Source organism: Asterias rubens, chromosome 13 (assembly GCF_902459465.1).
Source record: "Asterias rubens chromosome 13, eAstRub1.3, whole genome shotgun sequence".
In the NCBI taxonomy this organism is placed as follows: domain Eukaryota; kingdom Metazoa; phylum Echinodermata; class Asteroidea; order Forcipulatida; family Asteriidae; genus Asterias; species Asterias rubens.
In genome coordinates this window covers 6,178,719-6,291,275 of record NC_047074.1, presented here as the reverse complement: position 1 = coordinate 6,291,275, position 112,557 = coordinate 6,178,719, and the positions used below count along the sequence as shown (strand labels likewise).

General features: G+C 39.7%; 4 protein-coding genes across 5 annotated transcripts; 3 read left to right on the top strand and 1 right to left on the bottom strand.

The window, feature by feature from the left end:
• Positions 1–5,483: 5,483 nt before the first annotated feature.
• LOC117298860 (thymidylate kinase-like) lies at positions 5,484–18,773 on the bottom strand. Its single transcript, XM_033782215.1, has 5 exons — positions 18,507–18,773; positions 9,948–10,056; positions 9,495–9,585; positions 7,304–7,492; positions 5,484–5,854 (listed from the first exon to the last, which is right to left on the bottom strand). The coding sequence occupies exons 1-5, from the start codon at positions 18,628–18,630 to the stop codon at positions 5,741–5,743; spliced, it is 627 nt and encodes a 208-aa protein (XP_033638106.1). The 5' UTR covers positions 18,631–18,773; the 3' UTR covers positions 5,484–5,740.
• A 70-nt stretch (positions 18,774–18,843) lies between these two features.
• On the top strand, positions 18,844–58,550 carry LOC117298593 (conserved oligomeric Golgi complex subunit 6-like). 2 transcript variants are annotated; one of them, XM_033781912.1, is made up of 21 exons: positions 18,844–18,922; positions 22,621–22,683; positions 24,056–24,552; positions 25,696–25,839; positions 27,515–27,586; positions 29,524–29,582; positions 30,243–30,354; positions 32,649–32,731; positions 33,190–33,260; positions 37,050–37,143; positions 37,672–37,748; positions 41,507–41,650; positions 42,180–42,244; positions 42,898–42,989; positions 44,494–44,608; positions 46,807–46,938; positions 49,960–50,127; positions 51,281–51,388; positions 51,845–51,898; positions 53,187–53,266; positions 58,043–58,550. In XM_033781912.1, exons 3-21 carry the CDS (start codon positions 24,364–24,366, stop codon positions 58,188–58,190), a joined length of 2,007 nt encoding a protein of 668 aa, XP_033637803.1. In that variant the 5' UTR covers positions 18,844–18,922; positions 22,621–22,683; positions 24,056–24,363; the 3' UTR covers positions 58,191–58,550. The 2 variants fall into 2 exon arrangements, with proteins under 2 accessions (XP_033637803.1, XP_033637802.1); XM_033781911.1 differs by lacking the exon at positions 22,621–22,683 and having other exon boundaries at positions 18,850–18,922.
• A 17,762-nt stretch (positions 58,551–76,312) lies between these two features.
• LOC117298668 lies at positions 76,313–77,899 on the top strand. The gene has a single exon (XM_033781986.1). The coding sequence runs from the start codon at positions 76,313–76,315 to the stop codon at positions 77,897–77,899; it is 1,587 nt and encodes a 528-aa protein (XP_033637877.1).
• Positions 77,900–84,312: 6,413 nt separating this feature from the next.
• LOC117298666 (ADP-ribosyl cyclase/cyclic ADP-ribose hydrolase-like) lies at positions 84,313–95,350 on the top strand. The gene is made up of 9 exons (XM_033781985.1): positions 84,313–84,317; positions 84,388–84,414; positions 85,030–85,149; positions 85,854–85,980; positions 86,579–86,797; positions 87,215–87,288; positions 88,113–88,214; positions 90,134–90,220; positions 94,438–95,350. The coding sequence occupies exons 1-9, from the start codon at positions 84,313–84,315 to the stop codon at positions 94,562–94,564; spliced, it is 888 nt and encodes a 295-aa protein (XP_033637876.1). The 3' UTR covers positions 94,565–95,350.
• The last annotated feature ends 17,207 nt before the right edge of the window (positions 95,351–112,557 follow it).

The following is a 112,557-nucleotide window of genomic DNA, read 5'->3' as shown; positions in this document are numbered from 1 at the left end:
CAGATTTAGAATTTGAGGTCTCAAATTCTTCGTGTGACAAGGGTGCTTTTTCTCTCATTAATATCTCGCAACTTCGAAGACTGATTGAGCTTAAATTTTCACAGGTTTGTTATTTTATGCATATGTTGAGATACACAAAGTGAGAAGACTGGTCTTTGACAATTACCAATAGTGTTCGTTGTCTTTAAAGGTGTTCATGAATAATGTCATGAAGATTGCACTGTCATTAAATGACATCATTGAAGTTAAATCTTTGTAGCTTTTACTTATTTTTTGAAGACTTTTTGAAAATTATAAATTGTAAAAATCCATTGTGTGGTTCATGAGATTAAACTTTGATTTAACATAACTTGGCAACTAATGAAATCATGTTCAGGTGTGATGGTCTCGATCAATTAAGGTTCAATTGCCCCATAATTTTCAAGTCTCAATTCAGTTTCAAGCTTGATTTATGCTGCAAAGAATAGTTACTTGGATGGTTGGCTGTGCTAAAGACTAGCCAAGACTATTTCCACTGACGATGACTAGAGCAAGCTCGTCGAAACATTGAGACCAACCCAAGAACTGACTCCGCGGTAGTACAGTTAATTACAATCCTATAGGCTAAAGTAGTAGTCCAGTCTATTTGTATACCATCCGCCCAGGTAATAGTTAACAAGCAGGACAGTTCTATTCAGAACTGAGAAGTCTCCCGAACAATCTACTCCGCGGTAGTAGTATTAAGCAAGACAAGAAAAAACTCTACCTGGCAAGTAGATACACACATGGTGTTACCACAAACCAAATATATAATGTGCAGTAATCTCATGTGTGAATGTTTTTCTAGTACATGTAAATTATGCAAACCAATGATTTTGAACACCAAGTAAAACTCAAAATGGGGTCATCTTTAGCACAAGTTTGAGCAGGCTAACAGATCTACAATAAAATGCTCATGAGATAATTCTTGAGATATGAATTGTTTAAATGTTCAACTTTTGGTTTTGACAAGGCAACAAGGTCAAAGTAACACACTGTGTAGACCAGGCCCTGACATTTGAAGGTGGCGTCTCGGATATAGATTGGAGCGGGTTCAAAAAGTGCCTTAAAGCCATTATACACTTTCGGTACAGAAAACAAAATAAAAAAATCACAGATTTACAAACAACTTACAGGGTTTACAGAAGGTAGTGATGAAAGACTTCTCTTGAAATATTATTCCATAAAATGCTTTACTTTTTGAGAAAACAGTAAAACAATATCAATTCTCGATAGCGAAAATTACGGATTTATTTTAAACACATGTCATGACACGGTGAAAAGCGCGGATACAAGGGTGGGTTTTCCCGTTATTTTCTCCCGACTCCAATAACCAATTGAGCCTAAATTTTCACAGGTTTGTTATTTTATATATATAAGTTGTGATACACGAAGTGTGGGCCTTGGACAATAATGTTTACCGAAAGGGTCCAATGGCTGTAAACCTATAACTGTATAAAGAAATACAATTTCGAACTGAATTCTGAAACGGGCAGTCAGTGAAGTTGATGAAGTATTGGTGTGATGTGGTCAATGGTTCCAGAGATCAAACCAGACAGATAGCAAACTATTGCAGAGCTGATGATATGAGGGAATGGACCAGACACTCCACTGTTCAGCTGGTATAGTAGATAGCAAACTATTGCAGAGATGATGATATGAGGGAATGGACCAGACACTCCACTGTTCAGCTGGTATAGATAGCAAACTATTGCAGAGCTGATGATATGAGGGAATGGACCAGACACTCCACTGTTCAGCTGGTATAGTAGATAGCAAACTATTGCAGAGCTGATGATATGAGGGAATGGACCACACACTCCACTGTTCAGCTGGTATAGATAGCAAACTATTGCAGAGCTGATGATATGAGGGAATGGACCACACACTCCACTGTTCAGCTGGTATAGATAGCAAACTATTGCAGAGCTGATGATATGAGGGAATGGACCAGACACTCCACTGTTCAGCTGGTACAGTAGATAGCAAACTATTGCAGAGCTGATGATATGAGGGAATGGACCAGACACTCCACTGTTCAGCTGGTATAGATAGCAAACTATTGCAGAGCTGATGATATTAGGGAATGGACCAGACACTCCACTGTTCAGCTGGTATAGTAGATAGCAAACTATTGCAGAGCTGATGATATGAGGGAATGGACCAGACACTCCACTGTTCAGCTGGTATAGATAGCAAACTATTGCAGAGCTGATGATATGAGGGAATGGACCAGACACTCCACTGTTCAGCTGGTATAGATAGCAAACTATTGCAGAGCTCATGATATGAGGGAATGGACCACACACTCCACTGTTCAGCTGGTATAGATAGCAAACTATTGCAGAGCTGATGATATGAGGGAATGGACCACACACTCCACTGTTCAGCTGGTATAGTAGATAGCAAACTATTGCAGAGCTGATGATATGAGGGAATGGACCACACACTCCACTGTTCAGCTGGTATAGATAGCAAACTATTGCAGAGCTGATGATATGAGGGAATGGACCAGACACTCCACTGTTCAGCTGGTATAGATAGCAAACTATTGCAGAGCTGATGATATGAGGGAATGGACCAGACACTCCACTGTTCAGCTGGTATAGATAGCAAACTATTGCAGAGCTGATGATATGAGGGAATGGACCACACACTCCACTGTTCAGCTGGTATATATAGCAAACTATTGCAGAGCTGATGATATGAGGGAATGGACCAGACACTCCACTGTTCAGCTGGTATAGATAGCAAACTATTGCAGAGCTGATGATATGAGGGAATGGACCACACACTCCACTGTTCAGCTGGTATAGTAGATAGCAAACTATTGCAGAGCTGATGATATGAGGGAATGGACCAGACACTCCACTGTTCAGCTGGTATAGTAGATAGCAAACTATTGCAGAGCTGATGATATGAGGGAATGGACCAGACACTCCACTGTTCAGCTGGTATAGATAGCAAACTATTGCAGAGCTGATGATATGAGGGAATGGACCAGACACTCCACTGTTCAGCTGGTATAGTAGATAGCAAACTATTGCAGAGCTGATGATATGAGGGAATGGACCACACACTCCACTGTTCAGCTGGTATAGATAGCAAACTATTGCAGAGCTGATGATATGAGGGAATGGACCACACACTCCACTGTTCAGCTGGTATAGTAGATAGCAAACTATTGCAGAGATGATGATATGAGGGAATGGACCAGACACTCCACTGTTCAGCTGGTATAGATAGCAAACTATTGCAGAGCTGATGATATGAGGGAATGGACCAGACACTCCACTGTTCAGCTGGTATAGTAGATAGCAAACTATTGCAGAGCTGATGATATGAGGGAATGGACCACACACTCCACTGTTCAGCTGGTATAGATAGCAAACTATTGCAGAGCTGATGATATGAGGGAATGGACCACACACTCCACTGTTCAGCTGGTATAGATAGCAAACTATTGCAGAGCTGATGATATGAGGGAATGGACCACACACTCCACTGTTCAGCTGGTATAGATAGCAAACTATTGCAGAGCTGATGATATGAGGGAATGGACCACACACCCCACTGTTCAGCTGGTATAGATAGCAAACTATTGCAGAGCTGATGATATGAGGGAATGGACCAGACACTCCACTGTTCAGCTGGTATAGATAGCAAACTATTGCAGAGCTGATGATATGAGGGAATGGACCACACACTCCACTGTTCAGCTGGTATAGTAGATAGCAAACTATTGCAGAGCTGATGATATGAGGGAATGGACCACACACTCCACTGTTCAGCTGGTATAGTAGATAGCAAACTATTGCAGAGCTGATGATATGAGGGAATGGACCAGACACTCCACTGTTCAGCTGGTATAGATAGCAAACTATTGCAGAGCTGATGATATGAGGGAATGGACCAGACACTCCACTGTTCAGCTGGTATAGTAGATAGCAAACTATTGCAGAGCTGATGATATGAGGGAATGGACCAGACACTCCACTGTTCAGCTGGTATAGATAGCAAACTATTGCAGAGCTGATGATATGAGGGAATGGACCAGACACTCCACTGTTCAGCTGGTATAGTAGATAGCAAACTATTGCAGAGCTGATGATATGAGGGAATGGACCAGACACTCCACTGTTCAGCTGGTATAGTAGGTGCACCTCTGGTTTCTGCAGAATTCCAGAGATGATAGACAAATGATAACATGAAACACACTTATCCATGGTAATACTCTGTGTCACAGTTTACCCCGCAAAGGTACCCTTGACTTAAATACTTCAATGCAAACCTATAATCAAAGACAAGTGACACCAGAATTATATATTACACAAAAGTAGTTAACCAATTTAATATATGTATACATTTCTCTCCACCAATTTTGGTCTATTTTACAAATGAATATTTAGATATTTAGGCCTTCTCAATTAAATTTGTAATTAATAACCATTGAATACATGTCAAATTTCAAGTTTCAAATACTTTTTTTGTGTTTTTTTGCTAGGAACTTGTGACATACTCGCTGCCCAAAATGTGTACAAGATCATTTAATTAAGTGACAATTGTTGATAGTACAATTCTACAAAATTTTAATTGATCAATCAAAATAAAAGGCAGTCATTATTGCAAATCAGATAGAGTTAAATGAGCAAGTCCCAAAATGAATGTAATAAGAATGGAAAACAACGAAGTATGGCATTTTCCAAACCATATTGATTTAATAGATGTTATTGATTACTGGACACTATTGGTAATTGTCAAAGACCAGTCTTCTCACTTGGTGTATCTCGACACATGCATACAATATCAAACCTGTGAAAAATTGAGCTCAATTTTATGCTGATAATTATTTTGAGTAATTACCAATAGTGTCCACTGCCTTTAAAACCAATTGTGATCCTCCTGGGTTTTAGCATAATTGCTTCTTTTCATTAAACTTTGAAATGCAGATGTGTGAAATGAATTAAGAAATGAGTTTCCTGGTTTTTTCTTCATCTGCTCTTGAAGCACAGATCACAATGTTGTCTCACTTGCCTTAATAGCAGCATAAAAATCTGCATAACGCATACGTAGCAGAGACCAAAACCCAGCGCATTATGTCTGACCCATGTCTGACTCTTGGTCAAAAGCTAGAAAACCTCACTCTAGCGAACACACAGACTAGTAAACTCACTCTCACTGACTGCACCCCTGTACCTCACATACATGTACCTCAAAAGTCCCCCTATTGAAAACTCCATACCTGATTGTTATACCTTTGTAGAAATTGTGTAGTTTGATTGGTCGAGAACCAATCACGTGCCTACCGTGCAGCAAATACGCATGTATCATGGCTAAAGATGCGCGCTACAGAACTTTGAGAAGAGGAATAGCAATGTTACCAAGGTATAACAAAACAATTGTTGCACGCTGTGACTGGGGTCCATGGGTTTTGTACACCCTCGGTGGCAAATGGCACCCTTCCATTTCCCCCCTCGGGTGTACAAAACGCCACAGCGTGGATCCCGTCACAGCGTGCAACAATTGTATACTGGAACATAATCTTTCTGAAAATTATGTATATGCTAAGCGCCTTGAGTACCTTTATAGCAGATACATGCACAAAGACTTCAATTACCCGGTATATTATGATTACTTCTTGTCCCTTGCGAGTCATGTATACAGTGTGAATTGTGTATACATTGAACTAAAAATATACCCAAATTAGATCTAAATTGAAGCATTATGTCACCCATAAGTTATCTATTTGTTTTGGTAAATCCCCACATATTGTATTTTCAGCAATCTCAAGAATCTGTTGATGAAGATCATCAATGCTTTGACTGGCATCAAGAACCTGTAAGATATAAAAACAGTACACAAGGTTAATAGATTCATAATGACAACATGACATACTTAGACATGAAAGATCCCAACATCAGCAATTATTGGATAATCAGTTTGCAGTTTACTGTGTAGATTATCATGATCTTGGATAACTTGTCTTGCTATTTATTCCACTGTAGCGAAGTTAATTTCAGAATTCAGGAGATTATTCAGAAAAGGAAACAACTGTCCTGCTCAAAAAGGGACGAAATATTTTGTCTTTTCCATTGCGGTGTTTATTGGCAGATTATTAGAATGGAATCTGCTCCATTGTTCAAACCATGCAAGCCTCCTATTTCCACCATTATCCGGAATTCAGACTTCACACATCCTGCTCACTGACTCGTGACTCCAGTGTCCGATCAGTATTGCTCTCTATTGATACGTCTTACAAGCAATAAATAACAACTTTCAGACTGGAAAAAGGTACTTTTTCAAAATGTCCACAGATTTACATTTAAACTTACAGGGTTTGAAGATAATGATAGTGGAAAGCTTCCCTTCCAATAAAAAATTATTTTAGCATGTAAAATCCAATTAACCAGTTATGATATTATACCATAATCATAGCATTAACTGGTTAATACGTTTTTACATGCTAAAACTGAGACAATTTTTTCTTTTTACTCATTTCTAAAAAACTACAGCACCTCATGTAAAATTTCAAGGGCAGCTTTCTACTATCATAATCTTCAAACTGTGTAAGTTCAATGTAAATCTATGGACATTGTGTTTTGTGTTACGAAAAAGTACATGTATAGACCATTAAAAAAATTATTCTCGTTACAAAAAGGGTTGTAAACAATTTATTTTGTCCATAGAACGAGCCAACTAAATTACCTAATTGAAACCATATTTTCGCTACTATCCCGTGCTTGTATAATCCATGTTTAAATGCATTGAAACACACACAGGGCAGTTCGGAACCCACAATAAAACTTTTAACCTTTAAACCTTGTAATATAACAGCTTGGAATAACAGGATTTGACTGTATATGGATTCAGAAGCTATCGTGTGGGTTCAACTGATTGGTTCTTCTGAAAGAACAGCAATAGTTCATGAACAATTGTATGGGAGTGCCCAGTGTACTGGAGTGTGTCAGTGTACTGGAGTGTGTCAGTGTGGTAGTATATTGCAGTACAAATACTGCAGATACAATAGCCAATGGATCTATTAAACGCTTCTCTGGTGTGACAGTTGTATCAGTGTTTCTCAGGAGCTATAATACAAAATGATTCCAGCTCAATCCCAATCTATGACATGGTCTAGGTCAGCAGGTTGTTTGACACAGATTCAACACCATTTATTCTTATCAACACCAAACTGCAGTGAAGTAAGGCTTTTGGTACACAAGTCTTTCTCGTGGATTTGTGCATTTTTTCCCAATGTAACGGCTTTAAGTTTGCATAAAAAACTCACCCTCCAACTTTCTTCTTTCAATAAGTCAAAGTTGTTTTTCACTTTGACCTGAAAGGCTGTAGATTCATAACGTTCATCACCAAAGTCGTCTCGTTTCTCAGCTTCTTCAGGTTTGACTTCTAAAAAGAAAACTAGATCTGGCTTTGGTAGTCCTACGTCTGACTGTTTGCACCAATGTAGGTCAAAACCCTGCATTTAAAAATGAATTAACATTGTTGACATAATTGTGGACAGTTGGCTGCAAAGGACCGATCCGGCCTGTCAATGTATATTTGGCACGCGCGGCAGAATCGTGCAGAATGTCATTGGGAGTGTTCGTACACATGTCTTGCTCACGTGTGCGGTGGGCGGAGCTTAGTGGAAAGCCGGAACGGTCCAATACACACTAAAGTTCAGTGCAGTAACATTTTCACATAAACTGTACATTGTTATCACATCATTGGTATGGAGTACCCAACTTTGATGTCCACTGTAAACCTGTCCCATGTCCATAACAATTTTGCGCACATGTTGGAATAATTTTAAATTTTTTCTTTTTTTGCTAAATTAATCTTCAACCCATTCAGTTTATGTCAAAAGAACATAAACAATGTTCATATGTAAGTATGTACATTTTGTTTTATCAATTTTTTTCTTCTTTTGCTAAGTTAATCTTCAACCCATTCAGTTTATGTCAAAAGAACATAAACAATGTTGGTATGTAAGTATGTACATTTTGTTTTTCAACTTTTTCTTTTTTGGCTAAATTAATCTTTGACCCATTTAGTTTACGTCAAAAGAACTTGGGGCTGTCCATTCTACACATGAGAGCATGCGTCACTACCATCCCTTATGTTATGTTAGTGCCGCGACACGTGACACTAAAAAAAAGGGGGGCCTACAGTGTAACCTACTGAGAAAAATACACACAAACTGGTGCACAATGTTCTGTGTTAATGGGACTTGTATTCACTGTCCTGCTTTCGTGAGTCCAAATGACGGATGGTGGGGTAGAATCTCCAATTTAATGAGGAAGAAATTTGTTCAGGATTCTACCGAGCCATTACCATAATAAGGAGTCATGTGACTCCCACCCTTTGTGCCTAAGCACAACTATTTCCTCACATTGTCATGCTCACCCACCCTTTAGTTAGCTTGCCTGTGGACGGCCCATTTATAGGGGCACAAAGGCGGGAACTGAATTATTTTCTTTCAATTGTGGCATACCTCTAGCTACTAAACAATACAATCACACGTGAGTCCTCATTACGGTAATGGCTCGGTAGAATCACTTGTTTAGCTGGGAGATTATTTGGAACAAAACTTACGAGTGGGGATTGTTTACTTTTGAAAGTATTTTTATTAGTATTAAAAGAGAAAAACAAGCTCACTGCTAGCATAGTAGGGCCTTGATTCAGTCAATAACCTGAGTGTTGGGTCGTGGCCTAGCAGTTAAGAGCACCGGACTCAAACTCTGGTGATTCTGATCAGCAGAGTGTGGGTTGGAGGCTTGGTCCGTGTGTCCTTAAGCAAGACACATTAACCATGATTTTCATTGACAAAACAAAATATTAATGACTAGTAAAAAAAAGTTGCCTTTTAACTTAAATGGTTAACGGGAAGAAGATTTGAATCTGTAAGCAAACTGGTTTCTAATGTCACCTGGTAACAAAAGGAAACATAGTTTTTTATTTTAAATGTTATTGCGACGGTTGAGAGAAAAAAGACAAATGTGATGCGTTCAAGTAAAATTATTAATTTTTTTTACCCTTGTCATTAAAAAAATAATAAAAATTCATCAATCATCTGAAAAGTGCACTTTATAAGCAATACTTTACTGTTAAAACCTTTTGTTCCGAAAGTTGTGAAAGCAGAAATACAAAGTGATTTGAGAAAATGAAACAGAGAGAAAGGGATTTAAAAAAAAAGTTATATTGTACAGCCCGCACCAATACTACATGTATGCTGAAACGCCTTTTAAAGTTTGACAAGTGTGTTCTTAGTTCTAAACATGCAATTATCATGGACAGCATATGGCCGTAGATAGCTCGCTTTCTCGACATTACAACAGTCTCAAAATAGCACATGGTGCCAATCAGCAAACTTTATTCCTTTTCTATTTTTAACCTCTCAGTGATGTTATTTATCAGAGAGGAAGTCGCCAAAAGGTTGAATGTTGTACATTGAGATACAAAAACACTAAAGCACTTACATCTTTTGCAGCTGTAAAAGCTACTCCTGAGTATGCATATCTGTCAACCACCAAAGTTGTGCCTTTATGTAACTGTTTCTCCATATATGGCCTATTGATGAAAATAAAAGAAAATCATTTCAGTTTAATTGAAAAAACTTCCTGTTTTTAACAAAATAGGCATCAAGTTTAATTAAAATACTTCACCTGATGCATGCTGTTTCCATTTACTAAATTATCAAACACTATGCAAATTAAGAGTGTTTATGCAAAAAAGCTGATTACGATGGAAGCAACTTGCAAAATTGTTTTAGACAGAAAATTTCAAGTGTTACTCAGATTAGATTATGTTTGCAAGCATCGAGTTCCCAAATCAGTGTTTTACCTATGGATGAAGAAAAACAATGCACTTTAACTGGTCCCATCATACAAATACTTGATAACACACAATAAATAGTAATTCAAATGACTTACACCATTTCCCATCTATTGGCTGAGAACAACAAATGAATTGCATTATCTTGTAGTTCAGATTTCTTCTCCAAGTAAGATCCAATCATCTTGCCAATCACTGTACTTCGATCTGAAAAATAATTATACAAGTACCTAGTTAACAGGATCTGGAAATTTGTGTAGAATGTGTGCGAAGAAAACATAACAGCTATTCCAAATCGTAGCCTGGCATGATACGTTGGGCAGGTGCGATTTTTTTCATTCCAATAAAATTCCACCTCACCATCCTAGTCACTCTAGAAACACACTGTGTCTGCGCGAATTTAAGTTCCAAGGGTCGTGTCCCACGACTTAGAATGTCGAGTGGCGGCCGTCGGGAGGAGGGTTACATTTTTGCAAAGTTCTACATATTGCTTGTTACCTAGTTGAGATAACGTAAGCCTCCGGAGGGTTCTGACTCAAACTCAAACGGCAAACGACAATCGGGTCCAACACCTACAATTTTGACAGCTAGTCAACAGATTTGCTCAATTTTTACCACTTTCGAAAATCATGACACAAATTCTAGGAACACGAACTTAATCCTGAAATGCTCAATGTCTAATGAATCCTTTCCTAGTACGTAGCACCATTGAGAAAATGTTTTGAAGAAAAATGCCAAAAAACTTACAACAGTCACCTGGTCACAAAGGCAGTGCGGCAATGCATTTGTGCTGTCCGTTTACAATGCGGGATTGCCCGCCTTGTTATCCAGCCAGAGCTGCCAACATTTGCATCGTGCAATCAGAGAGGTTGTATCATTGTGCACACTAATCAGGGAGATGTTTAGAATTACATTCAACACCCACACACACACACAGAGCAGAGAAAAAGTTTGGATAACTTTCAGTATGGCGCAACCACTTTTTCACTCATTTTTACAAAAACTTAAAAAGGGATATCTCATTGAGGTAAATTAGATACTTTATTATTTTATATCGAATGAAAAAGTGGTGGCGCCATACGGAAACCTTTTCAAAAGTTTCCATAATAATCAAGGAGATTCTCTAATTTGTTTAGACTTTAGTTGCGATTAACGTAAACCCTCCTCCCGACGGTTCCCGCAACTATTTTTTTATTTAATCATAATGGATCCTATGGACAGATTGGTTGATTTTCAGGGAAAATTCTGCAGAATCAGGGAGAGTTGGCAACTCTGTGTTACCAAGTAAGTTTTTATGCTAATAATTATTTTGAGTGTTTACCAAAGATAATAGTGTCCACGTTTGTAGTTTAAGAACAAAATTTAGTTTAGTCCAACTGGCTTGTTGAAAATTGCTGGCTGGTTGAAAATTGCTGAAAGAAGAGGATTCATTACAGTTTGTTGGGAGTAATTAAGGCATTGCTTGTATTTGACCCCATCTATCATTCATTATGAAGAGAATTACTAGACAGGAGTCTGTATCTGAAAATGAGAGTGTAAAAAATTTACATGTGATGGCGGCGTCCAGCCCACAGCTGTAAACAACACTGCGACAGGCGCAACATCAAAAGGTGCATCTAGTGCACAAACCACTGAATGCATGGTGTGTTCTAAAGAAGGATCTAAATGCGACAGGGCAAAAAGTTGTCAGAAGTGTGTTGTGTTCATGAAAATGTAATAGCGCCCTCTTGTGACGGCTGTAGTACAGAACGCCATGTTGGAATAATGTAAGAATTACGAAGGCTGAATAAAGAAGTGTTGTGTTGAATTCATCTATCTAGAACTGTATTACTTGAGATTACATGTACGCGTGTACATAACATATTTGGCGACGAGGAGAAATATAGATCATACTGAGATTATCAAAGTACAATGGCATCGATTTCACTTCCTCAATTTTACCCGATGACTCCAGGGACTGTTCCCGTTCCGTGGACCCAGTGGCGAGGTATGTTTGAAACGTATACTATTGCTTCAGGTACAGATACATATCCAGCGGCACGCAAACGTGCATTGCTTTTGCACTGTCTCGGTACTGAAGGACAGCGCATATTTCATACACTACAACTAAATGCAAAGGATGTGGAGAATGACAATGAATACGAAACTGCACTCCAGGTTCTAGACAGACACTTCCAGCCTAAATTAAATGTGGTTGCTGAGAGATACAAATTCCGCAAACGTTCCCAGTTGCCAGGGGAATCTGTAGATGATTGCATTCGTGAATTACGTGCTTTGGCATCAACCTGGAACTTCCATGACATGACAGATGAGATGATCAGAGATCAGTTTGTGGAGCGTACCAACTCTACTAAAGTTCGAGAGAGACTATTGATTGAACCAACATTGACACTTGCTGATGCAATTACTATTTCACGTCAAGTTGAATCTGCAACTCGTGAATCTCAGATTATCGGGGAAAATTCCAGTCACATGCCACAGGCTGAAGTACATGCAGTTACGCGGCGTAAACCCCATCGGAATAAATACAAAGCACGGCAACGCTACAACAACGCTACTGATCAACCACAACCTTCAACTTCAAGTCCAACACATCCACAGTTACAGTGCTACAGATGTGGTGATAAATCCCACAAGGCAAATGATCCAAACTGCAAAGCTAAGAATGCTTCATGCTCTAAATGTGGAAAAACAGGGCATTATGCACGCATTTGCCAGTCTGGACAGAGATATCAGTCTACACGCAATTCAGTTCATGGAGTATTCGCGGATAATGAGAATGATGGGACATCTGCCCATGGAATTTCAAATGTCTTGACAATCCAGCACATTTCACATGCAGATAGCATAAAGTGTTGTTACTATGGGCACATCCGTTCCACTTACAATGATTGTTGATACTGGTGCTGCTGTATCAATAATTCCTGCATCCATATTCGGAAAGTTCTTTGCACGAGAGGCATTGCAGCCAACATCCGCTAAACTCACTACTTGCCTGCACGAACCAATTACAGTACTGGGTACATTTCACACCACTATTCGTCTAGCGAGTGATCCTAAGCGTTGTGCCAGTGCACCACTATTCGTCTAGCGAGTGATCCTAAGCGTTGTGCCAGTGCACCACTATTCGTCTAGCAAGTGATCCTAAGCATTGTGCCAGTGCACCACTATTCGTCTAGCGAGTGATCCTAAGCGTTGTGCCAGTGCACCACTATTCGTCTAGCGAGTGATCCTAAGCGTTGTGCCAGTGCACCACTATTCGTCTAGCGAGTGATCCTAAGCATTGTGCCAGTGCACCACTATTCGTCTAGCGAGTGATCCTAAGCGTTGTGCCAGTGCACCACTATTCGTCTAGCGAGTGATCCTAAGCATTGTGCCAGTGCACCACTATTTGTCTAGCGAGTGATCCTAAGCGTTGTCCCAGTGCACCACTATTCGTCTAGCGAGTGATCCTAAGCATTGTGCCAGTGCACCACTATTCGTCTAGCGAGTGATCCTAAGCGTTGTGCCAGTGCGCACATCTTTGTCGTCCAATCTGGAATTGCCATCATGGGACTAGATTTGATCCGAAGCCTTGGCATTACAAGCACAGGTGGTAAGATTATGCTCGTGAATGGTAGTGATTCGCAAACTCCATCCTCCGATCCTCCAACTCCTTATGCGCCTACTTTTACATCCAACACTACTGCGGTGGACATGCGCAAACAATATCCAGAACTCTTCAGTGAAAAGGTTGGACTTGCAAAGAACTATGTACACAAAGTTAAAGTTCGTCCATCCATTGTTCCTGTTCAACAAAAACTCAGAAATTTGCCATTCTCGGTTCGCGATGAAGTTGCTAATGAACTCAAACGTCTCGAAGATGCAGAGATAATCGAGCGTTTTGACGCCAGTGAATTGGTGTCACCACTGGTGGTCGTGTACAAAAAATCCGGTCGTGTACGACTTTGTGTGGATCTCCGTGAAGGAAACAAAGCTGTCATTGTTGACAATTATCCACTACCCAACATTCAAGAACTACTTGGTGAGCTTCGTGGAGCCAGTGTTTTTAGCTCCCTTGATTTGAATTCTGCTTACCATCAGTTACAACTACATGAAGACTCGCGTGACCTCACAGCCTTCATTACACATGTTGGCTTGTTCCGTTTCAAGCGGTGTGTTTTGGATTAGCTTCTGCACCGTCTGCATTCCAAAAACTCATGTCATGTGCTCTTAGTGGTCTCAATGGAGTACAGTGTTACCTTGACGACGTTGTCATATCCGGTCGCAATCAGAAGGACCATGATGCAAATCTCCATGCAGCATTGAAACGCCTTACAGAGTTAGGTGTTACTCTGAACTATGACAAATGTCACTTTAATATGCAGACCCTTCATTTCCTGGGACATACAGTTTCATCTGAAGGTCTTACTCCTGATCCAACACATGTAGAGGCACTTCTTAATGCTCCCATCCCTACTGATCCAACAACACTTCGATCGTTCATGGGACTTGCTTCGTACTATGCCAGATTTGTTCCGAACTATGCAACCGTGGTTGAACCACTCCGTACACTCCTTCGGAAGGATTCTCAGTTCATTTGGGCAGAGGATGCACAATCATGCTTCGCGTCAATCAAACAGCATATTTCCAGTGCTACTACACTTGCGCTATATGACCCTGATCTTCCTACAGTCGTGTCTACAGATGCGACAGCTTACGGCATAGGTGCTGTACTCGCACAGATCAAGAACAATGTGGAAATTCCAATCGCATTTGCATCTCGATCGCTGACAACTGCAGAACGCAAACATTCAGTTTCTGAAAAAGAAGCGGCTTTGCTTGTGTATGGGCATGTGAAAAATGGTACAAGTACTTATGGGGTCGTCGTTTCACACTTCGAACGGATCATCAAGCTCTGACTACATTGCTATCCACACGCGGCACAGGTCACAAACCAATGCGTATTGCTACATGTAGATGGGCAGCACGCCTGCTAAACTTCAACTACGATGTTGAGTTTCGTGCTGGAGCACACAATAGAGTTGCTGATGCTCTATCTAGACTGCCACTTCCTACTACAACACATGAAGCTGAGCAAACTGATGATGAAATTATTGTTCAGTGGATCTCCGCATTATTTGCTGATGCTTCAGCAGTTACAAAAGCTGAACTACAAAATGCGACGGTAAAGGATGAAGTCCTTAAGTCAGTCTCTAAGTACATCATGTCCGGTTGGCCTCCGAAACATGAAGTCACAGCTGAGCTATCACACTACTTCACATTCAAGGATGAACTGTCAGATGTTGATAACTGTATTTTGCGTGGTAACCGGTTTGTCATACCTCCTGCTCTCCAGCCTACCCTGATTACCATTGCGCACCAAGGACATCAAGGAATTGTACGCACCAAACAACGACTTCGCGCATGCTATTGGTGGCCTGGTATGGACAAACAAATTGAACATCAAGTTCGCAATTGTGCTGCTTGTCAGAATAGTGACAAGACGGCATATACTCACATTCCGCCATTGCAACCAGTTCCACTTCCAGCTCAACCATGGCATAAGCTTGCTATATTTGTGGTCCCTTTGAATACGGCCCACAGGAATGTAGATTTGCGATTGTCGTTATGGACTACTACAGTAAGTGGCCTGAAATTGCGTTTTCTGCCAACGTCAATTCGCAGTCCGTCTGCTCCATGCTTGACTCTATTTTTGCGAGGGAAGGGCTGCCTAATGAGATAGTTGAAGACAATGGGGCTCAGTTCGTTTCTGCAGAGTTTGAGTCATACTTGAGCAAGCGTGGTATCAAGCACATTCGCACATCACTATACCATCCGCAGGCTAATGGACTCATTGAGAGATTCAATCGCGTTCTCAAGCAGACTCTACAAATTGCTACTCGCGAACGTAGACCATGGAAAGTCGCAGCGCTTGAACTACTATCTGTGTACAGAGCTACTGAACATGCAACTACTGGGAAATCACCTGCAGAACTCTTGCACAATCGACCTATGACAACTACCCTGAACATTTGACCTACAGAGATTGCAACAAAAGGTTGGATTGATGTTCGTAATCGTGTTGGACAAAAATACAAGCAGTACACTGACCAGAAGCGTGGTGCAGTGCAACCGCGTTTTCAGAGAGGAGACTATGTGCGTGTCAAAAATCCGCGACATGTTCATAAAGGCTCAAATCGCTATGGACCTCCTCATCGTATCACTCAATCCAAAGGTCCATCTACTTACCAACTCGATGATGGTCGCACATGGAACGCAACACACTTGACCATGTCTCAGAAATCATTCGATCAAGTGCCTACAGCTCAAACAAAAACTGATACGCCTAAACCTGAGAACCGACCTAAGAGACAGATTAGAAAGCCTACTAGGGCTAAAGACTATCAGATGTAACTTTAAGAATACTGTTCATTTCATGCCAGTTCAAGCAAAGTGAAAGAAAAACAAAAGTGTTCCTTAACTGATTTAACTTGATTACTTTATTGATTTTTTCAAACTCATGGATCTTTATACAGTTATCTGTTTCCTGGACTACCAGAAAGCGTTTGATTCGGTCCGACACAAGAGACTGTTAGAAAAACTACAAGCATATGGTTATGATGGAAAAGTTTCTAATTGGATCAAATCCTTCTTGACCGGAACAACTCAAAAAGTGTCTGTAGGAGGAGCGTCGTCAAACTCGAACTGATGTAATGAGTGGCGTCCCCCAGGGGTCGGTACTGGGACCCATCTTATTCATTTTGTACGTCAACGACCTACCAGACCACGTGAAAAGTAACATCAAAATGTTTGCCGATGATACCAAATTATACAGTACAGTAAATAAAGTAGAAGATGCAGCTAAGATTCAGGACGACTTAGACAACCTCCAGAAATGGTCAGAAAAAATGGCTGCTACGTTTTAATGCTGGTAAATGCAAATATGCATATTGGATCAGGCAATCCACACTGCAACTATCACATGGGCCAGACAACCTTAGGCACAACTGACATAAAAAAAGACCTTGGAGTGTTTATATCCAACGACTTCAAGCAGAGCACACAATGTACGAAAGCTGCACTAAAAGGGTATGAACAGCCTTCGAGTCAAGAAAAGATCTTTCAAGAACAAAGATGTCGACAGCTTTTCAATTCTGTACAGGACCTACATTATAAGGCCACATTTGGAGTTGTGTTCAAGCCTGGAACCCTGGATTAAAAAAGAAAAAACAAGTTTTAGAAAAGGTACAGAGGAGAGCTACCAAGTTGGTGCCACAGTTGAAAAGCCTGCCCTATAATTACACAGAAAGACTTCTTTCAAGCCCTGAACTTACACACACTAGAACAAAGATGACTGAGAGGTGACCTTATTGAAACCTTTAAGTAGGGTTTTCAGCTGTCCACTGCAAAGTGAAGACACGCACACAGATCACCCCATCGAACATGAAATATCATGTTTTCAACTCGATGAAAAAGAAATAAAACATTATTCAAGTGCGAATTTTTTTATACGAACGAAAAGCTTGAAATCTCAGCTTTGCGATCATGTACACAAACGTATAGAAATTCGTCTGGCTCCGTTACGGGAGACGATAGCCGGACGAAACCGAAATAGTTCTAGGAGTATCGTAGCGTCATACGTTATCGACCCTCACATGTTTTCGAACCCCAACTTTGATTCCCATTTACTGCGAGATTGTGCAAGCAGAAGATATGCAGTTTACTCACGGTCTGTATTTTTATCAGGCTTAATCATGCTGAGAATAAAGTTTCCTGATTTGGTTATGCTCAAACATTTATAAAATGATTGATTTTTGGTACAAATCACTAGTGCATTATTATGCCAACATTCAAATGAGTCAAAGAAACATCATCCAACCTCGAAAGTTCAAAACAAAATTACTATCTGCAAGATAAAACAGGATGAAACTTTCATCCTGTTTTAAGTCACTAGATGGATCACGTGAGGTGGCTACTATTTGGGATTCTATGGTGTGCCAATATGAGGAAAAATTTAAAATATTTTAAGTGAAAATGAAAAAAAAAATTTTTTTGATTAACTGTGTACTGTAATAAATTCTGATAAGCGTACAAAATATTAAGTCTATATTAAATTTATTAAAGAGAATCTATCATAGATTGGTTTCTTATCTCCTGAAACAAAACATTACTGGTCTAAAATGGGGGAAAACGGATTGTTATGTGTGTGTGTTTCAAGGGGGGTGGGGTGTTTTACTTCCAATTCCATGCCGATGTGTGCTTATTATGATATCTCTGGATTCTAATTAATAATAGTAGCCATAAATGCCTTGGGACAAAAATGTAATTAAATTTGTTAAGTTGTAATTGAATAATATTTTTGATTTATTTTGCACGCCATACTAGCTTTGGAATATTAAATAAAATACCAAGCAATGAAAGGTGTGAAAACATATGACGTTGCTCCAATGTCGTGCATGCATAAGCACTGTACTGTAGTGGCGGACTGTCTCTCGCAACGAAAGCCAAAACTTTAAAAATTTCAACACACCATGAAGTGTAAGTGTTATTGTTAAAAAATTGAATAGATGATTTGAAAAAAAAACATTCAGTTTTTGATTGTGAACAATTTTCCTGTTATCCTACTGAAAACACATGACACCAGGATACTTAAAGTAGTAAGTAGACTAACGTACCTGGAAACCTCACTGGTTCAGCCGTGACACCTTTCTGATTCAATGCTTCTACGAGCTTTTTACATTGTGTTGATTTTCCAGCTCGATCACAGCCCTCGAGAACAATCAAAGCCCCTCTTTTCATATTGAAAGACAAGGTGGATGAAGATATTATAGAGATTGCATAGGAGTAAAACAGGAGTTCCGAATGCAGAACCTAGTACGTAGTAGGGTGATGAAGGGGGAAGAAACAACTCTCTCGAGGATGAATTTCGCGCGCGTTCCTGGCGGCGGCGCGCGGATAAAGACAGGGTAACAGTGTCTCGACTATAGAGGGCGTTTATCTGCTCACTTTTTTGACACTAGCTAGCTTACACACAAAGTACACGTCCTCAACTCTACTCTAGCTCATGAGCTTAGCTAGCAAGGTCAACAAAGTAAGTTTTGGATTGTTTGTTTATGATTATTTAATTCCACCAAACGTTAGCTCACAAGTAAATTCAATGTTTCACATCATAGGCATAACATTTGCAAAAACTGTGACATTTTACAGCTGAATAATAAATGATTATGTTGGGCGCTATCGGTCAATCTGCGCGATCAACCGATTGCGCTGCGCTATCGACCGATCGCGCTGCGCTATTGAAATATCTATTGGTCGCGCAACAATCGGTCGATCGCGCAACAATCGGTCGATCGCGCAATAATCGGTCGATCTCGCAACAATCGGTCGATCGCACAACAATCGGTCATTCAAAGTCTTTTAGCTTGCTTTGTGTGTATTAAAAATGGAAACAAATACAATTTTAAAAAGAAATTTTTAACGATAACTTTGCTACCTTTCGCCGACTCTAATTTCATCGATTCGTGCACGGCACATCCATCTTGGAATATGACGTCATCGGCCTGCCGAGCTGTGGGCCCGTGAGGGCGCGAATACAAATCAACGGCTGTTTTATGTGATTTCACAAAAAATACACAAGCTTAATTCACATAAAACAGCCGTTGATTTGTATTCGCGCCCTCACGGCCCACAGCTCGGCAGGCCGATGACGTCATGCTGATTCGCATATTCCAAGATGGTTGCGCGAAAGTCGGCAAAAGGTAGCAAAGTTATCGATAAAAATTTCCTTTTTAAAATTTTATTTGTTTCACTTTTCAATACACACAAAGCAAGCTAAGAGTTAGGTGAACACATTCAGCCGGTTTATACTGCCGGGTGGCTCGCAGATGAGGCTCCAGAATTTTGTTATTCCTTAGCTGCATGAGGAAATGGTGTGGACGTCGTGTGGCTAAGGATTCAGCTATCCTTGGCCACACAAGTGGGGCTAAACCCACACAAAGTGTGCGTTAGTTTAGCTTCCCTTGGTCGACCCCGTTGTGTGGCGTTTTTTCTTTCCAGTACGAACGTGTGCAGATAATTACCCACGTTCGTCCTGGAAAAAAAACACGCCACACCGGGGTAGACCCAGGGCAGCTAAACGAACGCACCCAATGGTAGGCGTTGCGTGCGCGATTCGTAGAAACTGCATAGAAACCGCCCCCATATTCCTTCCCACAACGCATTGCGTTTCTGAATCGCGATAAACCTTATGGAGGTACAATACCTCTAGAGAAGTATCTTGGTGTCATGTGTTTTCAGGATAACAGGAAAAATTTTCACAATCAAAAACTAAAGGATTACAAAAAAAATCATCTATCCAACTTTTTTACAATGACACTTACACTTCATCGTGTGTTGAAATCTTAAAAGTTTTGCTTTTCTGTTGCGAGAAATAATCCACTATTTTACAGTGCCAACGCATGTATGACATTTGAGCGACGTCATTAAATGTTTTCAAACCTTTCATTGGTTGGTATTTACTTGAATATTCAGAAGCTAGTACGGCGTGCAAAATAAATAAAAAAGCTCATTCAGTTACTATTAAACAAATTTAATTACATTTTTGTCCCAATAAATATGGCTACTTTGTTAGAATCCGGAGATTTTGCAAGGCATGACAGTAAAACACCCCAACCCCCTTAAAGCACAAACACTTCAAAACGATCTGTTTTTCCCCATTTCAGACCAGCAATGTTTGGTTTCAGGAGTATTAAACCAATCTGTTATAGTTTCTCTGTAGACATCTATATTATAAAAGCGCTTAAATCGCATGGGCGCCGCCATGTTGTTTTCACGTTAAGTGGTGCCCACACTCTGCTAAAATGATGCGTCCTGGGGTCAATTTTGGGGTACCCGTGGGTTGGGGATATGTGTTGTTAGTGACGTCACAGTCAAAACGCGACCGTCCAGTAACTTCGCGCGTACATACAGTAAAGAACAATGCATGGGATCGAGCTAGGCACGACGACAAGATGAAGGCTGGTGGGGGTTATTAAAGCATGTTGTGGGACAGGGAGAAGGAAGTGTGGTACGTCTGTTAGAAGGGGGCGGGGGAATGGCAAAAAAATGAAGGAAACATAGTAAAAGGGCTGGGAAAATAATACGGAAGGGCAAAAAGAAAAAGGAACTAATGATGACATTGGACAGGGAAAAATAAACTGGACAGAAGAAATACACATAACGGAGAACCGCCTGACTGGCGGGACCCGCGCGGAACGGGGAAAGTTATGGGCCGAAAAAAAGTGTACAGAACAATTCACGGGCGGGATGTAGGGGTGGAAGTACGGGTTAGATTTAGGATGGGGACAGGATGAAGGGGCACAACGTGGTACGTCTATGTAATGGGGGACGGGTGGGGGAACGGCAAAAATAAAATGACGGGGAAAATGAACAGGGCTGGAGTAGGGATTGAAAAAATTAAAAGGGACTATCGTGATATGGGACATGGAACAGGAAAATATTAAACTGAATATCAAGCCCATGAAACGGGAAAGAACCACAAACGGGACCCGCGCGAAACTGGAAAATATGAGTTCTGGGCAAACAGTGGCAAGCAAAGAACAATGCCAATGCACGGGATCGCGGGGACGGGAGGGACGGAGGCGTGGGTTAAATATGGGACAGGATAGGGAAGGGGCACACGGTTGGACAGGGAAGTGGGGGAAAATGAACGGGGTTGGTGAGGGGGAAAAAAGACTTGAAAACGATACAGGACAGGAAAATAAAAAACTGAACGGGAACAAAATAAACGAAACAGGATATAAACCGGACTGGGAAATAACCACTATCGGGACCCGCTGGAACTGGAAAACACTGGATGGGTTGACAAATAATGCCGAAACGGAAAAAAGACAAACAAGGGTTAGTGTACGATTTCACAAAGCACTAAGATTCGTCTTAACTTTGGATGGGTGGTTTGCCAGGGTGGTTTGCCAGCGTGATTTGTATTGTGACCCTGCCCAGCCACTTTAACCCTACCCTGTACACAACGCTACACTTGCAGCATTTTATACGTAGAGTTTTCTAGCGGGGTTGCCGCGCTTCGCGCGGCATCCCGCTAGTATTATTTATTCTGTTTTTCAGAATTTATTACTGTCTGCAGTTAATCCAAAAAAGATTTTTATTTTTATTTTCACTTATTTTTTAAAGTTTTTTTCCTTATATTGGCACACCATAAAATCCCAAATAGCAACCACATCAAGTGATCTATCTAGTGACTAAAGGAGAATGAAACTCAATCTAGCAGATGATAATTTTGATTTGAAATTTAGAGGTTGGATGATATTTCTTAGACTCATTTAATTGTTGGCATAATAATGCACTAGTGGTTTCTAACAAAATTCATCATTTTATAAATGTTTGAGCATAATCTACGACAGAAAACTTTATTCTCAGCATGATTAAGCCTGATGAAAATACAGACTGTGAGTAAACAGCAGAGCTTCTGTCACCGGTGGAGCTTGCACAGTCTCCCGGTAAATGGGAATTTACATCAGTTTTCATTTTGACATTATCGGTCATTTAGTATGACCGATATTATTAATGTCAAAATTTAGTATGACCGATATTATTAATGTCAAAATTTTGAAAAAGGAATACAGCGTCCCAGTTACTGGGTCTACACATGACCGTACTTGGCTTGGCCAGGTGGTCGGTCGGTCTGGTGAATTCTATCCCCATCTTTTTTTGTTAATCTTAATTATAGTCATACATTTTTGACCCCCAACTTTTATTCCCATTGTTTACCGCCAGACTGTGTAAGCTCCATCAGTGACAGAACTTCAGAAGCTCTGCTGTTTATACTCTTGAAGCAAGGTCTGTGTTTTCGTTAGGCTCAGCCGTTCATAAAATATCATGCTTTTAACTAAGCTTGAATAAATTTACCTGACGTAGGTTTAGTTGCGATAACGTAACCTTCCTCCCGACGGCCGCGGGGAGGTTTTGTCACCAAAGGGAGAAATGGTCCAACACGTACAATTTTGACATCTAGTCACCAGATTTGCCCCATTTATACCACTTTCGAAAATCATGACACAAATTCTAAGAAGACAAACTTGAAAAATTATATGATTACTTCAACATAGACAGAGACACAATCACCAGAGGCAGCCAACTTCATTCTTGGGGACTTCAATTCATGCCGTTTGAATCATTGTCTTCCCAACTGTCATCAATATGTAAATTGCCCAACCCGGTGTCGCGGTCTCAGATGTCCGGCGTGCTAAAAGATCCGGGTGACGTCACCGGCATTTCGGCACGCAGTAGTCACGGTCGTTGCGGGCGTGAGTCTCCTGTGCTCTGCCACCGCCGCAAATAAATGTTTGAGACCTCTTTTGTTATCGTACGAGATGCTTTTTCGACTGGCAGCCCAAAACCCTCTATCTGGCTTTCAGATGAATCTTCTTCATATCATAATTTCCTCAAATACTTTATTATGTGATTACTTTTTTTGCAATACTGTCGTAGACGCTCCACTCATTCACCACACGATTTACTTATGAACGCCGCCATGACAGCTACGAGCTCGAGCAAAACAGTCGACTCAGCAGGGCACTAAAATCGACTACTTTTGCTTGCTGTCCGCAAGTATGGCATGACGTAGTTCTAATACTACTGTATTTGGTAATCCGGATCTTTTAGCACGCCGGACATCTGAGACTGCCATGCACCGGAACCTTGTCTAGACCTCTGCTATAAGAACATCGGAGGTGTTTACCAAGCTAAAGGATTGGCAGGACTTGGAATTCAGATCACAATATGATTCAGCTGACCCCTTTGTATCAACCCAGAGTGCGCACCGTACTCGTTCAAAAGCTGAACAGCAAATCATGGACTGCAGAAGCTACTTCGGAACTTTGCCATTGTTTTGCAATCACTCACTGGAATGAACTCATAAACACTGCCACTGACTTAGACGATGCTTTGGAAGTAGTCTCTGCTAACATATATTACTTTGTTACTATTTTCAGTCGTGTGTATTTTCTCTGGTTAGATTCATTATTGCAGAAATTAAGAAGTCTGTTCTGGGAGAATAATACTTCATTAACTTGGAAACTGCACAAAACAGTGACACATGTTTTTTTATTCTGAATTGCAACATTTTATCATGTTTTATTAAATGTTTTATTCATTTTAAAAACTTAAAATGACTTAACAACTTATTATTTTTTGTTGTTTTTATTTTCAGTGAAGTTGAGTATCAGCACAGGACCCAGTGATATCAGTGTACATGTCGATGAATATGATGAAAAAGCAGTGTATGTGAGATTCAGCAGTAATACACTGATTAAGCAGACAGTCAATGCTCTAGAGATGCATCCTGCTTGTTCAAAGAGAACCACCAACGTATGTGTAATTGCAGTTTTTATGCATTTATCCACCATGTGTACATGTGGGCTTTGATTTGCTTCAAACTGTCAGAGAGGTACATGTATGTAGATCCTGCTACATGCATTAACTGTTGTACATGTACATGCATGTAAGTGAAAATTCAAGATGACATCCAACTCAACAAGATATGACTGCTTAACTGCCCCAACGATAGCAGCCAGTGACAATGAACATGACGCTGTTGGGCTTAATATTGGCAAAACACAACAAGAGACTTCTAGTACGGTTCAACTGGCAAATCCACTTTCTAGAAAGTTGAACAAGATACTTGAAATAAGACTTGATAATGACAAGGTAAGTTTTAGTAAAAATCATCCACTGTGTATTAAAGTTATGTAATCATGTACATTTTATAAGCCTTTTTACATTATACATGTTGCACGCTGTGACGGGATCCATGGCTATTTGCACACCCGATTGGGGCAAGTGGCTCCCGAGGCGAAAGAAGTTCTGTTGTCATCATAGAATCATCTTCAAATATTATTACGACGGAATAATGAATAGTTTAATCACAGTTGAAAAAGGGAGTTACATACAACAGGAAGCTCAAGAAGGATTCATCCTGTTCACAGTTTTGCTATTGGTTGTAAATTTGTAATGTAACATGTACATGTACATGTACCTGAATCAGCCCAAAGGTGTTCCAATGTGTGAATGGACATGCAGGCTTACAATACATGTATACTGAAATTATTTGAGTTGATTTCAAGAACTTACCACACGGTCCTTGCAATCCGTTAAATTGCGCAGCCACTTTCCTGCTGGTCTAAATTTGACATGCAATCATTACACTGTTATGAAGACTTTACACCAAAAACACCTAATTTCTTGGCTACAGAATAAATTTTACACATGGAAAGTTTCTTTTTTATTGGCCCACAAGATGAACTAGTCTCTCACCTCCAACCTAATAATAAGTATTAAGTAGTTTTTACCTCGCAGCTTAATAGGTGGAATGGCTACAACATTTGTTTGAATGTCCAGAGGTCTGTCCGACTGGGCACCTTGGTTACGGGACAATTCCAGTTAGAAGTGAGATCTATGGACTTGTAAATTGAGCAGGGAATGCCCCAAAGAAGTTTGAGGTTGTTATGGAGATGAAAAGGTCAAATTCAAGGTCATGGTGCTGAGTAATGGCTAACTGGTTTATGGATGGTACATGTAACTCATGTTTTTGCACCCTTACCATAAAGGCAACTTGAGTCATATAATGGTAAGGTCATTGTGCTCAGGTATGGTATAGGTGCGTGGTGCATAAACTTGAGTCATGTAATGGTAAGGTCATTGTGCTCAGGTATGGTATAGGTGCATGGTGCATAAACTTGAGTCATATAATGGTAAGGTCATTGTGCTCAGGTATGGTATAGGTGCATGGTGCATAAACTTTTTACAATTTCTGATATAAACCTCCCCATCTTTTGAAATACTTTTTTGAAGGATATTTTGGAAGCATTGAAAGCTTTGTCAGAGTTTTTTGGTGAAAACACCCTCAGGAGTCGAAGAAATCTGCGAGGTGAGATTGAACGAAGAAGCCTTGGAATAAGTGAAGAATTTGCACAAGCATTTGAGATAGTAAAAGAGGTGAGCTTTGAACATCCATCAAGAGTTCCTGCCTGTATGATTGTACCATCTGATTACATGTTGTTTTCAGATCTTTATGATTGTACCATCTGATTACATGTTGTTTTCAGATCTTTATGATTGTACCATCTGATTACATGTTGTTTTCAGATCTTTATGATTGTACCATCTGATTACATGTTGTTTTCAGATCTTTATGATTGTACCATCTGATTACATGTTGTTTTCAGATCTTTATGATTGTACCATCTGATTACATGTTGTTTTCAGATCTTTATGATTGTACCATCTGATTACATGTTGTTTTCAGATCTTTATGATTGTACCATCTGATTACATGTTGTTTTCAGATCTTTATGATTGTACCATCTGATTACATGTTGTTTTCAGATCTTTATGATTGTACCATCTGATTACATGTTGTTTTCAGATCTTTATGATTGTACCATCTGATTACATGTTGTTTTCAGATCTTTATGATTGTACCATCTGATTACATGTTGTTTTCAGATCTTTATGATTGTACCATCTGATTACATGTTGTTTTCAGATCTTTATGATTGTACCATCTGATTACATGTTGTTTTGAGATCTTTATGATTGTACCATCTGATTACATGTTGTTTTCAGATCTTTATGATTGTACCATCTGATTACATGTTGTTTTCAGATCTTTATGATTGTACCATCTGATTACATGTTGTTTTCAGATCTTCTTCTAAAAACTTCGAGTGATACATAATCATAACCCGTAAAACCATTGTAAAATGACTAGTGCACTGCCAGTAAATCTTGCGCCAAGCTAGTCCCAACAAAAGTCAATGTCTGATTGTGCACATAAGAAAGCTTTCAAAAGCTTTTATAAATGCTGACCTGAACTTTTGACAAATAGCGCCCTCGTGCCATTTTCAATGCTTCAACTCGATGTACCCACATGACAACAGGCTATGATTTAATAGATGTTAAATTTGCATCGGGGATAAAGAATATTAATTTTTTGGTTTTTACCCATACACCGATGTGTGTTAGCACTGTATACTCGGTACTTTCCCGAGTCCTGTGAAAAAATATCACAGGCATGTTACTCGGGTGGGATTCGAACCCACGACCCTTGCAATTCTAGAGCAGTGTCTTACCAACTAGACTACCGAGGTTGCCCGGCAGCTAGAGACAGTTCGAATCCTATGTTTTGGCAGGGTACCGCAACGATATAATAGATGTTAAATTTGCATCGGGGATAAAGAATATTAATTTTTTAAAATTTTGTTGTTGTTGGTTTTTTACCCATACACCGATGTGTGTTAGCACTGTATACTCAGTACTTTCCCGAGTCCTGTGAAAAAAATATCACAGGCATGTTACTCGGGTGGGATTTGAACCCTGTGATCCTCTTTTTACACTATAAATAGTGTTTTTTATTATTTGTTGTCTGTAATTTTTTCACAAAAGTTTAGATTGTAAATAAAGTTGTACACTTTGTCAATTGTTAATGTAAACTCACATTGATTCAGCTCTTACACTGTCTAATTAATGAGGGTTATTATAGCTGTTTGGGTAATCATGGAGACATTCTTGATTTATGTGGATCTTGAAATTCATTTTTTTCCCCTCCAAGTTGATTTATGTCTTAACAGTAAAGTAAGATTTGTTGTTTTTCTGGTTTCACCTTTTGTAGGGTTTAGATAGTATTCATGATGATGTCGAATCAATGAGATCAAGTTGCCATGATATGACCAAGCGATTAAAGGTATGCAATCCAGACATTTATTACATATCATTTCATGCACATTTTAAAGGTATCAACTCATGATATATTAAATTATCTAATCAGTACCATGCTATAACCCCCTATTGCTTTGTCATTCAGTATACTTTTTTACCATTCCCAATATCAGCAAAGTTGGTGAGTCAACTGTACAAATTGTCCATTCCTTCACATCACAAACTGGACATTCCATTCCTTCACAAACTGGACATTCCATTCCTTCACATCACAAACTGGACATTCACACAATTGTCCATTCCTTCACATCACAAACTGGACATTCACAGAATTGTCCATTCCTTCACATCACAAACTGGACATTCACAGAATTGTCCATTCCTTCACATCACAAACTGGACATTCACACAATTGTTCATTTCACTCACAAACAATATTTTTCCTCCCATGGCCAAACAAATACAATACTTTCAGTTTCAATCAAATATGAAAAATACATCGTACAAAAAATAAGTTAAACAGAGTTTTTATTGTGACAAATTATATTCTGTAGGCCTTTTGCATTTTAATTGATGTTAAACAAGTATTTTCTACATGTGTACAGTAGCTACATGTGTGTTCTGACACTAAATTTTCTTGTCCAATAATAACTTCTACAAACAAAACTTATTTTTTCTGCAGTTCTTAATAAGTAGCCTTTGAATATCTCAGCTACATTATATATCAAGCAGTGAACATTAAGTTGAATGGACATGACAGAGTGTTTCTTTTTGAGACCCCAGTGATGTTCAAACTTGCTTTACTTGTGATCTTAATAAATGATGAGTGTTATTTGTGGGTTTTTACCCTGCAGCCCGATCAGCTGAATGGGTATTGTCATTGCCTACGACGTCCATTCTGCTGGGCACTTTCAAATCCAGACACTTAATTGGGAAAGAAGTGACATTTGGACTTGGGTGGGGGGTTGCCATTTTGTATTGATTTGAAGTTGGGATTGTTGTGGGATCAAACTTGAAAGTTGAAATAGGTTGGTGTGCTAGGTGTTATGATGGTAACTCCAGTTAGAAGTGACATTTAAACTCATGGTCACCCATGAACAAAGGAAAGTTTTCAATGTGCTTATGGTCCAAAGTTAACAGGGCGCATTGCCTTCAAATCCAGTTCAAATATCTCAAAATGTTGCTGTTTGCAATTTGAACATTCGGTCTACCATTTTGTAGAGTCAAATATTTGTTTAGCTACAAAATAACATACATGCGCCCACCACTAAAAATGTCCTAGAGCTACAACACTGTTGCTCTGTCTTTTACACAAAAGCACACAGTGTTAAGGGATACTTACTTTTAAAAAACTTTACGAACCATTACATGTACCTGTAGTTCATTTCTTATAACAACGGATTTCATTTGCCAAGTCTTGATCATTGTAAGTGGAGGGAAGGACAGGTTATGGGTTTGAGCAACAACTTACCAATTATCTTTAAGAGCTTTTTTTTTTAACTCCTGAGGATTCTTGGGATGAATAACTGGTGATCTTTGCCTGGTTGATCAATTTCCCGACCACATTATGTTGTGTTTCCAGTTTGCTGTTTTTGCGCCATTTTCACTCAAGTCTTGGTCTCTGTCTTGGGTGTATTGGTCTTGACTACAACACTGAGTTGGCAGTACATTCAATTTACGTTGGTCTCTGTATTTTCTCTATTGTTTAGCAGCTTTCTAAATTGACCATTAGATGAAAACATAACAATGACCAATTAATTGTCATAGCCAAGTACACCAGGACCATCCAAGCCAAGTTGATACTTATATTTACCTTCTATCTTGACAGTGTGACCATCTCTTAGTGCATTAATCTTGTGACTGGAAAAACAAGGAGTTTTAAATCTGACACTTTAAAGTAAACTCAGGGACAAAGAAGGTTCTATACAGTTGTTCTCTCTATTCTTTCAAATGTTTGAACAGGCAGCCAGGGAGCAGACATCTGACTTGATTAGTAAGACAACAGACCTTCATAAGGAAAGGTAATTTGTAAGTCAATGCTTGCACCAACACCTCAATCAAACTTGTCCAACCTTTTGAATGCCATTCTTGTGCCATCTTCTGGAACCGAAGGTCTTAAATTACTAAGCCAACATTGCACTGTTTTGTTCCTGTTGTTAGATCCTTGCATACAGCTATTCCTCATTTCGCATTGTTAAAGCCATTGGACACTTTCGGTATAAACAGTACTTCGTGTATCCCAACAAACCTGTGAAATTTTAGCCTCAATCAGTCATCGGAGTCGGGAGAAAATGACAGGAAAACCCATCCTTGTTTCCGCATGTTTCGCCGTTGCATGACATGTGTTTAAAATAAATCCGCAAATCTCGATAGCGAGAATTGATATTGTTTTAATGTTTTCTCAAAATTTGACACCATCACTCACATATCACTACAAATAACCCAACCTAGTAGTTGTCATTCCATGTACATTGTATGGTTCTCACTATTTAAAAAAAAAAAAAAAAAAAAAACAGTTTTAAATTCAACAAAATGGTCCAAACATTTAGTGTAGGTTTCATTGATAGTCTTCTTGTCTCTAGTGCAACAGGGACCTTTTGGTGATATGATGGAGATCAATTTCTCCTCTAAAAGCAAACAATGTTTCTTAGTTTGCTAGTTATGTTTTGTTTTCTATACAGTCACCAACTTGACATAAGAGCAAATGTTACTGATGCATTTCTAGCCAAATTCCAGCTAACATCTGAGGAGATCAAGGCATTGAGGGGACCTAGAAATGGTCAGCTCTTACAGGTAAGTTAACCATTCTCAGAAGGCCACATTTATTTATTTATTTATTTATTTATTTATATCCCTTTTACCAAGGGTGAGCCAAATAATAGTAGTTAAGAACAAACAAAACAACATCTAAAGTAAACAGATGTTTAGGTTTAGTTGAAGCATATACGTATAAAATTTAAAAACAGTTTTCACAATTTTGTCCCAGTTTCAGTTACAAATGTTTAAACATTTGTTCATTGAGAGAACCTTACCTTCAACAAATTTAATTAAAAATTAACCCTCAATATTGAAATGCAACTTAAAAACTAAGTTATATGTCAAAGGTCAGCTGTTTGCATCTATACAAGCCTTGAACACAATCACAGACATGTCACAAATAGATTGGTCATCTGTTCAGGCTTCATGAAATCATTTCAATGTTTTATAGTGATACATGTTCAGGGGTTTGATTGCTATGTTAAAAGCATGAACATTTATCCAGTCGCATGGATTGGCAAAATGTTTGCTGTGCATGGGCCAACTGACACATGACCCTTGTAGGAAAGAGACCTGCTCCCAAATATTATTAAATTATTTTATCATGTTCATTTTTTCTCAAGAAGTCATATCACTTAAGTTGATCATTTAAAAGAAACTGAGGGAATGGATTATTATTGTGGGGTCATCAACACAGATAATACTGAGCAGTGCTCCGTTAATCAGACTTTCAGAGTTTATATTGTTAGGTTTTTGAAAGCCAATTTCAAAGTTTGATGTAGAAGTAATGAGTCAAATACTATGTAGCACTTCACTGCCAACAATTACATGAGACTGAGACTCCTTATGTTTACATCTATTTCTCTCTTTGTTTGTCATTCTAAACTTAATCTAAATGAACAATATTCACTGTTGACACTACCTTTTTAAAATAATTGCCATTGTGGCACATTATTGTAGCAAATTTGTTTTAATAAGTTTAATGTCCGTACAAGGTCTTGATAAAATTGCTGTTTTGTGACATTTGTATTGGAGAAAAAACTTGTCCCAAAATGGCAATTTTGTTATTCACGGCAGAGTTCAGCCATTTTTAAAATTTAAACAAATTTTACACAATATGCAAATGTCCCACAATGGCAATTATTATTAAAAAGATAGAAGTTTAAGCAACAAATGTTTGCCAATAGACTGTGTAGAATTCTGTAGGTATATTTTCAACACATGAAATCGAAACAGCCATATACGCTTAAAATAATCTTGAAAGAGAGTCAAGCTTTGAAATCTTGTTAATACACAACAGATACAAGAAACAAATCAAGTATTGTCAGACTAGACGAAGCATTTTAAAGGTTCAAAAAATTAGATATCCCTTTCCATGAATTTAAAATTTTGCAATGCCATTCCCCCAAGAATTTGACCTCTCCAACATGAATTGGAAATTTGTGACAAATCATAATTTCTTGTTGCAATATTTATTATCACGTCTGTAGATGACGTCATCATGACACGTACAGTATCTGAAGTGGTGTCATCTCCTATTGACCCAATTCACCTGACGTCATCATCAGAATAATCTTGGATGCGCCATTTTGGTGGTCAATGTCAACATGTGTTATTCAGAGAAGTGCACATTTTAGGCGATGCGGTGTTACACGCAAACCTATTGACCACCAACATGGTGAGCATGGCATTAGTCGCCGCATGTGACGCAGGTGCAAGGGGTCAATATGTGAAGTTTCAATTTTATATGAGCTTGGGAAGGGTGTTTTTGTTAGTGATGTTCGGGGAGGAGTGCCTGCAGCCAATTTCACGAAACGCTTGGATTAATCCTACCTCTACCTAATGTCTAAGGTTAAGGAACTTACATGTAAACTAGGAAGAAGTTGGTGATATCGACAGCTGAACACACAACAAATAGATGGAGTTAAGAATTGGGCCTTCAACAGAATCTCTTGGGACTCTGGGATTAAGAGCAGCTGGATCTGATATTTTAAATTAATTTTAGATGTAAACCAATCAAGTGCTCACCCTAAATACTGAGTGAGATGAGGAGTTTCAAATTTAAATTCCTAATGAATACATTGCATCGCTCGTCTTTGTAAAGTGTGTTTTCATGAAATAAAATTATTTTGTGTGTCAGCATCCATGACATTGATGTGAATAGTGTAGAAGTTTTATTGCTGCCCCTGTTGCTTGTTGCTCAAGTTAAGTCTGGGTCAATCTGTTCTAAAACTATCACAGCTTTGAAACTTGTCGTTGTAATCAGACATCACGATGCTACTTCTAGTTCCTGTTTGCCACATCTATTAATTATTTTATTTTACTCTTAGGAATTCTTTTCTACCCTTGAACGAGCCAAGCAAATACACAATGACTGCAAGATTCTGTTGCGAACCAATCACCAAACTGCTGGGTATGTAAATTGTCATTATTGATTTAATGATTAACCCCTTTTTTAATATGGGAATTCACCTTATTTGCCTTAATTTTTTTTCAACAAAGTGTTGGGCATTTTTGCTGCCGTATATATTTACCTTCTTGGCATATATTTGCTTGAAATGCTACATGTACATATGTTCATGTATAGGCGTAGTTTTAGAGAAATGGGTAAAAACAATTAGTTTTGCTCACCGAAGTTCGAAATCCCTTGTTTGAAAACTGTAAAAACAGCCTAAGGTTTTTTTCTTTTCTTTTCAGGACTAAGATGAACAGTTGAGCTTAAATTTCATTGTTGCGTTTTTCATGAATAACTTGCAAAGTGTAGTTACTGGTGATTTTAGTCTGCTATGGCCTCCTAACATTCCAAGGTTTTTCAAACAGTATAAAAGTTTACAGCTATTTTAATAGCAATTTGTGGTTTGAATTTTGCAGGTTAGAGATTATGGAGTGCATGGCTCTTCATGAGGAGACTGCATATGAACGATTGTACAGATGGATTCAGGGTATGTATATCATTACTCTTGTAAGTGCAACACATTACTGTTTATTACAAAGACTTTATGAGGTATTTAAAAGCAGAAACATACACGTAAACATTATACAATTGTTGCACGCTGTGACGGGTTCCATGGCGTTTTGTACACTCGAGGGGGGAAATGGCACCCTCGGCTTCGCCTCGTGTGCCATTTCCCTGCGAGAGTGTACAAAACCCATGGACCCCAGTCACAGCGTGCAACAATTGTTTTGTTATACCTTTGTATAATTGTTATTCCTCTTCTCAACGTTCTGTCATCTTCAAACATTATTACGACGATCCATTGTTTAATAAGCAGACGAACGAGAAACAATTCCCTCGAACCCGGGGTTGTTTCGTACACAGCGCTGGAAATCGACCAACGCGGGGAATGATCAAGGTGATGTACACCGATGTACATCACTTTTCATGTTACCCGGCCCGTCGAGCCATGTAACATGCGTTTTTGTTGCGCGTCACATGATTGGTTCTCGACCAATCAAACTTCACAGTTTGTTACCGAAGTATAACAATAATATTTGGAATTCAAGCCAAGGCTAATGAATCGATGTTCATGCTGACAATGAGGTTTGTGTCTTACATTTTGTTCTAAGTTTTGTTCTAAGTCGTGATATATACAGGAGCTTGTGTATACATGTACACGTATACATCAGGATCACAACTTTAAAGATGATTCTTTGAGAGATAGGAAGCCAATGTAGGTTGAATAGATGAGGACTGATGGAGTCGTATTTGGGTATATATTTAGAATCTTGCAGCAGTCCTTTGAACCTTATGAAGCCTTCTTTCCAGGTTCTTGTTGATGCCATCAGTAAACTGTTGCAGTAGTCCAGTCTAGATATTACTAGTGTGTGCACAGCCAACTTTGTGGTCTCGACAGTCAGCAGCTTTCGCACTCTACCTATGTTAACCAGATGGAAGTTGGCAGACTTGACAATACTGGATACCTGAGCTGACATGGTCATCCCAAATTCAAACATAACCCCAAGATTTCTGACAGTTTTATTCTGGATAGAGACATTTACTCCGGCAATCTTTAGGGATGACAGGTTGAACTTGGAAAGTTGAGCTCTGAAACCAAACAGCAATACTTCTGTTTTGTCTGCATTGAGCCGAAGGAAATTAGATGACATCCAGTTCTGAACCTCTGTGATGCAATCCTCTATCCTGGAGACCCCAAGAAGAATTCCATCAGGTGAAGTAGGACTGATGGACGTGTAGATATAAGTGTCATTAGCATAATGTACATATGAAAATCAATGCCATGTGTACAGATAGTAGGGCAACTTTGAGTGGAGCTTGAAAGCAAGCCAAAAATATTATATCTCGAATTTTTTGATATTGTGGAGAAAACATATGGGGGTAACTTTTACTGAAGTTCATCCCCAGACTGCTTGATCCACTAGGTAAAATTCAAGGTCAAATTAGAGGTCAAAGGTTATCAAACCGTACAATTCTGCATAAACCACAGCAGTACAGCTGCAGCTGCCTCCCAAGGTAACGAGGACCAATCAGTCGAATCAGCAGAAGACGAAGGAATTTTCTTATCAAATTTGCACATGAGCAGCAGGAAACATTAATACAAACAAAACACTCTTATAAAATAGGACGGCCATTCAGTACATTAAAAATAGTCAAAATAGTCAAAATAGTGGCAGAAATGCAGGAGCTAACTCAACTAGCGCTGGACTTGCACGACTGAACAGGGGTTATGAGCATTGAATGTGGAAGTTTAGAACAATGTGATAGCACGTGAGCATGTACAAAACCAGTTACAAACGCATTGACTAAAGACATAACGTGTCTGCGCATACTCGGTAAAACATTTAATTCCCTGCAATTGCAATAACAATCATCAAAGCAATGTCGTTGCTGGTCTGCAGGCACATTCCAAGGAAATAGTTGACTTGTATGGCCGGAAATTGATGGACAAATGATCTCATCCCTACCTACTTTATTTCCATATACTTTTGGTCTTAAATTTTGTTTTTAATTTGACTTACATTAGTGTGCAGTTACCCTGTAAATATTCTTGCGACGGAGTACATTTCCAGAATATGGTAGACAAGTTATTTGTACTGGTTAGTTCTAAAAAGAACTTCACAGATGCCATCTTTGAATTCATCTTAATAATATGGATTTATAATGCGCACTTTTCCAGAAAACCGATCAAGGCGCCTACACAAAATGAAAACATTATACAATAGAAAATGAAGAATAAACAAAACATAATGAAACCCAATGAAAGTCTAAGTGAACAAGTGTGTTTTCAGTTCCCTCTTAAAGTTGTTGAGAGATGTTGTTTGGCGAAGTGAGACCTGGAGCTTATTCCAAAGGGCAGGAGCAGCTTTGGTGAAACTCTCCGTAACGAATTGTTCTAGACCTTGGCTCTACCAGCAAGTGAGACCCAGCAGACCGACGCGCACGACTGCTGTGCTTAGTGAAGATGAGTTCACAAAGATACTGTGGGGCTTGTCCATGCAGAACTTTGAACACAAGGAGGCAGATTTTGAAGGTGATCCTCTTTGCGATGGGGAGCCAATGTAGGCGTCTTAGGACTGGCGAAATGTGATCGTATTTTCTGGCTTGGACAACGACTCGAGCGGCATTATTGTGAACACGTTGGAGACGAGAAGTAGATGCAGCTGGAAGCCCAACCAAGAGCGAGTTGCAACAATCCAAGCGGGAGGAGACCAGAGCCGGGATGACTTTTTCAGCTGTATCCAGAGACAAGTATTTGCGAATTTTGGCTATGTTACGAAGATGGAAGTTAGCGCTTTTGCACACGCTTGAGATGTGTGATTCCATGTTGAACAGCTTGTCGAACACAACTCCCAGATTGCGTGTACTTGGGGCAAAACAAATAGCTCTACTGATTGACTACATGTACTCTACTGAGCACAGTTCATGGAGCTTACAAAATGTACATATGACATATATACGTGGTGTTAGTGTAGAGACATTCACCAAAATACAATCAATAATAATAAAAGCCAATCAATGACAGCTAAAATATATCAAATAAACTTCTCATGTATAGGTTTAATGGTAACCCATAGCAAACAACAAAAAGTTACAACACTACAGTAGATACATTACATACATGTACATGTCATTACACAGTGCACAGTAAAAGTTCACAAAAAGGTCAAACATGTGGCTTCCATGCTACACACACGGACGGACGCACTACACACTATACATGTATATAAATAATGCGATCCAAACATGACTCTAAAAATCTCAGTAATTCAGGTATACAAAGAGGATTAAAACGTAAAACAATACTCACAGATACCTCTATAAACCTATCCCTTCCAGATATGGGTTTTTGGAGCATGGCTAGAGCCATGCATCCTATAAATTTAGAGAGAATTACAGACCAAATAAAATGTGCTCTTCCAAGAACAAAGCTGTTGAAAAAGAGAGAGATCTTCATATGACATCCCAAAAAGTAAACTTTTTAGAAGTTCAACAATGAGGGCGCACTTGGCGGATCCTAACATTAGTATAGCTCACTCTAATGTGTTGAAGATTTTACAAGTATTCTAAGCCTAAATCAAGTACAATTTTCAAAGGTCACACTTTTTTTTAATGGTCAAATATCAAGCCTGCAAAGCTTACAAATACTTAAATTAAGTTGAAATTACCTTGTTGCAATAATCATCATTGTTCTGGTTTCAATACGCACTTTATTAGCTCTGATTTAATTAATCTACATGGTTAACATGATATGTTTTTATGTTCAATTAACCAGGAGAATGCAGAGGATTAACTGGAGATTCAGTGGAGGTGACTGCTCTACATTGTAAAGCAATGGTAGCTCTACAAGACAGAGGTGTACTGTTCAGGTTAGCATCTTTATTGAAATGAGCAACAAACACGTCTGAGCATACAAATAGTGGAAACAACCCTGATAAAAACTACAGTGTAATGAGCATAGAAATAATCAAATAGAAAGAAAGATATGACTTATAGTAGGGAAAGGAAAAACAACCCAAGAAAGTTAATGGCTGCTTAAACTGCATATAATGGTTTCCTTTTTATGTTTTCTTGTTACTTACATTAATTTTTATAGATGGTGAGCACATTTGTGAATGTTGAAGTAACACATGCTGGCATGAGATTGCTTGTACATCACTTGTGCAACACATATATTTGCATGTTTTTTGAAGTGCAATCAATTTCAATCTTCCAAATGTCAAATGGATTTATGCCTAACCAAGCTGGGAAATATTCCAGCCAAGTTTTGATGCTTTTGTTTTTGTCAAGCTTAACTTACAATGCTCATCTAGGACCATTTGTTTTGACCAATTGTTCCGGTTTTTGTAACGTCCTTTTTCCATATAATGTGTGAAATTTAAAATTGTGATCCATAGATATGGTCTAGATGAGTATGGAACTGCAAGAAGAACTGCTGTTGTAAGGGGTTTCATTGATGCCTTAACAAGAGGAGGTAGGTGTTTTTGTACATTTGATTCTACATGGGTTGTTTTCACAAAACATCTTCCTAAGCTAGGATCGATCCTAGGATTTATGACGAGTCCTAGCCTTAAATAGATTCCCCCCAAAACAGAAAAAAAAAAATCTCATATGAGGCTGAAATTGCTATTTCAATGGCTATTTGATACCTGTATCGCCTATATAATGAAACGTTGTACGATAAAGTGTACTTCCCCTTCAGACAAAAAACAGATCGCCAGTCATTTTCTTTTCACTTACAAAATGTCATTGAGTTCTTTGAGTTTAGACCTTTATGAGTGAACAATCAATGTGTGTCTTTGAAAAGAAAGCCTACATGCAGGTAAGCTGTTTTGTATAAGTGATGTTGAGTAGAGGGGAAAACCCAAATTGAGAGGAAAAACTGTAAGAGCATGCCATGATATGTGATGAATTTCCCCTGTCACTGCCCGTCTGCTGACCCTGCACTAGCTGTGGTTTTAACAATCAATGTTTTGCACAATTAAGTATAATTGTGATTCTAAAATACTTGGATTTCAGAGATACATGTATACTGTAATCTTCAGCTTATAGACTGCCGGTTATACGTTTATTTAGGCCCTTTATGGGCAAGGTGGCTTGTATGCCGGTTTAATATTGAAGAGAAAAAATACAGCATACATTTTTTTTTTTTAAGATCATTTGAAAATATTCTAAATAAAAACACTATTCTTAAATGATTAAAACAATGGCATGACGGGTACTTGTTCAATTGTTTTTTCTTGCACAACATATACAAAACAAACGGGAAAAATCGTCCACTGCCACTCTCACTCTGAAAATTATTAATAAAAAAAAACCATTTTATGCAATGTGGACGACTCCACCAACCTTGTCCACCGTTACAAGGCCTTGCCTCATTTTCGTTTCTATATGAACTGCTCACAAAAAAAACCATTTCTACGCCATAGTTTTTGATGGAATTTTTTTGTGTCCATATTTATAAATGCTTTGAACGTCAAAATACATGTAATGTAAGTCCAGCTGCATTTCTTAACGTCGAATTGAAAATAATTGTCATCCTCGGATCTATGAAAAACTCCTTAAACTATTTCTGTGACGTCACTCAATTGTTGAAAGTGTAGATTAGTTTTACGAATCTATACTTTTACGAATATACAGATTCGTAACATGATCTACAGTTGAGTGTATGTTCATTACAACAGTTCAACTTGAAAATTAGTGTCTTCCCAAACTGAAAGATTAGATAAGATTAGATTAGATTTGTAACATTGGCTCGCTGAATACATGTTATCTTTAAATTTACAAAAACATTTTTCCAGTTTAGAAAATCACTTTAGTAACACAATTTATTGTTAGCTAAGCAAACTGAGTTGCAAGCACTAAAGAATGCCTCTATACTTTGTAAAATAATTATAAAATGTGACCAACGATCGTTTGTTAACGTATACAAACATGACAAAACTAGATAGACTAAATAGTGTTGTTACTATTGAGAAACCCAATTCATTGAAACTGTTATATAACCAATAGGGAAATACATGTAGTTTAAGTCAGAGAATAGAATCTAAAATGTCGATTCAGGAATACAATGTACTCACCTCGGCTCGTACATTCTATTCACGAATCTACACTTTCGTGTCCAGTCTCTCATTGTACAATGTGGTGGGGTCGGTCGGAAGGCACTAGTGTGAGTACAAGGTACGAGATACATGTAGCTGCAAAAGAAATATAGTCGGTTTATTCTTCCCTTCGACTTTGTCATACCAAAGTAGGTACCGGCTGCCTTAGGTAGTGTGTGTACAGACATCGTTCTGAATAATAAACGCTAGCCAGAGATGTGTATACTTTTAAGAGCAGACTTCAATACAACTTGCGTGTGCTGCCGCTACTCACACCATTCAAGCAGCCCATGTAAGCATTCATCTCTGGTTTTGGAAAATAAAAATGTTTCGAATGATGTAGCAAAAAATCTTGGCTGACACGAAAACTTCTCAATCTTCTAAGAAAGAACAACCGTTGCTGGGCCTTCCTAACAATGGAATCAACATAAGATCGTTTGATATGTGCCCTCCTAGAAATTTAAAAGAGTCGACAATTTCCACTTTGAATCCATTAATATTTAGCGGCTCAACTTTGTCTGGATTTCTTCTAAAGTCTACAATAATTTCCTTAGTCTTTTTAACATGTAATTCTAAGTTATTGACGTGACACCATTCAACTAAATGATTAACTTCATCTCGATACATGGAATCGTCCTTAAAAATAAGTCCACCTAATGTAGTGTCGTCAGCATATTTCATAGTCAGTGCAGCGCAGCGATTATTAACAATTTTTTTAAATTATTTTTTATTTGTCTGTTTCAGACACCAAAATGTTCTTTGCGTTGTTTTTCAGTGTTTCCAATGAGCAATTGCAATGAACATTTTGGTGATGAAAGTCATTGGTGCATTAATTACTGTAAAACAGTGAAGTAATGATGACTTCGTCTTAATGTTTTCAATTTTAAATATTTGAAAATCTGAAACAAATCAGCAACAAGAGACAGTAGCTTTCTGTTTACGGGATTGGGTAGGGATAAATAAGGTTTTTATTTTATTTTGCGTGCATGACTTCACATGACCTCTACCTCCGATCGAAAATGGAAGTGATTTGTCATTCAAAAGTGACAAAAGTTATGAAGTACTTTGCTCTTTACGATGTTAGTGTCTGGCAAGGCTGGGCAGATCAATATAAAATATCGATGACGTCACAATACGCAACAGCACCCCATAGCGGCAGGTTGGAAACACTTCAAAATGGAATTTTTGAAGAAGCTTTGTGAAATTTAGGGTAGTGGGTTCTTAAAAATCTCTGGGTTCTTCAAAATGGGTCCTCTTCAGGCGTTCATAAAAGTCAGTTAAACCTCTTCACCACACATAGATTCCCTTTTTAATGACCTATTTTAAAAGTACTTCCTGCTCAAACTATAAAGTTCAAGTAAGAAAATATGAATTAAAAATCCGTATTAATAGTTACTTGTTGAGGCAATGATGGTTAAAAAATACATGTATGTGTGTACATTTGACCTGTTTGAATGTTTGCTTACTGCATGTATTCCAGAAACATTTTCATTTAGTGTTTGTTATCCTACATTCATAAATACCTCAGACAGTTTCGCTATTGGTGGAGAGCACGTCACGTGGGTGTGTATAAACCTTTGTTTATGACCAGTAAAAAGTGTTGAAACATGGGCGTGACATGCGGACTTGCACTGTGCTTATAAGACAGTTTCTTCATTTCTATTGGTCGAGAGCAACAGCCGGGACAGTTGTGCCACATCACGCGATACGCGCGACGCGCACAGCATTCCCTTATAAGGAGTTATTTACACGAGGGCGGAGGAGGGCCTTACCATTTCGTAGCTGGAGGGGTGTTGTGTTGAAAGAAATCATTGAACAATTGTAATTTTTGCATTTATTTTACTTTTTGACCAAAAGTGTTGATGTTTTTTGACCGAAAAGGTATTTATGAATGGGAATCAAAGTGTGTTGAATCGGTTTTCAACTAGTGGTTTAAACCCGCCAAGGCCTGGTTCTTGATAATTTACCTCGACTTCGTCTTGGTAAAATTATCAAGAACCAGGCCTCGTTGGGATTAAACCACTAGTTGAAAACCTGTTCACCACACATGACACATTGATTCCCTTATTTTCAAAATATTTATTAAAGTTCATTTTGGTGTTTGAATGAATACTTTGTGTTTCTTGTTTAGGACCAGGTGGAACACCACGGCCTATAGAGCTTCATTGTCATGATCCTTTGCGCTATGTAGGTGACATGTTTGCCTGGTTACATCAAACAACTGCATCAGAGAAAGAGAATATTCAGGCATTTCTCAAACTTGTAACCATGCAATGTAAGTATAACAAAAGACACCACCCCTCATGGTCTGTTCATCAGACGAATCATAGTGTATTATTTGTAAGCTAAGAATCCAGTGCTTCACAGTTTTTATACCACTCACTGGCAATATTGGAGCATAGATTTATAAACTGGTGCCAAAAGTACACTGTTGTGATTGGCTGATCCAAGAGGAGGGAAAGATTTATACACAGACGGAATGAAACTGTCTTTTGTGTGTGGCATGTGATATATTGTTCACGATGGTTTAAGGCCCCTATGTAGGATAAACTTAGGCACATCTGGTGAAATTGAATCAAGCTGATTGATATGATTAGTAGCAGATCAGCACCATGGTGAATTTTCACAAGAATGAGACAAATTAAGGGAATTCCCTGAGAAGATAAAATGGGTTTAGCAAATTGAAACGGAGTACATTGTGTACAATGCATATGTTTTCTCGAACAATTCACTTCTCATTGATATAAAAGGTCAGGTTAGTCTAGGATTTGAAGAAAATGTTTGTTTGTTTGTTTTCACTACAGCAAAGATCTCTGACATTGAGGATGTTCTGGCACATATCACTGAAGGTATTTGCAGACCCTTGAAGGTTGGTTTCCTTTATGTATCCCTTTTCCCTTATTAGCAATGCATCTTTTAACTGTATGCTTGAGGTCGCTGTTTTCAGGTACATCGGTCGAGTTGTTCCATAAAAAGCGTTTGAAACCATTGTTATGAAATGCATATGGTTAGAAAGATGTTGTAAAAGTAGAATATAAAGATCCACACAAAAGTACCTCTATATTGAACGGTTTTCCTTTCACGTCGTGAACTAACACAGTTGGCAATTTTGTGGAGTCAAATTTTTAACTAAAAAAAATGGCTGACCGTGTTAGTTCGCTAAATTAAAGGAAAACCATGCAATTTTGAAACCTAGTTGTATTGAACGTTATATTCTACTTTTAAAACATCTTTCTAACCGTATTCATTTCATAACAAACGGTTACAACGCTTTTAATAGACCAACTCGACCGATCCAAGGCAAGGTGCCCCTTTAAGAAATGAGCACTAATTTTTGAAACACAGAATTTTTTTATTTTGTATATGACTTTTACAGTATATGACCTTAGTGGATAAATTGAAGTTGGTCTACATGTTTAACTTGTCAAGCGCTCAAGATCCTTCAGGGCTAAAATCTGTATCCCTTTTGGTGTTTCAAAGATCCAGTCTTTACGTTTTGTTGTGCCATTTGTTGTTTTGCAGGTGAGAGTGGAACAAGTAATAGTTGCAGAACCTGCAATAGTGCTTCTCTACAAACTCACCAATCTTCTTAAGTTCTACTCATACACAATAGGGTAAGAAACTCATTTGGATAAATATTTACTTTTTTGAAAGGCTTTGTCCTTTGCAGCAGTGCAATTCATTCATTCAGTCGATGCGGAGCATCGGATGATGGCCCTCCAAACACCTTGGTCCTCCATTGCTGTACGCAGCTCTTCCCGACGCAGTCCAGAGTCCCGGCACAAGGTGTCCACATAGGTGGTTTGTGGTCTGCCTCGGGAACAGTGACCTTGATTAGGGGCCCAAAGCACAAGCTTGGTCACTGCCAGCTCAGCTTGTCTGAGACAGTGACCTGCTAGTCTCAGCCTTCTTGCCCTAATCTTGGTGCTTACTCTCGCTAGTCCACCATAGAGTTCCAGGTTTGTGACATGTACATGTACTCCCAATGAATCTGTTTAACACAGTGAAGCATTCTCGTATAGCAGCCGTCCAGTCTCTTCTCTAGACGACTGGCTAGTGTCCAGGACTCGCATCCATACAGCAGTACTGATTCCACAGTGGCAGTGCAATGGTTAACAGAAATAATCTCTAAAATTAAATTTTGTCCTATTAGATAAAATAAATCACTCAAGTCAAACATTTGTTACTGAGGGAATAAAAGGGTAGTGACAAATTCTTAAACGGCCGTTTAAAACTGGCAGCGTCGTTGCCGAGTGATAAAGGCTCGAGCGGAAGGTGAGGGCCTTTAAGGTTTTAAGAACGAACCACTACTGTTTTATTCCCATTCATAAATGCCTTTTTGGTTAAAAGGCGTAATAAAGTAAGAAACTCTGTAAAACTTATCAGTTGCCGATGTGCTTGAGCTCTGTACGTCCATGTGTTGCATTGTTATGACTGAGACGACAGTTTCCGGATCCGTTCGTGCGGGTATAGTCTTGGTGCAAGATATGCTCATTTTCCTTTCACACACAGCGCGGCCTACTCACCGACAGCGCCCGCATTGCCCGTAACAAGAAATGTCTCGCACTAAGACTAACCGGTTATAAACAGAGTCCAGCTGGTCATTATCAACCGTTTAAACACCCCCACGTGACGTGCTCTCCACCAAAAGGAATAGCGAAACTGTCTGAGGTATTTATGAATCAACAATATGCAGTTACATAGCATAATTTTGTTTTGGTTCAATCCAAACAGGTCAGGATACCAGTTTGTATAAAGGCAAACCAATTCATTTAATGGGTGGGCACATCAAACCATGATTGAGATATCTAAATGATGCGTGTTAATATTAGAGTTGTTAGAGGGTTAGGTGTGATATGAGAATACCTGCAGACAACAGTAAATTAGTCTTTCACATGTATTTTAAAACATTATCTTCCAGTACGCGCTAATCCTCCAATCCTCGAGTATGATAATAAGCTGTAACCTACTTAGGTTTTTATATTGCACAAGTACATATCTCTAACTGAAGTACAAAATTCATTCATGATTGACAGATACAATGTATTACTTTAAATCAGAGGTTTTTTTTGTATAAATAAAAGAAAGTATAACATTTGACATTTTGATTTTGTCCAGGCAGTTACTTGGGAAGGAAGCTTCTTTACTTGCATGTCTTGAAGAACTGGAAGAGCTTTGCCAGAAAGTATTTTTGAATGCACTGAATGTTCTTTCTTCCAAACTTATGGAAAAGGTATGAATTGAAGACACCAAGAGATCATTTAAAGTTAAGGACACTAAAAGATCATACAAAGAATTAAAAACCCAATAAAATATACATGTATTTTTAAGATTACTTAATTCACTTAACCAAAAATTAATGCTGTTGCAAATTTCATAGCCAACAGGCAAATTTCCCTAAATTAGAGATTGTCTGGAAACTAAAGGGTCTGATGATCAACGTTGGGAAAACCAAGGTGATAGTTCTCCTACCTGGAGTGGTATCTTCCACTAGACATCAAAATAATTATCGGATAAATGCACAAGCTTGCTCAGGGACCCATACCCTTACAAGCTTTGCTTCTTTATGGGTCCCTCCACAGTTTCATGAATGTCCATGCTTGTTATTAATTTAATTAATTTTACCAAACAACTATTTATTTCTTAACTTCCAACTTACATTGCCTTTGATTTTATTTTAATTGTGGTTTTGATACTGTGGGAAATAAACTGATTGATTGATTGATTGAGTCAGCGGTGGGCCAATGAGGAGCTCTGGTGCATGGCCGTGTTCTTGTCTTAAGCTATGTATCTTGTACAATTCTTTTCTAGGTGAAAACCATTATTTTATCAGTAATATTGTTAGTAAAGTTGGTTTTGTTATTATTATTATTTTTATTTCATAAAGATAGATCATATTTTCCTTTGTGCTGGTAACTCCTCAAGTCCCGTAGCCTCAGATCTGTCCCTATTTCATGGTGCTCCCACCATCACGGGTACTACTTTCACCTGGAAAATCTTACAGTTCCCTGGCCAGGTCTTGGTACTGTTGGGTCTTGTCCATCTCCTTCGAAGCTACCCTTATTTTTCCCGGCACAGCTATGTCAATGTGATGACACATCTTCCGGACGTATGTTCTACGACATGATCAGTCTGAATGTTAAAGTCCTAGAGGATCTGGACCTGGTCGGTCTCTGCAACTTTCTCCGGAACATGGTCGTACCATTTTGCAGTCACTTGGACACCCCATTTCTTGCACAGATCCCAATGAATTACCTTGGCCAACTTGTCATGTCTACCTTTGTACTACGTCTGGGCCATCTTACTGCACTCGCTGACAATATGAAAGACAGTTTCCTCCACCTTGTTACGCATTCTGCCCATTGGAGAGACGTTCGCTTTCTATATCCTTGCCTTCATTAAATTTGTCCTTAATGTAGAGACTGGTCTTGCACCGCAGTGATAAATTATTATTCTTAAAGCCTAGGACTTGTCCTAAATCCTAGGATCGATCCTTTCTTAAGTTAGGAAGAGATTTGTGAAAAGGACCCAGCCCCCCTTGAATATGCAGTTGCATCTCACATACATTTACCTACTGTATTCATATGGTTCTAATCTATGCTAACTAAATAAAGTCTACAGGTAATAAGCAGGGTGAAGTAAACTCCCTACCACAGCAATTTGGATTGGGTTTAGGATTGATACTTACCTGTAGAGAACCAACTCTCCTTCCCCTACTATACTTGGGTTTAGGATTGATACTTACCTGTAGAGAACCAACTCTCCTTCCCCTACTATACTTGGGTTTAGGATTGATACTTACCTGTAGAGAACCAACTCTCCTTCCCCTACTATACTTGGGTTTAGGATTGATACTTACCTGTAGAGAACCAACTCTCCTTCCCCTACTATACTTGGGTTTATGATTGATACTTACCTGTAGAGAACCAACTCTCCTTCCCCTACTATACTTGGGTTTAGGATTGATACTTACCTGTAGAGAACCAACTCTCCTTCCCCTACTATACTTGGGTTTATGATTGATACTTACCTGTAGAGAACCAACTCTCCTTCCCCTACTATACTTGGGTTTAGGATTGATACTTACCTGTAGAGAACCAACTCTCCTTCCCCTACTATACTTGATCTTGTGGATGTGTTTAAAGTGAGCCCAATGAAAAAGGATGCTAACAAGGCGTCTATTTTACAGGGCACTATGGGGAGCCAATTAATGTGTTTAAATATTCCGTAAGGTGAACATTGTCTCTTTACTGCTAAAGATGTTGTTATTCTTAAGAAAAACATCTTATTCTGAGAAAATATTTCTTGTGTCACTCCTTAGGACTGACACAAGAAATATTTTCTCAAAATAAGACGAAGTATTTCTTGTTTCAAATCAAGAATACAATTTTGAGCAGGGTATAATATTTGTCATTTGTTTTTTTTACGCAGGTTGAATTACCACCTGCTGACCTAGGACCTACTCCAACCCTGGTCCAAAATTTGAATCTTTTGAGGGAAATTCTGATGTCCCATGATTCATCTGTGGTTCCATTAGATGCTAGACATAATGAATTTGCCAAGGTAACTTCTTATCATCTTTTTATTATCGTTTGTGATATGTTTCTGTGATGAAAACAAGTACATTTTTTGTTAGGGGTTACAGCCCTGTATACAGCAGAAATGCAGGACATTTGTGCAAATTTTGTGTTATCTTTATTATTATTGTTGGTTGTTTATGCACCTCTTGAAATGAACCTTGAATCTTATCAGACAAATAAACCTCCATATAAAAAAGGCACAGTTTTTGTATATTCACGATGTCATCGGCATCGAATTTAAAGGTTTTAAAGATGAAAAATAACCATTTTATGTTTGCTGTATTTCTGTGAATTCAATAAGCTATAATGTCCATACAGTTCGGCATTTGATAGATCAAGGTTGAGGCAACATTTGGAAAATTAAGGCAAAAACTTATCTTTACAAAACTTATCTTAAAGATAGACTTCCAGAAGATAGACTTCTGGATAGTCTTTAAATAATTCGAGTTTGGGTTACAACTCCAGATTTAAATCAAATTGAACATTGAAACTATAATAAAGGCTTTTAATGTGCACATATTCACCCTGCTGAATACCTGTGACATAAGATAAGTTTTGAGAAGATTTTTTAATTTTGTGGTGCAAAGACAAAATCTAAGATTAAGTGGTAGAGAGTTCCAGATGCATGGTGCTGCTGAAGAAAAAGACCTGTCACCCCATGAGTGTTGAGACTTGGGTTCAATGAGGAGAAGCATGGAACTTGATCAAAGATTTCTTGTTGGAGTGTAAACTTGAAGCAGTTCAGAGGTATAGTTGAGAGCCTGGCCGTTAAGTGCTTTGTGGACAATGAGCATCAGTTTGAAGATGATTCGTTGAGAGATAGGGAGCCAGGGAAGTCGTTTTAGGATTGAGTGGATAGAACAGGATTTTCTAGACAGTGTCACAATGCGGGCAGCGGTATTTAGGAGGCGTTGCGGGAAATCTGCTTGCTAGGAAGACTGTAGAGAAGAACATTGCCTATGTCAAGATGAAAAGTAACAAATGCATGAGTGACTTTGCGAATCTTACCAATATTCCTAATGTGAAATGATGACAGACAATAGGTGTTGCTGATATGTGGTTGAAGTGTCATTGATGAATAATAAAAACCTAAATTCTGAGCTTGCAATGAGGGAGCTGTCCGAGCATCACCGATGGAAATGTATGGCATAACATGAATAGAAGGAACTACATACAGGTGTATGTCTTATTATTATTGAACTTCAAGAATTTTTTTTATGTCCAACGTCGCATCTCTTGGATGCATTTCTTATGTCTTTAGAGGCATTGGCATTTTCTTGAGAAGATTTAAACGTGATGTATAGCTGAGTGTCTTCTGCGTACACATGTTAATTCAGGTTGAATTTCAGGATGATGTCACGAATCAGTAAAGTGTATAGAAACTACTGCTGGCCCAGTGCCGACCCCTGTGGCACAGGACAACAGGGTCTGTTCGTGCAGTGCTGAGACACACATGTTGAGTTCTTTTGAAGAGACACAATTTGCACCATGCTAGGGCTTTGTCCTCTCTGGAGCCAAGAGAGAAAGATGTGATTAACAGTGTCAAAGGAAGTTCATTGTGTGTAGTTCAACAGTTGATGTTGTGCTTTTTGTCGAGCTGCAGAGCAGTGCGAGCCAATGTAATACCAATTTCCGTCCGGTGTCCGTCTGACCTTCCGGCCGTCGGCGTTAAAGTTTTTGGAAATGTCTAAGTTTTTTGTTTAAGTTTAAGTGTTTGAGTTAGTTGTTTTTGGTATATACAAGCTAAAGTGAGATTGTTATATACAATTGCCAGTCTTTTTCAGTAATTTTCAGGTATGTTTTCAAATAATATTGAAGTTTTTGGGAAAAAAAAAAATTATTTCAAACTCTTGCTTTTTACATATAGATTCATAAGAAAAGATAAATCTTTCTTTGTGCATCACTGGTTCCAGTTGAATGAGCTGAAACAATGCAAACCTTTCAAATGGTCATAACTACTGATTGCAATGATGTTCTGACTTGAAACTTTAGTCAAATATTTCTTCTTACATGTAGATTTATATGAAGATATAATGAATTAATCACTGGTTTCAGTTGAATGAGCTAAAACAATGAACAAATTGAATAGGCATAACTCCTTATTTCCATGATGCACTGACTTGAAACCTAAATCAAATATTACTTTTTACTTAAAGATGCATATAAAACGCATCACTGAAGTTTTAATCAAGAATTGCTTCTTACATGTAGATAATATGAAAAGATAAGAGAATTTATCACTGGTTCCAGTTGAATGAGCTAAAACAATGAAAACCTTAAATGTTATAACTTCATAATTGTCAACGTCCCCACCCCTTTGCCCATCAGTTGGTCAAATGACTGTTTTTTCTGTCAGTCATTGGTTCTATCTGGTGATTGGCAGCTCGCCATGGCAGATCGCTGTTCTAGTTTAAACAAGTTTTGACGAAACGTATCGACCAAAGAACGTACTCACTGCTGCTCGCAATACATGTAGTACAAATACCAGCGTGAACCAGCGGTGACTAATGCTACACACAGTACACTGTTGCAGTTAGCGCACAGTGACATACATGTACAGGTTACAGTTACTAGTCTTTACTGTACAAATCATAATGTATGTTCTCTCGTATTGTACTGCTAAATTTCGTTAACAGAGGGGGTATGTTCTTATTGTTAAAGCATATTAAGAAAGCACCCTCTTGCGTTCACTGTTTCTTGCATGTAATGTAGTGTGCAACCAAGCGAGATTATAAAGACTTGCAGTCCATTCATTTGGAAAGGTCAGGAAAATGTTGTTGCCTGCGCACTCATTATGTAACAAGAAAAACCATAAAGCTATGTTTTTAGAGGGGAAAAAATAAAACAAAAGAAAAAAAATACAGATGTCATCACAATGATAGATGATTAATCGGTGTTACAAATAAGTGGATGTTAAAGTGGATGTAAAAAATTGATTGAATTTTAAATTGCACAGTTTTGTAAACTGATACATGTATTTAAAAAACTGATTTCATATCAACAGATTCTTAATTGCATGCTGGAACCTTTGCTTCAGATGTGTTCTTTGTCAGCTAGTCGACTCAATCCATGTGACATGGCTACATATTTGATCAATTGTCTCTATGCTATGCACTCAACCTTAGCTCTGTATGAATTCACTGACCAACGTCTGGAAATGTTAGATGCACAGGTAGGTTATTCATGGCTTAAGTACATGTATGTTTTATTTGCTGAAAGATTCATACACTACAACATTACATTGCAGAGGAAATACAGCTTAATACATGTAGTAGTTTAGTATGTTTTTACTCTTAGACTGACTTGTATTGAGCACTGTATTCTCAGTTCTACACCATCACTTTCCTTCAAAACTTTAGAGTGCTTTCAATGGGAGACTTTCTGGGACGATAGAGGGCAGCAGACTTACCGGGTAAATCCATTGTTCTCAGAATTATGCGCATGTTCAGAACTACGTAAACAATGGAAATTTACCCGGTATGTCTGCTGCCGCCTAGCGTTGGAAAGTCTCCTATTGTTTTATCTCATTGACGACGCGTACATGTAAGCTACCTAGAGTATTAACAGCAGCACTGCAATCGCCGTGGGCCATACAACCAGCTTCCGTTGCACCGACTCTCTTAGTGCCAATCTTATGTTAGAGTTTGGACAATTTTTTACAATTTGTATTTATAATCTGAATAATGTACATATTTTTTTTGGGTCATATACTCACGAATAATTTAAAACAAAAATATTTAAATTTGGTTCAGCAAATTTGCTTTTCTACTGCTAGAAGTAAAACTAACTCGGAAGATCACGTGTTTGTCAGAACCACTTTGTAGTTCTAACTACATGTATTACGTAAGGCATAAACATGATGAAATCTTCTCTATAAATTGTTTGTAAAATGTCGAAACAAGCAAGAGGTCAAGCTTCCATGAAGGGATCTTGTAACACTGCAAGAAATTGCTGAATAACACATGTGTTAAGGGATTTGCTAATCAAGGTGAATTTTCTTGCAAGAAACAAGCTTTTGCTTTTGCTTGAAACTTTTGCTTGTTAGCTACTGCTTATTTTATTTGTATGACCCCTGTATATAAGCAAACGCCGAGATAAAGCAAGTGCTACTCTTTATGAATTTGGCCCATTATGTTGATAAACTTTTCCGATGGTAACATGATCCTGCAAGCAGTCTGGAGAAACACCATGAAAAGATTGGAAGGTCACCAAAAGGGTTTTCACATTTATCATGTATACACATTGATGGGATAGAAACAATGGACTGCACTGTCTTTAATGATACTTGTCTCAATCCTGAAAGCACCTTATTCCTTCCATTATAGATTGCTGCCCATCAGGACACACTAGTCAATGAGCAAGCATCGTATGTCCTTTCAATGGTGTCTCTCATTCAAGTATACAGTATCACACAGCAGCATAAGCCACAAGAGGTATGTACTTTACGCTCTGATTACTTAACTGTCAATTGTGTGCATCTGGAATCAAGAATTATATAATATTATATATACAAATAAATGCCCCTATTTGTGGAGGTAAAGTAAACCCACAATTTCATCACTCTTATAACAGAAATCTTGCATTGCCCAAGTCAATTAGTCAGCTGGAGTGGGTATGTACATACATATGTCAAGCTCTTGCCGTTTCTGTATACATGTACATGCTAACTGTAAGATGAATCAACCCAGATGACTTACTTGAATTGCCAAATAATCTGATAACTGTCTGGAATCATGTGAAGTATATTTTGCTTGTGGTGTGCTCTTACCTTCTTGTGCTTTTCAGTCTCTTCTGGTCTTTATTTGGCTCCAGAGAATGAATTGAAGAATAACATTTACAAGAAATATGCATTGCTCAAAACCTTGCACTGTTAATTTCTTCTTTTTCAGGGTCCTCTGTCTTTAGTTCATGGGATGGATACAATGGCCATCAAGTCTGCAATGGTAAGAATTCTTCTCTTTTCCTCCCTATTACAGTGGCTCTTTGGTAAAACAGTTTGGTTATTATATTAAGAAAAAAATTATATTTAATGTTAGAGCTTTAGCGGGTTTGTTGTGGAGATTGACTGGTTGAAAACAAGAGTGGAGTGCTCTTGGGGATGTTTGGATTGTTGGAATAGTTTGGATTGAAAAGGTCAACAGTCAAGGTGATGGTGGTGGTGGTGAGTTTTGAGTAGGCGATTGGTGTCCAGAACTTAGAAGTCAAGTTTGGTGGGGGTTGCCCTTTAGGAAAGTATAGTTGAAAGATTAGAGACCAAAGGTCATAGTGGTTTAGTGTAGCCAAATGGTTTCCTATCTTAACTCCAGTTTGAAGTTCTATTTGACCTTGTGTGGCTGGTTTCCCTTTTGGATTATTTGAAAATGTCAAAGGTCTAGGCCAGGGCGGACAGTGTAAAGCCAACAGATAAAATGTCAAGCTTACAGTGCTCTGATGTAAGATGTTTTACCACTAGACCACCAAGTTTTTATGGTTTAGCTAGAGGTGATTCAAATTTGATGTTATTCTCCAATTGCCTTATTGCATCGGCTCTTTGGAATCTCTTACAAGATCAATTACACAAGGAAACATCATGCTTAAACAGCAGTTATACATGCAAATGTTAAGGAAACAGTAGCAGAGGGATGATGAATATTGTCTTGTTGAAGTCTTATAGTGCACGTATTTACCAAACAAAAGGAGGTGCTGAGTATATACAAACTTTCAGAAAGATAGGTTTTTATTGAAGTGATGAAATCTGAGAACCAATTATGTAGCACTATATAAGGGTTTACAAGGTGCTAAGGCGCATACCGCAGGCACAGCCAGGAACACCGGGGCGAACCCCTTCTCTTTTCGATAAGTGCACTTGGTTCTTTTACGTACATGCGTTACACAACACATGGGACTAACAGCTTTTTGTCCCACCGAAGGACGAAGCAATGGTTATGTGTCTTGCTTATAAGGACACAAGTTTACTTCATGAAAGAGTCTGGTCCACTCAATGTTAAGTTTTAGCAAATTTAAAGTAATTTTCTGTGATTGACCCTTGCTGGAAGGTGTGTTGATATGAGAGAGAATCACTTTGAGGAAGGGGGAATATCTAAAGAACTCTCTATTCATGTACATGTACATTCACATATTATCAATCAAATGCTGAGACTTTAACACATATGTTTTTATATTTTTATATATTATTTACTTTTTTTTTTAAATTAACATTAAATAAACAATTTGTTCTTCTTTTCTATATAGATGCGTTTTGATTCATATTTGTCATCACCAGACTCTTTGGTTTTACCACAGTGCAACTTACTCAACAGTTCTCATGTCAGGTAATTTTGAATTTTTCTGTAGACGCCATGTCTGATTTAATGGCTGGGATGGCTGTCACAGCTTACCCCGCAAGGCACCCATGACCGAAAGACAATCTAGGCAAACTCAAATAATTATAGACAAGTGACACAAGAGTTACATATTTACAATAAATTATTACAAGTTTAATATATACGCTTCTCTCCAACCTTCACTAAGTTTAGTCTATCTCACAAATCAATATTAAATGAAATCCAAATCAATGAATGATCTAAATACTTTTGTCACGACCTGCTCCAAAAGGCCTTCTCAACAAATTCAGAAAGGTTTTAAACAAAACAGACTGTGTCCAATTTCTGCCGACAAAAACCTTAGTCCAATTAAAGGAAACTATTTGACTGGATAAATTAATCCCACTTTAACCGTTACCTTTATTATGGCACTTTTTCTAATAATATACACAAACTATGCCCTCGATCAAAATTTGGAGGCACATGTACTTAATATTTACAATCACAGAAATCCCCAAACCTCACAGCTCTAGAGTGTTCACTGCTCTAAGCCTGGTTAACGTTTTTGTTACACATAAAGGACAAGCAAAGTTCAGCTATGAACTTGGGGCAGATTTTACTCCCCAAAAATTATTTACAAATATCAACTCCCTTCAATGGCCCACAGCTGTAGCCAACGATCACAGCTAGACCCAATGGCGACAGTCGTAGCCAATGATCATGGCCATAGCCCACAAATGTAGACAACAGTCACAGCTAGACCCAATGGCGACAGTCGTAGCCAATGATCACGGTCATAGCCCACAGCTGTAGACAACGGTCACAGCTAGACCCAATGGCGACAGTCGTAGCCAATGATCATGGCCATAGCCCACAACTGTAGACAACAGTCACAGCTAGACCCAATGGCCACAGTCGTAGCCAATGATCATGGCCATAGCCCACAGCTGTAGACAACGGTCACAGCTGGACCCAATGGCCACAGTCATAGCCAATGATCATGGCCATAGCCCACAACTGTAGACAACGGTCACAGCTGGACCCAATGGCCACAGTCGTAGCCAATGATCATGGCCATAGCCCACAGCTGTAGACAACGGTCACAGCTAGACCCAATGGCCACAGTCGTAGCCAATGATCATGGCCATAGCCCACAACTGTAGACAACAGTCACAGCTAGACCCAATGGCCACAGCCGTAGCCAATGATCGCAGCCATAGCCCACAGCTGTAGCCAACAGTCACAGCTAGACCCAGGTGACAGTCTTAGCCAATGATCGCAACCATAGCCCACAGCTGTAGCCAACAGTCACAGCTAGACCCAGGTGACAGTCTTAGCCAATGATCGCAACCATAGCCCACAGCTGTAGCCAACAGTCACAGCTAGACCCAGGTGACAGTCTTAGCCAATGATCGCAACCATAGCCCACAGCTGTAGCCAACAGTCACAGCTAGACCCAGGTGACAGTCTTAGCCAATGATCGCAACCATAGCCCACAGCTGTAGCTCAAGTCAAAGCCAAAGCTGAAGTTACTGGATTTGGACACAGCCTTGGGTTTAAAAAGTAGCTTTAGTTAGTAAACTACTTTTGATCTTTTGTCAGTTTGCCATAAACGGAGATTCAAAGTACACAACAAAAATTTTGAAACTTTCTAGCTTCTTGTTCCTTCTGTTTACATTTTTCTCGCAAGCACACGCAGCACGAAATTATAAAAGGTAGATATTTAGGTATCCATGGTGAAAGACAGTGTGTATAAGCAGTGACTATGCAAGAAAGTGTGCAAAAACAAACAATTTGCAAAAAATATTATTCTGAGGATTTTGCATTTTTGTTTCATCTCTTTGGAATCTCTAAAAAACAAAATGATGAGCAAGATTAAAATGACACAGGAATACATCGTGTTTAAACAGCAGTCAATGCAAATGTTTTAGTGGACACATTAGCAGAGGGATAATAAACTATTTTCAGTGTGTCCTATTGGTGCAAAGGTTGACATTGTAACCAAGGAGTAATGTTACCAAGCCCAGAATTTGTTGTTTGGTGAGGAGTCATCTGTGGGTTAAACGTAATAACATGCTTGTCAAATTAATAGACTCATTTGATGGACAACCCAAGCAAACGACGCGCTGTGTGTGCGTGGAGAAGCAATGCTGATTTCTACCTCATGCTAGAAGCACTCATATAAGCAGCTAGGATTTTCAATGCACTTTGCACTTTGCATACTTGGTTTTGTTTGCATTTTATACCCACTATGAGTCACATGACTCTTGTTGCTGATCAAGCTTTCATGCTTCATTTCCCAAGTAAAACAGGGATAAAATACTCTGAGTGGGAAGGTGTAGTCAAGTGGAGGAGTCGTGTCCAAGCGGTTTAGAGCACCGAATTCAAACTCCAGTGTCTGATCAGCAGAGTTTGGGTTCGAGTCCAAGTCGTGACACTAAAGCAAGACACTTAACTATTGCTTCATTCTTTGGATGGGATGTAAGGCCATTGGTCCTGTGTGTTGTGTAATGCGCGTAAAAGAACCCAGCGCACTTATCGAACAGAAAAGGGGTTCAACCGGGTGTTCCTGGTTTGATTGGCACCATATTGTGCCACAGCACCTTGTAAACCAATAAATGGTGCTATGTAAAAGGAGTAGATCTTTTCATTCAAAAGTAGTCCCACATACCTTGCAGGAAAATACTGTATGTTAAAGGCAGTGGACACTATTGGTAATTACCCAAAATAATTATTAGCGTAAAACCTTACTTGGTAACAAGTAATGGGGAGAGGTTGGTAGTATAAAACATTGTGAGAAACGGCTCCCTCTAAAGTGGAGTAGTTTTCGAGAAAGAAGTAATTTTCCACGAATTTGATTTTGAGACCTCAAGTTTAGTATTTGAGGTCCCGAAATCAACCATCTAAACGCACACAACTTTGTGTGATAAGGGTGTTTTTGTCTTTCATAGTTATCTCGGAACGCCGACGACCAATCGAGCTCAAATTTTCACAGGTTTGTTATTTTATGCATATGTTGAGATACAGCAAGTGAGAATACTGGTCTTCGACAATTACCAATAGTGTCCACTGGCTTTAAAGGGCCTTGAGCGTCACTGGGTAATGAAAATAATAATTTATTGAATTTATATTGCACCCGCTCCGGGACATAACAGTAAAAATGGTATTAGAAAGTTACATAGAAACAGTTTAAGAAAAGTACACCAGTAAAAAATATAAGCCAAATAGAAATCAAAGCCTTACTAGCCTTGCTCAAGGCAGTAGCATTATTCGCTCCGAAAAGACGCTGCTGTAAACCCACCCGCATACCCGGTGCGTTGTGCGTGCGATCACACCGCATGACCCACCCGTATACACACTGTCACATCGAACGAATACTGTGCACATAAGTCATCCGCACTCGTACCACTAACCGCTGTCTGTAACTTCCGGGTTTAATGTGTTGTATTGAAAAATTTCCACAAGTGGAAAAAATTGGGGGGGCTCTCGGATATGCTAGTATGCAGCCCATGAATATGTATATCTTTTGTCAGACCTATCAGACAACACAGGATGTGAGGCAAATTAATTATTCATTTTGACGTCCAATCACGCACGCCTATCATGCTCGCTGAGCGTCCATGGTGGTGGTGTGTGATGTAGACATGTCTCGTCTTTCGCGGGCATTATGGTAATGAGCTGACCATGGGAACTCTTCGCTTATTATAGTAATGAGGTCAGTGGCTTCAACACAGACCCTACAAGGCTGTCGGCCTGACGACCTCCGCATGCGGATAGTGTACGGGGGCATCGTGTCGTGCGATGTTACGCACGGTGAATACGGGTGGGTTTTTATACAGCGGCGGTCTTTTTTCGGAGTGAATAATTCGACTGCCTTGAGCAAGAATACCAGAATACTATAAAAACTATAAAAACAATGCAACTTATGTACGATAATGAACACCATAATACTATAAAGACTATAAAAACAATGCAACTTATGTACGATAATGAACACCATAATACTATAAAGACTATAAAAACAATGCAACTTATGTACGATAATGAACACCATAATACTATAAAGACTATAAAAACAATGAAACTTATGTACAATAATGAACACCATAATACTATAAAGACTATAAAAACAATGCAACTTATGTACGATAATGAACACCATAATACTATAAAGACTATAAAAACAATGCAACTTATGTACGATAATGAACACCATAATACTATAAAGACTATAAAAACAATGCAACTTATGTACGATAATGAACACCATAATACTATAAAGACTATAAAAACAATGCAACTTATGTACGATAATGAACACCATAATACTATAAAGACTATAAAAACAATGCAACTTATGTACGATAATGAACACCATAATACTATAAAGACTATAAAAACAATGCAACTTATGTACGATAATGAACACCATAATACTATAAAGACTATAAAAACAATGCAACTTATGTACGATAATGAACACCATAATACTATAAAGACTATAAAAACAATGCAACTTATGTACACAAAAGCATCACCAAATGCTTTCTTATGAAAAGGAAAGTTTTAAGTTTGGATTTAAAAAGACTTTTGTGGGTGCTGTTTACATGTGATGCCAAGTTGTTCCATAGATTACAGTGTAGGTGCTGCTTTGGTTTGTAGCGATTGCATCATCAATGTTGCCTGTAGAAAATTACTCTGGTTCAGAAATTAACTTGTTAGACAATGTCCACCTTAATTTTGCACTGCTTATTCTGTTCTCTGTATTTCTGTAATTCTTTGCAGGGAGGAAATAATATGTCGAGGTACTGACCTTGTTTGTGGTGCATATCAACTTCTATATGAAGCTATTTTGAATCCAGATAATTGCTTCAGCGACCCAAAAGGTGTCTTAACCAGAACACCAGAACAGGTAAAAGCATTATTGCTTTGAACTTGATTTATTGTTTTATTCACATGATTTGGTTTTGACTGAAGTATTTGGCAATATCAGGCTTAGTTCCACAAAAAGTAAGATTGACTTATGATTGTTGAGATATGATTAGGAAGAGCAGACTACATATCTTGAAAACACAAGATCTCTAGTTGATGCTATTAGACTATCACAAGATATTAGCCTCGAAACAGAAGCTATGAGTACACACATATCTCTAACTGTGTTGAAAGCTATTTCAATTAGCCTAGCGGTTGGAAACCATAATAATTAAGAGCTCCTGATTCAAACTCTAGTGTTTCTGATTAGCGAATTGTGGGTTCAAGTCCCACTCACTACACATATGTCCTTTTAAAGACACTGGACACTATTGGTACTCGTCAAAGACCAGTCTTTTTACTTGGTGTATCTCAACATATGCATAAAATAACAAATCTGTGAAATTTGAGTTCAGTTGGTCGTTCGAAGTTGCAAGATAATAATGGAAGAAAAAACACCATTGTCACATGAAGTTGTGTGCCTTCAGATGCTTGAATTCTAGACCTAAAAATCAAATTCTGAGGTCTCGAAATCTAATGCAATTTTTATTGGTGAGAAATAATTTGTTTTCTCGAAAAACGATGTTACTTAAGATGGAGCCGTTTCTCACAATGTTTTATACTCGTCTCTCCATTGATTGTTAACGAGTCAGTTTTTATGCTTGCAATTAATTTGAGCAATGCAAAATAGTATCCAGTGCCTCAAAGACACTGGACACTATTGGTAATTGTCAAAGACCAGTCTCCTCACTTGGTGTATCTCAACATATGCATAAAATAACAAACCTGTGAAAATTTGAACTCAATTGGTCGTCAAAGTTGCGAGATAATGATGAAAGAAAAAATACCCTTGTCACACAAAGTTTTGTGCTTTCAGATGCTCGATTTTGAGACCTCAAAATCTAATTCTAAGGTGTCCAAAGAAAATTATTTCTTTCTCGAAAACTACGTTACTTCAGAGGGAGCATTTTCTCACAATGTTTTGTACTATCAACAGCTTGCCATTACTCGTTACCAAGAAAAGGTTTTATGCTAATAACTATTCTGAGTAACTACTAATAGTGTCCAGTGTTTGCAGACAATAAGTTAAATTAAATGCCTGTTTTGAGAGACTTTCAGTTTAAAAAAAAAAAGAAAAACTCATTCTTGTTTTTTATTTTTAATGAAAGGAATATATATGTTATTAAGTGTTAATTAGGGAATAACAGTGCGAGTACCCGGTCTTCACTGCGTGGTAATGACCGGGTTGGTGTGGCTGGCGCTGTTAACGGACCTAGCCGGAGGCGAGGTCTGTTAACAGCGCAAGCCACCAACCAAGGTCATTACCACGCAGTGAAGACCGGGTACGAACACTGTTATTCCCATTAATAAATACCTTTTTTAGCGAATTACACGGCTAAAATGTTCAAAATTTTGTGACTTTTCTCTCGGCGGTACTTCCAGACATGTTCAGGGGCCATTTTTGAGCTTTTGGTGGTTCCCATCTCTTTCGTGCGTTTATCACATTACTGATCTTTGAGACCAGTGACTCTTTTAAATAATGATCTGTTCAGCGCCTTCACTGGGGTCAAAGGAGGCAAATGATTGGACGGTAGCTGTTCCTTGTGCATTCAAACGCGCACATGAGCTCGGCGTCAGTTTATACGCGCGCACTCAAAATTGATACATTTTCAGCGCGTGTATGTGTAAGTGCGCAAAGTTGCAATGAAACTAACAGGGATATAAATAAGCGTGCGATACAGTACAACGCGCAAGGTTTAAACAACATATGCTGATTTAGAGGCCACTTATTCGCTATTTTCCCAAGCCGGTCTTTATACCACTGTAACACTCCCACACGTGACCGGGTTTTGACCAATCAGAGACTTGAAACCGTCCAAGGTATTTATTCATATTTAATCATCACTACAAACATTTATTATTGTTGTTAATATAACATGTATGTTGAATGAAAATACAAACAGCGCCCTCAATGAAGCCAGTGAAGATCGTAGCCTATCTTACAGGCCCAAAGATTTCACTAAATACAATGATCTCATTGGCTGTGATGTAAGCTTTCCATATACGTGTAATCATTAGTCGAGGTGATAAAGTTTGTCAGCTTACACCGTACTTTCTGATCGTCTTCATGTTGTAGAAAGGAAGCGTACATAGGTCAACAAAAAGACAACAAGAATCGGCTAATACTAGACTGACCAAAAGAAACTCTGAACAGAGAGAAGTAATCTAAATAGAATCCAAAATTTATAATCCTATGTGGCAGAGAACAGCGCAATCAGCTGATCCATCTTCTTCAAAGTTGCAGTTACTTTACACTACATGGACTTGATGGATGTGCTTTTTTGAAGGGAAAGACAGTACTGTTTTGTGACTGCGGGTCTCGATGTGACATAAATACAAGGTCAAAGGTACATCTTACAACATCTGGGAAGGTTGGTATCTGGCATTTTCACGAACCTAGATGTTCAAGAAATAAAGAACCCTAGCCTGAACATTTGAGGTCTGGACTACAACACTGGTGATTAGTGCCCGATACAAACCTTCTGTGTCTGGCCTGCCATGGCGGCTGTCCGATGTACATTTGACCTCACATCAGTTCACATGGAGATTCAATTCACTTAACAACACATACATTATCACATGCATAATATCATGCGCAATGTGCAAACATTATGCAGAAGATCGAAAATGACGCGGACAATCGACATAACCCTTGGACCAATCAAAATACAGACATGGAAAGCATACATTGACCGTTTATCCAATAAAATCATTGTCCTGTCTTTATCATTGTGGTTAGAGACAAGTCTCTAGTAAAAAAAAAAAGACTTTTTCATTAGCTGAAGAGATCAGTGCGGCATGTATACACATACATAATTCCATTTATTTATTTCAGTGAATGTAGCAAATGGTAAGGTGGTATTTATTGCGCAATAATGTTTCCCCATTCAATATAGCTATAGAATGCCTATTATTATGTTTATTTTTAGAATCAAGTTTGTAAACTTCCCTCACATGAGAGGTCTTTAAAAAGATACTTAATCTGCAGTGAGATTACACTCCTTATACGTATTTACATGATTTCTGTACTAAAAATCTGAGCACCTTCAGTTCTTAGACGTAACTAAGGTTGCAATTTTAATTTGCTTTTAAAATGTACTTTTCTTTAATTTGTAACTTTATATTATGAGGGCTACCCAAATAGTCAATGGTTAAAGGCAGTGGACACTATTGGTAATTACTCAAAATAATTATTAGCATAAAACCTTTCATGGTGACGAGTAATGGGGAGAGGTTGATGGTATAAACATTGTGAGAAACGGCTCCCTCTGAAGTGCCTGTTTTCAAGAAAGAATTAATTTTCCACGAATTTGATTTTGAGACCTCAGATTTAGAACTTGAGGTCTCGAAATCAACCATCTAAACGCATGCAACTTCGTGTGACAAGGGTGTTTTTTTCTTTCATTATTATCTCGCAAGTTCGATGACCACTTGAGCTCAAATTTTCACAGGTTTGTTATTTTATGCATAAGTTTTTGAGATACACCAACTGTGAAGGCTAGTCTTTGACAATTACCTAAAGTAGTGTCCACTGCCTTTAAAGCCTGTCAAATTACACAGAGTATTTGATCAAAAAAAAATATCTTTAAAAATCCAATATATTAATTGGCATAATTGTTTCACATCAGCGTACTGTGAAATGTTTATTCTCTCCAAGATTGGGTCTGTAGCTTGACAGCCCCGCTGAAAGTGACGCCGAACCTTCAGAGAGAGAGAGAGAGAAACATCGCAAAACATGAGAAAACATTTGGAATCGATTAGTGGTACTAGTTAAACAAATCTTGATCTTTCGTGTCATTGTCTTACCTTTATTTGAAATGATGAATAAATCCATTAAACTTGAAATGATGAATAAATCCATTAAACAAAGTTTTATTGAGCATGTTTGTACGCAATTATGTTCCTCCCAGATAATCTAAGGTACGTTCAAAATCGTAAAAAGGTTTCCTATTTCCACTGCAAAAAAGAGTCTTAGAACACCCTGTCTACGTTGAACGGCTGTGTTTGGTACCATTGGAAAGGTCTCGGCCCCCAACTGTTCTTTTGTATGTATAATGCCATAGTCAGGAGGCTGAAAAAGTACAACAAAAAATGGCGGTCCTACTACTTGCCGTCAACTCGCCGACTTGCCGTCAACTCGCCGTCAACTCATTTTCGTGCCGTCAACTCATTAAATTTACATGAAAAATCTATAAAAAGGGGGCACGGAAGTGTTAAGTCTGGGCTAAACTACATATTTCTCATGGTTTTCGGTACAAATTCATTCACAAAAACGACTTTGTGTTGATAAAAAAAAAGTACCAATCATTGACATCTTGGGCCAAGACTAATCATTGTGAAAAAGCAAGATGGCGGCCGACAGTTTTTTGGCTTCGAGAATTTTTTTTCACGAGAAAAAAAAATCAATTTTTATTCCGAAATATGACCTAAAACTTACGCGAATGCTCTTTGAGCTGATACTTTACAGTTCTATGCTTCTTTTGTGGATTTTAAATGTATATTGGAGGAGTTGACGGCGAGTTGACGGCGCAAGTGAGTTGACGGCGAGTTGACGGCAAGTAGTAGGACCCAAAAATGGTGAAAACTTGATATTTAAATAATGCGGGCTTTCCGGGGCCCAATTTCATAGCGCTGCTTAACGGTTAGCAAATTTGCATGCTTACTGTAGCAGAAAAAATTGCTTAAGCCTTAGCGTATTTCATAGGTTGGCAGAAAAATTGGGCGGCCATATTGCGCGTTTAACGTGGATTTGCATTGTGACGTCATTTATTTTCGTGCGGTAAGCACCGGAAGGTTAGCATGCCTTCTCGTGTGCTTATGGTTAGCAGCGCTATGAAATAGAAATTGCACAGTAAGCAAAAAATTGGCCGCTAAGCAGCGATATGAAATTGGGTCCAGTTATCAAAAATAGAGATCATGATTGAATGAGAGGTAAGAGGACGATTGGATGTTTACCCAATGAAGTCACAAACCTTTTGGCTGCTTCGGAACATAGATATAGAATAGAGTAACTAGATCGACCGCGCGTACATACGCGGGTTCTGGCATGGGGGCCGCCATTGCCTATCTCCCTTGTACATTTTCTGTGCGTTGCCGTCAGCACGTGACTTTTTGCCGTCAGCACGTGACGTTTAGCGCGTCAAATGCCTATCATTTTTGCGCGTCGCCTTTCGAACGTGAATTTTTTACCGCGTCCACGGCGAACAAAAACTTTTTCTACACAGGCAATGGCGCGTATGTACGCGCGGCCGATCTAGTTATTTTAATTTTTCATTTAATTCAATTGACTTTTCATGAATTTATTTATTTATTTTCCTGTACAAAATATTTTTGTAGGCGCTGTGATTTAGTTTTCTAAGTAGAGCGTATTTTAAGTGCCGTTTATTATTATTATTATTATTATTATTATTATTATTATTATTTTTATTATTATTATTATTATTATTATTATTATTATTATTATTATTATTATTATTATTATTATTAAGCCAGGAGACCGTGAATAGTTTTTTCGCCAACCATCGATTATTTTGCACCAAGCAGGGCCTAGCCGCAAAGGCTGGCAAACAATATGAACCTGTTGAAATAGCCGTGGAGGACGACAAAGCATGGCTTAAATTAAAATGATAAAACATCGGAATTGGTTTTGGAGATCTCGACGACAAAGAAGAAGTTGCCTAAACACAGCACAAACAGATCGTCCACGTGTCAACAGATAACAAAAAACAATATCAGTTTGAGGGAAACATTTGTAACTTAGACAACCGAGCCCTCTGGTTTCTGACATTTTTACATATAAATGAAAGAAGGGCAACATTAAAATTAGCAATATCTTAAAGCATATCTCAAACAGTGCGAAATTTAGGCGTCTTTTTCGACAGCTCCATGACAATGAGCACACACGTCACACGTACACGCAAGTCCATCAACTATCACATCAGAAACATCTCCAAAATACGCAAATATATTGACACAAACACATGCCACGCTGCTGCCAGAGCCCTTGTGTTGTCTAGACTGGATTATTGTAACTCTCTCCTCAATGGTATTAAGCAAGCTGACATTGACCGTCTACAAAGGCTCCAAAACAATGCTGCACGTATCATTTTCTTGCAACCCAAATACACACACGCATCCACTCTTCTCAAACAATTACACTGGTTACCAGTTAAACAACGCATCACCTTCAAAACATCAGTGAACATGCACAAAGCACTCTCTAACGTACTTCCACAATACCTTACTGAGTCGCTAAATTTCAACAAACCTGGCCGGAGTGGGCTCCGCTCCGGCCAGAATCTAAGGCCGTGTCTGAAACGGCGACTTCGGCTACAGCTACGGCTAGATCGCGCACGTCTGCCTATTCTTCAACACTGGTAGACGCGCTGATCTAGACGTAGCTGTAGCCGAAGTCGTCGTTTCGGACACGGCCTAACAATCCCTCGCACACACAAAATGGCAGGGACCGGTCCTTTTCAGTCGCTGGTCCCCGGTGCTGGAACGCCCTACCAAGTCATATTCGGAACACCAACACACTCCAGACATTCAAGAGTAAATTAAAAACACATCTATTCTCATAATCGTCTTTTCCGTAGCACTCTTCCAGCGCATTGAATTTTGTAAAATGCGCTTTATATAAGTCTCGTTAGCTGTTCCGACCTACCGTCGGAACAGGTACTGTTTTCGTCGAGATTTTTATTATTTTTATTATTATTATTATTATTATTATTATTATTATTATTATTATTATTATTATTATTATTATTATTATTATTATTATTATTATTATTATTATTATTATTATTATTATTATTATTATTATTATTATTATTATTATTATTATTATTATTATTATTATTATTATTATTATTATTATTATTATTATTATTATTATTCTTTGTTTCCGCCAAAACCCCATTGCATTTGTACACGTGTTTTCTTTAAGCCTAATCTCCTTAACTATAATACGAAAGAGTGAGTTTATTATACCAAATTGAAGCTTAGAACATAAGCTTTACTTAAAATGTTAAAAATGTTAAAATTCTTAATTAATTAACCACGTGACCCTCATTTACATATTTAATTGGGAAATCTTTGTAGCACCATATCTCAAGAAGTACTCGGCCGATTCCTACCCTGCTTGTAGTTAAAGATTCCTTGGGGATTGGAGATTAATTTGGAAAAACCGTGACCTCAAGTTGACCTCTACTTCCGGGTCAACCGGAAGTGGGACCATATCTCAAGTACTATACAACCGATTTTAAAACTTTTTTCAGTTTTAGACCCCTTAGGCGTAAAAATAAACTTTGTAAAACCGTGACCTTAAGTTGACCTCTACTTCCGGGTCAACCGGACGTGGGACCATATCTCAAGTACTATACAACTGATTTTCAAACTTTCTTTAGTTTTAGACCCCTTAGGCGTTATAAATCAACTTTGAAAAACCGTGACCTCAATTGCCCTCTACTTCCGGGTCAACCGGAAGTGGGACATATCTCAAGAAGTACACGGCCGACTTTTAGACTGTTTGTAGTGATAGACTGCTTGAGGATTGGAGATTAATTTTGAAAAAGCGTGACCTCAAGTTGACCTCTACTTTCGGGTCAACCGGAAGTATGACCATATCTCAAGTACTATAGAACCGATTTTCAATATTTTTTCAGTTTTAGACCCCTTAGGCGTTGAAAATAAACTTTGAAAAACCGTGACCTCAAGTTGACCTCTACTTCCGGGTCAACCGGAAGTGGGACCATATCTTAAGAAGCACAGGGCCGATTTATATACTGTTTGTAGTTATAGAGTCCTTGGGGATTGAAAATAAACTTTGAAAAACCGTGACCTCAAGTTGACCTCTACTTCCAGGTAAACCGGAAGTGGGACCATATCTCAAGAAGTAAACGGCCCATTTTCAGATGGTTTCCAGTTTTAGACCCCTTAGGAGTTACTGAAAAGCCGTGACCTCAAGTTGACCTCTACTTCCGGGTAAACCGGAAGTGGGACCATATCTCAAGAAGTACACGTCCGATTTTTAGACTGTTTGTAGTTTAAGACTCCTTGGGGATTGGAGATTAATTTATAAAAACCGTGACCTCAAGTTGACCTCTACTTCCGCGTCAACCCGAAGTGGGACAATAATGATTTTTCAAACTTTTTTAGTTAGAGACTCCTTGGGCATTGGAGATTAGCCTTAGGTTACCGTGACCCCATGTCGACCTCTACTTCCGGGTCAACCGGAAGTGGCACCTTAACTCAAGACACTATTCAACATTTTCAAACCTTTTTTTCAGTTATAGACTCCTTGGTCATGTTAGCACATAATCCAAGAAAAGGACACGGAACAGCTTTGTGTTTGTTCACAAACACCTAATGTCTAGTTTATTATTGATTTATTATGGAGGTATAGGATTAGTAGAAGCAAAGCTTAGCACTCAGCTGCCCCAATGTAATTTGCTTGTTTTTGTTACGGATATGTAGACACACAGGTGCAAGAGCAGCCAAAATAACATTGACTAAATTTTTTTAGAGTCTTTTGAGATGACACTTGAGTTTTGAACTTCCATTCCAGTCCCAAATATTGTTTTTGTTCGAGACACTGGACTATTGGTAATTGTCAAAGACCAATCTTCTCACTTGGTGTATCTCATCCATAAAGGTTCTCACACGCATGCTCCATCGTTGACAGATTTGCACCTCCCCCTTGAAAGAGTGGAAGGGGTGGTACCCCACCCCACCCCACCCCATTTTCGAAAGGTGGGGGACACAGTATCAATGTTCCCCGTGTCGTTTGACCACCTTTATTATGAAAATCGTGTTTTGCACTGAGGAGCACTGGAACACAAATATTCACACAGCTCATTGTTCTGTTTCGTTTGCCATTTGGCCGTTTAATGGCCTAAAGATTGCACCACAGAGCATCTAAAAATACAAAATTATCCCGGGCCCTTGAGCGGGCCCGGACCCATGCCGTAAAGGTTTCACCACACGTGCTCACTATTTGACAGTATTTTCCCCTAAAATTTGGTTTATAGATCCGTACTTGAAGATACTGTCAAACCAAAAGGTTCTACTGCTGCTCACATTTTACAGATGTTCTGTTCCGTTCTCTATTACTCTTATTGGCCTAAGATTGCTCCACAGAGCATCTAGAATGCAAAATTTTCCCGGGCCCTTAGGCGGGCCCGGACCCATGCCGTAAAGGTTTTACACTCGCGTGCTCACTCTTTGACAGTATTTCCCCCTAAACCTTGGTTTATAGATCCGCACTTGAAGATGCTGTCAACCCAAAAGGTTTTACTGCTGCTCACATTTTTACATATGTGCTGTTCCGTTCTGTATGCCTCTTATTGGCCTAAGATTGCACCACAGAGCATCTAGAATGCAGAATTTTCCCGGGCCCTTGAGCGGGCCCGGACCCATGCCATAAAGGTTTCGCACTCGTGAGCTCACTCTTCGACAGGTTTACCCCCTAAAACTTGGTTCATAGGTCTGCACTTGAAGATGCTGTCAAACCAAAAGGTTCTACTGCTGCTCACATTTTACAGATGTTCTGTTCCGTTCTGTATGCCTCTTATTGGCCTAAGATTGCACCACAGAGCATCTAGAATGCAGAATTTTCCCGGGCCCTTGAGCGGGCCCGGACCCATGCCATAAAGGTTTCGCACTCGTGAGCTCACTCTTCGACAGGTTTACCCCCTAAAACTTGGTTCATAGGTCTGCACTTGAAGATGCTGTCATTCCAAAATGGTTCGATACTGCTGCTCACATTTCACAGATGTTCTGTTCCATTCTGTCAGATTTGCCCCATAAAACTTGTGTCTTATGTCTGGTGATGATAGGGATGAAACGCCGTCTGAGCATTAGAATGCAGAAACAATATTGATATATAATTGAGTTGCTTTTTAGGTACAATAACCATGGTAGCAAGAATAGGTGCATCATAGCTTGAAATAGGCATCAAATTCCAACATCTGAGAGGGGGGAATATCCCCCCTCAGATTCACTAGATTGCACCAGAGAGCATCTACGGGCAAAACAAAATTCCGGGGCCCCCTAAAGCGGGCCCGGACCCCACGCCGTTAATGTTATGTTCCCCCCCCCCCCCCCACACTTCAAGACGGATTGACGCCCCTGAAACTCGTTAGTATTTTCTCACAGTATCGACCGGCGTTGACTTGCATTATCCAGAGTTAATATTATGTGCTTAATGTAATTCATTGTCTTACCTAATAAAATACTGAAAGAAAACCTTCACCAAATATTTTGTCTATCGCAAAAAACAACTTTCTCGGTTACAAACGTGCGTCTGCTGTTGCGAGCAGACAACGCGTTACCAACAGAAATAGTACTCAACATCAAAGATCGTATAGCGCCGCGTCAAGATAGATAACTCAACGCAAATGCTGAAATTTTCATGGGCCAAAGCGGGCGCCATTTCGGCAAGTAAAGTTTACACACTGCATATGCAAAACTCTCGATAGGCAGGCAACACTCCAACTACACAATGCCAACTCGGCGGGTTGCGGCCATAAACTGCCAAAATAGTAAGGCCAAATGCCCTCATTTGCCTTTCTTCAGGTTCCCGAAGAAAACAGAAAGGTGAGTCTTTAGCTGATAATGGGTTATCCATTTGTAATAATGGGTTTAAAAGTAAGACTATTTTGCTACAGCTAGATAGAAAATAGAATCGTAACGTACGGCAAGTTCGTTGTTGTACTGATTTCTGAGTGGTTTGTTGTAATTTTTTGTCTGAGTGTTATGATTTTATTTATTTGTTTAAGTTTCAACAATCGTCGTACAAATGTATCATTTAAGCTGGTAAGTGTGCCTCGACTTGTTAATCTAGTTCTACTGTCATCATGGTCATTCTATTGTGTTCTGGAAAAATTAACAAGTTTGTTTTATTAGGCTCTCGTCACAGACAGTACAGTCAGACAGGACTAATTTGCCAACAACAAAATGTAACTCTGTAACTCTCAAAAATGTAATGTGTCATAAACTCAGCGATTTTTGTATTCAAACAGAAACAGAAACAAAATGCATTCACACACAGACAAAAGACAAGAGTATGGTGTTCCATAGGTGACAGCCTCCGTCGTAGTTGTGAGTTGTCCGTCGGAGTTGTGAGTTGGGGCGTCGGAGTTGTGAGTTGGGGCGTCGGAGTTGTGAGTTGGGCCGTCGGAGTTGTGAGTTGTGCGTCGTAGTTGTGAGTTGGTCCGTCGGAGTTGTGAGTTGGGGCGTCGGAGTTGGGAGTTGGGCCGTCGGAGTTGTGAGTTGTGCGTCGTAGTTGTGAGTTGGTCCGTCGGAGTTGTGAGTTGGGCCGTCGGAGTTGTGAGTTGTGCGTCGTAGTTGTGAGTTGGTCCGTCGGAGTTGTGAGTTGGGGCGTCGGAGTTGTGAGTTGGGCCGTCGGAGTTGTGAGTTGGGCCGTCGGAGTTGTGAGTTGGGGCGTCGGAGTTGTGAGTTGGGCCGTCGGAGTTGTGAGTTGGGCCGTCGGAGTTGTGAGTTGTGCGTCGTAGTTGTGAGTTGGTCCGTCGGAGTTGTGAGTTGTGCGTCGTAGTTGTGAGTTGGTCCGTCGGAGTTGTGAGTTGGGGCGTCGGAGTTGTGAGTTGGTCCGTCGGAGTTGTGAGTTGGGGCGTCGGAGTTGTGAGTTGGGCCGTCGGAGTTGTGAGTTGTGCGTCGTAGTTGTGAGTTGGTCCGTCGGAGTTGTGAGTTGTGCGTCGTAGTTGTGAGTTGGTCCGTCGGAGTTGTGAGTTGGGCCGTCGGAGTTGTGAGTTGTGCGTCGTAGTTGTGAGTTGGTCCGTCGGAGTTGTGAGTTGTGCGTCGTAGTTGTGAGTTGGTCCGTCGGAGTTGTGAGTTGGGGCGTCGGAGTTGTGAGTTGGACCGTCGGAGTTGTGAGTTGGGCCGTCGGAGTTGTGAGTTGTGCGTCGTAGTTTTGAGTTGGTCCGTCGGAGTTGTGAGTTGTGCGTCGTAGTTGTGGGTTGTCCGTCGTAGTTGTGAGTTGTCCGTCGGAGTTGTGGGTTGTCCGTCGTAGTTGTGAGTAGAGCCGTCGGAGTTGTGAGTTGGGCCGTCGGAGTTGTGAGTTGGCCGTCGGACTTTTTATTTTGTTTACTAAACTGCAATGGTCAATAGGTGGCGTATGCCTGCTTCCGGGTTCTTCTACACATGTGATTGAGTTCCGATTGTGATGAATTATACCTTGCTGAATCCATCGATTCGTCACCGAGAAGGCAAAATCCTTTTGAGTTGTCGCTTTTGCTTGCCTATGCCTACATGAAATGGATGGACCCATGTGTTCGATGCTTATATTGGGAAATTAGGCCTATGTTTTGTTCGCACAGCACTATGTTGTCAGTTGCAGATCTGATATTTTATATTTATCTACGCCCCTTCGAAATGTTGTTTATGAAATGTAACATATTCTTCAATAACTGCTGGTAGGATGCGGGCCTTATAACGAACTAGCATTAATCTTTCACTAAATTCTTTTTCGTTCAAGGCACCATGAAAGCGTTATATGTTTTTACACCCCGATAGCAATTTAACATTAAATAAAAATTAAATAAAATTTAAAGTGTATGCCTATCATTAAATTAGTCCAAAGATGGTCAAATCATCCTTTATTATTATTTATTATTATTATTATTATTTGGCAATTCACATAAAATACAAAAAATTACAAAAATTTATACGAAAAGGAAACAACTCTTTAAAACATTAATTATATAAAAACCTACATCTGTATTGGAAAACAGTAACAAGGGGGATACATCAAGATATATAAAAAGGATGGCAGGCAGTAAAAGAAAAAAAAAGAAAGAAAAAAGTACTACACGACTGAGGACAACAGAAAGACATCAACACTACAGGTTTGCCAGGACTGACAATAGTGCCTGCACTGTCACCAAGAGGTGTGTCAGTCCAACCAAGAGACAAAAGGACAAACAATTTCACTCAACGAACAGGTTAACAAACAAACACCCCAACAAACAAACAAACAAATACAAACACATACTAAAACTGTAGTATTTGAAAGTGTTATGTAAGTTGGATTGACTAGGTATGGATGAATAGTGTTTTAATTGGTTAACTTGAAATAATTTATATGTTGTTTGTTGTAAACGGAAATACGAACGCATGAACGCATAAGCCAACGGAACTATGCAAATTTTCCTGATACCCGAGCTGTGACCTGTGTGTATGCAAGCTGTGCTTCCAAATAACAAATTATAGACATAAATCTGACGATGCCTTGAGTTTGTTTTATTGACTTGTATCCTTGGTGGGTTTATTTGCTGTTCAAACAAAAACAAAAACTATACTTCTTATGGATCCCCCGGGAAACTAGTAGCAATTTACAGATGCATTGCCAGATTTTTAGACGATCTGAAAGCCAAAATATGTTAAATTGCAATTATCCCAGGATATAGAGTTGTTGCCACTTACTTTATATATACTTCAAAGATTACAAAATACAGTGAATAGCTGGATCAGCCTTTTCATTTTCCTGTATTATGACGTCAATTTCAATAATTTACATTGGGCAGCAGTCTGGTGCTTGAATATTATGTACTTCTGTACACAAAGTGACACATTATAGCTGACAATTTCGCAGTGTGCGCGAAACGAACAGTCATGAATATTCAGTAAGTTGCACATTCTGATTGACCGGAGCTCAACCAATCAGAATGAAATGGTCTGGATAAAAATCGTTCTACCTACAGTTCCTGGCGTTAAAAATATGTAAATATTTTGTTCTTTCATTTTGTTGAGGAATACGGGCTAACCATCATCTTTAATTCCTGCGAACCGGCCTAAACTGTAAGGTATCTTTAAAAAACGTGTTCTCTACGATGTTATAAAATAAATGAAAATAGGAATGGGCGTTTTCACTATTAACAAAAAATGATAGAATGTCAAATAACTCACAACTACGACGGCCAACTCACAACTCCGACGGCCAACTCACAACTACGACGGCCAACTCACAACTCCGACGGACAACTCACAACTACGACGGCCAACTCACAACTCCGACGGACAACTCACAACTACGACGGCCAACTCACAACTCCGACGGCCAACTCACAACTACGACGGCACAACTCACAACTCCGACGGACAACTCACAACTACGACGGCCAACTCACAACTACGACGGCCAACTCACAACTCCGACGGCCCAACTCACAACTCCGACGGACAACTCACAACTACGACGGCCAACTCACAACTCCGACGGACAACTCACAACTACGACGGCCCAACTCACAACTCCGACGGACAACTCACAACTACGACGGCCAACTCACAACTCCGACGGACAACTCACAACTACGACGGCCCAACTCACAACTCCGACGGACAACTCACAACTACGACGGCCAACTCACAACTCCGACGGCCCAACTCACAACTCCGACGGACAACTCACAACTACGACGGCCAACTCACAACTCCGACGGCCAACTCACAACTACGACGGCACAACTCACAACTCCGACGGACAACTCACAACTACGACGGCCAACTCACAACTACGACGGCCAACTCACAACTCCGACGGCCTAACTCACAACTCCGACGGACAACTCACAACTACGACGGCCAACTCACAACTACGACGGCCAACTCACAACTCCGACGGCCCAACTCACAACTCCGACGAACTCACAACTCCGACGCCCAACTCACAACTCCGACGCCCAACTCACAACTCCGACGGACAACTCACAACTACGACGGAGGCTGTCCTCTATGGAACACCATACCAGAGGCCCTGTCACAAGCGAAAAAATGTTCTTTGCACTTTGTTATTTCTTAATTTATTTGATGCCAACAACATGTTTATCAACAACAACAAAAGTTTGAAATGAAAAGGCGTTTATTAATGATCAAACATTTTAAATAAAATGTAGGTACAAATGAAGAGCGCCCTTCCTGTCTTCAGTGATTAGCATCCCTCTTTTAACAAGTTAAACTGCAGTTTTCATGCATGACCATTTTGTTGTCCTCAGAACTTTACATTTTAATCTTTTAAAAAGGGTCTAAGTTTAATAGTACTGAGTACAAACTACTAATCTATCTACTGAACTTTTTGTGTGTATTTCTGATATTTAATTAACATATTCATTTTATACTTATAATCCATTTGTGCGCTGTAGTCCCTACATTACATAGTTGTTTTTTTATTTTTTTATTACCATTTTCAGAAGCCAGCAGTGGGTTCAGAACATTCGGCGTAAGGACCTGCAGGGGAGAACTCCATGGTACCTGTACAATAACTGCAGGATATGCTCTGAGCATTTTGAGACCAATCAATTTGTCAATGCATAATTTAGACTCGACAGATTTTTGAGCTCAAAAGACCTTAGCTCTCATTGTTAGCGTTGGAGAGCTCTCAGTAAGCTAAACATCAGTTTGTCTTGTGAGCTCAACAATCTGTCAATTGAATAGTTCTGTCAGATAAAACAAGAAAGGACAGACACTGTTCTTTATTCCTGTTCTGTACACATTTTGTTATTGATTGTATAGTTTTTACATTGCAGATTGTACATGAGAGTGAGTGATCATAATATACTCTATTACGTGCTATTTAGCCAACCAGTACCCATGCAAGTCCATAAAGTCAATAAAAGGCAAGCTGCGAGGGCGTATTGTTGCTCTGGCCTAATTTCATGGCTCTGCTTACTATAAGAAAAGAATCAGCGCTTACACAAGCAGGGAATTACGGCGGTTATGTCAAGCGTATTTCACAGGTTAACAGGAAATTTTTGCTTGTGGGCATGCTTACTCCACGGTACCTAGCACAGAAACCTAGCACTTGCACAGTAAGCACAGAATTTGACGGTAAGCAGAGCCATGAAATTAGGCCCGGTTAATTTTGGGCATGGAACTCTTTTGGGAGATGAGCTGAGTTGCAGATAGTCAGAGCTGAGAAGTAGATCAGTGCAGCAGGATGCAAAGTTGCAGAGCAGCTAGCCCACTGGTGGTTGCTGATAGAGATTGTTAGTTAGCTGAATGAGCAGAGACAGAATAGATATCCAGTGACACACACAGCAGACTACACAGAGCACACAATAAATCAAACCGTATGCTATTTACTGGAGCAGCGCAGACTCCCTACCCCCTACACATTTCCACAATTCATAAGATGCACAGTATACAAATTGAATCACTCAATCTGATATTACATACAAAGTGTACTAATTGTAAATATTGATGGTTGAAGTTTGCATGAATACATAACCACAATTCTTCTGTTGAAATTAAATAAAACGTTTCAAAGACTGATTTATATTGCTGTATTAGTTGTCAGATAATAAGTAGACTGGCTCCTTGATCTTCCCCAAACTCTCCTTTATTGACTCCAAGATCATCATGACCTATCTGCCAACTGTTAAGACTTGATTGGAATTGCAGATTTTTGAGATTACAGATTACAGGCTGCAAACAATCAGAACGTTCCTACTTCTGAAAAGAAACCACTGTGAACAATATCTGGCAAAAGTGTGTTCCATTTGTTTGTGACAGCAGAGATTTTCTTACAGAGATTTGAGCACATTGTATTGGTGTACATAATTTGTTATGGATGTAATAAGCTTTACTGCATAACCTTTTGTGTTTCTATCTGAGAACTTTATAAACTGGTGTTCCTATTGTTGAGGTTTCACGGTTGGCAGGTATGGATTATGCCCCTTTTAGCTTCCATATTTATATCATCAGCCTCTGTGGGTAAATGCTCTCCAATAGACAAAACCACAAACACCAAGTCCACCCTCTCCCCACCACACCCCTCCCCTCTACTCCCATCAGCGATGAAGCATTGGCATTACCAATCCTGTTCCTAATCAGCGGATGCAGATCAACTACTTCCGGGTCCCATCTATCCCTACAGCTTAATCAACCCAGTCATCATAGCAGAGACATCATCAAGTGCAGAGAAAACACAACTTGAAGCCCCACTCTCTAGTGAGTGTCATATTTGTTTAATCTTATATTATTCTTAACTGTAAAGGTGTATTCTAACATAAATGAACCCTAAATCTTGAAAACGTCAGAATAAATGTGTACTGCACACCTCTGTTAAACACCAACAAGTATTTTGTTCTCTGATGCCTTTATGTTTTGTTATGTATGTACTTACATTTTAATCAAGACTCTAGTCTTATCTTAGTCCTTGTGACAACTGACAACAACTTTGTAAATAAAATAGTTGCAGGCAGGCTTGTCATTGTATTGTAATTGTTTAAACCATGGATGGAGCTGTAAAAATGGACAAACAAGCCCCAATTTGATGTAGTTCTTTTCAAACGTTTGAGTTTTATCACAACAATAGGATAGTCATAACTGTGAAGTTCCAAAATTTCTTCTAAATCTAAGCATACGATAAAATGCCGATATAAAATGGCGATATAATCTTGGCAGTCATTAATGAATCCGAGAAGTTGACATTTACCTTAAAAAACAATCTTCATTTGTACTAGGGGTCTTAAGGGTTAGGAAAGACCGGGATGGTGAGGGGGATTGAGCCACTCCTCAACCATAAAAAGTCCCATGTGGTCAGCGTCTGACATAGCCTCTCCTAATCAAACTCCTACTGCCCGGCTTCACGTGCCGACCCCTGTTGCGAACTGTGGGCAGGGGTGTGCAGGCGTGTTTCTGGCGCCTTAAAACCAGACAGCTCCGGGCAGGTGGGGCTCGTCAGGCATGGGAGGCAATCCACCTAGGAGAAGGCACTCTGATTCCAAACCCGGGCAGGAGGGGCTCGTTAGCCATGGGAGGCAATCCACCTAGGAGAAGGCACTCTGATTCCAAACCCGGGCAGGAGGGGCTCGTTAGCCATGGGAGGCAATCCACCTAGGAGAAGGCACTCTGATTCCAAACCCGGGCAGGAGGGGCTCGTTAGCCATGGAAGGCAGTTCACCTAGGAGAAGAAAACTCTGATATAAAACACCCCTCACACAGGGATTCATCTAGTGCATACCAGGAGGAGTTGCGCCCCTGGCATTAATCAGCAATTGAAAGATGATGGCAAAACATAACACAAATCCTATACTTCCAGCAGCGGGAGTCTGCAGGAGCAAAGTGGATGGCGGAGGTGTGGGCCAACTTAGGCAGAATGACGATATCATCCCAAACCCGAGAGGAAGGATGGTGTCTGATCAACACGCTGAGCCAAACACAAGACTAATGAGAAGCAAGAAGACTATTTTAGTCTCAACCTTCAATGTCAGGACAATTAGAGAGGAATGTAGACAAGAGGAGCTTGTTTCTTGCATGATCAAGCAAGGAATAGATATTATTGGCATTCAGGAGCATAGGATAGTTCACAACGACCCTTTAAGATTCATCAAGGTGCTTGGGCAATCTCTGATTACATCATCAGCCTGGAGAAACGAAGCACAAGCAGCTACTGGTGGAGTGGGCTTACTAGTCAGTCAGAAGGCAATGAAGTCCTTGATAGGAGTACAGACAGTGACAAACAGAATCCTAATAGCACACTTCCAGGGTAATCCTGTGACAACAGCTATTGTAGTGTATGCACCTACAAACTCCAGCACCCTAGAGGGAAGTGAACAGTTTTATCTGCAACTGAGAACTGCAGTTAGCAGTGTTCCGGCTCATAACTTTTTGATGATTCTTGGAGACCTCAATGCAAGACTTGGCAGCGACGAGTTTCAACACTCTTTTCATGATCTGACCAACAGGAATGGTGTGCTGCTGATAGAGTTCATGCAGGAAAAGCAGCTTATTGCCAGTAACACTATGTTTCGGAAATCTGAGGGGAAATACTGGACATACCTGAGTCCCAATCACAACAAGTACCAGATTGACTTTATCCTTGCCAGGAAGAAGTGGAGGAACAGTGTCATGAATACTGAGGCCTATAGCACATTCTCCAGTGTAGGATCAGACCATAGAATTGTCACTGCAAAGTTCCGTCTGAGTTTGAGAGCACCTAGGAGGCATCAAAGGATGCAGATCAAGTATGACTGGTATGCCCTTGCAAACAACACGGCTCTTCAGGAGCAATATACTGTAGAGGTGAAAAACAGATTCCAACTTCTTCCGGATGAATGCCCAACAGAGAGATATGCAAGGTTCATTGAGGCAAATAGGGGTGCAGCTGAATCCTGTGTACCAGTCAAGTGGAAGAAAAAGAAGGTCCAATTCTATGATCACCCCAAGGTAGAAGAAGCCAGGCAAGAGGTTGAGGATGCATACAAGACACATGTAGATGCAACTACTGAAGGCAGTGGGGAGGCTATACAGAGAGCTAAAGAAAAGCTGTTCAACACATATAAGAAGTTAAAGGAGGACGACATTTTTAGCAAGATTTTACAAGTAGAGGCTGCTAGCAAAGAACAGCAGTACAGTGAGGCCTGGGCCATAATCAACGAAGTGTCAGGCAGACGAGCGATTAATGCAGGTCAAGTGGAGGGAGCATCGCCAGCAGGCAGGGTGCATACCTGGTACAATCACTTTAGCCAGCTCCTGGGAAACCCTCCACAAGTGCTGGATGAAGAACATGAGATCTCCTCAGTGTTTGAAAGCCTACCTATTGATGATGCCTCTTTCACCATGAACGAGTATAGGAGGGCAAGCTTTCTATAAGACTTGGCAAAAGCGGTGGACCGGATGGGATACCAGCTGAGGTAATAAAACTCTGCGACCTCGATGAGATCATTCTGCAGCTTTGTAATGCAGCATTAAACAGGAGAGAGAAACCACAGCAATGGTCCCTGCTCAACATCATTCCAATACACAAATCAGGAGCCTTTAGCAGTGTGGACAACTACAGGGGAATTAGTCTCAGCTCGGTTGTCGCAAAGACGTTCAACAGGATGATTCTGAACAGGATAAGACCCGCCCTGGATCCACATCTAAGAATCAACCAGAACGGTTTCAGGCAGAAAAGATCAACAGTAGCACAGATCCTTGCCCTAAGGAGGATAATCGAAGGGGTAAAATCCAACAACCTACCAGCCGTGATGACCTTCATTGATTTTAAGAAGGCTTTTGATTCAGTGCATCGTGGCAAGATGATTAATATCCTGAGGGCATATGGTATCCCGGCTAAGCTTGTGGATGCAATCAGCGATAGTTACAACAACACCAGAGCTAAGGTAATATCACCAGATGGAGAAACAGACGAGTTCCCAATATCAGCAGGGGTGTTACAGGGTGATACTCTGGCACCATATCTCTTCATTGTGGTGCTAGACTATGCACTCAGACGGGCAATTGATGGGCGAGAGGAGGAGCTTGGCTTCACCATTGACAGGAGGAGGAGCAGACGAGTGGCTCCAGTCACGATCACAGACCTTGATTTCGCAGATGACATCGTTCTGATATCTGATGAGATTGAGCAGGCTCAACTGATTCTGCAAAGAACAGAGACCGAATGTGCCAGAGTGAGGCTATTTCTCAACACCAGGAAGACAAAGTACATGATATTTAACAGCAACACTACCACCCCCTTAAAGACAACCGTCAGTTCCGAGCTGAACCGGGTAGCAGATTTCAAATACTTGGGCTCGTGGGTTAATGACACCGAGAAAGATGTGAAGTGTCGTATCGCTCTTGCCTGGAAGGCACTTAACTCCATAAAGAACATATGGTCAAGTCAGATGTCCCAGTCCCTGAAGGTGAAGTTCTTTACTGCCACTGTGGAATCAGTACTGCTTTATGGATGTGAGTCCTGGACACTAGCCAGTCGTCTAGAAAAGAGACTGGACGGCTGCTATACGAGAATGCTTCGCTCTGTTAAACAGATTCATTGGGAGAGGCATGTCACAAACCTGGAGCTCTACGGTGGGCTGCCGAGAGTTAGCACCAAGATTAGGGCAAGAAGGCTGAGACTAGCAGGTCACTGTCTCAGACATGATGAGCTGGCAGCGAGCAAGCTTGTGCTTTGGGCCCCTACTCAAGGTCACTGTTCCCGAGGTAGACCGCAAACCACCTATGTGGACACCTTGTCACGCAACCTCTCTATACGCCTCTCTTAATACTTATGCATGACGTCATAATTCTTACCCAAAATGAGGCTATGGGCGCACTTCCCCCATCACTTTCAGTGGCTGCGCCCATCGCTTCACTTTGAGTTAGCATTGTGACGTACCTCATGCATAAATATTAAGAGAGGCGTATGGCGCTTGCCAACCAACAGGGTATGTACGCATGCGTGAATGTAAATTTCCATGGGAAGGGTCCATTGAGTACAGTGTGGAGTCTCATGACTTTAAAGCCCTTTTCACACTAGGTATTTCCATGGGGTTGGTCGTAAGTGTGAAACGACCGTGCATGATCCTGGGAAATAGTACTCCCGGGAGTTACCTATAGTGAGAACGGTTTCTGGGGTGGTGGTGGGTTAAAAACGCCAGGTATTTTCCCGGGAGTTCATTTCCCTGGAAATTGTTCTGTAGTGTGAAAAGGGCTATATACGGGTTATCATATAGCAATAGTAAGTTATTTCGTATTTTAGTCAAGGTAGTTTCATTTTGGCGTATGCAATTGATATGGTGACTGTGGTCCAGGAAGACAAATTATTGCCGGCCGTCGCCTGCAATGCGGGGAGGGGGGGGGGATTTAAGCCATTTTGGTAAATTTCGCGCTTTTTTATTTATTTATTTATTTGTTATTATTATTATTTTGGGGGCATGGGGTGCGCACATTCTTGTAAAAGGCACTTAACACGTTTAGTAATTCATAAAACTATAAATTAGCATACAAACTTACTTTGTAACAAGCAACGGGGAGCTGTTGACAGTATAAAATATTGTGAGAAACGACTCCCTCTGAAGTAACACGAGAAAGATGTAATTTCTCTATATTTGGTTTGCGGTAACACCATATGTGTATCTACTTGCCAGGTAGAGTTTGTTCTTAGAGAACTGTCTTGAGACTTCTCAGTCAAAAAAGAACTGTCCTACTTTTTTTGTATAACTATTACACGGGCGGATGGGAAAGAAAATAGGCTGGGACTATAACTATAGTATCGTGATTAACTGTACTGCCGCGGAGTCAGTTTTTAAATTGGTCTCAACGTTTCGACTAGCTTGCTTTCGTCATGAGCAAGCTAGTAAACCGATGTTCGAATGCTTAAAATAACCATTGTTATAAACGGTGAGGATAGTTTGCTACATGAACCCGATTTTAGAAATGCAGTTTCGGCCCCTTTTAAAGGTTTACGAGCGAACGAATGTTTAGCATTTTGCTAAAATAACGGTAACACCTTGGAATTTCAAGGCCGGAAAGAATAAAATAAATCTTCGTTTGCACTTCGATCTGATATTTTAATAACTAATCATGATAATTGTATAGCTTATTTACAACATAATGTACATGCAGTGTTGTAGTGTGGGACAGTCACGGGGTTACTTGGCCTCAAATGGTCCGTCCGGGTTCCGTCAGGACTTTTGAGTATTACAATTTACTAGAGTAACATTGGATATAATATTTAAGGTTTATTGTTATAAATTTAGTCCTAAACTTAACGTACACCCGGCAATGTAAATGTTTTGACACACAGGTCATATTAGGTTTTATGATATAAAAGTTAAAACACAGAGGACATTTCTACCCCAGCAAGGTCTTTCTCGAATGTTAGACCAGTATTCTCACTTGTTGTATCTTATGAATAAAAGTTTATTTGGAGGCTCATCTGAAAATGACATGTAACAGTTTATTTTGTAATGACTACTTTAAAGTGCCTAGGGCAAAACCCAAGACTTATTTGATGGTTGGAGGGAGTTTTTCAAATTTGTTGTTGCGCAGTGATACTACATTGGTATGAGCAATATTCCATCAAAATTCCATATTGGAAATTATCATGTAAATTCACGCCTTCGTAAGAACCTAAGAACCACTCTTTTGTTTATCTTACTTAATACTTAAATTGCGAAGACGCTAATTGTTCATCAGAATTGTTTATTACTGTTTTACATCCCGCAGTAGTGAAGCGGAAACTTAATTGTCAAACAGTTTATTTTTATTATTTGTTTATGTGCACAATGGGTAGACATTCAGACTAAGAGTCAGTTTCGTTTTTCAGAAGTCGGGTTGAACTATGACCCCTCACCTTGAATTGAATGGCCACGACTGGCAACGTTTACAAGCAACCCGACCTGATACGTGAAAAACGAAACAAAAATCCTGAACTGTTTTCCTGATAATGACCTTACTGTGGTTTTTAATCACGTGTATATCAGACGGCTAGCACTTAACAGTATATGGCAAACACTTGAGCTACAGTCCTAGTATTACAGGATGTTATGCGTATAAATTTTGGAAGCTTTGAAAAGGAAGTATGTATTGTGCAAATCAGTCAGTGCATGAAGTCAAGGGTATGTAGCAAATAGTTACCATGCACTGATCGTGTGGACAGCTTGTTAAAAGTGCCTTAAACCACACATCTATCAACCTGTCAGCATACGGCTTCGTGCAAAGTCTCATTGCCCTGTCAAGATACACATTGTGGGCAAGTTTAAGGTAGGAATTGTACTTTGTAACAAGACACATTGGGGGACAGGGTATGAAAACAAATTGAGGAAAATATATCGTACTCCCTAAAAGATGTATGTAGGGGAGAGTGGTGCAGGACGCTGGCAAAAGGCCTTTTCCTGTAGAGCAAACTACTTACTAGAGAATTTTCGTATATTCCTAAGTTTTGTTTGTCAAAGCAAACGACCGATGAGCAGGAGTGGCTGATTTAAATGGTGGGGTCAGCGGTTTGGCATTAAGATAGGTTCAACAAACGGCAATAAACAATGTAAAAACAGTGTTTAGAATTTCAACATGTCTGCTCCAAGCAATTCTGAGCCCACCTTTTCACATGTGCGGCCCTAAACCTACAAAACATGTTTAGATTTGTGTGATGTGTTTGAACGATACAAACCTTTCGAGCAGGTGTCAACTTATTAGTGTAGTCGTTTCATCAAGGCGCATAATGGGGCCTTCTGCATTCTCATAAGTGGTAATCATGGATTACGATCTACAAAAGCACTGGACCCTTTTTCCCCATGTGTATTTAGAATACGAATGTAAATACGGTAAATTTTTAAAACAAACTGCAATGAAATAAATTTCAGGCTGAATGTTGAACAGGATTGGTTCACATATACATCAGTGTCAAGGAAAGCAACATTTTTGAGACTTTGTACTTTTGTAATTCAATTTGTCAGTGTTGGTTTGTTTCCTTGTTCCGCGTCATTGAGGGGATTCCTACCGTGATATTTTGATTGGAGAAACAGACTCTGGAAAACCCCTATGTTGATAACAGATTATTAGTCACCAATGAGGACTATCCGGTGACAAACATCGACATGTAACCTATACAGCAGCAATGTGATGGAACAGCCTTTTATGTAATACTGCTTTAAAGGCACTGGACACTATTGGTAATTACTCAAAATAATTGTTAGCATAAAACCTTTCTTGATTACGAGTAATTGGGAGAGTTTTTTTTTTTAATTAACGTAGTTTTCCAAGAAGTAATCTTCCAAGAATTTGATTTCGAGACCTCAGATTTAGAATTTGATGTCTCGAGATCAAGCATCTGAAAGCACACAACTAAACTTCGTGTGACCATGGTATGACAAGGGTGTTTTTTCTTTCATTAGTATCTCACAACTTCGATGACCGATTTAGCTCAAATTTTCACAGGTTTCATCTGTAAAGACTAGTCTTTGACAATTACCAATAGCGTACAGTGTCTTTTAAGGCACTGTACACCTTTGGTATCATTGTCAGAGACCAGTATTCTCAATTGGTGTATCCCACACAATGTATGACATAACAAATCTGTGAGTTTTGTTTTTACTCAGCTACTCAAGAAAAGCACTCTTGTTAAATATTTGTGTGCTTTGGTAAAAAAAAAAGGGCGTCAGGCCTGCAACCGATTTCACGGAACCTTACGCAAATGCGTGTACGTCCACTTGCGCAACGTATGGCGTAAGTTCCGCTGATTTCACGAAAGTTACGCCACGTCTAACAGTAATGGCGCAAATCCATAGAGTTATATATAACTCTATGCGCAAATCATATTGTTATTGCGCAAGTTCTTCCGGCCATGCATCAGCACAACGTGTTTTGCGCGGGATAGCCTTCGCTATTCCTTGGGCAGCGATGACGGTTCAGTGCCGAAATGCATTTCATTCTTTCTTTTAGTGGAAATAAAACTAAAACAAATTCATCAGCCATTTTGTTTACAAGAACGTTTCACTATAAAGGAAACCACACGTTTGGTAATGAAATAAACGGTAAAATCTGCCACGATTTTTTTTTTTGGGGGGCCATTAAAATTGTTTGGAGTTGGAATTGCCACCATAAATACAATTTCAGTAAACACTTTCGTCATTTTTTATTTATGTGTCAATCATGAACTCATCGGTTCCGATCCGCAATTCGACCCTGAATTGTGTCATGTTCAATCAAACTTGTTTAACCTCCTATATATGTATATATAAAAAAAACAAAAAAAAATACTTTCATAAAAAACAGACAAGTCTAAATTAAGCAATTTAAATGCATTTTTTTATTATTATTCTTTTCATCAATTAATTTTTTTCAAAATTAATTAGTTTAAATGCATTTTTCTTTATTATAATTTGTTTTCATTTATAAATATTGTTTTATTTTTTTGCAGTTTAGTTATTAAATTGAACCATGTTATCCCAATTTCCGTCCGCTGAAACTTCACTGTAAAAATGTTGTCCAGTGTAAAAAAAAGATCGTCATTTAAAATGGCCGACGTGGTGCTTTTTTCCAAGGGCAACGTGTTCCTTTAAGGAAGTGGCGCAGCTGCGCAACATTTCGTGACGTAACGATATGACATGGTGCAAGTTACGCACTACTTTCGTGAAATCGGCTGCTGAAGTCGTATTATTTGAGTGAGTAGTTACCTCTTTCTCAAAAACTATGTTATTTGAGAGGGAGCTGTTTCTCACAATGGTTTATACTATCAACATCCCTCCATTGCTCGTTACCAAGTAAGCTGTTATACGAACAATTATTTTGAATAATTACCAATGGTGTACGCCTTTAATTCCCATAAACTATAATGGTATTATATCCATATGCTTTTATTTGTTACTTGCAGACAGTGCCAATAACTGTTGTAATTCCAACAGGTAGCCTATACTTATTCCACAAGTCACCAATTCCACAAGTCACCAAACTGTTGTAATTCCAACAGGTAGCCTATACTTATTCCACAAGCCAGCAATACACCTGGTCGACATTGCCGGCAAAAGGCAAACAAAAAACTTTTTCGAAAGTAACGTAAAACTCACGACTAGGACTTAATGTACTTGCACGTACGTGTGTTCAATCGAGGCAAAGCCTGCCTCGATTGACGTCACAAAAAGGGGTAGGCGGAGTCACCCCCACACAACTTTAATTATTTGTTTAAACATATTAATCGTTAAAAACAATTACTCAAAAAATTATTTTATTGTTCAGAAACATTATACTCTACTGTTTGAATATTTTTTTTTCTATTTCCAGGTGACTTTAAATTCACCACAATATTCATTTCAAAATAAAAATAAAAATTATTTCTTACTATAGCAAGATAGTGCTTTTCAAAATTAGTCTTAACATACAACTGCTTGTCCTTGCATTCTCGAGGTTCGTTCCACCATGGATATTGGCTTATTATTGACCTTGGTCTTGCTGACGTCATGTTGTTATGTGACCATGGGGCATATGATTCACGTACGCTCCATTGCATCCAACAATTCCAGCACTGATTTGGCGGCTAAACGTCCTCCAACAACACCCAACATCAGGGACATTTTCATTGGACGATGTTACGAGGACGAACAGTGTTTGCAACAAGACCAATGCCTAAACAGCACCTTGAAGTAAGTATTAAATAATAATTACTCGGTGATTAACTCCGAGTTATAACTTTGATTAAGAACAACTGAGAAAATATCAAGGCTTCCGCTTCCATGAAAAGCTTTAAAAAAAAACACTGGACACTATTGGTAATTGTCAAAGACCAGTCTTCTCACTTGCTGTATCTCAACATATGCATAAAATAACAAACCTGTGAAAATTTGAGCTCAATCGGTCATCGAAGTTGCGAGATAATAATGAAAGAAAAAATACCCTTGTCACACGGAGTTGCGTGCTTTCAGATGCTTGATTTCGAGACCTCCAATTCTAAATCTGAGGTGTCGAAATCAAATTCGTTGAAAATTACTTCTTTCTCGAAAACTACGTTACTTCCGAGGGAGCCGTTTCTCACAATGTTTTATACAAACCTCTCCCCATTACTCGTTACCTAGTAAGGTTTATGCTAATAATTATTTTGAGTATAGTGTCCACTGCCTTTAAATTTGATTCAAAAGTAACTACTGCGTTGCACGGCATAACTTTCTGTTTCATATATTTTCCATAAAAAAACAAAATAATGCGCGAAACGTCTCTTTTTTTGTCGAGTTTAATAATTCATTATTTTATTCCATTTTTGTTGAGTTTAGACACGCCAAAAGTTTGACGTTAAGCGCAGGTTTTGTATTGCTGAAATTGTTGTTTTTAACTAATGTTATTTTGTTTTAAGTGGAACATGTGAAGAGCTATGGGAAATCTTCAATGCTTCGTTTGCCTTCAAGGACCCTTGTCAAGCTGGCGATAATACATACGACCAACTCATAGCTACAGCGCCACCTTCTACTATGAAAGATCAGGTGACCTACATACTATCATTGAAACACGACAGAGCTTTTTTTTGTACACTCCCTTAGTTGCTGCTGCTGCTGCTGCTGCTGCTGCTGCTGCTGCTGCTGCTGTTGTTGTTGTTGTTGTTGTTGTTGTTGTTGTTGTTGTTTTTGTTGTTGTTGTTGTTGTTGTCACTACCTTTGATGTTGATGCTGGTTTGCTTATTGTTTTTTCAGTTTAGCTATATGTTTCCAAGCATAATGACATCTGCTGTACAATTATAGCTCAGGAGAATATACTGACTAGTGAAAGCAACAACAAGAGAGAAAGAAAATTAAAGCCATAGTTATGACAATTTTAGCATACAGGTTATAACTGTAGGACTTCCCATGATATGCCTCCTAAACCATTATATCAGCCGTACTTAAGTCATAATTGTGATATAAGTCTTTATAGTTACTTTTATTTTGTTAATTAACGCTTCCGTAAGAGTATAAACTGCCCTGATATAAAGCCGTTTTTGAAATCGCAACAAATACATGTTTTTCTTGTTCACTTTTTCATTCTTTTCCCCAGTCTTCTATCCTTGTCAAAACACAAATTTTTATCAGTTCTATTTTTGCCCAGACTTTATTCTGGTCTGGTTTGCCAAGTCTTGCCCTGAACAATGGTAGAGTTACAAGAAGACACACTATCCTTGAAGAGACACTTATTGGTTATGCTGTAAATGGTTTGACTTGGTGTGGACAGCTTGATAACCCTGGAATCAACTACGTTGGATGTCCACGAGGTCCAAATTGCACCGCGGAAACCATGTACACTTTCTGGAGAGCCGCTTCAAGAGCAGTGAGATACATCCTTCCTTGATGCTAGTTTAATACTAATTGTAGCATAAACAAATCATTTGTGGTATATAGTATTATTTTATAGCCAAAAGTACCTCAAAATATTTAAAAATTTCCGTTTCAAGCGGCCATGTTGTTTAAACCTGATTAAACAAAGGCATGAAAAGTGAATACGTTTACGTTTACGTTTATAAAGGTTGACTCATCAGGATCCAGAGTTTTGACGTAAGGTGCTGCACAGACGTATGCTATAAGGGTGGTTGATTGGTGCTCTAAGAGTAGAAATACAAGTGCCTCCAGGCTAACAAAAAAGGCCTGAAGAAAAAAGTGCTATACGTATATATATAAACGAACGGTGGCAACAGTAGGCCTAGTATTTATAACAAATCTAACTTACTTGTTTGCCTTTGCTTTATAGTTCGCTCGGCAAGCAAGAGGGATCGTCAAAGTGGCACTAAATGGGAGCAGAGTGGATGCATTCAGGAATACAAGGTAAACAATAATATCAACAGAGAGAATATAGCTTCGAGTAGCCCAAACTTATCAACATGGTTAAAACTTGTGAGTATGGTGTTATGCTCAGAGAAATTAGTAAATATAGAGCTCACCAGGTATACATATTAAGAAAACAAACCGTTTTGTTATACCTCGGTAACAAACTGTGAAGTTTGATTGGTCGAGAGCCAATCACGTGACGTGCAACAAAAACGCTTGTTATACCTTGGTAACAAATTGTGAAGTTTCATTGGTCGAGAACCAATCATGTGACGCGCAACAAAAACGCATGTTACATGGCTCGACGGGCCGGGTAACATGAAAAGTGATGTACACCGGTGTACATCACCTTGATCATTCCCAGCGTTGGTCGATTTCGCGCTGTGTACGAAACAACCGCGGGTTCGAGGGAATTGTTTCTTGTTCGTCTGCTTATTAAACAAGGAATAGTCCGTCGTAATAATGTTTGAAGGTAACAACAGAACTTCGAGAAGAGGACTAACAATTATACAAAGGTATAACAAAACAATTGTTGCACGTTGTGACTGGGGTCCATGGGTTTTGTACACCCTCGAAGGAAAATGGCACACTCGGCTTCGCCTCGGGTTCCATTTTCCCCCTCGAGTGTACAAAACGCCATGGACCCCGTCACAGCGTGCAACAATTGTATAATGTTGAACCTGCAGCGCTACTCTTGACATCCAATGCACTGCCATTTTTTTTTTTTAGATGGATGGCATCTTTGCAGGGACATGAGCAAAATTTACTTCCAAGATACAACACAATATATTTTGTTGTATAACATTTTGTTTTGTTCCCAGCACCTTCGCCACAACTGAACTTCGAAACCTGAACCGTGGTTATATATCGCATGTCAACATTCTTCTTGTGTACGACATAACTATACCGGGAGACAATAAAAGGTAATGCTTTGACGCAGTGAGGAACATAACACCTCATGCAGCAACGTCATACTCAGGGCAACTAGAACATTAACTGCGCTAAACATCGCAATTTCTGCGCTACAAACTCAAAATGTTTTTCGCGTGGCAATAGTGCGGCAAATAAAACGAATCTTTGATGAACGAAGAACTTATTAAAACAATTTGCAGCACTAAACACCTTGCCTTAGATCGGACGAGTTCGTCTATAAAAAGCGTTTGAAACCGGAATAATATTAAGTTCCAAGTGGTGTTCCTTACACGTCACGAAAAACGGCCGACCGTGTTAGTTCTATAGTGAAAGGAAACCACGCAATTTTGAGGCATATTTGTGTGGATAGTTATATTCTACTTATAAACCTTCTAACCATGCAATTCATAACAAACATTTTTATTCACCAACTCGCCCGATCCAAGGCAACGTGTCCCTTTAAAATTTAGAATAATTTAAAATGGCGACGCGGGAAAACAATGCTAAAAAGAGACACTATTGCGTCATTATGCCAATCCGAGCTGTGATATAGATATTAATGACTATAGAATCCACCTGTACTTGTGCCTTATCATTACCATTGGTGAGAGGCAGTCGTCGTCTGTGTGTCAAACAACATATAGGTTAATTCTGAAATCCACGTATTATGTGTGTTCTAGTCGGAAGTTATTTTTCATCCCATCCCGGAATCACCCAGCAAAAAGGCGGAAAACGCTCATTGTAAAATAGTGCGTGGACGTTGTTTAAAAGCTTTGCGCATGCGTATTACCAAAGGGCATTGCCTGACTGATCCGAATTTGATACGACACGGTGAGAGCGTGACGTTTGTCGTCACGTCGTGCAACTACCGTGCAGCATGGCATAGCTACATGTACATCACAAGCTTGCACTAAACGTCGCTATTTTAATTTTCTACGTCCGAAACGGCAAAAGTGTGACGTTTACGACGAGCCTTAAGTGATTCAAAATGGCGGACGTGGGAGAAAAATGCTAAAGCGTCGAGTTTCATGACAGCAAATATGAATGGAAAATCACAATGATTTGTGCGTCCAATCAGTACCAAAGAGCGACGTTTGTCGACACAAACTTTGCCGTGCTATACGGTAGTCGCCAGACCTGGTGAGAACCACTTGAACTATCGGCCGAGTCTATCTTTGATAGCAGGGAAACTTACCATTATACTATAAGGGCACAACTTGTTGTTTGGGTGTCACATCTTTAACTTCCATCACGAAACAATGTTTTCTGGCACTTTCTCCATATTCCGCCATTTTTAATCACTTAAGTGCGGCGAACAATTCTACCGACTCGATTGTTTAAAGGCAGTGGACACTATTGGTAATTGTCAAAGACTAGCCTTCACAGTTGGTGTATCTCAACACATGCATAAAATAACTAACCTGTGAAAATTTGAGCATAATCGGTCATCAAAGTTGCGAGATAATAATGAAAGAAGAACACACCCTTGTCACCCGAAGTTGTGTGCGTTTAGATGGTTGATTTCGAGACCTCAAGTTCTAAATCTGAGGTCTCGAAATCAAATTCGTGGAAAATTACTTCTTTCTCGAAAACTATGGCACTTCAGAGGGAGCCGTTTCTCAAAATGTTTTATACCATCAACCTCTCCCCATTACTCGTCACCAGGAAAGGTTTTATGCTAATAATTATTTTGAGTAATTACCAACAGTGTCCACTGCCTTTAATAAGCACATTTTGCCGCGTGTAAAATGAGTTCGACACTTCAAAAGTTTTAGCCTACGTTTAGTGCAATTTAGCCGTCCTTTTTATGTGATGGTTAAGGTAAAAATATGGCAGTTGATTTAAAATGAACAGTCTAGTTAATTATGAAATTAAAATCGCATGTCTGAATAAGTGTGGTATTGATTGATATGTAATTATGATTAAACAGGGCCCGTTGTAATGAAGGGAGCATTTACCAGTTACAGATGCTGCTTACTTCCTATGGTTTCAGCTATACCTGTGTAGAAAACCCAAGGTTAGTTATATTGCTGTAATTCTAAAAAGACTTTGAACTGAGCCACTATTTATTATCGATAACAGTTTATCATCTAGCTATTACTGCGTGGTGATGACCGGGTTGGTGGCTGGCGCTGTTAACGTAGTCTGGTTCCCTGACCAAAGATTCATTGACGTCTCTTGTTAAAAATCTTAGGTCAGGTATCACCAACGGTTAAAAATACAGCATGACGCAACTTGTCAGGGTCGGGGGTCATCTCCAGGGAAACCATGTCTGCACGTACTACATGTACTACTAGTTGCGATAACGTAACCCTCCTCCCAACGGCCGCCAGGCCGGAGGGTTACCAGATTATTTTGATCGTCACTTAATTACAATCTGGTTCAACACGTATAATTTCGACAGCTAGTCACCAGATTTTGCCCCATTTTTACCACTTTTAAAAATCATGAAACTTAATCCAAAATCAATGTCTAATGAACACCAAGTCAAACACCTTTGAAAAAATATTTTTGAAGAAAAAGGACAAAAACTTACCAGATCCCGGAGCGATTTCCCAGGTTTATATATTTTGAACTAGTCGCATCGCTTTGCAAACGCTTTATTTAGGCACAACGCCTGCATTGGCAATAAACTGGCATAAAAACTCCTGGATCTACGGCCAACAGGACTGACATTACGAGTCCGTACCGAACATCAACGAAACTGTCCGAATGTTAACGACAACACGTTCGGAACATTTCGGATAACTTCGAAAGAGGAGGTGATACCGGACCCTAAATTCGACAGAGCCTAGTCGGAGATTTTTGGGTCTGGGAACCAGACTACTGCTAACGGACCGAGCCGTTAACAGCGCCAGCCACCAAACAAGGTCATTGCCACACAGTGAAGACCGGGTATTCGCACTGTTATTCCAATTAATAAATACATTTTTTTAGCGAATTAAACGGCTACAATAGAGAGGTTGCGTGACCCCGCAAAAAGTTCGTTGTGCGCGCCGTCGGCCATGTTGAGTACTATTTCTGTTGGTAACGCGTCGTCTGCTCGCAACAGCAGACGCACGTTTGTAACCGAGAAAGTTGGTTTTTCTCCGATAGACAAATATTTGGTGAAGGTTTTCTTTCAGTATTTTATTTGGTAAAACAATGAATTACATCAAGCACATAATATTAACTCCGGATAATGCAAGTCAATGCCGGTCGATACTGTGAGAAAATACTAATTCGTTAAAACAACAATTGTTAAACCAACAAAGATCCATATGAATTCAAACCTGCCGACTGGTCTCCAAACATTGAACTTTTCTCAGCAGTGTCGTAGCCAAATATTGTTAAATACCGTTACTCTGAGCGCATTTAAGTCTATTGATGCACTATACAATCGGATGGGTGACGGAGGTAAATAAAGGTGCACATCGTGAAAGTAAACAAACTTTGCAGTTTTACTCTTGAGGCCGCACTTATTGCGAAACATTATTTATTTTGTATGGACGTGGACATGGCTACCAACTACATACCACATCACGGTACCACCACTGTAGAAAACAAATTATTTTTGTTCAAATCGGAACTGGGATTTTAGCAAAATGTATGACTTGTTTTCGGCAATGGTGGTGCGGTATTTGGCTGGCCTTCATCGGCACTCTGGTATAATTTTAGATTCAACTATCTGAAGGGGGCGATTCACGTTGACAAAATGCATTGGCATAGATTTGATTTATTTTTGGATGGTAATACAACAATAATATTCTCGGCCAGAGGCCGAAAAACATTTTGTACATGTCATGTAGGCCCTACACATTTAAAAACTTCAATATACAAAAGACAAGATTGAAGAAAGCAAAGATGTCTTAAGCAAGTCAAAATTAAATTTAAGAGAGTGAAATTAGAGAGAAAACACCGATAAAGGCAGTGTCACTATTGGGGATTACTCAAAATAATTATTACCATAAAACCTTACTTGGTAACGAGTAATGGGGAGTTGTTGATAGTATAAAACATTGTGAGAAACGGCTCCCTCTGAAGTAACGTAATTTTTTACGAATTTGATTTCGAGAACTCAGATTTAGAATTTGAGGTCTCGAATCAAGCATCTGAAAGCACCCGACTTCGTGTGTTTTGTTTCTTTATTGCTACCTCGCAACTTCGACGACCAATTGAACGCAACTTTTCACAGGTTTGTTATTTTCTGCATAAAAATATGTTGAGATACACCAAGTGAGAAGATGGTCTTTGACAATTACCAATAGTGTCCAGTGTCTTGAACAAAAACATATTTGGGACTGGAATGGAAGTTCAAAACTCAAGTGTCATCTTAAAAGACTCTAAAAAAAGAATTAAGTCAATGTTATCTTGGCTGCTCTATGCACCTGTGTGTCTACATCCGTAACAAAAACAAGAAAATTACATTGGGTCAGCTGAGTGCAAAGCTTTGTTTCTACTAATCATACCTCCATGCTTTAAGATAATGTCTTATTTTAATGTTCCCCTTTCATTTATATTTAAAATGTCAGAAACCAGAGGGCTAGGTTGTCTTAGAAAATTGTTTCATTATAAATGTTTCCTTCAAATTCATATTGTTTTTTATCTGTTGACACGTGGACGATCTGTTTGTCCTGTGTTTAGGCAACTTCTTCTTTGTCGTCGAGATGCTCTCTCCAAAGCCAATTCCGATGTTTCCTCATTTTAATTTAAGCCATGCCTTGTCGTCCTCCGCGGCTGTTTCAACAGGTTCAGATTGTTTGCCAGCCTTTTGCTAGGCCCTGATGGTGCAAAATAATCGATGGTTGCCGAACAAAAAATATTCACGGTCTCCTAGCCCTGGCTTACGATTTACATTTTCACCGTGATTTAACTGAGCACGTGAACTGCTTCGGTTTGATTTTTGCACCGGTTATGCGTTACGTTAAATACAGCTGATAATAATTTAGTACTCAACATGGCGGCGGGTGTCAAAAACTGACGATTGTTACATAACGCGAAATTTGTTGACTTTTCTCTCGGCGGTACTTCCAGACATGTTCAGGGGCCATATTTGAGCTTTTGATGGCTCCCATCTCTTTCGTGCGTTAATCACATCACTGATCTCTGAGACCAGTGACTCTTTGAAATAATGATCTGTCAGCGCCTTCACTGGGGTCAAAGGAGGCAAATGATTGGACGATAGCTGTTCCTTGTGCATTAAAACGCGCGCATGAGCTCGGCGTCAGTTTATACGCGCACACATGTTACACGCGCGCACTCAAAATGTATACATTTTCAGCGCGCGTACGCGAAAGTGCGCGAAGTTGCAATGAAACTAACAGGGAGATAAATAAGCGTGCGATACTGGGGTGCGTTCCACTCGCGCAAACGTTGCGAACAGTTACGCACGTTCGCCAACAATTTCAAGTGGAACGAGTTGTTCGCCGCCACCGTTGGCGAACGTTGGCAACTTTAGGCGAACATACTTCGGAGGTTCAGCGCCTTCACTTGGGTAATGGGAGGCAAATGATTGAATGACCTCGGCGTCAGTTTATACGCGCGCACATATTACACGCGCGCACTCAAAATTGATACATTTTCAGCGCGCGTACGCGTAAGTGCGCGAAGTTGCAATGAAACTAACATGGATATAAATTAGCGTGCGATACAGTGCAACGCGCAAGGTTTACACAATGTATGCTGATTTAGTGGCCACTTATTTGCTATTTTCCAAAGCCGGTCTTTATACCACCGTTAACACTCTCACACGTGACCGGGTTTTGACCAATCAGAGACTTGAATCCGTCCAAGGTATTTATTAATATAAGTTATCACACAAAAACAAGCGCGAGTGGAATACGGAAAATTATGTGCTTTATTAAGCCCCGTTAAATTAAGGAAGCTCATTTTCAAGAAAACACCAGTCGATTGTTAAGTACATAGAGCATTAGACTACATAACCAGTTTCGCTCTTTCAATAACTTCCTCTGCAACACTGGAAAACCACTTGAATTTTGAACTGACAAACATGGCGTATGACAAAAACTAAGAGTGAAACAAACACATTAGATGTGGTTCGATTGGGCGTTTCGAGACAATAAAAAGCGTTTGTTATGAAGTAAATAATTTTGCTGGAAAGATGCTGGTACTACAAAATGACGGATTGTGTTAGTTTACGAAGTAAAAGAAAAAATAACACACACAATTTTGGATAGTCTACCATATTCATTTTATATATTGAAATCTATTTGTCTCCTTTTCAATCACATGCAGTGACTTCAGATATTTACAATGTGCCAGCGACCCCACAAACGACCATTGCAAGCCAAATCTGGCTAGTCTTACAACAAGCAGTTCAGTTGTTCTGGCTTTGATGCTGATGGTTCACAAATGGATTTGATACAGAAGTTGTATGTTGTTATTATTAAACAAAGTGCTTTGCACTCTGGGCCGGAAACCCCGTAAGAATAATACTTGTTCGCCGGGTAGCCTTAGAGTAAATTACTGACATTTTATAGTACACTATTTTTGTGTACTAAATGATGGTTTATATTGATACATGTATATTTGTTTTGCATGCAACTTGGAGGCAACCAATTGCACTGCATGCAAAAAATCACTTTTCGCACTTGCACTCGGTATATTAGTACAACATATGTTCAAACACTTAGTCGTTTCGGATCATCTGCTCCTTAAATTGTTAATGCAGAATTTCAATAAATCAATAGAAAGAAAATCTCTTATACTGGACGGGCCACCTTGTTGAATAGTGTTAGAAAATTATAATGCAAATTATTATACACAGCCAAAATACGTTCGTGCACAATTTCGATGAATCTTGTTCAATTGCTGTTGACTCAGCTCTCTTGACATGAACAATATTTAAAACTCAATTCGACTAGCCACTTAGTCGTTTCGGATCATCTGCTCCTTTTTGAAATTCTGCATTAACAATTTAAAAAAAATGTATGCAAAATTTCAATAGTTTCAAATTTAATAAGTACATATCATCTATTATAATAGAAAAAATGTCTTATACTGGACGGATCACCTGACTGTTTCGTAATGTTGAATATCAATAGAAAGTTATTATGCAAATTATTATACACCGCCAAAATGTGGACATATATATATACGGTGTATGATCAGTAGTGGAATAAACTACAGTAAGCCTACTCTTCGAAAAGTGTCTCTGACAAGTCTAATCTTTCTTTGATATCCCATTTGGACGTATCTGTTTTTAGCATCAGTGGTCTTCCAGCGACCTTGTTGCATGATCAGTGCTTCAGGTTTGTTAGATAGGTGAGAAGCACCGCCTGATCTTAGGCTGTGAAGGCCGTATAACTTTGAATAGGTTACGCCTATGCGTCTAATATAAGGGCCTCGGAAAACAACTCTCTGCACCTAGTGTAACTTAAGGGTCTATCAGCGCCAATTTTGCACGTTTTTGTACTGGACAAAAATATAGCAGGGTGAACAAATACTTGTCTTGACCCAGATTGATCCCGGCAGCCTCTAAAAATCGGCGTAAAATCGCAACTGGTGAGTAGGTGTCCAGTGTGTCGCAAAGAAAAGCAGTACTGCCATCCCTGAAAATGTCGGTTTTCGATTTTTGAATAAAAATTGGAATACCTTTATTGTTTGATGTGTGCGTTAAGATGGTTGATTTCGAGACCTCAAGTTCTAAATCTGAGGTCTCGAAATCAAATTCGTGGAAAATAACTTCTTTCTCGAAAACTATGGCACTTCAGAGGGTGCCGTTTCTCACAATGTTTTATACCATCAACCTTTTCCTGATGACTCGTCATCAAGAAAGGTTTTATGCTAATAATTATTTTGAGTAATAACCAATAGTGTCCACTGCCTTTAAGGAGACATAGCAGGCAGATCTAAGATCTAAAAGCGAGGCCTCAGGACCCGCGAAAAGGTCGACAATGGTCGACAAGAGAAATTGGGTGTTTTTTTTGGCGGGCGGATGGTGTAGTTCCCGCCTACCGCTGACAGGAGAGTTGTTCAGGATGCTCAACTTGGTCGATTTGCACCGTCAAAACGCGAATTCCAGAGATGGCTATTAGACAAACAAGAAGGCCGCTCTTCCCTTTTCCCTGCCCAGGGAATAAACCTTTTAATTTTCGAGCCACCCCGAAAAGTCGAATTAGCGTGATTACTTCTTGCGGACACCCCACCCGAGTGTGCCGGTGCAAATTTGAACTCCGTCACTGTTTTACTTTGGCGGTAATCGACGATTTTTGGTCAAATTATGACAAGATGGCCGCTCTTCCCTTTTCCCTGCCCGGGGAATAAACTTTTTAATTTTCGAGCCACCCCGAAAAGCCGAATTAGCGTGATTTCTTCTTGCGGACACAACACCCGAGTGTGCCGGTGCAAATTTGAACTCCGTCACTGTTTTACTTTGGCGGTAATCGACGATTTTTTGTCAAATTATGACGTCACTTTTTCACCAAAAAGTTGTAATTCCCAAGGTTTTGCGAATTGTGCATGACTCCACACAGGAAAGTTGTTCAGGATGCTCAACTTGGTCGATTTGCACCGTCAAAACGCGATTTCCAGAGTTGACTATTAGAAAAACAAGATGGCCGCTCTTCCCTTTTCCCTGCCGGGGAATAAACCTTTTAATTTTCGAGCCACCCCGAAAAGCCGAATTAGCGTGATTACTTCTTGCGGACACCCCACCCGAGTGTGCCGGTGCAAATTTGAACTCCGTCACTGTTTTACTTTGGCGGTAATCGACGATTTTTGGTCAAATTATGACGTCACTTTTGCACCAAAAAGTTGTAATTCCCAAGGTTTTGCGAATTTTGTATGACTCCACACAGGAAAGTTGTTGAGGATTCTCAACTTGGTCGATTTGCACGGTCAAAACGCGATTTCCAGAGTTGACTATTAGAAAAACAAAATTGCCGCTCTTCCCTTTTCCCTGCCCGGGGAATAAACCTTTTAATTTTCGAGACACCCCGAAAAGCCGAATAAGCGTGATTACTTCTTGCGGAATAAGCGTGATTACGTTCGCCAACAATTTCAAGTGGAACGAGTTGTTCGCCGCCACCGTTGGCGAACGTTGGCAACTTTAGGCGAACATACTTCGGAGGTTCAGCGCCTTCACTTGGGTAATGGGAGGCAAATGATTGAATGACCTCGGCGTCAGTTTATACGCGCGCACATATTACACGCGCGCACTCAAAATTGATACATTTTTCAGCGCGCGTACGCGTAAGTGCGCGAAGTTGCAATGAAACTAATAACATGGATATAAATTAGCGTGCGATACAGTGCAACGCGCAAGGTTTACACAATGTATGCTGATTTAGTGGCCACTTATTTGCTATTTTCCAAAGCCGGTCTTTATACCACCGTTAACACTCTCACACGTGACCGGGTTTTGACCAATCAGAGACTTGAATCCGTCCAAGGTATTTATTAATATAAGTTATCACACAAAAACAAGCGCGAGTGGAATACGGAAAATTATGTGCTTTATTAAGCCCCGTTAAATTAAGGAAGCTCATTTTCAAGAAAACACCAGTCGATTGTTAAGTACATAGAGCATTAGACTACATAACCAGTTTCGCTCTTTCAATAACTTCCTCTGTAACACTGGAAAACCACTTGAATTTTGAACTGACAAACATGGCGTATGACAAAAACTAAGAGTGAAACAAACACATTAGATGTGGTTCGATTGGGCGTTTCGAGACAATAAAAAGCGTTTGTTATGAAGTAAATAATTTTGCTGGAAAGATGCTGGTACTACAAAATGACGGATTGTGTTAGTTTACGAAGTAAAAGAAAAAATAACACACACAATTTTGGATAGTCTACCATATTCATTTTATATATTGAAATCTATTTGTCTCCTTTTCAATCACATGCAGTGACTTCAGATATTTACAATGTGCCAGCGACCCCACAAACGACCATTGCAAGCCAAATCTGGCTAGTCTTACAACAAGCAGTTCAGTTGTTCTGGCTTTGATGCTGATGGTTCACAAATGGATTTGATACAGAAGTTGTATGTTGTTATTATTAAACAAAGTGCTTTGCACTCTGGGCCGGAAACCCCGTAAGAATAATACTTGTTCGCCTGGTAGCCTTAGAGTAAATTACTGACATTTTATAGTACACTATTTTTGTGTACTAAATGATGGTTTATATTGATACATGTATATTTGTTTTGCATGCAACTTGGAGGCAACCAATTGCACTGCATGCAAAAAATCACTTTTCGCACTTGCACTCGATGTTCAAACACTTAGTCGTTTCGGATCATCTGCTCCTTAAATTGTTAATGCAGAGTTTCAATAAATCAATAGAAAGAAAATTTCTTATACTGGACGGGCCACCTGACTGTTTCGTAATGTTGAATAGTGTTAGAAAATTATAATGCAAATTATTATACACAGCCAAAATACGTTCGTGCACAATTTCGATGAATCTTGTTCAATTGCTGTTGACTCAGCTCTCCTGACATGAAAAATATTTAAAACTCAATTCGACTAGCCACTTAGTCGTTTCGGATCATCTGCTCCTTTTTGAAATTCTGCATTAACAATTTTAAAAAAATGTATGCAAAATTTCAATAGTTTCAAATTTAATAAGTACATATCATCTATTATAATAGAAAAAATGTCTTATACTGGACGGATCACCTGACTGTTTCGTTATGTTGAATATCAATAGAAAGTTATTATGCAAATTATTATACACCGCCAAAATGTGGACATATATATATACGGTGTATGATCAGTAGTGGAATAAACTACAGTAAGCCTACTCTTCGAAAAGTGTCTCTGACAAGTCTAATCTTTCTTTGATATCCCATTTGGACGTATCTGTTTTTAGCATCAGTGGTCTTCCAGCGACCTTGTTGCATGATCAGTGCTTCAGGTTTGTTAGATAGGTGAGAAGCACCGCCTGATCTTAGGCTGTGAAGGCCGTATAACTTTGAATAGGTTACGCCTATGCGTCTAATATAAGGGCCTCGGAAAACAACTCTCTGCACCTAGTGTAACTTAAGGGTCTATCAGCGCCAATTTTGCACGTTTTTGTACTGGACAAAAATATAGCAGGGTGAACAAATACTTGTCTTGACCCAGATTGATCCCGGCAGCCTCTAAAAATCGGCGTAAAATCGCAACTGGTGAGTAGGTGTCCAGTGTTTCGCAAAGAAAAGCAGTACTGCCATCCCTGAAAATGTCGGTTTTCGATTTTTGAATAAAAATTGAAATACCTTTATTGTTTGATGTGTGCGTTAAGATGGTTGATTTCGAGACCTCAAGTTCTAAATCTGAGGTCTCGAAATCAAATTCGTGGAAAATAACTTCTTTCTCGAAAACTATGGCACTTCAGAGGGTGCCGTTTTTCACAATGTTTTATACCATCAACCTTTTCCTGATTACTCGTCATCAAGAAAGGTTTTATGCTAATAATTATTTTGAGTAATAACCAATAGTGTCCACTGCCTTTAAGGAGACATAGCAGGCAGATCTAAGATCTAAAAGCGAGGCCTCAGGACCCGCGAAAAGGTCGACAATGGCTTTGACTTCGCTAAGAGAAATTGGGTGTTTTTTTTGGCGGGCGGATGGTGTAGTTCCCGCCTACCGCTGACAGGAGAGTTGTTCAGGATGCTCAACTTGGTCGATTTGCACCGTCAAAACGCGAATTCCAGAGTTGGCTATTAGACAAACAAGAAGGCCGCTCTTCCCTTTTCCCTGCCCAGGGAATAAACCTTTTAATTTTCGAGCCACCCCGAAAAGTCGAAATAGCGTGATTACTTCTTGCGGACACCCCACCCGAGTGTGCCGGTGCAAATTTGAACTCCGTCACTGTTTTACTTTGGCGGTAATCGACGATTTTTGGTCAAATTATGACAAGATGGCCGCTCTTCCCTTTTCCCTGCCCGGGGAATAAACTTTTTAATTTTCGAGCCACCCCGAAAAGCCGAATAAGCGTGTTTTCTTCTTACGGACACAACACCCGAGTGTGCCGGTGCAAATTTGAACTCCGTCACTGTTTTACTTTGGCGGTAATCGACGATTTTTTGTCAAATTATGACGTCACTTTTTCACCAAAAAGTTGTAATTCCCAAGGTTTTGCGAATTGTGCATGACTCCACACAGGAAAGTTGTTCAGGATGCTCAACTTGGTCGATTTGCACCGTCAAAACGCGATTTCCAGAGTTGACTATTAGAAAAACAAGATGGCCGCTCTTCCCTTTTCCCTGCCCGGGGAATAAACCTTTTAATTTTCGAGCCACCCCGAAAAGCCGAATTAGCGTAAATACTTCTTGCGGACACCCCACCCGAGTGTGCCGGTGCAAATTTGAACTCCGTCACTGTTTTACTTTGGCGGTAATCGACGATTTTTGGTCAAATAATGACGTCACTTTTGCACCAAAAAGTTGTAATTCCCAAGGTTTTGCGAATTTTGTATGACTCCACACAGGAAAGTTGTTGAGGATTCTCAACTTGGTCGATTTGCACGGTCAAAACGCGATTTCCAGAGTTGACTATTAGAAAAACAAGATGGCCGCTCTTCCCTTTTCCCTGCCCGGAGAATAAACTTTTTAATTTTCGAGACACCCCGAAAAGCCGAATAAGCGTGATTACTTCTTGCCGAATAAGCGTGATTACGTTCGCCAACAATTTCAAGTGGAACGAGTTGTTCGCCGCCACCGTTGGCGAACGTTGGCAACTTTAGGCGAACATACTTCGGAGGTTCAGCGCCTTCACTTGGGTAATGGGAGGCAAATGATTGAATGACCTCGGCGTCAGTTTATACGCGCGCACATATTACACGCGCGCACTCAAAATTGATACATTTTCAGCGCGCGTACGCGTAAGTGCGCGAAGTTGCAATGAAACTAATAACATGGATATAAATTAGCGTGCGATACAGTGCAACGCGCAAGGTTTACACAATGTATGCTGATTTAGTGGCCACTTATTTGCTATTTTCCAAAGCCGGTCTTTATACCACCGTTAACACTCTCACACGTGACCGGGTTTTGACCAATCAGAGACTTGAATCCGTCCAAGGTATTTATTAATATAAGTTATCACACAAAAACAAGCGCGAGTGGAATACGGAAAATTATGTGCTTTATTAAGCCCCGTTAAATTAAGGAAGCTCATTTTCAAGAAAACACCAGTCGATTGTTAAGTACATAGAGCATTAGACTACATAACCAGTTTCGCTCTTTCAATAACTTCCTCTGTAACACTGGAAAACCACTTGAATTTTGAACTGACAAACATGGCGTATGACAAAAACTAAGAGTGAAACAAACACATTAGATGTGGTTCGATTGGGCGTTTCGAGACAATAAAAAGCGTTTGTTATGAAGTAAATAATTTTGCTGGAAAGATGCTGGTACTACAAAATGACGGATTGTGTTAGTTTACGAAGTAAAAGAAAAAATAACACACACAATTTTGGATAGTCTACCATATTCATTTTATATATTGAAATCTATTTGTCTCCTTTTCAATCACATGCAGTGACTTCAGATATTTACAATGTGCCAGCGACCCCACAAACGACCATTGCAAGCCAAATCTGGCTAGTCTTACAACAAGCAGTTCAGTTGTTCTGGCTTTGATGCTGATGGTTCACAAATGGATTTGATACAGAAGTTGTATGTTGTTATTATTAAACAAAGTGCTTTGCACTCTGGGCCGGAAACCCCGTAAGAATAATACTTGTTCGCCTGGTAGCCTTAGAGTAAATTACTGACATTTTATAGTACACTATTTTTGTGTACTAAATGATGGTTTATATTGATACATGTATATTTGTTTTGCATGCAACTTGGAGGCAACCAATTGCACTGCATGCAAAAATCACTTTTCGCACTTGCACTCGATGTTCAAAACACTTAGTCGTTTCGGATCATCTGCTCCTTAAATTGTTAATGCAGAGTTTCAATAAATCAATAGAAAGAAAATTTCTTATACTGGACGGGCCACCTGACTGTTTCGTAATGTTGAATAGTGTTAGAAAATTATAATGCAAATTATTATACACAGCCAAAATACGTTCGTGCACAATTTCGATGAATCTTGTTCAATTGCTGTTGACTCAGCTCTCCTGACATGAAAAATATTTAAAACTCAATTCGACTAGCCACTTAGTCGTTTCGGATCATCTGCTCCTTTTTGAAATTCTGCATTAACAATTTTAAAAAAATGTATGCAAAATTTCAATAGTTTCAAATTTAATAAGTACATATCATCTATTATAATAGAAAAAATGTCTTATACTGGACGGATCACCTGACTGTTTCGTTATGTTGAATATCAATAGAAAGTTATTATGCAAATTATTATACACCGCCAAAATGTGGACATATATATATACGGTGTATGATCAGTAGTGGAATAAACTACAGTAAGCCTACTCTTCGAAAAGTGTCTCTGACAAGTCTAATCTTTCTTTGATATCCCATTTGGACGTATCTGTTTTTAGCATCAGTGGTCTTCCAGCGACCTTGTTGCATGATCAGTGCTTCAGGTTTGTTAGATAGGTGAGAAGCACCGCCTGATCTTAGGCTGTGAAGGCCGTATAACTTTGAATAGGTTACGCCTATGCGTCTAATATAAGGGCCTCGGAAAACAACTCTCTGCACCTAGTGTAACTTAAGGGTCTATCAGCGCCAATTTTGCACGTTTTTGTACTGGACAAAAATATAGCAGGGTGAACAAATACTTGTCTTGACCCAGATTGATCCCGGCAGCCTCTAAAAATCGGCGTAAAATCGCAACTGGTGAGTAGGTGTCCAGTGTTTCGCAAAGAAAAGCAGTACTGCCATCCCTGAAAATGTCGGTTTTCGATTTTTGAATAAAAATTGAAATACCTTTATTGTTTGATGTGTGCGTTAAGATGGTTGATTTCGAGACCTCAAGTTCTAAATCTGAGGTCTCGAAATCAAATTCGTGGAAAATAACTTCTTTCTCGAAAACTATGGCACTTCAGAGGGTGCCGTTTTTCACAATGTTTTATACCATCAACCTTTTCCTGATTACTCGTCATCAAGAAAGGTTTTATGCTAATAATTATTTTGAGTAATAACCAATAGTGTCCACTGCCTTTAAGGAGACATAGCAGGCAGATCTAAGATCTAAAAGCGAGGCCTCAGGACCCGCGAAAAGGTCGACAATGGCTTTGACTTCGCTAAGAGAAATTGGGTGTTTTTTTTGGCGGGCGGATGGTGTAGTTCCCGCCTACCGCTGACAGGAGAGTTGTTCAGGATGCTCAACTTGGTCGATTTGCACCGTCAAAACGCGAATTCCAGAGTTGGCTATTAGACAAACAAGAAGGCCGCTCTTCCCTTTTCCCTGCCCAGGGAATAAACCTTTTAATTTTCGAGCCACCCCGAAAAGTCGAAATAGCGTGATTACTTCTTGCGGACACCCCACCCGAGTGTGCCGGTGCAAATTTGAACTCCGTCACTGTTTTACTTTGGCGGTAATCGACGATTTTTGGTCAAATTATGACAAGATGGCCGCTCTTCCCTTTTCCCTGCCCGGGGAATAAACTTTTTAATTTTCGAGCCACCCCGAAAAGCCGAATAAGCGTGTTTTCTTCTTACGGACACAACACCCGAGTGTGCCGGTGCAAATTTGAACTCCGTCACTGTTTTACTTTGGCGGTAATCGACGATTTTTTGTCAAATTATGACGTCACTTTTGCACCAAAAAGTTGTAATTCCCAAGGTTTTGCGAATTTTGCATGACTCCACACAGGAAAGTTGTTCAGGATGCTCAACTTGGTCGATTTGCACCGTCAAAACGCGATTTCCAGAGTTGACTATTAGAAAAACAAGATGGCCGCTCTTCCCTTTTCCCTGCCCGGGGAATAAACCTTTTAATTTTCGAGCCACCCCGAAAAGCCGAATTAGCGTGATTACTTCTTGCGGACACCCCACCCGAGTGTGCCGGTGCAAATTTGAACTCCGTCACTGTTTTACTTTGGCGGTAATCGACGATTTTTGGTCAAATAATGACGTCACTTTTGCACCAAAAAGTTGTAATTCCCAAGGTTTTGCGAATTTTGCATGACTCCACACAGGAAAGTTGTTCAGGATGCTCAACTTGGTCGATTTGCACGGTCAAAACGCGATTTCCAGAGTTGACTATTAGAAAAACAAGATGGCCGCTCTTCCCTTTTCCCTGCCCGGAGAATAAACTTTTAATTTTCGAGACACCCCGAAAAGCCGAATTAGCGTGATTACTTCTTGCCGAATAAGCGTGATTACGTTCGCCAACAATTTCAAGTGGAACGAGTTGTTCGCCGCCACCGTTGGCGAACGTTGGCAACTTTAGGCGAACATACTTCGGAGGTTCAGCGCCTTCACTTGGGTAATGGGAGGCAAATGATTGAATGACCTCGGCGTCAGTTTATACGCGCGCACATATTACACGCGCGCACTCAAAATTGATACATTTTCAGCGCGCGTACGCGTAAGTGCGCGAAGTTGCAATGAAACTAACATGGATATAAATTAGCGTGCGATACAGTGCAACGCGCAAGGTTTACACAATGTATGCTGATTTAGTGGCCACTTATTTGCTATTTTCCAAAGCCGGTCTTTATACCACCGTTAACACTCTCACACGTGACCGGGTTTTGACCAATCAGAGACTTGAATCCGTCCAAGGTATTTATTAATATAAGTTATCACACAAAAACAAGCGCGAGTGGAATACGGAAAATTATGTGCTTTATTAAGCCCCGTTAAATTAAGGAAGCTCATTTTCAAGAAAACACCAGTCGATTGTTAAGTACATAGAGCATTAGACTACATAACCAGTTTCGCTCTTTCAATAACTTCCTCTGCAACACTGGAAAACCACTTGAATTTTGAACTGACAAACATGGCGTATGACAAAAACTAAGAGTGAAACAAACACATTAGATGTGGTTCGATTGGGCGTTTCGAGACAATAAAAAGCGTTTGTTATGAAGTAAATAATTTTGCTGGAAAGATGCTGGTACTACAAAATGACGGATTGTGTTAGTTTACGAAGTAAAAGAAAAAATAACACACACAATTTTGGATAGTCTACCATATTCATTTTATATATTGAAATCTATTTGTCTCCTTTTCAATCACATGCAGTGACTTCAGATATTTACAATGTGCCAGCGACCCCACAAACGACCATTGCAAGCCAAATCTGGCTAGTCTTACAACAAGCAGTTCAGTTGTTCTGGCTTTGATGCTGATGGTTCACAAATGGATTTGATACAGAAGTTGTATGTTGTTATTATTAAACAAAGTGCTTTGCACTCTGGGCCGGAAACCCCGTAAGAATAATACTTGTTCGCCGGGTAGCCTTAGAGTAAATTACTGACATTTTATAGTACACTATTTTTGTGTACTAAATGATGGTTTATATTGATACATGTATATTTGTTTTGCATGCAACTTGGAGGCAACCAATTGCACTGCATGCAAAAAATCACTTTTCGCACTTGCACTCGGTATATTAGTACAACATATGTTCAAACACTTAGTCGTTTCGGATCATCTGCTCCTTAAATTGTTAATGCAGAATTTCAATAAATCAATAGAAAGAAAATCTCTTATACTGGACGGGCCACCTTGTTGAATAGTGTTAGAAAATTATAATGCAAATTATTATACACAGCCAAAATACGTTCGTGCACAATTTCGATGAATCTTGTTCAATTGCTGTTGACTCAGCTCTCTTGACATGAACAATATTTAAAACTCAATTCGACTAGCCACTTAGTCGTTTCGGATCATCTGCTCCTTTTTGAAATTCTGCATTAACAATTTAAAAAAAATGTATGCAAAATTTCAATAGTTTCAAATTTAATAAGTACATATCATCTATTATAATAGAAAAAATGTCTTATACTGGACGGATCACCTGACTGTTTCGTAATGTTGAATATCAATAGAAAGTTATTATGCAAATTATTATACACCGCCAAAATGTGGACATATATATATACGGTGTATGATCAGTAGTGGAATAAACTACAGTAAGCCTACTCTTCGAAAAGTGTCTCTGACAAGTCTAATCTTTCTTTGATATCCCATTTGGACGTATCTGTTTTTAGCATCAGTGGTCTTCCAGCGACCTTGTTGCATGATCAGTGCTTCAGGTTTGTTAGATAGGTGAGAAGCACCGCCTGATCTTAGGCTGTGAAGGCCGTATAACTTTGAATAGGTTACGCCTATGCGTCTAATATAAGGGCCTCGGAAAACAACTCTCTGCACCTAGTGTAACTTAAGGGTCTATCAGCGCCAATTTTGCACGTTTTTGTACTGGACAAAAATATAGCAGGGTGAACAAATACTTGTCTTGACCCAGATTGATCCCGGCAGCCTCTAAAAATCGGCGTAAAATCGCAACTGGTGAGTAGGTGTCCAGTGTGTCGCAAAGAAAAGCAGTACTGCCATCCCTGAAAATGTCGGTTTTCGATTTTTGAATAAAAATTGGAATACCTTTATTGTTTGATGTGTGCGTTAAGATGGTTGATTTCGAGACCTCAAGTTCTAAATCTGAGGTCTCGAAATCAAATTCGTGGAAAATAACTTCTTTCTCGAAAACTATGGCACTTCAGAGGGTGCCGTTTCTCACAATGTTTTATACCATCAACCTTTTCCTGATGACTCGTCATCAAGAAAGGTTTTATGCTAATAATTATTTTGAGTAATAACCAATAGTGTCCACTGCCTTTAAGGAGACATAGCAGGCAGATCTAAGATCTAAAAGCGAGGCCTCAGGACCCGCGAAAAGGTCGACAATGGCTTTGACTTCGCTAAGAGAAATTTGGTGTTTTTTTTGGCGGGCGGATGGTGTAGTTCCCGCCTACCGCTGACAGGAGAGTTGTTCAGGATGCTCAACTTGGTCGATTTGCACCGTCAAAACGCGAATTCCAGAGATGGCTATTAGACAAACAAGAAGGCCGCTCTTCCCTTTTCCCTGCCCAGGGAATAAACCTTTTAATTTTCGAGCCACCCCGAAAAGTCGAATTAGCGTGATTACTTCTTGCGGACACCCCACCCGAGTGTGCCGGTGCAAATTTGAACTCCGTCACTGTTTTACTTTGGCGGTAATCGACGATTTTTGGTCAAATTATGACAAGATGGCCGCTCTTCCCTTTTCCCTGCCCGGGGAATAAACTTTTTAATTTTCGAGCCACCCCGAAAAGCCGAATTAGCGTGATTATTTCTTGCGGAAGTCCCACCAGAGTGTGCCGGTGCAAATTTGAACTCCGTCACTGTTTTACTTTGGCGGTAATCGACGATTTTTGGTCAAATTATGACGTCACTTTTGCACCAAAAAGTTGTAATTCCCAAGGTTTTGCGAATTTTGCATGACTCCACACAGGAAAGTTGTTCAGGATGCTCAACTTGGTCGATTTGCACCGTCAAAACGCGATTTCCAGAGTTGACTATTAGAAAAACAAGATGGCCGCTCTTCCCTTTTCCCTGCCCGGGGAATAAACCTTTTAATTTTCGAGACACCCCGAAAAGCCGAATTAGCGTGATTACTTCTTGCGGAAACCCCACCCGAGTGTGCCGGTGCAAATTTGAACTCCGTCACTGTTTTACTTTGGCGGTAATCGACGATTTTTGGTCAAATTATGACGTCACTTTTGCACCAAAAAGTTGTAATTCCCAAGGTTTTGCGAATTTTGCATGACTCCACACAGGAAAGTTGTTCAGGATGCTCAACTTGGTCGATTTGCACCGTCAAAACGCGATTTCCAGAGTTGACTATTAGAAAAACAAGATGGCCGCTCTTCCCTTTTCCCTGCCCGGGGAATAAACTTTTTAATTTTCGAGCCATCCCGAAAAGCCGAATTAGCGTGATTACTTCTTGCGGACACCCCACCCGAGTGTGCCGGTGCAAATTTGAACTCCGTCACTATTTTACTTTGGCGGTAATCGACGATTTTTGGTCAAATAATGACGTCACTTTTGCACCAAAAAGTTGTAATTCCCAAGGTTTTGCTAATTTTGCATGACTCCACACAGGAAAGTTGTTCAGGGTGCTCAACTTGGTCGATTTGCACCGTCAAATCGCGATTTCCAGAGTTGACTATTAGAAAAACAAGATGGCCGCTCTTCCCTTTTCCCTGCCCGGGGAATAAACTTTTAATTTTCGAGCCACCCCGAAAAGCCGAATTAGCGTGATTACTTCTTGCGGATACCCCACCCGAGTGTGCCGGTGCAAATTTGAACTCTGTCACTATTTTACTTTTGCGGTAATCGACGATTTTTGGTCAAATTATGACGTCACTTTTGCACCAAAAAGTTGTAATTCCCAAGGTTTTGCGAATTTTGCATGACTCCACACAGGAAAGTTGTTCAGGATGCTCAACTTGGTCGATTTGCACCGTCAAAACGCGATTTCCAGAGTTGACTATTAGAAAAACAAGATGGCCGCTCTTCCCTTTTCCCTGCCCGGGGAATAAACTTTTTAATTTTCGAGCCACCCCGAAAAGCCGAATTAGCGTGATTACTTCTTGCGGACACCCCACCCGAGTGTGCCGGTGCAAATTTGAACTCCGTCACTGTTTTACTTTGGCGGCAATCGACGATTTTTGGTCAAATAATGACGTCACTTTTGCACCAAAAAGTTGTAATTCCCAAGGTTTTGCGAATTTTGCATGACTCCACACAGGAAAGTTGTTCAGGGTGCTCAACTTGGTCGATTTGCACCGTCAAAACGCGATTTCCAGAGTTGACTATTAGAAAAACAAGATGGCCGCTCTTCCCTTTTCCCTGCCCGGGGAATAAACTTTTAATTTTCGAGCCACCCCGAAAAGCCGAATTAGCGTGATTACTTCTTGCGGAAACCCCACCCGAGTGTGCCGGTGCAAATTTGAACTCCGTCACTGTTTTACTTTGGCGGCAATCGACGATTTTTGGTCAAATAATGACGTCACTTTTGCACCAAAAAGTTGTAATTCCCAAGGTTTTGCTAATTTTGCATGACTCCACACAGGAAAGTTGTTCAGGATGCTCAACTTGGTCGATTTGCACCGTCAAAATCGCGATTTCCAGAGTTGACTATTAGAAAAACAAGATGGCCGCTCTTCCCTTTTCCCTGCCCGGGGAATAAACCTTTTAATTTTCGAGCCACCCCGAAAAGCCGAATTAGCGTGATTACTTCTTGCGGACACCCCACCCGAGTGTGCCGGTGCAAATTTGAACTCCGTCACTGTTTTACTTTGGCGGTAATCGACGATTTTTGGTCAAATTATGACGTCACTTTTGCACCAAAAAGTTGTAATTCCCAAGGTTTTGCGAATTTTGCATGACTCCACACAGGAAAGTTGTTCAGGGTGCTCAACTTGGTCGATTTGCACCGTCAAAACGCGATTTCCAGAGTTGACTATTAGAAAAACAAGATGGCCGCTCTTCCCTTTTCCCTGCCCGGGGAATAAACCTTTTAATTTTCGAGACACCCCGAAAAGCCGAATTAGCGTGATTACTTCTTGCGGACACCCCACCCGAGTGTGCCGGTGCAAATTTGAACTCCGTCACTGTTTTACTTTGCGGTAATCGACGATTTTTGGTCAAATTATGACGTCACTTTTGCACCAAAAAGTTGTAATTCCCAAGGTTTTGCGAATTTTGCATGACTCCACACAGGAAAGTTGTTCAGGATGCTCAACTTGGTCGATTTGCACCGTCAAAACACGATTTCCAGAGTTGACTATTAGAAAAACAAGATGGCCGCTCTTCCCTTTTCCCTGCCCGGAGAATAAACTTTTTAATTTTCGAGCCATCCCGAAAAGCCGAATTAGCGTGATTACTTCTTGCGGACACCCCACCCGAGTGTGCCGGTGCAAATTTGAACTCTGTCACTATTTTACTTTTGCGGTAATCGACGATTTTTGGTCAAATTATGACGTCACTTTTGCACCAAAAAGTTGTAATTCCCAAGGTTTTGCGAATTTTGCATGACTCCACACAGGAAAGTTGTTCAGGATGCTCAACTTGGTCGATTTGCACCGTCAAAACACGATTTCCAGAGTTGACTATTAGAAAAACAAGATGGCCGCTCTTCCCTTTTCCCTGCCCGGGGAATAAACTTTTTAATTTTCGAGACATCCCGAAAAGCCGAATTAGCGTGATTACTTCTTGCGGAAACCCCACCCGAGTGTGCCGGTGCAAATTTGAACTCTGTCACTATTTTACTTTTGCGGTAATCGACGATTTTTGGTCAAATTATGACGTCACTTTTGCACCAAAAAGTTGTAATTCCCAAGGTTTTGCGAATTTTGCATGACTCCACACAGGAAAGTTGTTCAGGGTGCTCAACTTGGTCGATTTGCACCGTCAAAACGCGATTTCCAGAGTTGACTATTAGAAAAACAAGATGGCCGCTCTTCCCTTTTCCCTGCCCGGGGAATAAACCTTTTAATTTTCGAGACACCCCGAAAAGCCGAATTAGCGTGATTACTTCTTGCGGACACCCCACCCGAGTGTGCCGGTGCAAATTTGAACTCCGTCACTGTTTTACTTTGGCGGCAATCGACGATTTTTGGTCAAATAATGACGTCACTTTTGCACCAAAAAGTTGTAATTCCCAAGGTTTTGCGAATTTTGCATGACTCCACACAGGAAAGTTGTTCAGGATGCTCAACTTGGTCGATTTGCACCGTCAAAACGCGATTTCCAGAGTTGACTATTAGAAAAACAAGATGGCCGCTCTTCCCTTTTCCCTGCCCGGGGAATAAACCTTTTAATTTTCGAGACACCCCGAAAAGCCGAATTAGCGTGATTACTTCTTGCGGAAACCCCACCCGAGTGTGCCGGTGCAAATTTGAACTCCGTCACTGTTTTACTTTGGCGGCAATCGACGATTTTTGGTCAAATAATGACGTCACTTTTGCACCAAAAAGTTGTAATTCCCAAGGTTTTGCTAATTTTGCATGACTCCACACAGGAAAGTTGTTCAGGATGCTCAACTTGGTCGATTTGCACCGTCAAAATGCGATTTCCAGAGTTGACTATTAGAAAAACAAGATGGCCGCTCTTCCCTTTTCCCTGCCCGGGGAATAAACCTTTTAATTTTCGAGACACCCCGAAAAGCCGAATTAGCGTGATTACTTCTTGCGGAAACCCCACCCGAGTGTGCCGGTGCAAATTTGAACTCTGTCACTATTTTACTTTGGCGGTAATCGACGATTTTTGGTCAAATTATGACGTCACTTTTGCACCAAAAAGTTGTAATTCCCAAGGTTTTGCGAATTTTGCATGACTCCACACAGGAAAGTTGTTCAGGATGCTCAACTTGGTCGATTTGCACCGTCAAAACACGATTTCCAGAGTTGACTATTAGAAAAACAAGATGGCCGCTCTTCCCTTTTCCCTGCCCGGGGAATAAACTTTTTAATTTTCGAGACACCCCGAAAAGCCGAATTAGCGTGATTACTTCTTGCGGAAACCCCACCCGAGTGTGCCGGTGCAAATTTGAACTCTGTCACTATTTTACTTTTGCGGTAATCGACGATTTTTGGTCAAATTATGACGTCACTTTTGCACCAAAAAGTTGTAATTCCCAAGGTTTTGCGAATTTTGCATGACTCCACACAGGAAAGTTGTTCAGGATGCTCAACTTGGTCGATTTGCACCGTCAAAACACGATTTCCAGAGTTGACTATTAGAAAAACAAGATGGCCGCTCTTCCCTTTTCCCTGCCCGGGGAATAAACTTTTTAATTTTCGAGCCATCCCGAAAAGCCGAATTAGCGTGATTACTTCTTGCGGAAACCCCACCCGAGTGTGCCGGTGCAAATTTGAACTCTGTCACTATTTTACTTTTGCGGTAATCGACGATTTTTGGTCAAATTATGACGTCACTTTTGCACCAAAAAGTTGTAATTCCCAAGGTTTTGCGAATTTTGCATGACTCCACACAGGAAAGTTGTTCAGGATGCTCAACTTGGTCGATTTGCACCGTCAAAACGCGATTTCCAGAGTTGACTATTAGAAAAACAAGATGGCCGCTCTTCCCTTTTCCCTGCCCGGGGAATAAACTTTTAATTTTCGAGCCACCCCGAAAAGCCGAATTAGCGTGATTACTTCTTGCGGAAACCCCACCCGAGTGTGCCGGTGCAAATTTGAACTCCGTCACTGTTTTACTTTGGCGGCAATCAACGATTTTTGGTCAAATAATGACGTCACTTTTGCACCAAAAAGTTGTAATTCCCAAGGTTTTGCGAATTTTGCATGACTCCACACAGGAAAGTTGTTCAGGGTGCTCAACTTGGTCGATTTGCACCGTCAAAACGCGATTTCCAGAGTTGACTATTAGAAAAACAAGATGGCCGCTCTTCCCTTTTCCCTGCCCGGGGAATAAACTTTTTAATTTTCGAGACA

Bases quoted from the DNA above. Each gene is read 5' to 3' on its own strand.
- LOC117298860 (XM_033782215.1), bottom strand. From the start codon at position 18,630: ATGAAAAGAGGGGCTTTGATTGTTCTCGAGGGCTGTGATCGAGCTGGA. The intron at 10,057-18,506 runs GTACGTTAGTCT...ATTATTTTTCAG, and splicing joins TGAACCAGTGAGGTTTCCAG to ATCGAAGTACAGTGATTGGC. The intron at 7,493-9,494 runs GTAAGTGCTTTA...TTTTAAATGCAG, and splicing joins CTTTTACAGCTGCAAAAGAT to GGTTTTGACCTACATTGGTG.
- LOC117298593 (XM_033781912.1), top strand. From the start codon at position 24,364: ATGACATCCAACTCAACAAGATATGACTGCTTAACTGCCCCAACGATA. The intron at 46,939-49,959 runs GTAACTTCTTAT...TCATATCAACAG, and splicing joins GACATAATGAATTTGCCAAG to ATTCTTAATTGCATGCTGGA. The intron at 53,267-58,042 runs GTAATTTTGAAT...AATTCTTTGCAG, and splicing joins CTCAACAGTTCTCATGTCAG to GGAGGAAATAATATGTCGAG.
- LOC117298668 (XM_033781986.1), top strand. From the start codon at position 76,313: ATGGCAAAACATAACACAAATCCTATACTTCCAGCAGCGGGAGTCTGC.
- LOC117298666 (XM_033781985.1), top strand. The intron at 86,798-87,214 runs GTGAGATACATC...TTTGCTTTATAG, and splicing joins GGAGAGCCGCTTCAAGAGCA to TTCGCTCGGCAAGCAAGAGG. The intron at 87,289-88,112 runs GTAAACAATAAT...TTTTGTTCCCAG, and splicing joins GATGCATTCAGGAATACAAG to CACCTTCGCCACAACTGAAC.